Below are 115,146 nucleotides of genomic sequence, written 5' to 3'. Positions count from 1 at the left end.
CTTGTCAGTGGTGCAGAACGGAGGGCCTGACAAGGACAGCTGTCTAGTCGTTCGGATGTGACGAAAAACCGAGGTCCTGTGTATACATTGGCGTGCACGTAAAAGATCCCTTGGCAGTTGGAATTCGATATAAGAGTAGGCCATAGTGCCTCTGCCCGGGCAAAATGTCCCCCATAAATATAGCCACCTGTATGGCGTATGCCTGTCTTTATTAGCCCAGTCGGAGCAGAACAGTAGGACGCTAAACCCTATTTCATTTCATTTCATTTGTTATTAACACAGCCTCTAAAGCTTGATTAAAGTCTAAATTTCTCGGTTGTCATGTGATAATGTGGAGAGGTAGTATGTGGTGGCTGCTATCAAGTGATTTGTTTATCAGTTTATCTAAGTAAGTACCAGAAACATTCAAAGTGGGACCCTTTGAATATTTACTGACTAGCCTCTTTGGTGGCTGATATAGCAAATCACCGGCCTTCGCTTCCCCTAAACCTGTGTAAACCAGTTCATATTTCTGCAAATAGAGCTCGAAACTTTTTGAAAAATACATGCTCTCTTAAAGCGTCCAAATCTGAGGGTGGCCTTTGGAAATCTAACCGTCAGCCAACCTAGAGCTATCGACTACCGCGTACATGATCGCTGCGGCGTTAGAGCGCTCTCACAATCATTGTAGCGTTCTACGGACCCGGGCTATAGGCCCCATTACCTGCTGGTGACGAGAGTCTCAAGCAGAACGAAGACGGACCGGGGTCCCACGGCTGATAGTTTTTTTCCAAAAAGGTGGACTGACAGAATCCGATTCTAATCTAATCCACGCCACTAGGTACCCACATTCAGAAAAACCACCGGTTTTCTTCTACTTTATGATCAAGTAACGGTGGGGTTTAAATTAAATTTATACTAACAATTGTTTTTAAAAAACATTACTTAATATAACTCCGGGTCCCTCTAGGCTCTGGGCCCCTGGACAAGAATCACAGTCCCCCCTCCCCCGCGTGCCCTGGTCACTGCAACTTTTGCCCTGGGGCGCCACATAGGCTTGTGAGGTCCCTGTGGACTATGTATTTCCTGTTCAACTTTAAAATGCAACTGACACATTTTCACACATACATATATGACAGTTGCGTCATTCAAGGGAGATCCCAAATCTTAAAAGACGCCCTTTGATAAAAGTGAATTTAAGTATGCAAATTAAACGCGACACTATGACGAAATAGCCCACTTATACTTTGCCTCAGTTTTAGATAAGAACATTTAGATGTGACTCATAAAATAATTTTATTATTCAATTGTATTAGTGACTTGATAATCGCGAGTGTCATCTACATCCATAACTTCTTGTCGTCAAAATCACATATAAACATAAAATCTGTATTAGAAAATGCCGCTAAGTAATGGTTTTCCATAAAATGGTGATTTTGGCCTATCTAATAATAACGAGATGGCTATCTTGCAAGATAGCTACATGTAATTACAAGATAGTCAGAATATTTATTTTTCATTTGATTGGCCCTAATGGGCTTCCGTACTATGCGCTCTTATCAATAGTTAGGGCACGGTCGCTTAACAAAGCGTTTCTAGCTATAAAGAGTCTACTGTCAATAATTTTATTATGTTTCATCAAGAAGCGTGAGCTTCAATATGTTTAATATATTCCATCAAGACTCGTGAATGGATAAAATGCGTTTTAACTTTTAGAACGGATGAATGAATGAATGAAATAGAGGTTAACGTCCTACTTTTCTGCTCCAAACGGGATAACACTACGCCGCGTGCCTGGGCGGGAATCGATAACTGTCAAGGGTTCTTGTATGTGCACGCCAAGGTGTACATGAACCGTGTCATGCCCTCTTTCCTGCACCAATATATTTAGAGAATCAGTGATCAGTTCAGCAGTTCGACTCCGAAGGGTATAAGATTGACTGAAAGAGTAGACAGGGCGTGGTGTCACTTGATAATTATAATTTAGTAGATGACGCTATGGGGGCGTGTCTGAGCTTTGAATGTCCGAGATCTACGCCGATTCTGTGATGAAGCAAGTTTCGAAATAAAATGTTTGTTCATTTTTTATAAGCAGCTTCGGTCCTCTTGCAACGAATCTTAATGAGTATATAGATTCCACACTGACCATTTAATGTGTGCTAACACCTAGAGATGGACATATAGATTGCAAGCTCAAGGAGAGGGATGGCGTCTCTACATCGCTCTCGGGCCCATGGAGCCCGGGGGTGGGGGGCATGCATATCCGTCCGTATGGTCAGTACTCATGTCGCAGTGCACCCATTCCGTTCCCGGATACCTTTCTGTGGAGGGGAAGGGGCTCGGTGACAAATTTTCTCTTGCTCCGGCAGATAAAGATTCTATAGACATCCTGAATTCAAACCAATATATGTTTTTTTAAAAAAAGACTATGCCTTGTCAACATAAACTTACACATGTTTGATAAAGTTTTTTGAACAGGATGGCTGTTCGTGTAAAATGGCATTTAAACATATAATGATGCTAATAGAAAATCCATATCTTAAGATTATTATTTAGCCATTTCGTTAAATAGAATTGTTCTGGAATATATAACCCTTTAATTGTCGCAATTTTGACATATATTGCAGAATATAGCTAATTTGGGAATAAAATACCATTTGCAACAACATTACAGCAGATTTTCTTTAAACTGTTCTCATCTATTGATAGAGTATTTTACATTACTAATGAGGAATTGGTAGCAATAAATACTTTCATATCTGATATTTTGATCTAATTTTATTGACGATATTTATGAGATTTTACATCGCATTAAATATTGTATCCGGATGTCCTAGCGTGTGTGCGCATGAACAAATGGTTGCTATATAACATACGCCCATATTTCACATAAGATAGGGCTCATCACCTCATTGTCCCAAAGTTTCACATTTAATATGAAAAAAAAAAAATATGTTAGAAAACTGTCGCCTCTATCGCGTCCACTCATGAAGGAAAGGCCATGGAACGCTGAGTATCGATAATGCTTGTCCCCTCATAACCCCACAAAATTTGAAATAAGTCCGTAACGGAAGGTTCTGGGGCTCTGATTATCAGCAGTGGTCGTTCTTGGATGGACCCAGTGTTTCACACCAAATTTGAAAAAAATATATTGAAAACAATAGCCTTTATCGCGTTAACATAGGCGAAGGTTTTCGGCAAGGGGACTGGGCTGTAAGACAATCACTATAGCAAGTAAAAAGTGAATAATTTTAAAATGAATAAGCACACAAATTATCTAAGCGAACACAATGACATAATACTGACAAGTTTCCTAAATAAACACAAAATAAATACCATGATTAATATGGTTTTCGTGAAGTTATGGCTTATGAGCGAGTCCACATAATATAAGCTGTTGTTTATTAGTTCACTACTTCGTTAGATTTATGTAAGATTTAGATAAAGAGCTGATCATTCTTGCTATAATAGCTCAAAAATAGATAATGTCAAACAAAAATATTAAAAATTTCATTCAAATTACTTTATTCTGAGCCATGTTATCACTGTTTCTAGTTTTGACAAGCTGTGTGTTAGGTGGTAACCATTGGTATATTCGGGACTTAACCTCACTTTCCCATTTTTAAATCAAATTTTTAGATGGCGAACCGTTTTAATCTAGTTAACATCTTGAGTATCCGATGCCATCGAGAGTTGATTATGGTCTTGTTTATAAATGTCTAATTAATAGTTTACATAACATTTCAGGCCTGAAGATATGATATGAAATGGGGTTTAACGTCCTAAGAACTGGGTTAATGAAGACGGTCAAGTCTATAGAAAGACCCGCAAAAAGGCAGATTTAGCTCCTGCATGTTTAAATAGAATTGTGTTATAAAATATAAAACGATGACATTAAAAATTCCACATAATTAGATATAGCATTTCACTATTTCGTTAAATAGAATTGTCCTATATATTATAATGGTGACATTAATACATTCAGGGGCGTGTCTAGGAATATAAGCGGCGGCGGGGGGGGGGGGGGGGCAAGGTGGAGGAAAACTTCAGGTCTGGCGTTACGTCAGGAGGGGCTACACGCGCATTTGATAAAATCGGTAGCTTTGAGACAATATTCTGCTCATTTACGTGTTATTTTCTGGATCCACACGCACCACCCCCACCACCCCCACCCTCACCCCCCCCCCCCCCGTCCACGCGCCGGACATTGGGATTTATTATTTTATTTATTTGGTTGAATGAAATAGCTCTATAATATATAATGATGACATTAGAAAATCTAGGTTATGTAAATGGCCTGGCTTGTGACTATGTAAGTAGTTATATAGATCGGTGTACAAAACATTTATTTTTAGAAGTTGATTCATCACGTCATAAGTTGTTGATTTCACCACCCAAAACTTGTAATGAAAACTGGGTTTAACATTAGTCAAAACCCAATTGAAAACAAGGCAGGTAGGCGAAATAAAATTTATCTCCAGTCACAGAAAATTGAAAACATAGAATTATGAGTTTGAATTCGATGGCATCCGTATCTTATGAGAGTTTAATTACCATGCCTACAAATAAACATTAATATTATTTGTAATTTGCTTCAGATGTATTTATAAGTTTAGCAGTATTATCTAATGACAGCTATTGTGCATTATAACAAACATCTGAAATTTTCTGGGACTTATGCGATAAACTAAATTCAAATCTTGCCATTGATATATGAACACATGGTAGTTAAATACGTGTAGTTCAGTTTATTTTAAAAAAATAATAAAATAATAATTAAAAAAATAGATAAATACGAGGAGAATAAGAGTCAGGCTATCGGTCTGTAATCTCGGGAATGTTTAAAATTCTTTTTATTAGTTTAGTGCCTTTAGATTTCTTTGTCTCTTGTTTAGTTGTTGCCTTGGGTAGAGGCCAATTTATTCCAACAAGAGTAGCAAATACGAATTATCCAAAATTGCCAATATTAAGGTCACCAGTTTGTGGATTAGGCCTACTCGTGAATGATTACGAAATTAGAATGAATAAACTTATACATATTTATGCAATGTTGAATTGCGGGTTATTCGGTGAACACTGGGAACACCCCGATTTACTTTTGCGGCTTTTCGTCATCCTTGGCTTTATTACTATTAATAGTTGCCACGAAACGCATTTCTCCTTGTCTGTCAAGTTGTCACGAGGTTGGAAATCCCCACGATTGGCTCATTCTTGCTTTATCATTGGTTAATACGACCACGTGGTTCAGGGTGCTTTCCCAAAGTGAAATATGGGACTTTCCAGAAACAAAATGTCGTGGTTTTATTAATTTGTGTGTGTTTGTGATTCAATTTCCTCATGTTTTTCGTTGGATTTCCAGGAGCTGCGGCCATTAACCTCCAATATGACTGCTTACTCACAGCAGTGTAATGCAAAGGTGAAGAAAAGAGATAAACAAAACGTACACAAAACAAAAAGAAACCGGATCACCAGTGTGAAAATGGACGATAAGGAAGCAAACGATCGCCTCATGGCGGCGGAGGCGATGTCCGCCCTCTCCTCACTCGTTTTAGTCAAGAACGGCAAGGCGTCTAAATCAGATGCGGGCAATTCAAAAGACAGTAAACCTGCACGACAGAAACCAGGCCGGAAAACAACAGGCACGCAAGGCACTAGAAAAGCAAAGACCAAAGCTAAAAATAAGTCGTCAGTAAATAATCATGATTATGCAACTCCAGGCAACATGAATAATGATACAAATTGTGTCAGTAACAATAATAATAATAACAGCGACCATGCAGTGAATTCGAAAAATGTGAATACTAAAAATAAGAAATCTATTAATAAAAAAAGTGAACAAGCAACCCCAAATTCTGGCATCACAACAAGAACTAAATCTGGCAATGCGCAAACAACAACAGTTCCATCGTCATCAGCACCAAAAACTGTTACACAATGCACACAGACAACGCCTAGTGCTGATTTATTTGGGAATCCAGCTATGAATTTGGCCAGTTTGTCGTTACTTTCGGGTAATCTTTTACAAGGTGGTTTTGCGTTGACCAGTTTACCCAGCATTCCTTCTGGTATAGATGCATTAAAACTCACGTCGAACAATATAGATCTTGCTGCGTTACCAGGGTTGAATAGCGTTAATTTAGTACTAAATAAATTAGCGACTCTAAATGAATTAAATAAGGAGACAAGTAGTGAAGGGGAGAGAAGTCTGCCCTTTAAGAAACGAAGATATGCAAATACAACATCAGGTACAAATGCCGATCAAGGTAACGATGTACCGCCACCTAAGCCAAGAACATCAACTAGCGTACCGGTACTGAACCGATCTATATCAACAGGTATATCTATATTTAGAAAAATTTATTTTGAATTATGCAGACGCATCTTTGTTACAACAGACTCGTCTTGAATTGTTCATTTGCTATTAAAACGGTAAGCTGCCTCAACTATCAGAGCGATTACCATCAATTTTTGTGATATGATTTGAAAATTTCAGGTGCTTTGGTGACTGATTGGCTTAACGCATGTGCGCTAGATCATAAAGTCTTTCATTGAATCAAGTGGTGTGGTTTCGATTTATATCCTATACATAGAAATAGGCCAACTGAACAATGTTGTGGTTTGCAAGGGTTTAAAATCCATGACGTTCAGTGACTTTATGGTAATCAACCCTTCGAAAACACATGATCAGTTTACAAAGTTTAAACTACACTCCCACAGTCTCACTTTAGGATGTAAATCGCTACTCGGTGAACCGCTCACTGTTCAGTCACACTGTATAAAAGAAATGAAATAGGGTTTAACGTCCTACTGTTCTGCCCCGAACTGTGCTGGTGAAGATGGCCAAAAGCCATACAGTGTGCCATGAGGGAAATTTTGCCCGGACAGCGGCACTACGGTCTACTCTTATATCGATTTCCAACTGTCAAGGGATCTTTTACGTGCATGCCAGTGTATGGGACCTCTTTTTTTGTCCCATCCCAACGACTAGACAGCTGTCCTTAATGTCAGGCCACCCCAAAGGTCGAACTGCCCTGTCGTGCCTAACTATGGTGCACGAAAAATGTTCCTATAATACAGAATGAAGCTATTCATATCTCTGGTGGTTTGAGGTGGTCCAAGGAAAAGCAATTTTATAGTGTTTCAGTATGTTCAGGGAAATAACCTACCAGTATTTATCACTGTTCTCTAATTTCCTTCACGAAACTGGAGTACGGTACCAGTAGTTAATATTTGTATGTACCAAATGTTCAGTTAAAGGGTTAAATATGGTTATGGTAAAATAATGAATATAAATATTTTGGTAGTGAGCAATATTTTATTTTAAGTTATTTTATGTAGTTCATACATGCACCTAATGAATGAGAGATATGACATTATGAAATAAACTACTCCATCGGCTATTGGGTAAAAAGCAGGTCACCTGTTATAAGCCTTAAATACAGTATGATCATTGAATAAGATAAACCCCACAATATGGTTATGGTAAAATAATGAATATAAATATTTTGGTAGTGAGCAATATTTTATTTTAAGTTATTTTATGTAGTTCATACATGCACCTAATGAATGAGAGATATGGCATTATGAAATAAACTACACCATCGGCTATTGGGTAAAAAGCAGGTCACCTGTTATAAGCCTTAAATACAGTATGATCATTGAATAAGATAAAACCCACAGTATAACTATACACTCTCGTCAACAACATAACAGCCAATCCCTAATAACCAACAGGGTTATTGCAACACAATGTCTATTGTATGGGCCTATTTTTAGCCTTGAATTCATGAACAGGTTTACAAGTTCATATCAGACCATGTACTGTGTATTTAGACCCATTGAAGCTAAAGTTTTCCATTGAGATTTTTACCCAATATTTTGTAGGTTAAGTTTTATAACCACAAGGATGTAAATATTATACAGGAAGCAAAATATTTTACATACATGTGCCAAAACATTCACGGTTCTATTACTAAAAAATGATTTTTATTACTACTATATATAAATAAGTCCATTTATTGTAAGTTCAGTGAAAATGCTTTTATATAGGCCTGTATATATACATGTACATGTAACAGGGAATAAATTCAGCAATTTAGTGGTCCAATTTGTTAATCAAATGCTTGCTGTACAAAAATCATTACAGATGATCACTAACTCAAACAAATGGGTTGAAATACATATAAAAGGCCTACATGGACTTTGAAAATGGTACAGTACACGTATAGAGCAAAAAAACTGTGATGCAAACAAAAGAATTAAATTCGATTTTATAAAAGAGACAGTGGATCATCCTTGAAAGTGAAATCTATTTGCATGCTGCTAATACACTTAAGCTGTTTTATTTTTATCCGAAAATAGTTAATTGAAACATGCTCTGTCTTTCATTCTCGGTTTTGTTTCCGAAACATACATGTATATCATAAACCAGGATATATATCTTTATGAAACTTTGTACACACATAAAACTATTATTGTGTTTGTACGTGTTGCCATGTACAGTAATTATGAAGTTCTCGGATTTAATTATTATTATACGCCCGCATTCAATTTCAAATAATAAAAAGAATACATTATAAAAAAAAAAACATCATTTTATCCAAAGTTTCATCAGTAAAAATACTAACTTCTTTAGTGATGAAGAATTAAATAAAAAAAATAATGTGGTTGTATATTTTTGTCACTCCTGTCGGTCCGTCGTTCACAATTACTTTTTCTTTCTGTTGATTTAACAATATTTATTCATAAGATATCAAATATACATGTAACATAACAATTTTAAGGATATAATATAAAAAAAAAACCAAGCTAAACGCTTATATATTTGTTAATTATTTGATATGCTCCAGAAAGTATTTAAATTTTTAAATTCGACCTTGCTGCTTTTTTTATGCGTCCACATGTTAATGTCCTACAGGGGGATCACGGTGGCTAAGTGGGTAAGGCGCTGGCTCGCTAGCCTGGAGGTCGGGTGTATTGGCCGAGAAAGTTCATCCCGATTTTTCGGCGTGGTTCCCCCTTGTCAGTGATGCAGGAAGGAGGGCCCGACAAGGACAGCTGTCTAGTCATTCGGATGAGACGAAAAACCAAGGTACCGTGTACACATTGGCGTGCACGTAAAAGATACCTTGACAGTTGGAATTCGATATAAGAGTAGTGCCGCTGTCCGGGCAAAATTTCCCTCATAGCACACTGTATGGCGTATGCCCGTCTTCATTAGCCCAGTTCGGAGCAAAACAGTAGGACGTTAAACCCCATTTCATTTCGTTTCATTTAATGTCCTACAATATATTCATCCCTCTGTCTGATGTGAAACAATCTGATTAAAACACAGACCCTTTTGTTCGTTTTGTTTTTATAGTTCAAAATTTCATTGTTGTTATATAACCTGCGTTCTGATTGATGTGAGGGATTAGCAAATGAAACAGTTTGTTACGGCAAGTTCTTGGTGTGTGGTGCACAGAACTGTGGGTATCCCAGTAGAAACATCAATGCTGATTGGTTAATCAAGTGTCTGACATTATAGGGTCAAAGGCCCTGATGCGACCTTCCACTACAACTGGTCAGATCTTCATGTAGTGCAGGCCATCGAAAGTATAAAAAAAAACCGAACCGAAATATAGATGTGTATTTTAATGAGATTGGTTGTGAAATAAACCTGATCAGAATTCACTCACATATTAATTATCTGCAGACCAATTGTCCATTACTAGTCTTTCAAAGTCATGCATCTGTTACATGTATTTACAGACTTTTTGCTCTATTCATCTAGAACTTTGCTCTATACATGAACTTGTAGGTCAGTATTTCGAAGGGTTTTCTTCCAAAACTTTTGACTAGCATTATGGACATGTCTGAAGGCTTAACTGCATTTGTGTCTGATTTGTTGCCTGTCATAAGATGGAACTACAACCTGGATTGCCTATATTAAAATTTGGTTAGAGAGAAATTGAATTTAACGTCCATTCAACACAAACTAGATCGTTTTGGGACCTTTAGCTGTGGGAGGAAAGCAATGAAAACCCACAAGGTTTGATAGGCGACCCTACTTCTTGTCACATGCATTTTGGGGTCAGCCCTAATCTTAAATACTTGTTCATTCAGCTTCCAGCAATCCATCTAGTTGTGGTATACTTACAATGTATTATTGTATATTATTTACAGGTTCTAATGCAGAAAAGCCAGCTATTAGATTATTTGAGCCAGTATTTGAAACAAGGTTAATGTCAGAAATTTCTGTAGCTTTACAACCAGATGATGATGGTGACCTGTAAGTAAAATATCTATTCAATGTACAATAAATTCAACATCTCATACAATACACATGTACATGTACCACACACATAAATATTTTGAATATATATATAGTTATTGGATTTAAAACCTACATGTATGACCAGGGGACCATCAACCCAAATTTTCATGGTTACCATTTTCTGCTGAATCAAGGTATTTGGATCAAGTCAATAGCCAATCGAATGCTTTGTCTTATCCATCGATCATCTGCAGACAGTCAGACAGTGTGTGCACAGAATTGTGGGAAATTCTGTTTATTGATTGAAAATAAAATGAAAGTAGAAACCACTAAACCCTGTTACTATTGATTTCAGTTGTGATGGTGCATGAATTCTCCATATTATTAAAATTTTAAGTCATCAAAATTATATAAATACCAAGATACATTATGGGAGACTAGATAAAGAGCTGGCAGTTCTCCCTTTACTAGTGAAAAACTAGATAATGCAAATAGAAGATGTTGAAAATTTCCGTCAAATTGATCCACCCTGAACCAAGATTTTAGTGATTGGATTTTAGGCCTAGTCTCGATCATCATTACTAAAGTCTGTACAATCAAAAACATAGTCTCGATTATCCATTTTTTTTTATTTAATCATCAATGAGCATTGAGCAGCAGATCGGATTCCAATTCAGTAAATATTGCAGACTAGCGATAACATTGAGAGTTGGTTATGCCTGGATAAGTTAAACACACATTATGCAAGAGCTAAATCTGTCTATTGCAGGGCTTTCTTTAGGCCTGAAATGTTATCTAAATTATTAATTAGACATTAATTAACCTATCCAGACCATAATCAACTCTAGATGGCATCGCTAGCCTGAGATCTTTAGTGGATTATGAGCTGATTTACTGCATAACTTTCCTTCACGATTTAACGATTAAATGAATAACCGAGACTATGCTGTTTATCGTACTGACTTTAGTAATGATGATCAAGGCTAGCTGGAAATTTCAACCGCTTAGTTCTTGGTTCATAGTGGATCAATTTGAGTGAAATTTTTAGCAAATTGCCTTTACATTATCTAGTTTTTACTATTATAGTGAGAACTGCCAACTCGTTATCGAATCTCCCATAATGTATCTTTAACTAATGTCTAATTAATAATTTACATGTAGATAACATTTCAGGCCTAAAGAACGACCTGCAATAGGCAGATTTAGCTCTTACATAATGTATGTTTAAGTTTTAATCAGTATTATTTTAATCATACTGTGTTAGTATTTTGATTTCTCTGAAGTGGGCCATTCAAAGGAAATATTTGGTTAACTTTTTAATTGTATTTTCAGACCTTTACATATAGCTGTAGTACATGAGAATATTCGTATGATCAAGAAATTTATTCAGTTGATGAAATTAGCCAGGAAAAGTGTTGATAAATTTAATAAACAAAAACAGGTAATGTACAATATATAAAAACAGAAAATGGGGAACTAAACAAATTGATATGTACACTTTTTTTTAGAATTTCACATACATGTAAGTAGAGTTCATTTGGAGCTACATGTAGTGTTACTAGAATAAGGTTGTTTCCTTAGCTGACTTAGTGTGTACTTGGGAGAGGAAGATACATGTCTACTTGTACATGACAAGGAGTAGGGTCGCCTGTCCAACCTCATGGGTTTTCTCCAGGTTATCCGGTTTCCTCCCACTCAAGCAAATTATTCAAATAGTTTGAATCATATGTTAGTCCCAAAATGACGTAGTTTGTGTGAGTGGCCGTTAAACGCCATCTCTCTCTCTCTCTCTCTCTCTCTCTCTCTCTCTCTTAGCCAGCTGTAGGCCTAAGCTCCTAGAAGTTATATTTTGTGCTGCCCCTTATTATCTTGTGTAGGGTATTATGATGAGAGATATGGGTTTCATCCGCCTGACTTTGTGTTCTTCCATTTCGGTTTTGCTTCCTGAATATATCTCAGAAATCGTTCAAGATATATTTCTGAAACTTTGTACACAAATATTATAGTAGTTGTGCCATTTTGCTGATTAGAAATTCTCTGTTGAAAAATTTTGGGGTTTCCATGGGGAAAGGAATTTGACTTGTGTAAAATGTCTGAAATGTACTGTAATCAAAGCCAAGATACAGAACACTGTCGTATCCTTTATTTACATGGATTTTGCTCAAATAAGGTTGCACTTAATTTCTAATTAATTTAAATTTTAAATAAATTAAATCGCTTCACCACTCATTTAGAAAAATACATTTTTATACAAAAATCCTGCTCTATATTGGTAAAATTTTATATGTTTTTTTATTTTCGGGAGTCACAGTGGCTCAGTGAGCAAGGCGCTGGATCACTAACCTGGAAGTCCCTTGTTCAATCCTGGTCTTGACTGAGAAAGTACTGCAGGATTTTCAGCCTATTACACCCTTGTCATTGGTGCAGATGAGGGGAGGGGGCTTAACAAATAAAAGTTTTTGTGCACGTAAAAGAACCCTTGAATCATGGAATTAAAAAAAAGAGTAGGCTGTAGGGCTGCTGTCTGAGCAAACTTTCCCTCATAGCCCACTGCATGGCCTATCCTCATCTTTATTAACATGGTTGGTTGATGCAGAATTAAAACTGTTAAACCGGAATTTATCTTTTCAGACACCACTACATCTGGCTATAAAGTTAGATTTAAGGGAAGCTATCAAGTTGTTGTTAGATGCCCAGGCAGACGTAAACTATGTCGATCATACTGGTTGTACTTCTCTACATCTAACCGTTAAACATCAGTTACCACATATAGCAAACCTTTTATTTGAACATTCTAGAGTTGAAATTGAGGTGAACACCAGAAACTTTGCTGGTAAGGTTAAAGAATATTCTTGCTCTCAGGCCAAGTAAGAAAATACCTGTGTTTACATTTAGTTACCAAACAAGATATAGGGTCGGCCGGAAATTTTTTTTCTTTAATTCTTTGAAGATGTTTGTGGGGTAAGATTGGATAAAATTAAGTAAAGTAATAATTTAATCTTTTGATAAACTACGATACATCCATGCTTGCATTCTAAAACCTTTGTGGTGCCATTTCAAATATTGTTAAGTGTTTATTATTTATGTCCAAGAATTTCTAGCTTAGTTAATGAGTAAGGTTCTGTAAAATCATGCCGATTCGGACTATACCGAAATTTCAATGCCTTCAGAAAGACCGATTTAAAGGACCTTGGAAATGAGAAAAAAAATATTTAGGGATGGCGATTTTGGCTAAAAACAAATTAGGATCTGTCGAGCAAGGGTAAACACAGGTAATGTTTTATTTGACCGTATGTTTATAAAATAACATCAAGTTCAATAGGTAGTATATTAATTATAATGTATATTATATTTATAATATGCTTTATCCACAAGGGTAGTGCTCAATGTTTTACTTGGATTCAGGTAAAGTCTTATTACCTCCCTTTCCCATCTTAAGGCTTTTATAAAGAGCGCAACCCATTTACTGCTTGACAGACAGGAATTCTTATATAAGAATATATAGTAAGCGTAATTTAGGTCTTGTACCTGCAACCGTTTAGTCACATCTTCCCCTGAAACTGTTGTTTGAGATCTATCCCGAAATGAATTACTATGAATTATTGATTTTATTTGATGTATATGAAGACCTATGATTGTTACATTTAATATTTCAAAATTCAGTGATAGTGTCTTGTTTTTGTGGTAGTGTCATGGCAACAATTATACCTTATGAGGGGTGGCAATAACTATGCATAAAAATTTATTTGTCGAGTTATTGCTCTGGTACTCTCTCGACCATGATATATGTTTACTGTGACTTTTATTTTGAACTAGAGATTAGAATTAGAGATTGTTTGAATGATCAGGAGTTAAAACCATTTTGAAATTCAGTATGCTATTACAATATTAATACAAATACATACAGAGATAACCTTTATTGATTAATTGAATAATTGAATGACTTAGCGGCTGTTGATAGGAATAATGTTTTGTTGTTGCCTGGCAACATGTGTTTATCATGGAGGCTGGATGGGTGATGAATGAATATGGTTTAAATCTTTATAGACAGCAGGGGGGTTGGATGGCCGAATGGTTAACTGTATCACAAGGCCTGTGTGCTGTATCACAAGGTCTGTCATTGAGTCAACTGGCGTGGTTTCGAATCCCCGGGTGTACGTGACAAGGAGTAGGGTCGCCTGTCCAACCTCGTGGGTTTTCTCCGGGTCCTTCAGTTTCCTCCCACTGCTAAGCCAATTATTGAAATTAAATTAAACCATATGTTAGTCCCGAAATGACCTACTTTGTGTCGAGTGGACGTTAAACCACATTTCTCTCTCTCTTATAGACAGCAATATGTAATGCAGTTAGCTCCCCTTGTTCATTATTAGTCATTGTCATGTTTAGTTTAGTTGCCTGCACTTCAATTGATAGAAATTATATTCTAATGAATAGCAATGAACATTGGCCAAATAATTTATATTTTATAGTGTCACACCCCTGTCTATTTCTTGTTGTCGTTCTCTAGAATTATCATCCAGTTGACTCACAAGAACATCACTGACTGATTATTACTGTCAAGAGTTTTGACCATTAAAGATACATTATGCAGAGCTAAATCTGCCTATTACAGTACATGTCTTTGTTTTGTCCTCAAATGTTATATAAACTATTATTTAGACGTTTATTCACATGACAAGAACATAATCAACTTGCTAGACCATGCAATGAATGTGATTTACATGGATAAGAACGGACGCAAGATTTAAAAATTTAACAATAAAATAGATTGTCAAGTATCGTTGCTACAATTTGATAAACAATCTACGTTACTTCAAACAGCCATAACTTCACTCAGAATAAAGTGATTTAAATGAAATTTTTAATATATTCATTTTCCATTATCTATTTTTGAACTATGATAGCAAGAATGGCCAGCTCTTTATCTAAATCTTACATAATGTAGCTTTAATCATTTAGAAAAATATCTTGTGAACGCATTTCATATGCCATAATTTACAATGTTTTTATTTAATGTTATATTTTAAGGTTTAACACCATTACATACAGCTGTGGAAAAAAATGATGAAAGAATGATTAATTTACTTCTTGATAAGCGTGTGGATGTTGATGCATTGGTAAGTTTAAAACAACTGTTAAACATATATTATTCATTTTTATGTAGTCAGGTATTGTCGTCGCCCCTGTCTGTCATTCAGGCAGTTGGTCCATTATAGGCTCAAGTTATTATTCGATTGACCTTGAATTTATACACACTGTCCATGGTCATGGGGCAAAGATGTCTATTGATTTTCAGTGATTTCTGATAAATAGAATTGCTAAATTCATGATATTACATGTTTGGTCATTCTCGGTTTCATCCATGGGGTATTCACGTATTCAAATTGTCTGCCCTTGATCGTAGCTTGAGTCTGCGAAGCAATCAAAAAACATTTTACTAACCAGGGGCGGGTCCAGGAATTTTCGCAGTAGTGTGTTTGCCAGATTCCTAAACTAAGACAATGTATCCTTTGGCGCTTAGAGGGTGCGGGGAGTGTTTTTCTGCCGTCTTTAAAACTTTCTGAAAAATACATGGTCTCTATTGTCATTCTGGCGTATATCTGTGGTAACCAGACGTCTCTTTGACAAAAAACAGAAACTAGGATTTTACATAAAAACATACTAAATACATGTACCTACAAATGCTATGTTTTAGTTTTAGCAAAAAATTCAGTTCTGGACTGTTTGGACAGGTAGTTTTAAGAAAGCAAAATAGAAAAAAAAAAAAGTGACAGAGACTGTCAAACACCAAAGTATCAAGAAAATTCATCACATAAACTATTGGTTTATTTTTTTTACAATATGCTTGGGCACGGAGAACTTGACAAGAGTCTAAAATAGGGTTTTCCGCAATTATGACTCCAAATATAATGGGTAGAATAAGGGGCGTGGCTGTTTCTTGATAAACCGTTCTATAATGTCATCGATATCTAGCTCGAAAGTATAGTTACCTTTCATTAGGATTAAGCTTGTCAGATTATCCGTCATAGTAGAACCATTTGATGATAAAGGGCACACGATCGTGACACTTTTCTCATAAAATGTGTTGCTTTACAATTTTTTTAATGTAGCTGTGCAGGGAAATGGGTCGCTGTCCACATTAACTTAATTACTAAAAATAGACTATACTCTAAATTTATGTTAAAGGACAATATTGGTGCCAGTCATTATCACATATGTAATAGAACTGGTTAAACACGTTCCAAATATTATTTTATCACAGAGATCATTGCTACGATAGATAAATAATCAATGTTTCAACAATAGGAAGTGACGAACGCAAAAGGAAAACACGAGTTATCCCTCTAATATAACTGGCTGAAGTGACGGGTGATAACAGATACATGGGCGAATTTCTGCTCACTAAAAATTCATTCGTAGACCAAAAGTTGTTATATGAGACTGTAAGAGTATATCTGACAATTCAAAAAAGTAATTGAATGTCATTAGATAAGAGAACACGAGAAAAATAGAAACAGTTCATACATTCACAAGTGTTTATTCATTCTATACTTATAAAAACATGGTAATGCACAGACTTTTTCTATTTTTCTTTCATGTTCTCTTATCTAGTGACAGTCAATTTTGTTTATGAATTGTCAGATATCCTTTCACAGTCCCATACAACAACTTTTGGTCTTCGAATGAATTGCAGAGTTTTGTGGTGGAACATGGTGAATCGTTTGCGTGCCGATATCATCCTGATTCTAGCATGTTGAAGAAAAATGTACTTTATTTAAGTTGAATACATATATGTTGATCTTGAGCGAGGAAGCGAGGGTTAAACTAATATTGTCTACAATAAATTTTAATGCTGCCGTGTAAACGTGTACATGTACATTGTATAATGTACGGGGCAGTTTGAATAATAACCCAACGTTCACCGGCAATCTATATCGGTTAAATGAATTTTTGAACGTACATGTACATGTATTACCTGGGGTTATACATGTATGCGAAGAGTTGACAACTTACAATTTCTTAAACGTATCATTTGGTCTTCATCTATAACTTCTTCGTCTATAACTTCCACACCGTTGGAAGTAGATGTAATCTATTAATCATTGGCTGCTATCAAATCCAAATTTTAAATTTCTCGCAGCTTCAGTTAATCTAAATCAACCATCCATTAAACACAGTGCCATACATGTACATCATAAATCACTCCGCAATGTGCATAACGATAAGTTGGTAGTCAGAAACGCGCCAAAACATTGAGTTGTTGGGTCCAACATAGGAACTATATTCATATGCTGTATAGTTCGCAAAAAGTATTTAACTAATCTTGACTGTTACTGGTACCGGTAATGTATTATGACGTATGACGCATTAAAACAATATGGGTGGATGTGTGTGTGTAAAGGTCACAAAAATGTCAGCGCCATGTAATTGTTATTTTACAAATTATGTATACATAGATGTATACATACATGTAAGGGATATACTTGTACGCTGTGACAATATACAGACAAAGGCTTTTGAGAAATCTATAGGAACCCATTTTCCTCTAACTAATCAAGGTTATGAATCTATCGTATACAATATAAATGTTATAAGAAAGCTAATTCTCTATAAAAAAATAATCTCCCCCTTTAAGAAAACATATATATTTTTTTTTTTTTCATATTAATCAAGAGTAAATAGAGTTAAAACCAAACTTTATTATTACTAATTTAGTAAGAATAATATGTCTGGGTCACTTTGCATGAATACATCACAAAATGAAATGAAATGAAATGGGGTTTAACGTCCTACTGTTCTGCTCCTAACCTTGGCTAATGAAGACGGGCATACGCCATACAGTGTGCTATGAGGGGAATTTTGCCCGGGCAGCGGCGCTACGGTCTACTCTTATATCGAATTCCAACTGCCAAGGGATCTTTTACGTGCACGCCAATGTGTACACGGGACCTCGGTTTTTCGTCCCATCCGAACGACTAGACAGCTGTCCTTGTCAGGCCCTCCGTCCTGTATCACTGACAAGGGGAAATCACGCCGGAAAATCTGGATGAACTTTCTCAGCCAATGCAGGGATCGAACACCCGACCTCCAGGCTAGCGAGCCAGCGTCTTACCCACTTAGCCACGTGTTCCCCGAATACATCACAATGCTTTAAATTAAAATAAATGCGATGGACTTGAACATAATATTACATTACTCTTGATTGAAAGAAACAATTCGCGTCAAACATTTCCATGTATCATAAATCAAGGGGGACAAGAGTAAAGAGTAAATATAAATAAACATAAACATTTATAATTTCATAAATTTTTTTCAAATATTAGGACTTGGTCACCTTGCACGAATACATCACAATGTTTTATTATTAATATGAATAAATTAAATACGATGGGCTTTAACATGACACTAAATTACAGTTGTCATTCAAACATTCCATGCCTAATAAATCATGTCATGTGTCATATTACCCGCCAAATCTAGCCAATGAATCAACTCTGTGATTACATGTATATTCTTACGCTATTGTTCTTTGCAAATATATTTTTGATGATATAACCATTACATTGTATTTGAGTTAGTCTCTAAAATAAAATAACTCCCTTGAAGGCAATGGAAATTTTCAAGGTCACCGAGGCATGCAGATTTACTGTGTTGTGTGTGATATATATTCTACAAATTTGGCAATTTATTTGATATGTATTCATTCACCAAGTGAACAAGTTTTATACATTCTACAAGTAGAATTTTACAATCACACAATGTGGTGCATTACTTCTTGGATATTAACGGATATAGACTTAATAAATTTCAGCAAAACAGGGACATTTGTGTGTTCATGTAGATCTATTGCTTTTTGTAAAATATTTAAACAGTCCTTCAGTGGAAATGTTTTAGGTTGCTCTTTTACGTAAGAAAGTAGAATTTACAAATGCTGTAAATGACCCAATCGGAACATACAAATAAGTGAAATGCTTCGAGAAACAAATACATGTACACCACAGAAAAATTCCACGCAATGTCAGCTATTCCTGAGCGTGAATAACTTCCAGCACGAAAAATTTTGGCCAATCGATAAATGAAACATTCTGTAATACTTTGAGAAATAACAACACTACTGTTACCGTATAAAAGCCCGCGGGAAAAGCCGATGAAAGGCTCGCAAATTCCTTTCGGGGAGCATGGCAAAACACAGTGGATTCCAAGCGAATCGTAGCGAAAAATTGCTGAGGAATCAAGCAAAAATTCTCCGCGGAATAAAGAGAAAATTCCTCATGAAACCATAGCGATTTCTGAGCCATTTTTTTCGGTGCGAAGGCACGATTTCAGTTAAAAAAATTTGGGACGAACGGTATATGCTTAATAGTTTCAGTGGCGGTGCTAACCGCCGGTGGGGGAGGGACAAACCTTGGGTGTAGCCCTAGCTTGAGGGGGCTTCATCGATCAATGAAGGTGCTTACTCCATACCCAGAAAATTTTACAAAATAGACTGCTGAAGAGGCAGCTTGGCAGTATTTCAGGCACTGATCGGCGAGATAAAGAAAGCTGAAAATTATTTTTAAAAAAAACCCACTGAAGGGCAAAAATGCAATAATTCAATAATAAATTGGTCCCTCATGAGCGCCAAAGGCATGAGCTCAGGGCCTTCCATAGAAAAGTTTGAAAAAAGACTGGCGGAGTTGGGCAGTATTTCATACTCCCATACATACACACTTCACTTTATATTATTGTTTATATATAGCTCAGGTTAATTGGTTTCCCATTAATAGTGTTAATACATTGAATAAATAATAGGATTCCCCTCCTTTTAATCCCTGTAAGAGTTTCCGTTGCGTAGGTTTTGTTGTAAATGGCCCCCTAATCAAAGGTAAAGATTTAATTGTATTTGATTCTTATCTTTGTTGCATATTCTGTATATACTTGCCTACTATTCACATATTTGTATAATTTGCTTGATAAAGACGAGAGTATCCTCGTCGAAACGTCGCTTAGTATTAAACTTAGTAATTGTGTATCTATAAAATTGTACCTTGTGTTAATAAATAGAGCTTTTTTTTACTCAGAGACATGAAAATTATAAAAAACCACTACTGGCAGAAATGCAATAATTTAATAATGAAGTGCAGACTGCTCGCAGAAAACCCAATAATTATGATTTTGATGCAAACTATCGTATTATTGTGAGTAAAAATCGAAATACAACATATCTTTTCATCATTCGCTTTGTTAAGTCATTCTTGAATTCAAAAAAGAACAAATCTTGAATTTGCGTATATTTTAGTGAAGAGATCGACCACATGGTCCAGGTCCAACTTCATTGCCTTTTCCATGAGACTTATTACAGCCAAGTTGCGGGGATGCTTGTCAACCATTGTGCTATTCATAGTGAATGAATATTCTCGTCGCATTGAACCTATACCCCAAAACTTTCAGGATCGTAAAAAGCACTTCTCAACAATCTAATTAAAATATAGATCTATATTTCGTTTCGTTTTTTATACTTTCGATGGCCTACATTACATGTAGATCTAACAAGTTATAGAGGGAGTTCACGTTCTATGACGTCAGGTACCAAGCAAGCAACATTTGACCCGATTACGTCAGTCATTTGATTAACCAATTAGCAAACGCCATCTACTTTTGCTTTGCTTTGATTTCTATTGCCGCTAATGTCTACCCACAGTTCCGCGCAAAAAAGGTCAAACGCTCGATTGGACAGACCATTTGATTGGCTGACCCCTCATTTCAAGCAGAACACAAGTTAAATAACAACGCTTCCAGATCCAAGTGTAGTAAAGACAAGTAAAATCGAAATTTTGAACTATAAAAATGAAACGAAATTGTATCTGTGTTTTAATCAGATTGAACTTCTCAAGTGGTTCACATGTTATTGTTTATAGTAGGTTGACAACAGAATGGGCTTGATAAGAAATCACTCTGACTCTACAACATGACTGAGTGTGAATGTGAGATTTAATCATCGTAGAAGGTATTGATTACCAAGACATATCACAAATACATTCTCACAAAAGTATTTATAGGGTACCGGTAGTTATTCCCAATAAAAGTATGGCAGATTTGTTATTAATGGAAAGTAGAGACACCCAATCTTACTAGAAAAATACTGGATTCCCTGAAAAACACCCATTAGGCGAGCACAGGGCAGAAATGGCAGGGAATTACTAACTGGCAAACCGACAGCTAATTGTCTGCCAGCTTAGGGAGCGGTTATTATTTCTTGATCGAATTGGTAGGCTATTTTGGGAACATTAAGGGGTTTGAGCTGGCAATTAAATGGCTTAAAAAGAAGTTGGCAGAAGATAATCTAAGAATTTACTTTGGCTTAAATATACATTCTGAAAATGGGTCCTCTTTCATTCAAGTTACATGACAAACATGGCTTTAAAATAAGATTTTCTATATCTTGGGATGTTTCCTTGCGAATACAATGTTTTGAGAGGGATTGGAAGCAAAATTTTAATAGATTAATTAATTTGAATAGGGTCAACAGAATATTTTACTCAACAATATACAGTGAAACCCTCTTAACGACCTCAATTAACTGAAGAGAGGATTGATATTCCTTTTAGCAATTCAGCTTGCACAATATTGTAGTTTGCAAAGGATTCTGAATCCTTCAATTAGCGATCAGCTTTAATTGTGTTTATTCAGATTTGTTCAAATGAAGTTGCTTGTCCCCACGGGGGCTCAGCAGGGTGGCTTTAAGAAGCACATTTAGCTAATCTTAAAAATATATTACCCGTAGTCAGAATGGCTCAATAGATTTTAAATTTAATAGGAATCATCCTTTGAGGATAAAGATAAAAGGTTGTTTTAATGAAAAAGATGAACCTCATTGTGTGGAGCATGCCCGCCACTCCACAGGGGGGACGCTGGCTCACTAGCCTGGAGGTTGGGTGTTCAATCCCTGAATTGGCAGAGAATTTTCCAACGTGGTTTCCCCTTGTCAGTGGTGCAGGATGGAGGGCCTGACAAGGACAGCTGTTTAGTCGTTCTGATGGGACAAAACACTGAGGTCCCGTGTATACATTGGTATGCACGTAAAAGATCCCTTGGCACTGCCAGGGCTAAATTTCCCTCATAGCACACTGTATGGCATATGCCCGTCTTCATTAGCCCAGTCGGAGCAGAACAGTAGGTCATTAAACTCCATTTCATTTCATTAGTACCTTGATTGGTCAAATTTATATAATTTTGTTTGCTTCTTCTAAACTGCTTAGGAGGGGGTTCACGGGTTTGGTGGCCTTTTGGTCAAACTCATGTGCTTTAAATCTGTCATTGAGTCAAGTTGCATTTCCAACCTTTTATGTGACAAGGAGTAGTGTCACTTGTCTAACCTCAGAGCTTTCTCCGTGTCCTATGGTTTCCTCCCACTGTTTTTAGTTGGTGAAACTACATCTGTTGAGTTATAGGTTTTTCACCTTAAATAGTTGGTGAAATAGTTTATTATGAGGTAGAGCTTGAAAATAAAATAATTGGTTGACGAGTTGTAATAAACAAATGATCTAAAAATGGATGATTGCTTTCTTTGATTAAGATGTCATAGATTTCTTTAAGAATTAATTGACCTATTTTAAATTGGGTTCAGTTCGAGAGAAAAATACATCAGTTTTATTTATTAGTTTTGAACTCATCACAGGAAGTTAATGAAATTGAGAAATTTTAATAGTTATCTATATTTAGCAGAAAAGGTAAATGCCTAAGGACAGATATGTACTATAAATTACAAGGTAATGAAATTACAGGGAAATTGAACCAATAAGATATCATTGATGTTGAAATTTATTGACCCCAGCCTTTTGGATTTATTGGAATACAATAACTATGATTGAGTTAGAATGTTTAAAGACACATTATGTAAGAATTAGATAAAGATCTGGCCATTCTTCCTATAATTGTTCAAAAATACATAATTCAAAATGAATATATACCGATATTGAAAATTTCAGCCAAATTACTTTTTTCTGTGCGAAATTATGACTGTTTGATGTTTTGTAGTGTATATTGTTTATTATTGTACATGTAGCAGCAATACTTGATAAGCGAGACTTGTTAAATATTTCAATCTTGCTGGTGTTCAAATCTATTTAAATGTTGAAACTCTTGTCATCCGATATCCTAGAGAGTTGATTATAGGATTATGAATAGATGTCTGAATTATTGTTTATATAACATTTGAAGCAATAATAAAGACCTGCATTAGGCCGATTTAGATCTTACATAATGCATCTTTAAACTTTAAATGTTCATCAGGTGAATGTCCTGACTGATTTCATTAACAAACATATTTTACAAGGCTAAGAACTGTCTTGTTTTTCAAACCTTTTGGAACACAATAACTCGGTTTCTTATTAAGATGGAATGTTCCAACATGTAGATGTTCAATATGTGAATGGATTGCCTGTCTGTCTGATGATATGCATTTTCTGCTTGGGCTAAACACTGTCTGTCCGTCACTACTTTTAGAACTAAATAAGTCTGCTTCTGATTGAAGTATATAATATTAAAACTTGGTGTAGATGTTCAGTGAAATAACTGCATATTTTGAATTAATTGTCAGAAAATACCAAATTTTTCACTGCTTAATCTTTGCTAATATTAATTTGGAATAAAAAAAATCGAAATATCAACGACAGATAATCTACCAAGGGTGGTCCTTATTTTGCAAAATTTTGAAAAATTAAGAGGCTACACTCAATTCATGTTGGAATTGATGAGAAAGAAATGAAAAAAAAAAAAAATATAAAACATTTTTAGTGGGTGCTACTGTCTATCAAAGTTCAAACAAAATGTGACTTTTTGGCATTTTTTCAATTTTTTATATTTTTATGGAAAAAAGTTATACATGAAAAGAAATGTTGTTTCCTGGTTCATTAGAATGTGAACAAGACAAAAATAATATTTATAAAGTTACAGAAGATTTGTCCAGGAAATTGTATCTTTTTCCTAGACCTTTACTTTTAGCCCTACTGTTGTGGCTTCCGGTGTAATTCAAAGGGTCTGCCCTCGGAGCGATCTAGCTTAGCTTATACACTAAACCACTTGGTCTCATAGTAAGACATCATGAATTATTATTTCATCTATATGCGGATAATACACAATTGTACATTTCATTCAAACCTATTAAAAGTGACTTTCAAAGCTGAATATTAAAACTTGTATTGCAGACATAAAAATTTGGATGAAAAACAATTTTTTGAAACTTAATGCAGATAAGACAGAATATTTAGGTCTTCTTTTTAACAGGGAAAAGTGAAACTTTGATCAATCTATACATGTTGCATTGTCACTTCTCCGTCAGTCAGAAATATTGGTTAATTTTTAATTCAAATTTTTCTTTGGAAAATTACAAAAACAATATCTGTATAAAAGTTGTTTTAATTTAAGAAACATCGGTGAAATACGTCAATATATTCATTAGTTATTTCTCACATAGGTGAAATACGTCAATATTAATACACTAATATTAGTTATTTCTCACGTAGGTGAAATACGTCAATATTAATACACTAATATTAGTTATTTCTCACGTAGGTGAAATACGTCAATATTAATACACTAATATTATTAGTTATTTCTCACGTAGTTCTGTCCTATATGGTGTAACCCTCAAACAACTTGACAAACTGCAAAAGTTAAACATATTATACAGGGATCATATCACACCAATTCTATATAAACTACACTGGTTTCCTGTCATTTTTAGAATTGATAATTAGATTTTATTATCAGTTTTTAAATGTATAAATAACCTGGCACAGCTTTTATGTTGTTATGAATATCGTCGACAATAGGTCTTAAAGTGATAATTTGGTCCAAAAACTGTGTAATGTTTATGACAGAAAAGTACATGACCGACCGGATGAGATAAACTTCCTTATTCCATCTTCTAAACAAGAGAAATTTTAAATGACGACAGAGAAGTACATGACCTGATACTTTATATGGAAGTCTATTCCACAGTTTTGGGGCATCAACCTCAAAAGTCTTCTCGCTGAACTTGATGAGATTGGCATCTTTCTCAGTATAACGCTAATTCACTGTAAGTTGGTATCATTTAATCTTGTGCATTTAGCATTGATTTCATTCACGTTTGTTTAATATCAAATCAATTAATATCACCAAAAATCATACAATTTGTACTTATTTCCATTTTAAAGCTGACCATTCAGTTTTGATAAATAGTGTCCAATTTACCAGCGTTTAATTTCTCGATCACTGTTAAAAAATAAACAACCCAATTGATTATTGATGTATAATGATTAATTTTTGATCAGAGGTCAGGAAATTAAATATTTGTAAATTGGACACTCACAAGTAAAAATGAGATGATTTTGGATGATTATAAATGATTTTTACGAATTTTTAAACAAAGATTTGATATTAAACGAAAGTGAAAGAAATAAGTGCTGATACACAAGATTAAATGGTACCTGAGTTACAGTGTTATCACTTGGAAGACAGTAATTGTCAACAATAAATATTTACATTATTTTAGCTAAAATAACTTATTTTACAGATATTGTTTATGAGATTTTCCGAAGAAAAATTTGTATTAAAAATTACACCAATATTTCTGGCTGACTGAGAAGTGACAATGCAATTTTTTCCTGTTTTTTCCGGTTTAAAGAAGACCCAATAACCAAATATTTTGTCTTATCTGCATTAAGTTTCAAAAAATTGTTTTTCATCCAAATTTTTATGTCTGCAATACAAGTTTTAATATTCAGCTTTGAAAGTCACTTTTAATAGGTTTGAACAAAATGTACAATTATTGTGTATCATCCGTATATAGATGAAATAATAATTCATGATGTCTTACTATGAGACCAAGTGGTTTAGTGTATAAGCTAAAACATGATCAGTCTGTGGACAGAAGGGCTAGAAGTAAAGGTTTAGGAAAAAGACACAATCTCCCAGAAAAATCATGATGTCTTACTATGAGACCAAGTGGTTTAGCGTATAAGCTAAAACATCATCAGTCTGTGGACGGACCCTTTGGTTTACACCGGAAGCCACAACAGAAAGGCTAGAAGTAAAGGTTTAGGAAAAAGACACAATCTCCCAGAAAAATCTTGGTTTTGCCAATTTTCGAACCTCTGTATAAAACACTGGTATCACTTCTGTAACTTTATAAATATTATTTTTGTCTTGTTCACATTCTAATTAACCAGGAAACAACATTTCTTTTCATGTATAACTTTTTTTCATAGAAATAAAAAAAATTGAAAAAATGCCAAAAAGTCACATTTTCTTCGAACTTTGATAGGCGGTAGCACCCTCTAAAATGTTTTTTATTTATTTATTTTTTCTATTTTTTTCTCATCAATTCCAACATGAATTGAGGGTCGTAGCCCCTTAAATTTTCCAAATTTTGCAAAATAAGGACCACACTACTCTGGCATGGGTTCAGTCGGATACAAACAAGCCCATCAACCAGATTTTACAAAACATAAAGATGGTGGCAGCCTTGTTTTACATAGAGTATACAGGTCACAATTCTATGGAATACAATTACTGCTTTTTACTGAGCGACGTTTCGACTAGGCTTCTCTAGTCATTATCAAGCTATGATAAAAAATGAAAATATGACAGGACAATATATACATGTACACAACAATGCTTAGTTAATGCTGACAAACAGTAATTGTATTCCATAGAATTGTGACCTGTATACTCTAGTTCAATTACTAAATGCCATTGAAACAGTTTTACATAGAGAGCTGCATAGATTCCGGTAGATTGAATTTCAATTCCACATATCTTTGTACATACTGAACGGATTTGAACCATTTTTGGACTGATATTCCTTTTAAAGATTCAACTTTTACAATATTTAAATGATTGGTTCGTCAATCTGTCCGTCTACACATCTGTCTAAATTATAAACCAACAATTAAAATGACTGTTTCATATATTTTTACTTTGAAACCACAATTTACTTTCAATTCTATTTTCAAACAAATACCAGTCGACCCCAATGACAGCAGTGGGAGTATATGCTCATAATAGTGACAACCCATTTGACTCAGATTATATGACAACCACAATTGACTTTACTTTTTTGCAATAAGAAAAAAAATTTAAGATCATAGCAGAAATCAGGGGTTTTTTTTAAAATCTACATGTATAAATTATTTTTTTAACACTAGCAAGAGAGAGAGAGGTGTCCACTTAACCTAGGTTATTCAAATACAATCATATGAGAGACAGAGAAATGGGGTTTAATGTCCACTCAACAAAATCTAGGTCATTTTGGGACTAACACATGGTTCAATTTTAATTTCTATAATTCCCTTGCGTGTAGGAGTCTTTCTTTAGCAATGGGAGGAAACCGGAGGACCCAGAGAAAATCAACGAGGTTGGACAAGCAACCCTACTTCCTGTCATATACAAGCGGGGAATTGAAACCACGCCACTTGACAGACCTTCTCATTGCGTTAAACATTTGACCACCCAACCCCTCTACTAACATATGGTAAATTTATTTCAATAATTCACTTGTGAATAGGGTTCTTTGGCAGTAGGAGGAAACCAAATCACTGACCAAGGCCATACAATTTGAAAATTGTTTACTAGACTCAAAGTGTATCAAGACCCTCAGGGTTGGATGGCCGATTGGTTAGCACATGCGCGCTGTATCATACGGTCTGTCATTGAGTCAGCTGGCCGGGTTTCGATTCCCCCAGTTGTGCGTGATAAGGAGTAGGGTCGCCTGTCCATTTTTGTTGGTTTTCTTCGAGTCCTCCGGTTTTCTTTCACTGCTAAATACCCCTACGCACAAGCGAATTATTGAAAAACAATTGAACCATGTGTTAGTCCCAAAATGACCTAGTTTGTGTCGAGGGACGTTAAACCCCATTTCTCTCTCTCTGTATCAAGACCCTGAAGAAATGAACTAAGTTTGGTTTAGTTTTAGCAAGCTTTTCTCATTAATTGGGCGAATTTAAAACTGACATTATAACCCCATGCACTAAGATTGAACACCAGTAAATGACAGTTTGAGTTTTTTATACAATCAAATTACAATTGACCTTTATATTGTCGTATCCACTTATGTTAAGGAATGACAAATTTGAAAGGAAAATTGGGTACAAAAAACAAAATGAAATGGGATTAAACATCCTAATGAGGAGGGGAAAATGGGGTTACAAAATTAATGCCCAAATAAATCAATTTTGTTTATTTTTATCTAGGATGGAAAAAGTGGTCGAACAGCGTTGTACCATGCTGTGGAATGTGAGAAGAAAAGTATTGTCAGTCTGCTTCTCAAAAGGGGAGCTAATCCAGAAATACAGAATTATGCTGGTAATACGGCCATAATGGCTGCCCAAGCAAGAAGTTTTACTGACATATCATATCTGTTAACTAGTAATGTTAATGATTTAAATGATATGGAAGTTGATGAACAATCTAATGAGGTAGGTTATATTATGTTCCTTTTATTATATATGCCTATGTCACACTCCACATATTAATACCTGATGCTGATGTGCCCTTTGCATTTTTAGCTAAAATATCACCTCTCACGTCTTAATCCGAGCAAATATTAACATTTAATTAGGAAAACCAAAATTAAAATACTAACGTAAGATAAATGTCTGAGCTTGGATTTTATTAAATCGGATTTAAAAAAGGACTATCAATACTGTTTTCGCGTGACAACAAAATGGCAAAAGGTTATAGGGGCGGGTACAGGAACTTTGAAAAGGGGGCTGCTATAACGAGTATGGTACACTTTTTTTTTTACCATATTGCCCAGAATAAACCTACAGCAAGTGAACTTAACAATGAACAATACAAATATATACTTCTATGTTTTTATATAATAAAGGACATGTTGATTTGTGCCTTTTGAGATTTTATAACATTTTATATAATATAATGACAAAGTCAGTGGAAAGTTAATTGCATATTAATGTCCTGACAGGCCAAACCAAGTTAGTAGATTGTATTTTTATATGTATAAATGACCAGTGGAGCCAATTAATGCGAAACAATTTTCATAAATCACTATTTAAATTTTAATCTTTCAAATGACCGGTCCATACCTCAAGCCTTTTTTTAATCTTACTTAAAATCCCTTAAACCCCACTGTTCCGACAGTCCAGATTAGTTGGGTAAGCGACTAAGCATATTATTACGAAAACCCTAACTAAGGATAAATAAATGTAGAAAATGCCATTGAACCATTTTGGGACTGATATTCCTATTAAGAGAGGGGATCACGTGGCTAAGTGGGTAAGACGCTGGCTCGCTAGCCTGGAGGTCGGGTGTTCGATCCCTGCATTGGCTGAAAAAGTTCATCCAGATTTTCCGGCGTGGTTTCCCCTTGTCAGTGATGCAGGACGGGGGGCTTGACAAGGATAGCTGTCTAGTCGTTCGAATGGTACGAAAAACCGAGGTTCCGAGTACAAATTGGCGTGCACGTAAGTGATCCCTTGGCAGTTGGAATTCGATATAAGAGTAGGCCGTAGCGCCGCTGCCTGGGCAAAATTTTCCCTCATAGCACACTGTATGGCGTATGCCCGTCTTCATTAGTCCAGTCTAGGAGCAAAGCAGTAGGACGTTAAACCCCATTTCATTTCATTTCCTATAAAGAGAATTATCTTTCACAGTATTGTAGTTTGCAAGTGATTCTATAGTGCTAAAAATGATGCATCAGGGACATACAATCAATGAGAGTGCCCATCAGGGCTGCCGACAACCAGTATCGCAGCGCAATTTGCGATACATATTTTGTCCGTTGCTAATCAAAAATTAAAATCTAAAGTTTTTGATTCGCAGTAACCGCGAATCATTAATATGCTTGTCATTTTGGATATTGACACAAGGATAATCCACATTTGAAGACTAGAAAGCTTTCTCAACAATTTCAACGAGTATAAAATGTTGAATAAAATTTTATAAACAAAACTGAATTCTCCGTGTGACATTTTCTTCTCGAACTACCCAGACACAATTCATTATACGGTACTATGTAATACAGGGACATAACTCTATGAATAGGGACTATTAAACCGGAAACAGGGAATCAAGTAGTACCACTCACGTTGCGAGACATCAAGTAATTATATGATATTTTGAAAGAAATAAATCCAGTGTATCCTCTACGTATTGTAAATAAAATATAAAAAAATAAATGTTAACGTATTGTAAAATGATAAATCAAAGTAAAAATTCCCGTAAAATATCACGTGTCTAGTCAATCGAGGTGCGCCCGATTGAACAAAAAAAGCAATACACGATAAAAAGCAGACGAAATTGTTTTCTAACGAAGATTTCTAACGTATAAAAAATAACAATTAAAATGATTGGGGCTTCGGAAGTCACTGTTAAGAATTGGCTTCAGACATAAGACCTAACTAAATGTCTACATCACATTCACAAACTGTCACAAGTACTTGTGGCAGTCCTAAAAAAATCTAAGATTAGTAAGAATGGAATCTAATCATATTTTTTATGAACTAAAGTAATATCTTGTTATTTAGGTGTTTTATGTTGAAACTGAAAAACTGCTAATCAATTTTTAAATTTGCTAATCAAATTTGGCAAAATTGGACTTTTTGATTAGCAGTGCTGCTAATCAACCGTGAAAAATTACCGACAGCCCTGGTGCCCATATATCATTGGGACCTCTTCATGCCACTGTATAAACATATTAGTGACAGTAGAGAGTAGGTGCAACAATATTTAATTTCCTGTAGGAAAAAACATTGTTTGAAGCCTAAATATGATCATATCTTCAATATCTGTGACAAGAGACAAAGTGGAGCAAAACAAAATCCCTAATATAAAAGCTGCCACATTTCATACTAAAAATATAAAATACCCTAAATATTAAAAATATATTAGGGAATCTAAGAGAATTTAATTTGTACTACTGTTTTTTTTTTTTTTCAGGATGACGTTTCAAGTGATAAAATAACATCAGAAAAACCTCACTACCATCATGTGACACCAGTCATTCAATATGTTAAAAGTGATGCAAACACACCACCTGGTGTCATTCGTGTGATAGATCAATCGGCTGTGGGCCCTGCTCAAAATAAAAATGTATTAACTTCGGTGATGAAAGCTAAGATCGATGACTTTCCAGCTATGGAAAGGATATTGCAGTCTAATGAATTGCATGCTGTAGAAAATTACAGCACTGAAAATTTACCAGGTCCAGCTTTGGGACTGTTAGAAAATATGGAGAAAAGTGAGAAAACATGTTCTAAGAATAATTCAAAAAACAGGAAATCACCAGACGCTGTTGCCATGGGAACATCTACAAATAATTCCAAACTAGAAACAGAAACTGTTAAAATCTCTGTGACAACTACACAAACCAGCGAAAAACATCCGGCAATAGTTCCAGAACGACTAATATCGTCCGCACGAACTCCGGTCACCATTCCAACAGGAATTCAATCCTATATTAATCCTGACCTTAGAGCTAAAATACAACAAAATTTGATAAATAAAAAGTTGAAAGCCCAATTATCCGAGGAGAAAAAAGACTGAATATATGATAACTCCTCTCTATTTTGGGGAACACTTCACCAATTATGATTTGTTTTTGTTTTTTATTTCAAGACACTAACTGTAAATGCTTAGAATAACAAATTTGAAATGGCCATTTTAACTGCATTTAGACATATATTAATTTAAACATTATGTAATGGTGATTTATTTAAACTTGAGAATAAGAACAGAGAGATGGCTAGAATATGAGTTGATCAATCTAATCCTGATACAAACAGACACATAGTGGATGTTTAATGTTAAAGCTGATTTGTTTACAACCTTGAAATATACACAATTAAGGTAGATAATCCTTCGTTGAATACTGCAGTAATGTAAATGTAATTATATATTAGTTTGCCATGTATATAATTGTCTCATCCGAATTGAGTAAAGATACATGTTTAATTGTCTCATCAGAAGTGAGTAAAGATACATGTTTAATTGTCTCATCAGAAGTGAGTAAAGATACATGTTTAATTGTCTCATCAGAAGTGAGTAAAGAAACATACAATTAGCTCATCAGAAGTTAGTAAAGATACATGAATAATTGATTCATCAGAAGTGAACAAAGATATGTGATTTTTCTGCACATTGTGTTGTTGGACCTGAATCATACTGGTCTATTTATAGCACAAGAGTGTATTGTTAAAGGGGCAATCCCAGGTTTCACAAACCACCATTAGATAAATATGAATATCAAATTCCAAAATGGCATGATATAGCCTATTTTCTTAAAAGGGTTATATACATGTAATTCATTTAAGAAATTTCTCTCTTCAATTGTATGAATCACTTGATAATCGTGATCGCTGTGACTGCAGCAATTGTACAGATACGGTTATCCAGGCATTTACCGATTGTGGAATTTGGAGACTTATGGCAAATACCAGGTAGAAATTGAAGGAAGAAGCAATTCAGATTAGGTCATTTCACAGGACAAGGATAAAGATTTGCAAGTCTTTCACCCCGATTTAACCCTTTGAATTCACTCAAATGTATCTGGGACTGTTCCTTTAAACTAAAGACTAAAATCAATATATTAAGAATTTACACAAATTTGGTTATTTAATTAACTTGATTCAAGAAAAATATTTGATCATCCAGAAAATATGACACATAGTAGATAATTAATGTTAGTATTTTGTAAATGCTTACTGTATTTAAAATCTGTGTCCTGAATGGATATTGTTAATGTTTCATATGAATGGATTTTGTTTAGCCAAGTTTATTGTATTTTACAATATGAATGGATTTTTTTTAGTGCATTGTACAATATGAATGGTTTTGTACAATGGGAAAGGACTTTGTTTAGTGTATTGTACAATATGAATGAATTTTGTTTAGGGCATTGTACATTATGAATGGAGTTTGTAAATGGATTACACATGAATATTATTGTTATATATACAAGTATGTGAATGAGGCGGGTCTTCCCATATCGCTGAATCACCAAAATTTGGAAAGTCGACTGCGGCACTCTTTGATGAGTTAAAAACGGATTAAAAGCGTTAATGAGGCAGGGACCAGTCATTATTAATATAGTTCAATTAAATTGATTTTATCAGAATTCAACTCAGTCACTAATTAATAAAATGAATATATTTCACTTAAATTACATGAACTTGAATTTTGTCAGAATTCAACTCACATTCGAAACATAGACATGAACAAGGAAGAATAAATTTGTTAGAATTTTTGGACTATATTGGACACTTTATGCGTGCAAAAAGTTAAATTTATGTGTTATGTTATGTGTTAAAAATAAATGCTCCCAATATTATCTGCTTACTTAGTTTTATCCTTCAGCTTGGGTCTATTGTTCTTGACCACTCAACCCCTTAACAATAACCAAAATTTTTCACCTAAAACTTGGCGAGTCAGCGATATGGGAATGAACCGAATGAGGATTATATGAATTTTCTTTGTAAACTGACCCACATGCATGTATATGAAACCCATTTAAACCAAGGATGTATATAACAGTCTTACTCTTTAATTGAACTATTTGAATTTGAATTGTCCAGGATTTCTTATTAATATGTTATAATTAAAATCTGACAATCTGGTGGACGGTTTGGAATAGGTGGGGGTAGAGACCCATTGGTTTAGTGGTCTAATGTAATCAAAGTTATTATAAAGTTACACCCGCTTAAATAAAGGGAAACACCGGCAATTACAGATTCTTTATATTTCATTCATTATCTGGTATCTAAATAGTTTTCACCATTTTCAACCCAAAGTTACTTTACAAATATTTCAATGAATGAATACAAAGGCTCTGATGTAAAAAGAGTAACTGTCAGCCACTGTACATAAAAAAAGGACAGGCGCTATAATAGTCTTTGATCCAACACCTTTCCTGTTTATCAAGTAGAAGGAGAAGCTGTTATTGCATGGTTTTGTTTATACACAGTAATAGCAAAACTCAATGTAACCACCACATCTTAATTTGTTCATAACAGGTGAAGTGATCTGTACTTCAGGTTCTGCATTGTGAAACCTTTTGATAGCTAATTAAATGAATATAATAAGTAAAATGACTCGAACTCTCATTCAACATATTATAGGTATTATTGGTCATTTCCATGTACAAAAAGGTTGTTTATCAAAAATTGGTGTATATTTGTTGTTATATTATATTCATCGCACAGAAACAATTATATTTATTAATATGGCAGAAATAATTGTACAATGGTTAATTGTCCAGAATTACTTGAGCATTTCTATTAAGTGCCACCTATTTGTAATGGAATTTTGAATACAATCCCAAGTTATGGTGTGATTCTCTAAAAATAAAATAAATTGGTTTATTTTATTTTATTGCAAAGCACATCTACGTATTAAGAAGTGTTTTTTTTTTTTGTTTCTTTCTTTCTTTGTTTTTTTTTTTTAAATTCAAATCAATTTAGATTATGTTTAACATACTAAAATATCTTATATCAATATATAGCTGGAAATATATGTGAACCAATTTGTTTGAGCGGCATTTAGTAACTGGATGAGAGTAACAGATGACACAATTTATGGAATACAAGTTACTTGAAAGATTTATTTCAGACGTTTCGACAGGGTTCTCTTGTCTTTATCAAGCAAAGAATGACAACCATAGTACCATACCATACAGTTGTATATTGATATTGGTATATAGATTTTTTGGTGGATGTACTTATTATACAACTACGGTTGCATGCACATACATTTACTTTTTCATCTGCACTTTGAAACAAATTTGAAAAAATTTGTGGCTCCCATTTTATGGAAATCTTGCTGTGTCACTGCCATCAAGACAAATTCTTTAATACCGTACTTCTAATTTTCCAGAGAGATATTGGAAGAGGTTGATCCGGTGTTGAGATTTTAAAATTTTTCTTGTCAGACATTTTCACCGAAAATAAAGGTGCATAACTCTTATCATTATTTAAGCAGGCGGTTTCAGACCACAATTAAAAACCATGTGTCAACAAAATATTTAAATCCATACTAATAAAAATAATAGGTGCAACTTGTTTTTTTTTTTTCATATTTAATTCCTGTACCTTATTCAAATTTATGTCATTAATATTCATACAAAATTATGTATTGTCGTAATACGGCCGTTAAACATAGCCAGTATATCTTGTGTTTGACGCTTAAAGATCAATGTAGTCATATGCATATGATTTATAGTATTGGGGGGGGGGGGGGGGTGCCTTAAAGAATAAATTGATTTGAATGAAATTTTCAATATATATATTCATTTTTCATAGCAAGAACAGCCAGCTCTTACATAAATCATGAATAATACATCTTTAAGGGTTGAACATAGAATTTGATTTATAAGAAAGTGTCAAATACTAGAAGTCAACATTTGTATCCAAAAAAATGTGGCCTGTTGTGACGTCACTGGTCAAACATGAGTAGCTTCATATAACAAGATACTGACATTATATTATGATGGCATTGATTAGCCTTTCATTTAATTTCTTTAATCAATGTATTGTATTGTTTTCAAGGGTGTTATGTTTAATAATATCATTTCATTTTATATTTAAGAAAATACTGAATATTAAAATTATTGCGACTGATGATGGGTCACATTTAACTTATTAATCTCTTGTTCGCTTTAACTTTATACACCCATATTGTCGTCTCTTGTATGTCAGTCCATTCGCCAATGAACAATTTCTTGTGAACAAAATTTTATTCAATTTCTCTTACTCTATTGATCAGAAATTTCAGAGCTATCCCCCTATTCTGAAACCCTGTTAATGCCATACACTACACAGTTCTAGATAGAACTGGATCAAAATCTCTGGGATTGTTCAAAGATAACCCAATCATTTTTCTAAAAACAATTTAATCATAAATTCCAAAGTGTGTTTCGCTAGGAGATATTTCCCTGGTTACATTTTGACATTTAAATTTTGTGAATGCGTTCGAGGACAACTATGGTTAACATTGCTGTTGGTGGGTGTATTAAGGGGTCTGGCAAGCTCCCATCTTTGTTTCGTTTCACGTATTACAAATGTGTATTTACTTATTGTAAATGAACAATGTGTAGAAAATATACTTATTATGATTAAGAGAATAATATTTGTATTAATGTTTGTTTATTTTTATTGTATTGGTATATTATTTACATTGTATATATTGTGAAAGATTTTCAATTCACATTACATTATGATTAGAATATAATTGAAAAAGTGCTACTTGTATTATAATAATGGCAAATTAAATCATTCTAAAATCCCTTTCTAAGAGGTTGTTATTTTAATGCCAATCTGATTAAAACACAGATCCTATTTCGTTTCATTTTTATAGTTCAAAATTTCGTTTTACTTTACACTAGGATCTGGAAGAGTTGTCATCATTGATATGTTCTGAATGATGTGAGGGATTAGCCAATGAAACGATCTGTTATGGGGAACTTTAGGCGTGTTTTGCACGGAACTGTGGGTAATCCACTAGTAATATCAATGCTGATTGGTTGATCAAATGTCTGTTGTCATAGGGTCAAAAGCTGCTTGTATGACCTCTGACGCGACCTATCGCTACAACCAGTCAGATCTTCATGGAGTGTAGGCCATGGAAAGTATAAAAAAACGAAACAAATTATAGATCTGTATTTTAATCAGATTGTATTAATGCCGGAGGCCTTGGTCAATAAGGCACTGGCTTGTTCTCAGTGTTGAATGATAAAGTTTCTCTGGATTTTTGGGTGGTCTTTCCTCCTGTCAGTAGTACAGGATGGAGGGTCTGGGAAGGAACTGGGTCTAGTTATTTGGATATTACGAAAAACTGAGGTCCTGTGTACACATTGGTGTGTATGAAAAAAAAAATCCTTCACAGTGGAATTCGAAATAAGATAGCTGTGAAGCTGCTGACTGAGCAACGTTTCCCTTGCAGAATATTGCACAGCTTTAGTTTGTCTTCGTTAGTCCATTTGGTGCAGAAGAATAGAATGTTAAACCCCATTTCACTTTTATACGCTCTCATTGAAATGTGGTTTTATATTGTCATGGACCCCGCCCAGCCTCTAGAGGCTAAAGTTAATATCCAATTGGACCAAGAAGGCTACTGATTTTCAAAGATTTTCGATAATTACTGTCAGCCTTTGAAAAATCTTGTGGACACTCTAGAGGCTACAGTTAATATCCGATTGATTAAATTTATACACAGTATTTGAGATTATAAGAAGAAGAGATCTATCGATTTTCAACGCTTTCTGATAATTATTGCCAGAGTTGTGGCTCGGTGATCACTTTGAAATATCTTGTGAATGCTCCAGAGGTGAAAGTGAATATCCGATTGGCTTTAAATTTGTACACAGTGTTTTAGATCATGAGATTAATTAGCCTATTGATTTTCATCGATTTCCAATAATTTCTGCCTAAGTTATGACCCTTGATCACTTTGAAAAATATTGTGGACGTTCTTAAGGCAAAAGCTTATGGTCCTTGATAATAAATGTTTGTATACTAAACGTTAGCATAAGGGCTAAATCTGCCAACTGTAGCTCTTTTATAAGGGCTCAAATATAATATAATTTATTAATTAGACATTTATTCACACGACAAGCCCATAATCAACTCACTAGAACTTTGGACGGTCGCGATTTTCATTGGACTGAAACCTGATCTCCATTTAATAATTGAAACAGTCAGGACTTCGCTCAGAATTAAGTAATCTCTTTTCCATTATCTTTTTTAAAACTATTATTACACGAATGATCAGATCTTTATCTAAATCTTACACAGTGCATCTTTATTGGATTGTTACTCATACTCAGAGTGTGTTGTAAGTTTTTACATTACCAACAAAAGAAAAATATATGCAACAACCCTTGTTGACTGCCCGGACGATTTAGCTGCTGTGGGCATATGTTTCGTTGCCTGGCAAACTATCTTGTTTTTAATGCCTATGTTAAAATATAATGTGGTTTTCTAGCACCAATGGATGATCACGTTTCAGTCATCAAATTTGCCCATGGGTGATAAGTAGTTTTTATGTGTTTTAAAGGAAATATTCTACATTCTAACAATAGATAGACCGGCTAACAACCACAGAATCTCCAAGCAACTTTTTAAAATTTTGTTGAAGTCACACTACATGAAATATCAAAATATTTTTTGCCATCTTTGGATGAACGTGCACTATCAATTGTCAGCTGAAGAGCACAAAAACATGCCTAACAGTTAAATTAACAACACGCCTCCGGCCTCAACATCCCGAACAAAAAATTTAACGAGCAATCCATCAATGCTAGGTCTTTCATGCTATGTACTAACCACTATCGACAACATAACAAATGCAAAGCTGTGTACATACATCAACAATAACAAACTTACAACACATAATACAAATTATTTTCTTTCTTTATTTTCTGTTGAATTCCTATTACATGTATATACATGTAGCAATATCATTTATAAATAATATTTACACAAAATGTATACATCATAATTCAAAAGACATCATAATATACAATACAAATATACAATAATGTGTTAATATTGTACATTTTATAACAAGCACAAAACTTTTTTTTATTTGAAAGGGAGTCACTATAGTCTACCAAATACTGTAGATCTGGGTATCAAAAGAACCAGGAGGGTCATGGGTCAAGGTCGAATGTCAAGAGATAGTTGAACAACCACAAGAGAGAGAGAGAGAGAAATGGGGTTTAACGTCCACTCGACACATACTAGGTCATTTCGGGACTAACATACGGTTAATTTTTTTTTATTTCAATAATTCGCTTGCGCGTAGGGGTCTTTAGCAGTGGGAGGAAACCGGAAACAACCACAGGAACCCTGACCTGCAAACTAGTGAACATTTGCCCCGTTTTTTTTTTTTAAAATGAAATTCATATACTGTGTAGGGACATTTCGAATCATTGTTTTCACTAACAAATTAAATAATCCTTTTCTTTAACAGGCTAAAATTGATGAGAGAGAGAGAGATAGATAGAGAGAGAGAGAGAGAGATAGATAGATAGAGAGAGAGAGATGGGGTTTAACGTTCACCCAACACAAAATAGGTTATTTCAGGACTAACATGATTCAATTTTATTTCAATAATTCGCTTGCGCGTAGGGGTCTTTAGCAGTGGGAGGAAACACACAAAGTTGGACAGGCTACCTTATTCCTTGTCACATAGAACCATGTCAGTTGACTAAATGACAGACCTTATGTTACAACGTCGCACCCACGCTAACCATTAGTCCTACTGTTCTGCTCTGACTGGGCTAATGAAGACTAGTATTTCTTACAAGTTTGCTGGGAAAACAGTTCACACAATCATAAATTTATTTATTTGTTCAATACCATAGAAATGTATGATCATGTACTGAACAAATGTGTGATTGTCTCAGACAGGTCTTTAGTTTTAAATACAATGGAAACTTTAAACTAATTCAATTGAAAATCTGACTTAGTACACTGTTCCTTCAATATGGTTACAACAATTAACCAAACATTAAACAAATATATCGGTAGTTATGACAAAAATGGTGATTTAATGATGATGAAAAAATTGATGATGGAAAATGAAAATAAATGAGCTAGTCGAGAACAACCAAGTTTCATCAACCTATCCAGCGAGTAGTTTTACTCTTTCCCAGAACGGCATCATAAAGATTTGAAGACAGGAATAAAATCATGGTGTAATAATTATGTTTATAATACATGAAAGTCTGGGAGAACATCATCATTATATTCAACTATTAATGGCACTGCTTTTAGCTTGGAATAAACCAGTTTCTATATTATAATATTGCTTCAAGAAATATATACTTTTCCGAGCAATTTCAAACAACCGTCACAAGGTGCAAAGAAGCCTTAACAGTGTTCAATACTAGAAAATGTGAAATTCTGGAAGTGAGAGATTATGTTCATGGATCAAGCTCCTTTCTAACATTAGTAAAAATCTGGTCCACTTCACCGACTCCAGCAACCAAGGAAAAAAATCAAATTTTAATCTGATTCCATTTTAACGCTATTTAGTCTTAAAATGGCAGAAATTAATGTGGATCTTTTGCTTTATAACAGAAATTTTTTGAAAAGCTTCAGGTCTTTGAGAATTTTGATGTAAACCTCTGATATTCAATAGCTACAAGTCAATAAGTGTAGCGCTGATGCTTAATATGACATAATGATGCAGAATGCAACAATTAACACTTGTATAATTTTAAAAATTTGAATGGATTAATTTACACCCATTACTTATAAATCAGGTAATAAAATTCAAAATTATAAATTTGCTGAAATTTTGGTAAATCAATTGAAAAATATTAATTTGCTAAACATTAGGAATGCACTTACTTCATCCCAAACTTGTAAGGTATTAAATGTAACGATTTGCCGATTTTGTTCCTGTCTTAAAATCACCTGGTTGTTCAAGACATCAATATAAAGAGATTCCTACATATTGGTTTTAATCGCTCCAGCCCAAGCTGTTTCAAATTGTATTTACAGATTTACATCTTTAGTTGAGATGTAAAATGTCCTTCACCAAAAGTTGGAAGTAGCCTCTATGCATAGTGCATTGTTGGCTGGTGGTGGATTAAGACTACATTATCAATAAGTTACAGCAAAAACTCTCTAGCATATACACACTGAGCGCTTTTTTTTGTAAAGACTTTTATTCATTGCAGTCAGATGAAATAGAACTTAATAAATGAAATGAAATGGGGTTTAACGTCCTACTGTTCTGCTCCTAACCTGGGCTAATGAAGACGGGCATACGCCATACAGTGTGCTATGGGGGAAATTTTGCCCGGGCAGCGGCACTATCGCCTACTCTTATATCGAATTCCAACTGCCAAGGGATCTTTTACGTGCATTCCAATGTATACACGGGACCTCGGTTTTTTGTCTCATCCGAATGACTAGACAGCTGTCCTTGTCAGGCCCTCCGTCCTGCATCACTGACAAGGGGAAACCACGCCAGAAAATCTGGATGAACTTTCTCGGCCAATGCAGGGATCGAACACCCGCCCTCCAGGCTAGGGAGCCAGCGTCTTACCCACTTAGCCACGTGATCCCCCAGAACTTAATAACGTCAACATAATACTTTGGTTGCTTTGAGAGTAACATGGTACGTTTTTTCTATGGGTATACATTTAAGGCAAGGGGCAAAAGTTTTGCCTAGAAACACCAAATGCTACAAAAATTGCAATTTGTCATAATGTGTAAGAATCTCTTAATATTGAGGTTAAAGGTCAAGTTATAATTATGTGTGTCTGTCTTTCCTTCCTCAAATACTGTTGTATTTCAAGGTAAGATGTCCTTGGAAGAACTGACAAAACACACAAATTAACCTCATCCTCCTCCAGCTCCTCCACGTCGTGTTGGTCTGTAACTACAACTGTCTCCTCCACTACCCATTAACGGATTATAATCTGAAATGACAAAAAAACATTTTCTGTTAGCAGCTAGGGAGAAAAGATATGACATGTGGTTAAAAATATTACTTATTTCCACCAACTAAGCTAATGAAGGCAGGTATATAAACACTGTGAAGTGTTCTATTTAAAATTGTGCCTGGAGAAAGGCACTACAAACTACATGTATTGGAGGATCTTTAACAGGTTGCCAATGGTAAACACAGGGCATTAGTACTTTGTAACCATTCAACCAACTAGTAGGTTTTCCTGGCCGGTCCTATGTCAAGAGAAAGCCAGACTGGAAAATCCCAAGAAACTTCTCTGCCAACGCCGTGATCCAACCTTCAACTGTTTGGTTAGTGAGACCAAAAAAATGAAATAGATATGCAGTATCCTATATTGTTTTCTTTTTCATTATGTCCAATCGTAAATACTCATATTCTTTTGAAATTCAATGATGATAGACTTTATCATCTGCTGTGCAAACTTTAGATTGCTCGGACAATCACCTACATATAAAATATTAATCATCCTTGTAAAATGTTTTTTAAAAATAAATTAAGTGTGCTCATAACTGGTATCCCTATGATAAACATACATTATGCAAGAGCTAAATCTGCCTATTGTAAGTCTTTATTTAGGCTTCAGATGTTATAAAAATTATTAATTAGATCTTTATTTACATGACAAGCTCAAAATCAACTCTGTAGACCCTTGGATGGCTTGGATATAGCTTGGATTTAAACAGTCGTCCATTTAATAATTAAATCAATAATTGGCCGACCAAGCTAACGTTTACCGTTAGTTACTGACGTCACTACCGGTGACAAATGATGAAAGGTCTGCCAAGCAAGGGTACCATAGCCATTGAGACTGTTACTTGATAATCGAGAATATGTGGGTGGAGTTATCATCTGTCAATCAAACGATCGGCAATTCTCGTAGATGATGTGGAGAAAACCCAAGAGGTTGCACAGGAGACCCTATTCCTGGTCAAGTACAACCGTAGAATCGAAACCATGCCAGTTGACTCAATGACAGACCATATGATACAGCGAACACGTGCTGAACACGTGCTAACCATTCGGCTGTCCATGCCCCCAGTCTTTATTAGAAATTTATCACAAGTCAGTTAATGTGAAGAAAACATCCTGTTATTTCTTATTTAAAATCTATATTTTGATCCAAGACAATAAAATGTTAAGGAACAGTTCATTTACAGTCAACACCAAAACAGAATGAGAATGATCTGGGTTAGTTACAGAGCGTTATACACATCCTACGTCACCACCTGTGAAACATAATTGCATGTATCTATGCATTTCAATTTTATAATTTAAATAATGGTCGATAGAAACGACATTGTTTTGTGCACCCTTGCCAAATATACAAGTCATATAAGGGATTTTGTCCTAATAGTGAGCATATTCTCAGATATCTAAACAAAATATACAGCATGACTCAATCGGTCTTTCTACAGCTTTCTAGAAATGCAAACACAAACTTTGCCATTACTCTTAGGTTATCGAATGATCTTTACCCTAGGCTTTCCCGGGTTAGTATTCAAACAGACCTAGGGCTATAATAACTTGGTGTATATCGAGAAACCTTCCTATTAGACTTGGTTGTTGAGAATGATACATTGAGAGAGAGAGAGAGAGAGAGAGAGAGAGAGAGGTCTTTAGCAGTGGAAGGAAACCGGAGGGCACGAAGAAAACCCACGAGGTTGGACAGGCGACCCTACTTCTTGTCACGAACAACCGGGGATTCGAAACCATGCCAGTTGACTCAATGACAGGCCTTATGATACAGCACACACTGCTAACCATTTGGCCATCCAACCCCCCCAGAGTGAGCCAGAGCAAGAGAGAGAGAGAGAGAGGGGGTTTAAGTCCACTCAACACAAACTAGGTCATTTTGGAACTAACATATAGTTCAATTTTATTTCAATTATTTGCTTGCGCGTTGGGGTCTTTAGCAGTGGGAGGAAACCAAAGGACCTGGAAAAAATCCACGAGGTTGGACAGACAACCCTACTCCTTGTCAGGTACAACCGGGGAATCGAAACCATGCCAGTTGAATCAAAGACAGACCGTATGATACAGTGCGCATGTGCTAACCATTCGGCCACCCAAGCCTCCCATGATACATTGTATAAATGGGACATATTATTAATATTAGTAACAGCAATGAAACTTATGCTGTCTGTCTACAATTAGCTCCGCTTAAGGGCGTTAAGTAGTCTAAGATATGCACTAACTTTTCAACATCAATCATATTAAGACTTTGTAGACTTGTACCATGTGTAAAATAACCCATGTGTAACAATGGAGGTAAAAGCGGAAAGAAAAAAAAAATATTTATAGCAAACAAGAAAGTTTCCCTGATCTAGATCGGTTCTTTAACAAATTGTGACGTTGTACACGCCATCATCCGCTCTAAACAAACATGGCAGTGTCCAGCAGCAGTTTCACAGTGGATCACTGACATGTATCTATATATGACGTCAGAAGGAATTCCCTCTAAGATGCGATTATCCAGTCTACCATCTATCGCGACTGAAACATGGCTGAATTTCATTATTTGATGGTCGAACACTACCATTTTCAAATGTATAATATGATTTTTTACGTCCAAATTACTGTATTTTAAATCTTGTTGTGGACCTTTTCAAAGAATTCACCGAAAATCACAAAGTCTCGTTTGAAGGTAAATAATGAACAAAGATTTTAAAATACTTTGAGATGACCGTTTGCAATCCGATCTACAGGGGGGATTAGCAATATCTCTTATTTTTAGCATGTACTAATAGAATTTCCAAGAAAACTCATCCTTTTTTTGTGTTTCCATGTGCATTTTAGACTGCTCAATGCCCTTAAGAACAGACACAAAGCTAGCTGACTGACACTTTAATTCCTAATTTGACAATTTTAGTCGAAAACAATAAGTATACTACAAGATGAATATTGAGATTTATTTATTCTGTTTCCATTTAATGGAATTTAAACTGTTTATTATTCTTTGTATCAAAGATGTAAAACAGATTAGAACCGCATAATAAAATAAGTCACAAATTTAAAGCTCTTCTGAAAACAATTTAAAGATCTTCTGAAAAACGAAACTAAATTTGTGGCACCAAAAAAAGAAAGAATCTCAGCTCACCTGTTGGGCGTAAAGGTTTTTTATTTTTTGGTTTTGAAAATGAAGTTGATGGACCAGAACTAGAAGATGCTGATTCCTCAGGCTGAAAAAAAAAAAAAAAAAAAAAAAATTACTTTTCTAAGATAATACAGAAAAATTACCCACCTAAAAACAAATCAAGAACAATCTTTACATATAGCACTGACAAAACATTTACTGACTTCACAGATTTCACTTAGTACACAATCTGGTTTGGTTACTTTTGCATCATTTATTAATGTATTTGGTGGGAAATCAATGTTTCGGCTAGAGATATTCTAACTATAAAACTTTTCAACTTTCCAATGGTTTATTATTGTTTGCTTATATCATGTTGTATTTCTTATCTACTGACATTTCGAATTCAAAATAGGGCTTCCAGTAGGGCCACTGCCTGGACAAAATTTACCGCATAGCACAGTGCATGGCATATTCCTGTCTTCATTAGTCTGGATGATGCAGAAAAGTCATTTCATTTTCAATTGTTATTTGTAGACCTCCTTATATAGGTCTATAGAGTATGCTATAGTCTATTGTATACAAATACATATACTGGTTCTCTGATAATCCTTACAAACAATATGATGCCGGAAGGAGATTCGTATTTTTGAGTCTTGATTTTGTCAAAGGATCACTAGTTCACTACTTGACTAAATGACTTCTTATTTATAAACATCACATTTTATGGTACAACTGGGGAATCGAAATCACGCCAGTTGACTCAATGACAGACCTTATGATACAGTGCGCACATGTTCTAAATATTCGGCCATCCAACCCCCCATCCCTAGATAGATACATTACAATTAATATAAACATACATAGACATTTAGATGAAAATATCAAAGAATACAAAGAAGATTATAGAAATAGAAAATAGGTTTATAATATAAACTATCAATTAACATACATTATCCCATTAAGTCGCATTCTTATTGTACTACTTATTATGAGGACTATGTCCTTAAATGTCATATCAATATTAAGGTAACCAATTAGACCATAGAAAAGTAATTATGGTGTCTTGACGGACCGTGGTGACATGGCTCCCCCCTAGAAAAGATGGCGTCCACATAGTACATCATCTAGATTTAGGATACCGTCATGTATACATGTATGATTATGGTCATACAGCCAACATAACATGATCAACATGTATATAAATATATATAAGAAAATATGCATTTCACAATAAGTCAAAGTAATATTTTCGATTAAAATAAGTTAATAAATAAATCATTAAACCCTTCAACACTTGTACTGCCATGAATATGATTAAATCACATGGCCAATACATATAAGTAATAGATAAGTCAAGGTCTTAATCTTGAAATACCATCCTGTATATGACTAAGGTCATATAATGCCAAAGTTACATCGTCAATCATAACTCATAAGGAATATATATAAAATAAAACATAGTATTACAATGAAATTATTATGGTAGCCAAATAAATAGACCATAGAAAAGTAATTATCAGGTCTTGACAGACTGTGGTGACAAATGTATGATTATTCAGTATCATTTATGATTGCCAGTAAGATAAATGATCTTAGGGAACATATTTGGAGACATTGGAATTTCTATATGTTTAGTTCTTGTGAACCAGGTAAAATAATTACATGCAGTAATTAAATAATGAATTACTCTTTGCAATAAAAACAGGTCATACAATACTTTTCATGTATTGCAGGATTAACTGGAATTCTGTTTGTATCAATTTTATCGCATAACTTAAAATAAAGTACCGAGCCATTAAAAGTAGTTAAACCGCCAATATTTGATATCTTGGTTCATCGTAAACTGTCAAATAACAGGTTTGCAGAATGCGTCTCATTCATTTAGCCAGAATGTAGCAGCTGTTTTGTCTTCATTATCATCATGGGGGGTCATGATGGCTAAGTGGGTAAGACGCTGGCTCGCTAGCCTGGAGGTCGGGTGTTTGATCACTGCTTTGGCTGAAAAAGTTCATCCTGATTTTCCGGCGTGGTTTCCCCTTGTCTGTAATGCAAAACTGAGGGCCTGACAAGGACAGATGTCTAGTCGTTTGTATGGGATGAAAAACCGAGGTCCTGTATACACATTGGCGTGCACGTAAAAGATCCCTTTACAGTTGGAATTCAATAGAAATGAAATGAAATGAAATGGGGTTTAATGTCCTACTGTTCTGCTCCTATACTGGGCTAATGAAGACAGGTATATGCCATACAGTGTGCTATGAGGGAAATTTTGCCCGGGCAGTGGCACTATCACCTCCGTCCAGCATCACTGACAAGGGGAAACCACGCCGAAAATCTGGATGAACTTTCTCGGGCAATGCAGGGATCGAACACCCGACCTCCAGGCTGAATTCAATAGAAGAGTAGGTCATAGTGCCGCTGTTTGGTCAAAATTTCACTCATAGCACACTGTATGGTGTATGCCAGTCTTCATTAGCTAACCCCATTTCATTTCATTTTATTTTATTATTATCACAGATGCATCCAGCACCACTGACAATCACTAAGCCAGCAGATTCTATTTTCTGTCAAACATATCAGTTTCATAGTTCATTTTGCTGATTCTGCTTCAGGCACCCCAGCATGAAATGTAAATCGCACAATATTAAGGCAGAGCGCATCATATACACAAATGTAATTAAAAGATAGAAGACAGCGGGAATGACAGATTATTTTTATGACAAGCACATAATGAGGTGGTTAATAAGATTGCCATCGGTAAGACATTATACCTTTCATCATATTGTAGAAAGGCTGTGGAATCAGGATATGGACATGCATCAACATCTTTGATCATAAAACTACCAAATATAACCCAGTCTACCTGAAAGTTCCTTCAGGACTTTCTGAACTTAATGTAGTAAATATATTTTGGAAATCTCATTAACAACCATGGAAAGAGACTGAAGTATTTTTCAATTCATTAAATGTTCATCCCCAAAATAATATATTCAGGTTGACAAATATGTTTTGACAGATTCACCAAATACACCCCCCAGTGTTTTTATCTACCGAGCATCTACTGCGTGGGTTCATAGTTGGCGGTACATTTCGGTCATGATCTCTTATTATTTTAAAAGTTGACCGAAATATCTTGGGAACCCATCAGTCAAGTTACCTGTCATAATTTCTGTAAAACTAGCATATTTTTGCAAAACCCTATTTTCAAACATCGACTACAATCGACCTGCACCACATAACTCAATGACAGATTTTATGATACAGCGCGCGCACGCTAACCATTCAGCCATCCAACCCCCCCCATCCCCATTATAACAGAATTCCCTTTATACTATAGTGAAACACATTCTAGTTGACCACTGTATGTGAAATAAATTGTAGTTGCTATACTTGATTCCCCATTATAACAGAATCCCCTTATAGTGAAACACATTCTGGTTTACCACTGTATGGTGGAATCCTCATAATAGTGGAACATATTGTAGTTGACCACTGTATAGGGGAATCCTCATAATAGTGGAACATATTGTAATTAACCCCTTTGTGAAACCCAAGTGCTAAAATGGGACATCATGTAGCAGACTATGTGTCGTGTAGTCAACCAACCTTTCAATATATATTGTATTAGTACAAAATAATTACTATAGTAAAGGTCTCTGTGCTCATGTAATCAAATCATAAAAAAATGATTTTTTGTAATTTTTAAATAATTGTAAAATAATTCAGTGGTAAGAGTATGAACAAATGCTGGATTACCAGACATTAGTCAAAATATATTTATTTCTACAAAAACAGAAAATACACCACATGTTCTGGAAGGCGATAAATTATATAAAGGGATAATCAACAAAGCTTACTTCCTGTGTAAGAAACTCTATCTATATAATGTTTTATGACTTCCTTGATTACCTTGTACCAAAACAACAGATTGTTATAATACTAATTGATATGTTTCAATAGAATTTATATGACAACGTAGCTAGCAGGAATGCGGAACACTATCAAGATAAATCAAATGTAACAACAATAATTGACTGTATGTATACTACTATTAACCTCGTCGGACAGTGACTGTCATAACCTTAATATAAACCACACATTATTCTTTCAACTTATGTATCTGAGTTTAATATTCATCATGACGGTGGTTCAGTCACAAAAATGAATAACCTTCAAGTTTTGAATTTTGCATGTGTCTAAAGTTAATTGATTTTGTTATGTGCTAAAAATTTGTGTTCTATGAGATGTAATAGCCATTCAAACAGTTAGATGTAATAGCCCCAAGGGACAGATTTTAGGCCCTCAAAAATGGATTAAACCAAGGGACAGATTTTAGGCCCTCAAAAATGGATTAAACGTCTATAACTTTATTAATACCTTAAATCTTGGCACAATAATACCTAAGTACATATTCACAAACATAACGAGAAATATTTAATCCATATTATTATTTATATTAATCAAAACAATATTTCAAACAAATTTTTGGCAAAGACAAATTTCGACAGTACTGTAAGATATCATAGATCATTTCATTACAGTCATATCGAATATTGACGTCACTGTGTAAATATTCTAAGGGATCATTCTATACAATTTTGGATCATTTTTGGTCTAAAGTGTGCACTTTTGATCACAAGGTCTGTAATAAAAGTCAACTGCCGTGTTTTCAATTCTCAACTTGTACCTGACAAGGAGTAGGGTTGTCTGTCCAACCTCGTGGGTTTCCTCCCACAGAAAGACCCCTATCGGCAAAAAATTAAACTATATGTTAGACCCGAAATAACATCATTTGTGTCAATAAAAAAAAGCAGTCATTAATCAAACCTTTCCTCTGTATTTTAAATTTATTATTTATTTTAGCACTCACTATTAAATGATATTACATTAAAAATCTTATTTGTTAAATATATCTAAAAACCCGTTGCATCTCTCACATTTCTTTTAACCAATATCTGCAAATCAACAAAATTCACTGATAAAACAACAAATTTTATTGATCATGATAATACAAACAAATTTTATTGATCAATCATAATACAATCCAACAAAGACGTTGGTAATCAAGCCAGGCACGTTTAGTAATTCTCTCCTGTATAATCTTCTAATAAACTGATTTCAATAGCCTCAGAGAAAATTCAGAATAAAGCTGGGTGATTTGTGTCCAAGACCAAACAAAGGTTGGATTTTCTTTTTAGCTAACATTTACTAGTGGCTATTTGTTTTAAGCAGATTCAAGTCCAAAATCCTCCATGTATTTATAATCAATTTTCTTCTAATCAGTAGCCTTTCTGATTTCAGATTTTTAAGTGCAATTATTTACCATATAGGACAAAAAAATTTGCCAGTAATATCTGAAATAGATCAGGGCCCTTATTCACGAAAACTTAAACTAAGATACAATCGAAATTTTAAGAAATACTGCAATTCGATTGGATGACCAGTAAAATCAATTTGCATATATCCAATGAAGTTGCAGTATTTCTTAAAATTTCGGTTGTAACTTAGTTTAAGTTTTCGTGAATAAGGGCCCTGAACTCAAATATAAATTATTTGGTTTGCTTTAATTATTATATGTAATGTTTGAGATCTAGTTCGTTTATAACTAATGTAAACTAAATATTTCTTGTATAGAAAGTTCAGATCAAGAAATGATAATTCCCTGATGATGTTGGTCTGCCATTGTATGTAATACATATAACATAAAGTACATATTCAGAAAATAAACAAATTATTACATGTACAAAACAAACTGAACATAATTTTCTTATTTTGATCAAATTGAAGTGATATATAGAACCAACTGTTTTCAACAAGTAACCAGTCAATTGAATAAATAACACTATTAAGCAAAAGATCTCAAATTGCTGAAACGCTTGAACATTTTAATATGGTTATTTCCATATGAAAAATATTCACAATATTTATAACCTTATGACTTAAAGTGCATGTGGTAACCCATTCGACCATCCACCCACACCATCCCCACTTACAATCAAAAAACAATTTATACCCATTTGCCAAGTTCAAAAAACTTCCCTCACTGACGTTTCTCTCTATTAGCCAAATCCATTGGTTGCCCTTCCTAAATATATCTAACACTGTGCACCACAATAAAAAATCTCAGTTAAATACGCAAATTAATGTGAAAAACACAGATAAATGTAAGAAAGTATTATTTAAAGATCTTAAATCACTTCCTTTTTTTTTAAAAAAAGATCTTTTAGAGTTTTGCAATTGTTAAGTTACAGGTTTAAAATAAATTCTCACTTTGATTTATCTGAAATGAATTAAATAAAAAAACAAATGTCAAAATTTATTGTTATAAATGACACATGAAACCTTTTCGTGAGAAAAATATTGAACTGTAAATAGCAATGATATAAGTACCAATAATTCTTGTATTTATTTATGGTTGCAACATATTCCAGTTAACCAAAATAGCTCTGTGTTCAATTTTAAAATACATAGTCATGACCACAAAAATGCATAAAAATGGTACGTGAGTGGTCCTGTATTTCGATACACCAAAAACACATGTCATCTAAATCCATTTATAATTAGTTGGGATATCTTCACTCAGAGTTTAATGTCACAGAGACTAAATAACGTACACCACATTAGTCTCTAAATTTTGATGCCAGAGACTAAATACCTAAACCACTTTAGTCTCTATATCAAATCAAAATGGTGGAAACTATATATGAACAATACTCATTCTCTTATTTGGGATTATTGGATTATAAAATGCCTTTATGGTACCGTTAAAAAGCAAGGCCAGGTTTGTTGCTATACAGTTTAAAAATATACATGGGATTGACGAAAGCCAATCATTATCATCTCATATCATGCCATAAATTAAAAACTGAACTTTATTCAAAGTTCAATAATAACAGAAGATTTGTTTAGTACATGTAAAAAGACAAATTCCACCCCCAAAATTTTAGAAACCGTTAAATCCTGATTGTTCTTCAAAAGGGTAGATCTAGGTCAGGTGTTTTTTATAGATAACTTAAGAGTTTCAAAAGCTTAAAAAATTATAGCTGTATATTTATAAAGATGGAAAACATATTTTATAATGTTGTTTTTTTTTTTTTGTAAATCAAAATGTGAAAAACAATAAATAAAAAAATACTAAAAGGCATCTTTTAACATTTATTAATTATTGGCAGAAAAAATAATATATGGCATGAAATCTGGCAAGAAAAAAAATGGCGCCCAGGGTTAGCACTGGAGAGCAGTCTTATTGTTTTCTTATCAAGTTTTGGAAAAATTTTCTACTTGATAATGGAAGAAGTCCCCGCGTTAAGTGGTTGTACAAACATCCGTTAGACTGATCTTTAAATATGAAGGTGAACTATTTGTTGTTAGCACTTTTATCCTATAACCTCGATTTAACTCTTATATAATGTTTTTAGAGATTTATATATTTGATTATATTATTGTGAGGTCCCGATGTAACTGAAGACTCCAAGAGTGAATGATATGTGCTTTATATTTATGTTGACTAAAATATAACAAGCAATAAGTGAAGCTTATCCCATAATAAATAGATGACACTCATTAATTAATTGCACATTTATATTTTCATAAAGGATCAAGCGATCAAATTACTTATATCATAACCCAAGCAGAAAATGCAGATTATCGAATTTAGTCAAAGTATTGATGTATACACACAATTTCATTACTCCCCGAATTATTGTGTTATAATTAAAGCACTGACAAATCGAAGTGCTTACATCTGCTTGAACTTCGTTAAGGCATCGATGTATGTGTAAATGAAACTATCACTGAATTGGAATCAAAATTATCATGTTCCAAATCGAATTGCTTACCCCTGCTTAGCCTAGCCATAGCAAAAAATGATCATAATCGAACACAGTCAAGACATTCTGCTAATAAATATCTACACCAAGTTTGAACATTCAACCTAAAACTACAATAGAAGCAGAGTTATTGATTTCCCCAAAAATTTTGTTGGACTGACAGACAAATGGACAAACTCATTTTATTAGTCACAGTTTTCTCTGAAAGGTGGGAGAACCTAAAACAATTCAATACCTGAATCTTGTCAGCATGGCATGCACAATCATATTTTACTAATCATACGGAAGTGAAAAATATTAATAAGATTAATTTCTTGCTTAAAGTTACTGTTATATTTTAATAAAACAGTAGGACAATAATACACCCCATTTCATTTAATTTATATTTTAATAAAATAGTAAATAAAATAATAAACCCAATCAAATATATGTATATCACAAACAATTAAATAGCCGAATCTTATCTGCATGGCATGTATATACCAAAGACAAAAATATTATTAAGATTAATTTCTTGATAAAAGTTATGGTTATATTTAATAAAAAAGTAAATCGAAAAAACGTAATCTATCACCAACTCACAGCTTGCACAGTTGGCAAACCAGTGATATACAATGATTTACCAACTCTGTCTTCAATTTCTTAACCTAAGGAAATATTACTGAACTGGATTCTATGAACAGTCTTGAAAATACATTTTCTTATAAAACTCTCATGTCCCAATTCAAATGAATATGAAGCATCCATAAATTCACTTAAAAAAAAAAAGTTTGATCAATTAAGAGACAATTGTGTAGGTGTCGCCCCAAGCCAATGTGATAATGTCAATAATAATTCTCTGAATAAAGGAAAGATATTTAATCAAGCACATAAACCCCAGCAACATTAGCCAATTGTAATTACTTAATGTAAAAAGAGGGTTATTACGAGTTTCCTATTTTAACAAACTTTGTCATATCTTTGTCTCACAAATTAATTACTAGATTGATGAAGGGGGTCTTGATGATCCTCATCATGTTAGCAGGCCATAAATCATATGATTATTCCCATAAACCATAATTGACAACTACTTATTTTATGTATTTTCTCATCACATAAAGGTGTAAATTTCTTGCACGGCACTTTTTTTTAATGGAGCTTGATCACTCATCCAGTCTTGGACGTTTTTCCTCCAGTTTGTGACGTCATAGAAGTCTGTGGGTTGATAATCATATGCCCATTATAATAGTCGCCTAGGATTGGATGGTATATAAAAGAGTGGTTAATATCTAACTCCAGTCTTTTTCAATTGTGTTTTATTCTCAAAGGTAGTGCCTAACTGCTCAAGGCTTTGGTTAAAGAAAACATTTCATAGCTCCTGTTATCTTTCTTAAGGTAAGATTCTTCTTTTTTTATTATTATCAAAAAAGTTTAGCATTTTTTCAGAACTTATTTTGATCCACTATTATCGTTTTTGTAATTTATTTAATTCTTTTTTTTTTCCATTTTACCCTCTTTTGTTTAATTGTTAAATTTTTAGTCAGAACTAAATGTTCCATGGGTTATGGGCGTTTAGAGTAATCTTCAATGAATTCCATGTTTGAATTATTATATTTAAAGCCCCCAAAAGAGTTATTTGAATTACATTTTTTTTTCTTCAAAAAAGCATTGTACTTGGAATAATTTATACATAAAAAAAAATTTGGAATTTTATATTAAGAGCAAAAAAAAAGGTTTGATTGACTTGGTGTTTTTGAAAAAAAAAAAAAAAAAAAAGAATCACTGGAACACATCAATTATTCATATCCTGTTTTTTCGTTTTTCTAATAATTGTTTCTCAATATAAAAAGTAATAGTTTATTTTTGCTCACTGGAAATGACATAAAAACAAAGGAAAAAAAAACATAATTGCTGCAAACTACCTTCCTAAAAGAATGGTAGTAACATTTTACTTAACATTACAATAGATACATTTAGAATGTATGGCTAAAGTACATATATACAAAGAATATCCTGTCTTTATAATACTATTTCTCCTATAGTTAATGCATACTATTAATTATTTGTTAGGTATTAGGCGATATCTACAGTGTGTTATCTCCTTGGAGATATTACCAGTACTACTCTACTTCAAGTTTTTCTTTGTTGAGAATTTGTTCAATAAATAATATAGATAAATTACTGTACTACAAAACACTGACAGACTAAATTTTACTAGAACAAAGCACAATAATATGCATATTCCTAACTGAACTTTTGCACATGAGATTTGCATTAATATATCACTGCAGAAATATTAAATATATACTGTTAAGAAGTTTTTACGTTTACATATAAAACATCTCACCCACTGGTATGAAGCAGCGTTTCTTTTGTCAATAGCGGTGAAAGTACTGCATAAAGTGACAGACGAGAAAAAATATGCCATAGATATGCACAGTCTACATATTTAAATGATTTCATAAAAAAATGACAAAATTAAAGATAATTGAAATTCATCGGGAGGGCTTGGTAAGGGTAACAGAACCTGTGACAGTTGGAATTCGAAATAACTGCCACTGTCCGGGCTAAATTTCCCTCATTAGCCCAGTAGGAGCAGAGTAGTAGGCCTTAAACCCCTTTTCATTTCATTTCTAATTAGAAAAAAGCACACCTATGAATACTGTCATTGGATTGATCAGTATACTGAGTTATATATACCAGAAGATATATTTTGAACTGTTTCTGAGATAAATTCAGTAAATATGCTTATAATGGTTCCTACTTCTCCTAAAGCTTGATTCCAGGAGGTTGGAGTTCAGGAATTGGAAGTGGTTAGGAAAAGAAAATTGATAATCACTTATCACTCTGTAGCATGATTTTAACACAAAATTGTTTTCCATAAGGTAAACATCCCTTAATCGACTTAAAACTTATCAATTTGATTTTTATTGGTCAACATATTCCATGTTCTAATCTGAGCCAAGGGATTGGAAAGAAAATTTAACATGCCACTGTTCTGTACCAACCAGTCTAAAATATGGTTAGTGTAAAATGTATTTCTGTCCATATACTTTCCATATTATTTAAATACTGGATGATCAAACCCTCAACCCTGGAACTTCAGTGATCCACTGCATGGCTGAAAAACCCTAAATATTTAAAATCCTAATGAACTTAATAAAGCCATTTTGATCCAGTAACTTATTTATTGATCATTGAGATGGATTTTGTTTTTACTTATACTTATTTATAGTCCCGAACGACTATATAAAGGTTACATCTGCACAATCTCTCTTATGCCTGATGAGTTCGAACGGAACGAAACTAGTTGCTTCATGAGAGCAATCTGGGACGGCTACTTGCCACTCATAGATTTCTAATTTTAGTACACTTACAGCTAAGAATTTTTTAACTGCGGTCACCTTAAAACGAGAAACCGAACTGACAGTCAAACTTTACTTAGGGTGAAGTTGACCCCTTACCGAAACGACTCTGATCAATTTTACGTCCGGAACTTTACCGGAGTATAATCTGCCAATCAGAAAGCATTTGTTCTGCCATCAGCCATTATATCGGAGTACAAAACACTTCATAAATTTAACAACAAATTTATACTGTTATACCGGAGTCAAAATTCTCCGGAATTTGAATAGCAAATTTAGACGATTTTGATTCAAAGTAGATCACCATCATCGTATAAAAGGTAAAACTATTCTGGTAGCTTTATACGCCTTATAAAAATATATACGCTCAAATCCGAGCGAAAACTATTTTTAGCTTACCAAAACGAAATTCGATCGTTTATATAATGGTTTATGACCCCACCATTGTTCAATTTAGCAAGCCCTCCAAAGAGAAATGGCATCTATTATCCTATTCGAAAATAGTCCATGCCGTATATACTCTCCGTAAAAAAGCCAATCACATCATTTAAATGGCTGATACACAAGTAGAAATATTACAGTACAGATAATTGGGCCTTTCACGACTGATTCCAACTGAGATATAAACGATGTGTCACGTTGGATAATATTTGAACCATTTTAAATCGAAATGGGTTCACACTTCGGAACTTTCACAAAGAATGGCTATACAAATTCATAAGATTTAGTCCCGAAGGGTCCCCACATTCTTTATATTTATATTTACTTATCATCATCATCCTTGAAGTTGCAAATTCTGTTGATGTATTTAATTTTTATTGAATGATATCCGTAGAATGTGTCATTGATTGTGGTGTTAATATGTTATTAAAAATGTAAAAGTGTTGAGGGGCAGCACATGTGCTCCATAAACATATTGATTACACAGGCCACACAAATTTGATGTGATGTTCTTCAGATTCGGGGCCCTAATAAATAAATAGCAAATTGGTTTATAAAATTTCAAAAATTAAACATTTGATTGATACTAAAAGCTTATGAACAGCACAACAAAGTACTTTTTAATTAAGTCTTTTTCTTAACGAAATAAGAAGGAAAGTTTTTACAGGTATTCCTGAAGAACAGATAATAAAATTGGTGTTGCCTATCAATAGAAAGCCATAACTTTAAATTCTCTGTACAGTATCTGTAGTATTTTCTGTAATTAATGAACCCTGATATTATTTCCAAATCAATAAATGTTTAGTCATGCAATCAATAGATGGCCATCCATTTTCTGCACAGACTTTTGAAGTATTTGTAGAATTTTTTCAGAAATGTACAGATAGCATACTGAAAATGCAGTTAAGAAATCAAACAAATCTGGAACTTCATAATTCAAAAATCAATTGATATTATAAAAAGCTGTAGTGTTAACAAATAAATTATTTGTTCTTGATTCTAATACATTCTTAAACTCAGAGTAATAGCCTTAAAAAAAGAACATTGATTTCAATAATGATGTTTGATTCTATGAGATCCCACATTACCATTAACACTATCTATTGTACCGGAAAAACTGACATTTGAAGAGATCAATCAGTACGAGGAAAGAAGGAGATCTTGTTAAAATCTTAGGTTTTCTTTGTGACTCAGATTTGTTTTCTGTGATTGTTTTTAACTTGATTTGATTTTTACACTTAATGGTATTTAGATAACTAAGTTCAAATTTCAAAACACTTTAGCCGTACAGAACAGTGCTTAGCTGTGACGGATATATCTGACTTATAACACATCTAAACAAAGTGAAATCAATCTTAGAACATTAAAGGTTTGATCCCGGTGTAGACAGAGAGGTTTCCTGTGAATTTCCTGCATGGTTTCCAAACTGCATTTAGTTGTTCTGATGGGGCGAAAACTGATGTCCCATGTACCGGTACACATTTCTGTGCACCTGCAACAACTAAAACAATTTGACCATTGAAATTCAATTGCTGTCCGTTCAAAATTTCCTTCATAGCACAATGTATGGCATAAGCCAGTCTAAGCCAGGTTGGTGCCGAAAAGTGGAACTCAAACCCCATTTCAATTCCTTAAATCATTCATTGAAAACATTAATGTTTAAAATTTATAAAGTATTTGATCTAAGGTAATAACTAATCAGCTAATAAAAATTGTACCTTGATCAATTTGATTAATCTGAAACTGATCCCTGAAATTGATACCCAACAGTCAAAATGTAAAGTGTTTTTACCTGTAAAACAACAGATTGAAGATAGTCAGGTAATTATATGAAATACCCAATAAATCTATTACTTTATTTCCCTACTAAAACCTGTGATATTACACTTTCACTTAATTAATTCATTACGGTACAACAGAAACAGTGAGACAGTATGTTATAGGCTGATTGGCTGACAAAGTAGTTAAAGCGCTTTTAATGAGGAATGCCAGATTTTCGACTATGTTACAAAAATATATATCTAATCAATTATAAACTCCTATTTATTTCTTTAAATTTCTAAAATATAGTATTTGTCCTAAAATAAAATAAGTTATTAAGGAATGTTTCATGATCCCGAGACAAGTATCCCAATTAAAAAAAAAACAGACAAATTAAATGTCAACAAATCAAGCTGAATACATTTCAAAGAATGTAAAAGTGCTCTGTCCTGTATAACCTTTAAAAGTCAGATTCTGAACTTAAAGTAAACTCAATGAAATGGAGAGAGAGAAAAATGGTGTTTAAATCCACTCAACACAAACTAGTTTATTTCCGGACTAACATATGGTTCGATTTTAATTCAATAATTCACTTGTGCGTAGGGGGGAGGAGAAGGGGGGCGGGGGACAGACGACCCTACTCCTTGTCATTTACAAGCGGAGATTTGAAACCACGCCACTTGACTCACTTACACGTTCACGCGTTAAACATCCAGACCACCAACTACCCAACCGACTCTCAATGAAATGAAAAAGGGTTTAGCATCCAACTTTTTTGCTCCAGCAATAGGGTTCCACCTTGTCCCCGAGTGAACAATCCAACCAAGTTTTACAAAATGTTCTGGATTGTTTTCAGTATTTAGAATATGAACTATGACCAATCTATATAAGTTCTACAATATTCTATCAAGAACAGCAAAATGACTGTAATTTACGATCAAAATTTGCTCAAACTTTCAATATAGACCCCATAACAAGCCCAAAAAGTTATAAACATTTCAATCAAGGACTTTGAATTTTATCATGTTAACAAGCTTTAAAGTCAAAATGCATTTGAAATTTGAATATTTTGAAATTCAAAACAGTTTACTTATGGAACTCACTGAGTTTTGTCCAGTATTGCATTCACAAGAATTCGTAATATTTGCAATCACAAAATTCTGAATTTGAACAAATCGGTCAAGAACTCTGACAAGAAATTATGAATGGACCTATGAATGACAGACCAAAATATATGTCAGTGTCTGAACTTACAAGTGTCCTGCGAAATTACCATGACTAACAGTACCTTTGAGTTAATTAGGTCCAAGATCCTATAACCACTAGAAAAACAAACACTGTGACTGAGTTAGTGTGATTAGTTGATTTAGTGTTTGTAAATATTAATATGTTGATCATTTGACTTTACTTCATAACCCTGATCGTTAATCAATATCAAGTTATATTTTGTTAAATTAAGAAATGAAATGGGGTTCATGTCCTACTGTTCTCGTCCAACTGGGCTAATGAAGACCGGCATACGACATCTTTTTGTGTGCATGTCACTTCTTTTATATTAATCGAGCGAACAAGCCATCGAATTGTTGCGAATGTAAACAATGAGGCTAAGACTGGTTTGTAAACTGTTTTTTGATTGATTCGTAGAACCAAGCGACAATCGAGGGCAGATAATTTGAATATGGGAATACCCCATGAATGAACCCAGGGTTTTGGTGGAGTGGAACATAATGAGACCACTGGGGATACCGGGAATAGTTCTCCAGCAGGTCAATCGATTACCTCTCCAATTTCATTTATTTCCAGTTATACTTAAAAAGATGCATAATGTGAGAGCTAAAGCTGCCATCACAGGTCTTTATTTTGGCTTCAAATGTTATATAACTTATTATTTAGACATTTATTGACATAACAAGCCTATAATCAACTCGCTAGACAATCAAATGGTTGATATTTAAAAATCTAATGATATAATGGATAATCAAGAGTTAGCCTTGATTTTCAAGTACCGTTGCTACGATGATAACCCATCTATTCTACATTTTCAAAGAGTCATAACTTTGCTCAGAATAAAATAATTAGAATGAAATTTTCATTATCTATTTTTGAATTATTATGGCAAGAATGGTTAGCTCTTTATCTAAATTTTACATAATGCGTCTTTGTAACCAACGATGTTTCTTGCATCTAGATTTAAAGTAGTATGGTTTGAAGGATTTTCTTTACGTGGCACCTGTGAATAACCGATAGATTTCTGCTTGATAGTCAATTAGCTAAACTTTCAACAAACAAAAGTTATCCAGGATAAAGCAAAATCAATGAACTCTTCCCAATAATTCATTAGAATGATGGCAAGGAGCCATTATTTAAAAGTTGGTCATGATAGATACCCGGCATTTTAAAAGAAGGCACATTAACTTCATAGCTGTACTATAAACTAATGATGTGTAACCAGATTTCTGCCTTTTGGATTATGGTATGCAAACAACAAGAAATTCAGAACCTTGATTTACCACTGGATGTCTGACATGGGAATGGACCAACTGACAATATTAACCTGTTAATCAATTTGTATACTTTAACATGGCTATTTTACAGAATTTAACCATCAGACAATATACTCAGTTAAATATGTTCTTTCTTTAAATAAAACACACACAAATTGATTTTGGATATTGGGAAACCAGCTACAGATTTATATATCGTTAATAAAAAAAAACAATCCTGGCTATATTGTCTTATAACTTCTTGTGGTAGCGAAAACTATTTAAAATATAGCCACACAAATCCCCACAATAATACAGCTCATGCTCGTTGTTATTGCACAGAAAACCAACCCCCAGTTATCTATATGATTTCTATCAAAACTTAGAGATGCATTATGTAACATTTCGATAAAGACCTGACTGTTCTAGCTATAATAATTTTAAAATAGATGATGAAAAATGAATATATTGAAATTTTTAAACTACTTTATTCTAAGCAAAGTTATGACTGACCAAATGTCGTTCAGGGCGTCGGTGTCCAAACGTAGAGTGAAGACAATCTGCTTATAAATTGAAAGAAAGGAATATAGGATGTACTTTACTGGTATATGTCTCCATTCAAACTGACAGATGTGGATGATTTTAGAAAGTTATAATGCTGTATAACCTTGTTAAAGGAACATAAAAATCTAATCAGGATTTCATGTACATCTTGTGAATACTGTCTCGAAAATCAGTAGATTATTATGTATTTCGGCATCAAATTATCTTAACAATCAGAACTCATATTCCGACTTAAATCTATAGTTAAATTCTGTTGGTACCATATATGATTGACATGGAAAATCTAGATCAGAAAAATAAAGAGGGCCAAGGGATTGATGGTATCGAAAATAAGGCAGCACAATAGGTCAAAAAAGAAAATATAACATTTAATACCAATTAGGTATACAAGTATCATTCATATCGCAGACTGATATTCCTGTTGGTAAGCATGTGCGTGCTGTATCATAAAGCCTGTCATTGAGTCAACTGGCATGGTTTCGAATCCCTGGTTGTATGTGACAAGGAGTAGGGTCGCCTGTCCAACCTCGTGGGTTTTTTCTGGGTCTTCCGGTTTCCTCCCACTGCTAAAGACCCTTAAGCGCAAGTGAATTATTGAAATAAAATTAACCCATATGTTAGTCCCGAAATGACCTAGTTTGTGTCGAGTGGACGTTAAACCTCATTTCTCTCTCTCTCTTTACGGAAAACTGCTAGTCCAGCTTTGTTTAATGTTAGATTGACTAACATTTCAGTATATAGAAACTAAAAGAGAAAAAAGCAAGACTCCATCATCAACAGATTTCATAAATCTGTATATAATAGGTTGTTGTGCTTACAAAGTTTCATGAAGATATATTTATAATGAATGGTTTATGAGATATGCTCCAGGCCCATTTCAACATCCTGATGCCCTGCTCCGAAATCCCAAGATAAATAGATGACTGATTAATTGCATGTAATCAAACTGATTATATATACTTAGTCTAAGCATAAAATGTTCACAGTCAAACTCAGTCAAGGTTTTGAAGTTCCTGGTAGTGAAACTATACACTAAGTTTCATCAATCTACATCAGTTAGAATCAAAGTAATCTTGTCCCAAAGCATCAACCAATGAAATTGCTTAGCTCTTCTTAGCTTTAGTGGGAAATGTTAATCATTGAACTCAGTCAAGACATTCAGCAAATGAACATCTGTTTCAAGTTTAAACATTCTACCCCAATTAAAAGCAGAGCTGTAATGTTAGCCTAAGCAGAAAATGCTCATTATCAAACTTTGTCAAGGTAATGATGTAATGAAACTATACAAAGTTTCATCGCTCTCACTTAATTAGAACTGAAGTTATCGTGTCCCAAAGCATAAACCAATCAAATTGCTTATCTCTGCTTATAATACTCATCTTCGAACTCCATCAAGGCATTCACATAATGAACGCCTACATCAAGTTTCAACATACTACCTCATTTGGAAAAAGAGTTGTTGTATTCCAAAGTCTCAACCAATCCAATTACTTATAGCTTGGCTTACTCTGAGCAGAAAATTCTCATTATCAAACTTAGTCAAGGTATTGATGTAATGAAACTATACACCAAGTTTCATCACTCTCGCTTAATTAGAACTAAAGTTACTGTGTCCCAAATCATCAGCCAATCAAATTGCTTATCTAGGCTTACCCTAAGCAGAAAATGCTCATCTTCGAACTCCATCGAGGCATTCACCTAAACACCTACACCAAGTTTGAATTTTCTAGCTCAATTAGAAGCAGAGTTAATATGTCCCAAAAAGTGTGATGGACCAACAGACAGACACATTTTAATAGCCCACTGCTTTCTTCGAAATGCAGAGGACAACTATATAAAAGTAGACTATATGGTTATTATACATGTAGATATCTATCTTCAACCAGATTTCTAGATTGCAAATAAATCTCAATTTCCAAAACAAAATAACTATAACCAGACATAACCTTTTAAATCTCTCAAAATTTATATATATCATTAAAACTGATGATAAAAAAAATAGCAAAGCCCATAACCAAAGACGAATTGGCTATATATATCATAACAAATTTCAAAAACAAAGACAATAATAAAGCTACAGGTAACCTTTAAGTTTCTCAAAATTGACATATATCATGCAAACTGTGACAGAGAAAAATTCATCAATTAAGTTGCAAAAGATGCCAATTGTTCTTTTACCATGGTTAAAGATGGCTATATAAGTATAAATCTTTAAATCATTTGACAGAAAATGCATCTTTAACGGCTGCAATACCCCAGAAGATATATGTATCATTAGTACAAAGATCTATAATGACTGCATTTTTTTTTGTGTGATAAATGGGAAACAAGCAGGTAAAAAGCCATCTGTTTGTAAGCGCGTGTAAACAATGTGATTGCAAAATAACAGTAATCTGATATATGGAGGAGAAGACAAAAAGGGTGAAAATCTGTGAGAGGATTTAAAGCAGAAGTCAAACATTTCACAAGATTTCCGTTGATAAAATTAGAAAATAAGCAAAAATAAGCAAAAAAAAAAAAAAACCAATTTCCTTGACCGAAAGTGACAGAATTTGTAAAAAGACTGAGAGTCTGTGAGAGGATTAAGGTGTTGTCCGTGATTTCCCTGATTATCTGTTGATAATTAAAATGCAAAGTAAACCAAAAAATAAGCAAAAAAGACGAATTTTCTTTGAACCATTCAAAAATGACCACTATATTTCGTAAATAGAATGACATAACTCAATTTTTTCATTTAAAGATACATTTAAGGGGCATTATGGAAGATTAGATAAAGAGCGGGCAGTTCTCACTATAATAGTTAAAAACTAGATAATGTAAAGGGAATATGCTGAAAATTTCAGTCAAATTGCTCTACTCTGAACCAAGATATTAGTGTTTGTACGATAAAAAACATAGTCTCGATTATCCATTTTTGAATTAAATCCTCAATGAGCATTGAGCAGCAGACAGGATTTAAATCCAGTGAAAATCATACTCTCCTCATCAAAATAACCTTATAGTTATAGACTTGATTACCAAAATGTAAGCATGCAATGTTTTGACCCTGTTTGTTAACATCCTTAAAACTAATAAAAATTCTTTACATGATTCATAAAGTGAAAATTAAAATGTGTAAATCTCAGACTTGGCCAAACAGATTTAATTCAAATTTAGCATATTATCAGATTTAAACACGCACAAAATCAAAACAATTCAAATCAAAAATTATATCTTATTAATCGGTCAAGACCTCGAAAGAGCTAAAGCCTCCTTAATCAAACAATTTTTATCGATGATTAAACATTATGACATTTTTGACGCAACTTTAATATCTGGACTGTTAACGGCTGGTGCATTGTACTTCTGTGATTCTAATCATTGATTACAAAGATAACATTCAGCTTAGAACTCTTTAACTAAACTCTACTTATCCCTCCTCCAATCACAGAGAACAACCCCATTTACACACGACAACAGGATATCAAAGCAGAATAATCCTGTCTCCCTATAGCAATATACACAAAGGCTTTTCTCAATCCTGATAAAAATTAATGCACGGATGGAAATTCCTAGCAGCTAAAGTGACGATAACAATATGACGACTGCGAGTGTTTGATATTATTATCAATGCTCTTCATAATTAAAGAGTCTTTTTAAACAAATGAGTAGAGTTCCAAATGCCTGGAGCAATATTAATCTGAAAAAGCTTTAGATCGGTCCGAATGTTGACCAGATAGATATCGATGATTTTCCATTCTATCACGTACGATAAGTTCCTTTTTAAAGAAAGAATCAAACAGTTTGGGGTTTTAATTGTACAAGTGATTTTTTATCTTTTATTTCTGACGGCAATTCTGGATGCATGCACGTAACATTTAATCCATATCAATTCTTAGAATTCTAGGTTAATAAACATGGAAATTATTTAAAGAAATGAAATGGGGTTTAAAGTCCTACTTTTCTACACCACATTATTGAAAGAATGTACTTGTAGAAAAGCATGGGTAAAATGTTAATATGAAGACAAATTATTACTTTTACCAATAAAATAAATGTAATAATATCAATTAAAACCATATTTAATATAACCATTAACACACATTTAAATAATGCAACATATTCTGCATGCATTTGTTGGAAGTGTTTGAAAATCACTACAAAATTGGCTGATCATGATAAAACTAATAAGATGCTACTTGAGTACAGTAGAATCTGTATGAGCAGCCACTCCTATTCAGCGACATCTCCTTGTAAGTGTTCACGATAAATTCCCCCCGTAGAAATTCTGTTGTTTCATCTCTTTAGTCAACGGTCACTCCTCTAATGCGGCCAGCGGTCACTATTTTACTAATAAATTCAACAAAACATCGCCCATTCAACGGCCATTGTTGAATGATACCATCTTGTCGTTCTTTGTAACACCCCCGCTAATCCCGTGAGTAGTAGTTAATTAACTGGCCCCCCACTGATCAGGTAAAAAGAAATGTAAAAATAACAATCAACCCGGGATTATCTGTTTATTAATCTTTTGTTTTATTAAACGACTAACCTGGTCAATGTAACGACACATTATTTGATACTGATTGAATAAAATAAAAGTACCGAGTTTTGTCACGATCATCTAGTTATCTCTTTTCCATTGTCACTTTATTGTTAAACAGACGTTTTAGCGCCCCGTATAATATTACATACAGAGTTACATCCCCTGTAAATAGGTGATAAACACAGCGATGTTTTTTTTGTTCATGTGCTTTTTTGATAAAATAAAATTAATTAATCGATTTTCTTCACAAAAATGGATAAATATTATCGAATGCATCACAATGGTAGACAGTAGTATCGAAGGTTGGTCCAAAATGACAAGTTTACAGAAGTTATGTCCGAGATTTGAGTAAAAAAATTTCGTTCGGCGCAAGATTCAGCGACGGTCAAATTTACCGCTTCCAATGCATTCAAGCATAATATTTAATTTATGTCAGCACAAAAAGCACCAAGATTTTATTAAGAGGTCTATCCCGTTAAGCGGTCAGTTGTGAAAATTCCCTTGGGTGGCTGCTTAATGCAGATTCTATTGTATGTCGTTTAATTTTCAGTGAATAAACACAAAAGACTATTTTCTGTTTCTTTATGATAAAACTAAGATGCTACTTGACCATGTCATTCAATTTGGAAGGAGAAAAAACAAAAGACTCTTTTCCGTTTCTTCATCTTTTTTTTAGCCCCTTTTAAGAGCTACACAAGTTTTCCCGGAAAAACATGTCAAAGACATGCAGAGATCTGAAATATGACTACACAAGCGTCATTATTTGATAAAATAAATTCATAATTTAAACAAGCCAACAACTGGCTAGAGGTTCCACGCTGGGTTTCTTGTTTCATTCCTCATCGTTATAAAATTAGATGAGAAAATCAATAGAAATGAATTTTCCGTTTTCCTGATATCACAAGCAACTACTACAATTCTAATGACAGTAATTATAGATGTCAAGTCGCAACATATGTACTGGTCACAATGTATAATTTCTTTGACAACAAACATTTTTTGTCCATTTTCTTCTAAATTACCCTGGAATGTTCGGAAATAGCACATAAATTCCTGTTAAATAATTCAAAAAAGATCTAATACAATAATGGGCTATATCAGGCAACACCAATTATTCGTAGTAACTGTTGTCCAGACAGACCTTAAAATGTCATTATTTTAGAAAGTTAATACAGACGAACATTGCTAAGGACTATATTTTGATTTAATGCACAATTAGGTATAGTACTCTCCCAGATGAATTTACAGGATTATTTGTAATATTTGACAATATGAGAAATTTTTTGGACAGTGCGATATTTGATGAAAAAAAAAAGAAATAACGTTATGACCATATGCATCCATTATATTTTCAGAGTGGGTTTTAAGGTTGATAATACTACCTAAAAGTTTGAAATATCAGAATCCTTCAGCAATTCTCAATCTTGAATGCTATCATTGAGAATTCCAAAATGTTTATTTGAGATTTAAACTTAATTTTTTATTAAAATATCAGGGAATTTATTAAATATAGATTATGCAAGAGCTAAATCTGCCTATTGCAAGTCCTTCTTTACGCCTGAAATGTTATATAAACTATCAGTTAGACATTTATTAACATGAAAAGACCATTTCCGCTTTTCATTGGATTTGAATCCGATCTGTTAAACAACGCTCATTGATGATTAAAACGCAAAACTGGATAATCAAGACTTTGTTAATTATTGTGACAGCGGTAACAATGAAAATCGAGACTACAGTAATTTAAAAAAATGTTTTCTCGGCTTAGAGTGAAGCAATTTGACCGAAATTTTCAGCATATTGCCTTTACATCAAATTTTTAACTATTATAGCGAGAACTGCCAGCTCTTTATCTAATCTTCCATAATGTATCTTTAATTGAACATACATGTACATGCAAGGAAAGTTAAGGTTTAACCAAAGATCACTGATATCAAATAAATTTTTGAAATTTTGTTAGAACTTTTACTTGCAATTCTGATTTCCAGCTTCTTACAGATCCGAATTATATTGCTCGCCTTGTCATCTGTATTGTATTAATGTTCATCAATTTAAAACCATTGACACGTACATAATTCAATCATTACCACACAAGACCTAATTATGGAGTTTACGCCAATTACAGCGCACAATATAGCCTGGATGGTGTAGGTTCTAAATGCTATCTCATTAATCCATACAGCTATAAAAAGTATTTTCTACTAACTTTGGAATGATACATGTAAAGTTATTCAAAAAATTATCAAAAGAATATACTGTTAAATACTGTAAAACAGGCAAAACTCTCATTACAAAATGAAATGGGGTGTAACATCCTACTGTTTTACTCCTAATAGACTAATGAAGACGGGCTATGAGGGAAATTTTACCCGGACAGTGGCACTATGTCCTACTCTTATATTGAATTTCAACTGCCTAAGGGATATTTTACGTGCAAGCAAGTGTGTACACAGGACCTGTTTTTTTGTCCCATCTGAACGACTATACAACTTGAATGCCTCATTTGCTTTTTTTTAAAGTATAATCTAATTGTAATTAAGTTAATGGAGTCAAAGTTGTTTTATTTAGTGGCGAGTAGCCATCCCAGATTTAGTCCTGTACTGATGGATCCCCACTTTCTTTATTTACATGTCTCTTTTATTCAGATCTCAATAAAGAATGAAATTGGGTTAAACATGCATTATGTAAGAAGTAAATCTGCCTATTGCAGGTCGTTCTTTAGGTCTGAAATGTTATATTAACTATTAATTAGACATTAATTAACTTATTCAGATCATAATCAACTCTTGATACCATCTTATGTGTCCAATTTTCATTGGATTTAAATACAATCTGCTGAATACAATGTCCGTTGATGATTAAACACAAAAATGGGTTATCTAGACTTTATTAATTATCGTGACAGCGGTAACAATGACAAACAAGGCAACAGTGATTTAAAAATAGAGTGAAGCAATTTGACTGACATTTTCAGCATATTCCCATTACACCATCTAGTTTTTAACTATTACAGTGACAACTGTCAGATCTTTATCTAATGTTCCATAAATGTATCTTTAATTGGATGCCTTATTTCAGTTTGTGATGGAACAAGTTCTAATTTTTAACTTTGATAGATTAAACAGAATTATAGTGTCATTTTCGGCTTTTTTTAATTTGTCGACACGAAACCACAAATGTTTATATCTCAACCCTGTTTTTACATACAGATGACAGCCCATAAAGCAAATCTTCATATAAACTCCAATGAAACTGTCAATTTCATTTTTTACCCAGATAAAAGCATTGTTGCCATTTTAAATATTTGAATTTCCATCAGACACTTGAATGGTGATTGTCTAGTCCAAGGGGAAGTAACTCTAATTATTGTATGGAGGCAGACCACCATTAATTTCCCCATTGACTTCAATGTTAATTCTGGCCTCTTTGCCCACCTCCAACTTTTCCCCCAATTTTCGTTGGGCTGAATGCTTTTCACTACAGACAGAGGAACAAATGGTCATGTCTTTGTACTAAAATTTGTATGAGGTTGACCACCAAAATTTTGAGATACACAAACTTGAAGAAGCATACTAAAAACATGTAACTAGTTGCCGTACATATCGCCGTAGCTAACCTGATAACCCTCTTATCCTTCCGCCTCAAAATCATGAATATTTACCAAAACCTGGCAGAAAATGTTAATTCAAACCCTCTTCGTCCATTCTAGACCAAAAAATCAACACAAATGGGCATGCAAAAGGGGAGAAAAGAGAGAGAGAGAGAATTGCTATAAATAGACGAACTACAATTCGTGGGTACCGAGATGATGAAATTTAATGGTGGTCTGCCTCCTATATTATTGTATGCCTCAACCGATCCATAGCAACACTATTTAAACTAACCACTTTGATCTTATCTATTTTCAGGATGAGTTCCTCTACAGCATATCAGAATATTCTCCTTACTCTTTTCATATGCATTCTTGGTTTTGCATTTTCTGCTCCAGACCCAACAGACAATGCGGAAGTGGGTGCTCATGAAAATGGAGGACAATTGGCTTACATTCTTGCAAAGCGCTCAAGTCAAATGCCTATAATTCCTCCACCAAATATTTACCAGAAAAGATTTTCAACATTTTTCAATCGACAAGCTGAAAATAAACGGGCCGGAGACGGTTATTGGATCTGGATGCCAGCTCATGGATATATGGCCGTTCCCCGAGATGAAGCTATGGAAGATGCTGGAGGTCGTGATGGCATGAATAATCTTTTAAGATACGGCAAAAAATAAACTGTCTCCAGTTTTATAAATATGAGTGTTTGTTTAATGAAAGCAATACATGATAAAAAAAAGAAAATAAATGTTGACTTTAATTTCTTAAAAAAAATAATTGTTATCATGAGATTATCTGAACATTTTAAAGACATTGTTTTAAACTTTCATTGGAACATAAATTTTTATAAAGAGTCTTCAACTGCCTTGGATACATTAATATTGTCATAAATATATCTTCTGTTATATATAAGCCTGTCTGTAGTCTTTCTTCTACTCGGAGACAACTGATAAAAAAATACATTTTTTGATTGTCTTATTATTTTGGCGTTTTATAACTACGAGGAGATAGAGAGAGAAACCGAGGGGAAATAGGGTTAAGCATCTACCCAACATAAAATAAGTCATTTTGGGACTATGATACATCATTTTTTTACGTAAGTAATTTGCTTGTACTCAGGGATCTTTAGCAGTGGGAGTAAACTGAAAAACCCATAAAAAAAACCCACAAGATTAGAAAGGCGACAAAATGAAATGAAATGGGGTTTAACATCCTACTGATCTGCTCCTAAACTGGGCTAATGAAGACGGGCATACGGCATACGCCATACAGTGTGCTATGAGGGAAATTTTGCCCAGGCAGCGGCACTACGGCCTACTCTTATATCGAATTCCAACTGTCAAGGGATCTTTTACATGCACGCCACAGGACCTCGCTTTTTTGTCCCATCCAAACGACTAGACAGCTGTCCTTGTCAGGCCCTCTGTCCTGCAGATAGAGAGAGAAACCGAGGGGAAATAGGGTTAAGCATCCACCCAACATAAAATAAGTCATTTTGGGACTGTGATTCGTCATTTCTTCACATAATTAATTTGCTTTGTACTCAGGGATCTTTAGCAGTGGGAGTAAACTGAAAAACCCCCCAAAAACCTACAAGATTAGAAAGGCGACAAACCCTTGTTATGATGTACAAGCAAGTAATCTAACACCTGGCCCTTGACAGATAATTAGATCTTTTTTGATCAACAGCCACCTAGTAAACTGCTGTTTGTCACTATATATACATGTATATAGACATGCCCCAATCCTGCAGTCGATAAAATAATCGATCTTTTGATCAACAGCCACCACCCCCGAAGACAAATTAGACAATGCGGGATAACTGTCAATAAAAACACAACTGAACAAACAATACAGGAAAGTACAATTATAAGATTAAAGATATACTGCCTTACAGAATTAGAAAAGTAATTACACTATTATTTGTTAAATGTAAACTACTATTTTCTAGTTTGATTATCCCTCGTCAGTAGTACATTATGGAAGGCCTGACAAGGAAACGTACATCATTTCATAGAAACTACTAAGAAAATAATTTTGATTGTCATAAATTCAATAACTGGCCAGTAACAGGTATTTGAATATCAGATATCTTGTTTTGACTCATCCACCATTTGTTGTTTTTAAATACAGATGTACACTACATCATACATTAGTTTATGTTGCCCGCGATTCTTTATCAAATATAGGCACATGCTTACACTGTAACTCCTGTATCATGTAATCTTGTGTATTTAGCACTTATTTCTTTCATATTAGTTTAATATCAAAACTTTGTTTAAAAATTCGTAAAAATCATTTAAAATCACCCAAAATCATCTAATTTGTACTTGTGTCCAGTTTAAGACTCACTGATTAATTTTGAGAATGAGTGTCCAATTTACAAGTATTTAATTTCCTGACCAATGATCAAAAATTAATCATTTATTTTACATCAATAATCAATTGGGTTGTTTATTTTCTAACAGTGAAAATTAAAAAAAATTATGATATACAAGGTAGACATAATAAAAATAATGTTACTGGTTTATAATTATACAGAACATATCTGTAAATGTAGAATTTGGCATTTGGAAGATGAACAAATTCACAATATTCACCTGAGAAAAGTTCCATGGAAAACTTACCTTGAATTTTGACCTGTAACCTTTGCCTTCTTGATGTCTATCCCAATCTTCTATTTTTGCCTGTCTTTTGGCCTCCTCTTTCTATTAAAAATAAATATAGAAATAAAAACTGAGGTCCTGTGTACACATTGGCGTGCATGTAAAAGATTCCTTGGCAGTTGGAATTTGCTATAAAAATAGACTGTAGGGCCTCTCTCTGGGCACAATATCTCTAATTCATTAGCCCAGCCGGAGAAGAACAGTGAGACGTTAAACCCCATTTCATTTTATGATGTATGTAACAGTCAAGCGACAATAATATATCCTGGAGCATTCTGATAGGTTGAAGATTCATGTGTGCTTATCTGCTAAAATCACAATATAAGCACACCATTATTTGTATGTTATCCATCGGCTCTGTTTGGTCTCGGTACAGCGTTATTAAGTCTCCTCTGAATTTCATAACAAAGATGTTCAATCGGGTTTATGTCAGGACTGAGGGCTGGTCAGTGCATAACGTCGACACCGTTCTGCTGTAGAAAGTCCCGAGTAACTCTGGCGGTGTGGGCACAGGCATTGTCATGCTGGAAAACATTGTTTCGATGACGTGCGAAATGTGGTATGACGTGGGGGTCTGAGAGCTTTTTCGATGTAGTGCACTCTTCTCCCTGGACCAAGATTTTGGAACACCACAGGACCCACTCTCTGGTTCAGGCTGATTCCACCCCAAACCATTATGCTTGGACCTCCCCATGAGTCTCGTTCCATGACATATTCTGGTCCTGCCATCTGCAGTTGATACGCAATACCAACTCATCTGTGAACAGAACAGTTCTCTATTGCCTGTGTCGCCAATTCTGGTGTTGATGGACAAACTGTAGAGGTTCACGTCGATGGCGAGGATTGGTCCACGGTAAGGTCTATGGCAATGGAAGTTCTCTCTGGTGAGACCTTGGTGCACTGTATTGGTACTGATGGGTCTCCTGTTTGTTCCCACTGTCTGACGTGCTGTCTCAGATGCCTGTGTGAAGGGATTCTGCATGTGCTGTCGCACAACATGGCGGTTTTTTCGCCTTGTGGTAACCCTTGGTCTACCAGATCAGGGGCAATAATTCATGGTGTTGGTGGCCTGAAAGCATTGCTGAAGCCTGTAGATTGTCCGAACATTGACCTGGAAGTGATTGGCAACGGCTTGGGCAGTGTGGCCAGCGTCGAGTTTTCCAAGCGCCTGGTTCCTCTGAGCTGTCGTGAGTCGTGGCATGCTGCTGACGTTGTAGTGTGAATGATTCAACCAGGTATGGGGGTGCATTTCATAGAGCTGGTCCCGGTGAAGAGCACGTGCAGCATGAGTTATATAAAAATCATGGAGAACACATTACCATCTCAGAAGTCCGGTTGCATTTTTGAGAACATTTCCTGGGTTCAATTCTGTGTTTGGGAAGGAGCCTTATTGCTCAGGTAAAGTTGGAGATGTGGTCACAAATATACAATAAAAACATTTGGCAAGTTTTATGCAATGCGTCTATTCAGAGTAACATACCAACCGGACGTTTCTTTTGCTGCTTAGTATATTCAAAATTTAATATCCAAAAATCTCACCATGTTTAAAAATTATATCAAGAACTTGGCCCTGTATCAAGTACACAAGATTTCAGGAGTTCAAATGGGGGAGACAACTCTGGAATTTGTGATCAAAGAATTACTCTCTAAGGGAGTGTTGCCGTACCCTTTTCCTGTTTCCAATTTTGAAATTTGATTGAGTTTTACATTATGAGGAAAACAAAGCACCCTTGCAAATTTGTTAAAAGGAAATGTAGGGTTTGCATAGGAAATCTGTTGACAGACAACCAACAGAGTTGACAGCTAATTAATATGTCAACATTTATAAATGTGTCTGTTTATAAACACAATCATTTATGAGTACACCAAAACAAGTTTTTTCCCAGAAATAAAAATATTGTAGATGTTAGAAGGATAGAAATATTAGGAGATTCCAACGTTAATCAGAATTTATCAAAGACTGCAGGTAGATCACCTAGTTTTTAAAAATCTTACTTACAGCTTTTTGTTCTTCTGCAAATTTAGATGCTTGTTCATCAAACTGACTTTGTAACTTTTGCCTCGCTTTCTCCATTGCTTCTAATCTTTTCTGAGCTGTGTCACTATCTATGAGATGAAATAATAATACAATAATAATTATGTATTGTAGAATTCTGTGCTGTTTTTACATCTTAAAGTATTTCAACAGAGCCAAAATCGTCCTGAGATTAAGACCTAACACAATTAAAGCCTCAGTGCAGTAGATTTTAATAAAAATATGGACATAACTGTGTTTTTTAGTTATATATATAGTAATCCAAATATGGCCATTAGAAACTATTGATATACTGCAATAGAGGTCTTCCATGATACATTTATAAGCCATTTGATGGTAGCTAAATTGCAAGTGAGGTTTGTTTCATTTGCCAAGTAAATGCAGCTATGTACAAAAAATAAATAAATGGCTTGATCTGGCAGTGTAGAGTGGTATAAATCAACCATATGACTATGTCAAGTTGCCTCCTTAAGAATTCATAAGAACTAGTTTTGTCTGATTTGATCTAAAAATCAAGTACTGTTACCATGTTTTGGATTATTTGCATGTTAATTTTATGCAACATAATATACCATAAAAACGTAATTATGTATTGCTTGATTGAAAGACAAGGGGGGAAACTATTTTTACATACCATACTTCTTATATTCACTTCTATCCTCTCTCTGTTTAGCCATCCGTTCTAAAGTAGGATTCAATTTCTGTTTAAGATATATTGCTACTACACCACCAATCAGTAAAAACCAGCCATAACCCTGTATTATCTCTAATACTGATGATGATACATGTAAAAGAAAACTCATTATAAAAATAGATTTCTTATCTCTTCTATAGTCACTAATTTATGACACAACATACCAAACACATTGACAAATGTTTCAACATCAATTGCATGTTAGGCTGATTTTTCGACCCCATAGGTTAAATAGGTGCTACTGGTCATACATGTATGTGCTAACCGAATATGGTTAGAGATAAAAAAAAAAAAGTAACTCTGTGGCTGAAATGTCATATTTTCAACTAACTGCACTTGAAAACCTCTGATGATTAGAACTGAGATATGGCAATGTTTTCTGAATCCACCAAAAAGCAATTACATGTACGTAAATTCATATTCTGTATTTACATGTACATGTATAAATAATTACTAATTTATAACTCATAAATTTTACCGTATCTGTTTTTTAGAAGCTTAGACTACCTATTTATTTAACCTAGATCAAAAGCATTTATGTACTTAATTCAAGATGAGCTAAATTCCATTCACAGGTCCCAGATTTCAATAAATTTATAGTTTAAACCTATTAGTCTTACTTTGGGACTTATGACAGAAGTTGACCAGGAGAGAGTAAAAGACTTTAGGTCGACTGACTCATTTGTGATTTGTGTTCAAACACCCCCCCCCCCCCTCTGTAATTATAGAGAAATATGATTTCAGAACATTAGTCTATGGTTGTGACTCAACACAGTAAAACTTCAGTGGTAGAATCTTTTTAAAATGAACTGACAAATACCAAAACTTGAATATTATTGAAAAGGATGGGATCTTTAGCAAACTGAATTATTGTTCCAGGATGACGATGTCAGCAAAACATAAATGTATTTTTAATTTCATGAAATATCCCCTTATCATAAAATAGGGTCTAAAGTCTGAATCTGGTCCTAATCAGCCAAGAATGTGAAGCACATTTTCCATGATTTAGCTCATTGTTATTTAAATAATTAATTAGTAATTTCACTATTTTTATTGTCATTCTTGTCATATTATTAAATATATGCAAACATACTGGTATTTTAAATACTGGCGTCATTCAAATAATGGTCCGAATCGGCCTTGTCATGGTACGAATCAGCCTTGTCGGAATGAAAGAATCAGCCATGGTGCGAAACAGACGATTACCAAAAGCTTCTACCCATGGGCAGGCTGACCTTAGTCACAAAACTCTAACAGAACCGAAAAAGATCTGCTTTCCCGGACTAGCAAAATCCTAATTGAATCCATTTGGAAATGGAATGGGCTAACGTGTGCTCTTTGTCATTGAACAGAGTTGTGTGGATTCGATTCGCAGCATGTAGGGCCGCCTGTCCCTAATAATCTAGTTTGTGTCGGGTGGTCGTTAAACTCAATTTTTCTCTCTCTCATTGAGTCACTAACAAAACTCTTACGGAATCAAAAAAGGTCAGCTTTCTTGGATAGCAAAATCCTTATCGCATATATTTGCGGATTGAATGGGCTAATTAACATGTGCTCTGAGTCTTTGTGACATGTCATGATATAGTCATGATCATTGAGTGGAAGAGTTGTGTGGTTTTGATTCCCAGCATGTACGTGACAATAAGTGACAAGAAGTAGGAGCCTGTCCCCTAATGACCTAGTATGTGTCGGGTGTACGTTAAACCACAGGAATCTGACCTTCTATCCGTATATATACACCATGTCCAACCAGACAATATATAATAAAAAAAGAACAGGAATGCAATGCCTGTTGAAGACTCGATTTTACCTGCTCTCGCTTCGGCTCGTTTTTTTTCAACAATTCGTAATGTCAGGCAATCAAACCTCTGTCGCTGACGTCACACAAAATCAATCCGCAGTGACTAGACCATTCAAACAAGTGCCAAAGATATTTTTAGTTTTTCTCTCCCTTTCCATTTTCCCCCTTCTGCATGGCGATTTTTGTTGACAATTGGGTGTAGAATCGAAGAAGAGGGTTTGCATATACATTTTCTGCCAGGTTTTGGTGAATATTCATCATTTTGAGGCAGAAGTATACAAGACTTCAGAGGTTGGTTAGGTTTTTGGGTGACGTCTGGGCATGGCGGCAGTGACAAAATGGAAATGGACGAAAGTAATGTAAATATTGGAAACAAGTGGCTATGATATCGTTTTGTGGGAGTACTTATGCAAATCAAAACAACTAGATTGAAGAAAAAACATATCTGAGTGAATCGACAGAGGTTTGATTGCCTAACATTACGAACTGTTGAAAAAAAAACCCGAGCCGAAGCGAGAGCAGGTAAAATCGAGTCATCAACAACACGGTGGTACTTTTTACCGCCGACCGTCGTGTAATTACCGCCGACCAAATATTTTTTACCGCCGACCGCATTGTAATGACTTTCGACCGTAATATAATTACCGCCGACCAAATACTTGTTACCGCCAACCAAATGCTTAATGATTCCTTGTTACCGCCGACTATTTTACGGTTGTTTGTTTTTTTTATAAAAATGTTATTTTTTTATTTGAGGTGTAATCACGTACAACTGTCGAAAAACATTCATATTTATATTAAAGAATATGGAAGGACAAAACTACAATTTAGATATTGAAGGGCAAATATATCAAGATTGTTTCAGCTACTGGTTATAAATGTATAACATTTTAGGCCTATCTTCTATTAGTGCGAACACTTCTACACCTTTTGGTTTGATGGGGTTTTTGGGTTGGTAATTTTGCTTTCTTTACTACACAAAATTTTTTGTTTGTTGAACAAATAATTTCTTCTTTGTCGCGCTTCCTTTTCGAGTCTTTAAGAAAATTTGCAAAACATTTTTCTTTTTGCTCTTCGCTGAAACAGCGCCACTTTTGTTCAGAAACAGAATATGCTTTATAGCGACCACAAAGTTCATAATCTCCAGAAAAATACAGGGTAGATCTTAAATTTATTAATTGAAAATTCACACACATATACAGCTTCTCGATTAATTCTGGAGCCTTTTGGGGTTTCCAGTCAATGGCACATTTAAAAATATGGTTTGCAGATTCCGCGTTGTTATTTGTCCATAATTTGACTTCGTCACCTTTTCTCTTAGGTATATAAATGAACTTTGTTATTCTATCTTTCACGGTTTTAAGGTACTTTTGTAGGTCTGGGTATTTTTCGTACACGGTTGAGATGTCATGCTTTCTTCTTTCAAAGTCTATCGTGTCGTTTGCACACGCAAGTCCTTCAGTTCCAAAGAACTTATCTACAATTTGGGATGGATCACTAGCATAAGTCCCACTTTATGTTGAAAGTGAAATATTATATATTGTCTTTAATATGCTTGGTCGGCAGTAAAAAGTATTTGGTCGGCGGTAATTTTACGACAGTCGGCGGTAAAAGTATTGGTCGGCGGTGGTCGGCGGTAAAAAGTACCACCCTCAACAACAGTAGGGTGACCCATGTACACACAGAAATACAGTCCACCGCTGATAGTTCGAGACTACCACTGAAGCGTGCACATTCGCCGTGCCGAGACCAACTTTCTGACAGTATGATACTATAAATAGCCATGGCACGTGCAATTCTCTACAAATCTATCAACTATTACAGCCGTAAAAAAATTATTGTTGACGATTTTGAATAGCAGTAAAATTAAGCTTCTTGGTTATTACAGCAGATTTAGAAATTACGTTCGTTTCATTTTTTAAATCGCTTTATCATTAACTGTACCGTTAAGAGCGGCATCTTTTGGTTTAGTACAAATAGTATCTCTGAATCACTCGGGTTAGGCAGGAACATGATACTAGCAGTAGTTTCATTTTACTTTTACAAGCGTCTTAAAACGATTGTTGAGCTACCTAACGTGCTTATTTCTAAATTCAATTTCTTGTTCTAGCTTTCTGTTATGTTTCGTAAAAAAGTAGTCTTGATTATCCCGATCTGTCAATCAGACGTAGAATGGTCGATAGACTGGTTAAGCGAGACTAATTTCAAAACAAGGGCACGTAACCTATCTTCTACTCAAAAGTGTCTGGATGTTATAGACGACTCTTGGAACCAGTTTTCAGTCTATTATTTATACATGATTAATGGTCATAGCTTATTAAGTACAACATGATCGTTTATTTAGTGACTATAATTGTGTGAAACTGATTTGAGGCTTGGCATATATATAAATATTGTGGCGTAATTCTCGAGATATATGGAGATATTTATTTATGGTGGGTCACCCTAACAACAGGCATTGCATTTCTGTTCTTTTTTATTATATATATTGTCTGGCTGGACATGGTGTATATAGAAGGTCAGACTCCTCTGGTTAAACCCATTTTTTCTCTATCTTATTATTAGCAAAACGCCTAACCACTGACCGTAATTTGTAAACAAACATACAAACTACAAACACTTTTACTTTTATTTTTTATCAGTTTTAACTTACACGATGAAAAAATGTTGACAACCACCTCAGGCGTTTCATTTTCAGGTGGTGCCGCATTCTGTGTTGGATCCATGATTTTATTTTAAAGTTTTCCTTCAATTTTCACTCAAAAATAATTCATAAAACTTATCAACACGTCAGCATTACAAACAAATTTCAATAACAAAACAAAATCAAGCACGTAGACGGAAATACTGATTAATGTTGTTTCTTGGTAGTAAAGATCAAAGAAGGGAGATAATTTTAAAAAAAAGCGCACTGTCTGGTTGCAGACCACCAAATGTTCCCAGTTGGCCTTTTTTAATGTTAATTCTTGTTACTGTATACAGTTTCCACCAGAGCTAGTCCCTCTTTATGTTTGTATATGGCTCTGACATCAACTTTTCCGAAATTTTCGTTCGACTGAATGTTCTCCAGCACAGGAGGAGCAACATGTTGCAATGTCTCGCTGAGGTGAAAATTTCGGGATGTAATCAAAGGGGGTCCATAAACTAAAGCGGACAAAATTCACTTTACTGTATTTTCTAAATAGGAAGGTAATTGGTGGTCTACATCACGTCATCATACAAACAAAGGAATTAAATGCTATCATAAAATAACTTGAGACTCCGCGTATATTTTTTTTAAAAGTCAAGCACTGTACTAATTCAAGATTTTAACGGGGAGGACCAACGATTTTTAACAAGGTTTCCATAAATCTTAAATATATACTCAGAAATAATCCCAACTATAATACACGCCAAATAGTTTTTGCAAGCGCGAAATTACATCACTTCCGGTTTTAACATTATATGTATTTTAAAGATGGCTTCCCAGAAAAGTATTTATCGGGTGGTTATTTCCAATAAAAGTATGGCAATTTTGGTATATATGGAAAGTAGAGATATCCCATCTTATTATAAAAATACTGGATTCCCCGAAAAACACTCATGGAGCGTATACAGGACAAAAATGCAAGGGTTTCCCTAATCAACAGCCCGACGATTAGGAATTTCTGCACGCGTGATGTCAAAGGCCACACGCGAACATTGAGCGCTTGATGTACAAGTTGATAAACTTTATGAAGAGTTAGACGTACAACACCTTCTGAGATAAAAATGACAGAAAAAGATGCGGGTAGTGGATAATCCGGGAATTTAATTAGGATTCGATATTTGTAATAAATAGTAAGCGATTAAAGACAACATCGTCTTATGTATGCAATGAATTCTCCTCTGACATCCAAGAGAGGTAATTCACGTGACGTAAACATGACCTGGTTTGATCGAATTTTTATAGCAGGACATTCCTTCGCAATTACAATGTTTGAGAAGGATTTGAAGCAAAGTTATGACAAATTAATTAGTTTGAATATGTTTTTAGTCCATATATAGCATTAAATCACCCAGTTTTTAAGCGGGAACCCATCTTTAAGTTCCATGGTTTTAATAAAAGTTAATTTCTCGTTATCAAAAAACTTTTTTGCTTGTAATACAGAGGGGAATATTTCTGAATGTATATGTAAGATTTGTGGAAACCTTGTTGAAAATCGTTGGTCTATGAAAAATTTCAATTTCACCCCTTTCATTTGATGTAAATACCAAAGAAATATTTGACTACTATACTTAGGTTAGGAATCGCATAATCCAAAAACATCAGTATATAGTACAAACACACTTATAAATTCCCCGTGACGTCACACCTAGATAATTGTAAGTTTCGTTTTGCTGATCTACCACAATGTTGATTAATATATTCTACATAACATACAGAATTTAGCTCCCAAAACAAACACATTTTTCTTTAGTCTCTATCATGCAGACAAATATTCTAAGAACGCTGAAGACCCCCAGATTCTGGGTGACCGAGACTAATTCGTTCTATCTTAATTAATACGTACTAGTTACACGTAAGTTTTCTTATCAGTTATATTTTACGTATAAGTGTATAAATGGTATGGTACCATGTTATTTAACTAAATAAGGCAATAAGTCTGTTAGTTCACACGCCTAACAATTATGGAATACTATAGTCTTTTAAACTTACATTTTTAAGAAAAAAAATTAAAATCCAAATATTTGTACATAGGCTTCCATTCCAAGTAATATTTATTTACATCTTACTATGTTGCATTGTATGTTCCTTGTACATCTTTTGGAAATTATTCATTTTAATTTGACTAATTTGATTATTCAAATATTTGGTTTATGTTTGCTTGCATATATTTAAAGAGCATTTGACAAAGACAGCGCTATATACATTAATAATAAAATGATAATAAAAAAATTGCTAGATTTCATTCTTTATTTCGATGTAATATGATCGTATACAATTTGTAATGATAATAAGAAGTAAATCAACAAAATAATTTTTTCATGCAAAGATGCCGCTCCTAAACCGACTGACATGTAAGAATTGTACTTAATTTTAAGTATAACATTAGCTAACTTACCGCACACACACGTATACATGTACACACACACACGTGGTGGAAAATTCAAATAAAACGGGAATAAACGACATTGGTACACATAAATCAGGAAAACCAAGTAATAAATCATTAAAATATGATGACAGGCAACGCTTGGCAGTTGTACATTTTGTTTTGTCCATCTCGACCACAGTGTACAAAAAAGAAATATGTCCCGGGAACTCGGATTCCAATTTTGAAAAGTTATTATGTCTGGCCACCCGTGTATACATGGTTGGACATCGGGTTTTAGACTGTTCCATCCTAAGTGCTGGACTCGTAGAATCCCAAAAGTTATTGAAGGTTGGACAGATTGGGCGTCGAAATATTCTTGTCGTGACTCATGAGTTAAACACGCTGAAATATACCAAAACTCCAGACACCATATTGGAACATGAATTGAAAGGTTACTGGAAACCAGGATACTGACAACTATGATAGGCCAATAACTTCCAAATTATACCTTTATTTTGAGTTTTTGTGTTTGGGTATAGAGTCTGCGAAAGGGCCTGACCATACAACAGTTTTACCAAATATTCATTGCGTGTTTTTTTAGAAGTATTCTGTACATGTATATTTTTAACAAACATATTTTAAGCATGATCAAGAGTACATTCTAAACAGTATATAATCATGGCATCGTAATCAGCCGTGTTTCGGGTTGCACATTCTGGCGGTATTTAAATTCTGGGAGGACGTCCTACAGGTCTGCACCGGCTGGGCTCATGATGACGGGCATACGCCTGCAGTGAGCTATGAGGAAAAGTTTCCACGGAAAGAGGTGCTACGGCCTTATTTCTTAATTTCAACTGTCAAGGTTCTGTTACGTGCATGTCAATTTGTAAACGGAACCTTGGCTTTTGGTCCAATCCGAACGACTATACGCTGTCGGGCTAATGAAGACGGGCATACGCCTGCAGTGTGCTATGAGGAAAATTTTTCACGGAAAGAGGTGCTACGGCCTTATTTCTAATTCCAATTGTCAAGGTTCTGTTACGATACCCGCATGCCAATTTGTAAACGGAACCTTGGCTTTTGGTCCAATCCGAACGACTATACGCTGACAATGAGTGACAAGGGAGTACCACGCCGGAATATGCCGATGAAAAATTTCGGCCTACACTGGGAAGGAACACGGGGCCTCCAGGTTAGCGAGCTACCGTGGCTCTCATGTTAAAAGGGAAATAGATATATTCAAAACTATGTTTCTACCATTTTATTAGGAATTTGTTTTTAAATTAATGATCCATTAATGTGCTGAAAGAAAATTATATTTCAAAATTACACACTTTTGTAATATACGTCGTGGGCAGGAGTCATCGCCTGTAAAGCTTCCAACGTAACGTGATTTAGTTCATGAATGCCAGTTCTCCGGTTTGTATAGCACAACATTTCCATCAATACTCCCCGAAGCCAAAAGTGGTTTGGCCGGATGAAACGCAACAGTCGACACCACATCTGAATGCCCGCCAAGTCTATCGCAATAAGTACCCGTCCTAACATCAAATACATACGTTAGTTTGTCTTCTGATCCCGAAGCTAAATATTGTCCACAGGGACTTATTGCTAATCCACATGGTATAGCTTTGTTCACGTGACCTTCAAACCTTTGAACGCATTTGTTTGTTCTTAAATCCCACAATTTGATGCAATCGGCAACGGCAGCCGTTGCAAAAACATTATATGCGGCGTCTGGCTGTGAAACATATGTCGATCCTTCATTTAAAGCAATGGCGTGGATCGGGCGAATATGAGCGTCAGTAATCAGCGACACAGATCGTCCTTCATTCATGTCAAATATTTCGTAGCTACGATTAGATCCTGCACAAATAGCAACATGGGAGTAAAAAGAATTCACAGCAGCCATAGCTGTCAAGCATTGACTGTCCAAGAACCAAGATTTCACAAGTTTGTACTTGGATTTAGTTAGATAACGTCTTATTTCATGCTTCGACGTATCCAAATAATATTTGTACATGTAAAAACCATTACCACTGATGAGAAGAATGAATTTATCCATGTAATAAAACTGTGATTGTTTGACCTCCTTGGGAAACAATGGATTCGTTTTTTTTGTTGCAGAATCACTATCACTAAAATTGTCCAATGTCGTTGAAATTTTCATGATCGGATCTCGGGGATTACAAGTCCAAACGATGGCAGTTTTATCATCGGAGGCCGTGACAAGCATACTGTTGTCTCGACTCCAATATACGGAATTCACAGCGGCGTCGTGTCCCTGATAAGTACTCCCCATTTTCTTCGTGGACAGAGGAAACGAAATTGCTAATTTGTTCGCGAGCCCACTTGCAACATTTTGTCCATTTCCGGAAAAACGTAAAGATGTTATTGGAGCAGAAGTCTCACATACCGACCGTGTCGAAATCTGTTCATTTGGTTGCCCACAGTTCATGGGGTAGTCTTCTAGCTGAAGAGAAGCTTCATGGGATTGAGATCGTTTAAGAGTCATTTGCTTAGTTTTGCATGTTTGCGGTTGAAACAGTTTTCCCTTGGGAGCCTGTGTTGAGTATCCCGAGGATTTTACTTTGTTTTTGAAAGTAATTGGCTGGTTCATAGAATCAGATTTTTTAGCTGCTGGGATAGAGTTTCTTCTGGTAACCGAAGAACTCCTTTGTTTTTCCTTGGAGATAGGCGTCAGTTTCGACGATAAAGGTGAGTTCTCACAAAGGGGGTTGGTTGCTACCATAGAAAGTTCACAAGATCTGGAGACTCTTTCCCTGTTTGGATTCAAATCGGGGTGAAGAGATAAAAGATCCATGGCTGATTCAATATTTAGCGTCTCTTCCTCCGATGGAGAATTCGCACACGTCACTAGAGGCCAATCGAGTACATGGAGTCTGTTCTCCAACAAAGTTCCCACAACTGCCCAGACACTATGACCAGAGTTAAAGGACGAAAAATCCAATGCATCCAGTGTGATACCTCTTGATGCGAAGTCTCCCTTACTGGGAATTTCCATTTGGAGATCTACAAAATCTAATGTCTCTAGAGATTTGGGATCAATCTGGAGAAGGGTTGACGTTGTTGCCACCAATAAAACTGCAGCTGTTTTATTTAACATTTCAGTCACAGCACTTCTCAAGAAGCTTGGAACCTCCGCGTCTTTGCGGTGTCCTTGTGGATATGCATAGCACAGCCCAACAATTGATTCTTCACATCTATCTATAAAACCAGGGTTATCGTTGGTTGGAATAATTCCATCCGATTTTTTCCAAGTCTGCCGACTGCTAATAGTTTTTGAACCATTCCTTACGCCGGCAATTTGATTTTTAAAGGATGCTCCCCTTATCTTCCTTTTAATACTGTTAATATCGAGTTGAAATAAAGTTCGGAAATCGTTACCGTCCGTCAAATCATACGTTCTAACAATGCCATCTGCTGAACCAACGCTAAATGTGGGTTCGTCCCAGTTCATACAAATATTTACCAGTGCAGATGAGGTAATAACGCAACTTTGATAAACTAGAGAATGGCTGTGTAAATCCCATATTTTAAAAGTTCGATCATCAGAAATTGTGACGATGGTTGAAGAATAATGTGGGCAGAATTCTGCGCCTGTGACACGATTAAGATGTCCGTCTAATACGGCAAGGACAGTTTGTGTGTTTGATTTTAAGATATACACGTTAACATCGACACACACAGCCACAAGAGTGTCGTCTGCATTAAAGACGCAATAGTTAATTTCCCCAATCGAAGTCCCGATTATCTCCCCTTTTATTTGCTTTCGCTCATCGAAATTCCGCTGTGACACTTCTATGTCCCACACTATAACATAATCGCCTGCACAGGAACACAGAACATTTGCTGCTGAACGGTTGCCAAACGCAAGTGCAGTTATAGATTTACGGTGCCCATGCAATTCAAGGGGTTTATGGCGTAGTTCAAGCTTGTCAAATGACCACACACCTATCGATGTGCGAGTCATTGGTACAGCAAAGTACTCATTACTTACGGCCGGCAAAACCCGGCCAGGATTAAAACCAGGCGCAACACAGTACTTCTGCACAATTGACATATTCCAAAATAGAAATTTCCAAATCTTTCACAGTGTTATCATCTTGAATACTGGAGTGTCGGTATACGGAATTTCGATTTCTTTCATTGTTTACATGATCGACTGGTTGCGAGACAAGCTTTCAGTGCTGCCCTCTATGAAATTATTTGGAGTAGCCTCCCCTGCACCCAGGTAAGGAAACGTGCGGTAAATCCGATGTTCCGACGGTCGGATAACAAGAAATGAATTGAAAAGGAAGAAAAGTAAACAGGAATAATTCAGAACATGTATCTTGATATTAGATAAAGAAATGAATTTACCCCCCCCCCCCCAGAAAGAAAAGTAAACAGGAATAATTCAGAACATGTATCTTGATATTAGATAAAGAAATGAAATTACCCCCCCCCCCCCTCCAGCATTTTCACCATTTAAATTTGTGTTCATTTTGAGTTATGCTTAGTAGCTAGAGACCTAGCTACATGGATTGCACAAGATCCATATTAATTGTCATTCTACAATATCGCTTGTGTGATAACTTTCATATTCTACTGAGAGATATCTACTTATTTTTGCGTGTTAAAAAGGGCTGCATGGGTGATTAATAAAATTATCTACTCGTCTTTTTTGATATCAAAAAACATCAACACTCGTCGAAAGAGTAAAAAAAAAAACAACAAAAAAACCCTCCTAAAAACAAAGTCGACAAAGCCTCGTTCTTTTTTACATTATTGACTTGTGTTAATATTTTTTGATATAAAAAAGACGAGTAGGAGATTCTCTATTTATGATACAGCATTCTTTTTTAATTTAAAAGGGTGATCTCTGTATATCTGCAAGTTCAAGCGGCGAACAGTGATTGGGCCGATGAACGGTGTTCTATATTTATAGTCCAGTTTACAAACAAAAAAAGCCACCTTTAAAGTTATGTTATAGATTGAAGCATATGCTAGCACAATGAAGAAATACAACTGTACAGTTGATTTTTTTTCTTTCAATATATTTTTCAAATCATTCTTATTATTTTTATTATTATCATTATGTATTGGTTACTCATATTTACTAATATGCATATAAATAGGTGAGCTCGTTGCCGATACGCACAGAAACAACACACTCAATTAAATTCCGTGTAGATGGAAAAACTGAGAAAGTGGGCATTAAACGCACATTGATTGATCACCGGCGTATAAAATTGGTTAATTAATGGCTTGTTATGTCGTTTCCTCTCTCTAGAAACACAATACAATTTCTTATTAACCTCTTTATATCAAATAAAACTAGTTCTATGATGTGAGTTATCCATGTAAGAAATATGTTGATGAATTGCATCGTAGGATTAAAGGAGCTGAATCGCTAATATTTGGAACCTAGAAATTGACACAAATGGGTCGCAACACATATAATAATGTAATATGAATGTATATAACCTGATTTACATTCAATCGTTTCCGTTTTTTACTCTAATTTCAAATCAGTTATGTTCGGCGAATTACGCCAGAAGTGTCAATCGAATGGCTATCTCTAGCGCCTGGTTATTCCAGTCTACACCGATAGTATTTTTTGCGCGTGGTCGCCAGAAAAGAATATGGCTTCACCGATTGACATGACTTGTGGAATATGTCTTTTCTCATTCTTCGAGTCCCCTATTACAATGGCACTGAAACCCATTTTGGTACACGATTCGTGTACCAATGGTAAAATGTTTATGTTATCTTAATATTGGATATCAGAAGCCCACCTTTTCAAGATACGATAACAACACCAATGTTGATTTAAATTGACAAATAATTCGTGTTTTCGTTGTCGAAAACTTTGGATGATACTGAGTTAGAGACTTAGCTACTTTAAATCCATTGCTTATTATGTTGCACAGTATATTATATTGTTTAACTCGGCAAGACCCAACTAGAAGAAATGAAATGAAATGGGGTTTAACGTCCTACTGTTTTGCTCCGAACTGGGCTAATGAAGACGGGCATATGCCATACAGTGTGCTATGAGGGAAATTTTGCCCGGACAGCGGCACTACGGCCTACTCTTATATCGAATTCCAACTGTCAAGGGATCTTTTACGTGCACGCCCATCCGAACGACTACACAGCTTTCCTTGTCAGCCCCTCCGTCCTGCATCACTGACAAGGGAGAACCACGCCGGAAAATCTGGATGAACTTTCTCGGCCAATGCAGGGATCGAACACCGACCTCCAGGCTAGCGAGCCAGCGTCTTAGCTACTTAGCCACCGTGATTCCCCGATCAACTAGAAATGAAATGAAATGAAATGGAGTTTAACGTCCAATTGTTTTGCCCCAACATGGCTACGGGCATACGTCATGCAGAGTGCTATGAGGGTATATTTTGCCCGGACAGCGGCATTACGGCCCACTCTTATATCGAATTGAAACTATTAAGGGTTCTTTTCGTATTATCCGAATGATTAGATACCGGTACTGCACCACTAACAACACCGGGAGTGAACCCCAGGCCTAAATGCACAGGCTATCGCGAGCCAGCGTCTTCATCATTGAGCCGCCGCTTCTCCCTGATCAATTGACACTGTTGAAAGCAATATCCTTGAAATGTATAAATATCTGACACTAGACGTGTAACCTGTATGCAGAAGCGCGTTCTCTTATAATAAACGAGAACATCAAATCTGTGTCATATTTAGGCCATTAATTTAACTCAATTTATTTGGTGCAGTAGGACCTTAAAACCATTCATTTTATTTTAGACACGTGAAAGCTAAGCAAATAGCTTGATTATTTTGACATTATTTGGATCAGTATCATGATATTATTGTTGGAATTTTGGCAATACATGTACTTTGTGTGATTTCGGCAGAATAGGACTAACAGATAAAGTGACACCATTCATTATGTAAGATTTAGATAAAGAGCTATCCATTCTTGCTATAACAGTTTCAAAAAAGATAATGTAAAAAGAATAATTTGAAAATTCAAATTACTCTATTGCCATCGAAGATAATATTAGCTTTGAAGGTTTGACAAGACGTGGGCAGTAATTTCAACCACCGCACTGGTTGTTCGAAGCTAAGTCTCGCTCCTCCATTTTTAGCTTAAATCGAAATATTGCAGAACTATTCTAATCTATTTAATATCGGAGAAATCAGATGCCATCGAGAGCTGATTATCGCCTGGATAAGTTAATTAATGTCTAATTAATAATTTAGAAAACATTTCAGGCCTAAAGAAAGACCTGCAATAGGCAAATTTAGCTCTTGCATAAATTGGTTGGCAGTAAACTGGCAGTTATTCCCCTTTACATGGCTTTTTGTGGAGGTCGGGGGGGGGGGGGCATTTCTGCCTAGAATTACAATTCTGCCAGGTTTTGGTGCTTAGTCTGGATTAAGCCTGCCTACAAATACATCAGCAGTGAAACGACAATTTGTTTGTCAGCATGGTAGGCCTATATAGATAGATTTATTTGGTACATACATATTATACAATTATAATAAATGACATATTGGGGGGAGGGGGCTTTAAATATTGGGGCCCTTGTCTGCAGCCTAGTGAGCCCCACCTCCTTTAATCCGACCCATGGTCATGATTTTGGGGTGGAAGGACCAGAAAATACACAGACAGAAATTAGGGAAATTGCGTACAAAAACGACGCTGTAACGGGGTTTAGCAATATATCGTGGTAGTCACTCCCTTCAATATTTTTATCTGATGATTGCCACGTGTTTGGATCTTCGTCTTGTACAGATTAAGAACATAGGAATGCTAAAAAAAAAAGTCACATAGGCCAAACTATGGCATGCGCCTTACAATGAAACCAGTGGGTAGAAGAATACTCGCCTGAATGTAGAACTTCCAAGGCGTTTCAAAGAGTTATCCCCCTTTATCTCGTCTGTGTCTTCCTCACATAATCGATTGGTACACATCAAGATATATAATACCCTGGCTGTTTAAAAGTCATGAATTACAAAAATGTAACACCGTGTATATCGGTATCATCAACTAGAAATGGAATACACAGGTCACAATTCTATGGAATACAATTACTGCTTTTTACTGAGCGACGTTTCGACTCCGTAATAAGCAGTAATTGTATTCCATAGAATTGTGACCTGTATACTCCAGTTCAATTACTAAATGTCATTGAAACAGTTTAAAGATGGAATGTCTAGCTGTTCTGAGAACAGTGGACGACTTATGCGTGCAACAGACTGCTTTTATGGTAAATGGGCAGCGATTAACGACAAATACACGTTGAAAATGGAATCTTCCTCAAACAAGTCGTATGGCAAACAAGCCTGGCTAAAATAGATTTCAACAGCTTGTGATAGTTCCTTGCTATTAAAATATTTTGAGAGGGACCTGAATCAAACTTTTGATATAATTATAAATTACATTTTGAATATGTTTTAGTCCAAATATTTCAACCAATTTGTACATGGTAAGGCATCTTTAAAATGGAAGATTCCGCGTTTGTTTATATAATATATATTTATGACCATGCTAGGATTCTGATAAAAGACAAATTTAATAGCCTATGTTATTTAACATATTTGGGAGCAGCGGTGGCTCAGCGAGTAAGACATCGGCTCGTTAACCAGGACGCCCAGTGTACGATCCCGGTGTTGGCTGAGAAAGTTTAGATGGAACGAAAAACCGAGGTTCCGTGTACACATTGGCATATACGTTAAAGATCCCTTGACAGATGAAATTCGAAATAAGAACAGGCCGTAGTGCCGCTGTCATAGCGCACTGTCTTTATTAGCCCAGTTGGAGCAGAACAGTGGGATGTTAAACCCCATAACACGTTTAGTAAAATCCACACATTTTAGAGCGAAACAATGAGACAAAAATGTAAATATATCATATTTACAACAACCATTTATTTCAATAATTAATTATGTACAATTAAATTTCTCGCTTTTATTACATACTGTCATTGTATTCGCCATCTTTAATAGACCCCACCCCCCTAGACCAGCATTATAATATATCTATATAAATAAGTAATACAATATCCATATAAAAATATCAGTACCATTCTAAAACACACTTTCTTTATAATTGTTCCTTTTAAGTGGCAGTCTATGGTCGTATGTAAATCCAAGTAGATAATCCGAGTATGCAGTTTTGGAACTTCAGATGACCAAGGTTCACATTTTTAAAAAAAAACAACCTATGTAATGTATTTCTTTTTTTAATTTACGAGACTGTTATTTTAAAGCACTATTGCTAAAATTATTCACCTTGTGAACGTCCATTGTAAACTAACAATACTGCAAAGAAATAAATTAAAGAAAAGGGCGAAATCAAAGAGAAAGAACATCTTTCTGTTTAGGGTCCCCAATTCATAGTATAAAGGCAAAAATGGACAGTTTGTTCTAACTTTGATGGCCAACTGAACGATCCATTCCCAAGTCATCAAATCTGTATGATTTCTAATATCTTTCAAATTAAAAGCTGGTTACAGAGTGTAAATTCGGTTCAGCCCTTACGTAATTCAAAGAACGACAAATCCCCCTTCCCTCTTTTTAGAAAATATTTCACTTTTCTCCATAAAAATATATAAAAATGTCTCTAAAAATACTCAAGAATCTTGTTATACGTCAACAGGAAACATAACCATTCTCACTGTGTCCATAACATTTTGACAGTAATATACAGCTCATGACTATTATGTCTTAAGCAGCCTGTCATGTGGACAGCTTGTCATAATAACATATCTCTTTGGACATAATGATTAATGAAACATCTCGAAATCTTGACGCCGTCTCTGGATTAATAGTATTGCCCGCTTAACCTATAAAAACAAATAGCCACAATAAATGGTCATTTCAGTACAAAGAACATCGGTGATGCGTGTTTAATAAATGAATACAAAAGTTTGTACCAAAGACATAACATATTAGCGTTTTAATTTCCCATAAATTCATTAGGGGATGTAGCTGTGGGATTTTGTTTTTCAAAGCTTTGTGATTTAATATAGTAGATGGCCACAAAATGTTAGCTACGATCACACCCATTCGGACTGCATCAGGTTTGATTCTCCGAAAAGATAATTATTCTAAGGGATGGGCGGATCTTAATCGAGCAATAAAAAAACCCAATTCATTTTCGGGCTACACAGCTTTCCTTACTATAATATACGTCTTTCTAATATACGTCTTTCCAATATACGTCTTTCCAAGACGTAATTAATTCAAATTTAAATTCAAATAAGTTTTGTTGATAACAATCAAACATAATATTTGCAGTTTATCCCTCACACATTTTGTTTATATTTAATTGCAAAGTGACTGTGGCATGGTACAATGAAAATTACAATGAAGCATTTCTTTGTAAAACAAATGGGGTAGGGGTGGAAATCTGTCTTCAAGCATACGATATTTAATGATTGTTTCGATAAACAGCATCTACTGGATGTTGATTTGTGCCGATAATTGCAAGTATTTGTTACTATATAGATTGGGTTTAATATCCTGTCAGCAATGCGAGGGGAAACATTTGCCCTGATAGCGACGTTTAGGCGAAATCTTCTTCGACTTCCAACCCAAGGGATCATTTACGTGCACTTTTAAACTGGAAATCGCGTGTCCTCCCACTCTAAAGAATATAGCTAGTTTTCTTGTCACCAGAATAAATACGTAATGTTTAATAGCAAAAAAATATTAAGTACCCGATGTTCTGGATTGGGCTTTCTGTTGCGCTTTGTACTGTTGATAAATTTGATAAAGTTTTTTAAATATCGCCTCCCATTGCTCCCGTTGTGCTACTGGTAATTTTGCAGATTGCGTTTTGGATTTAGCTTGCTGAATCTGGAAAAGAAGCTTTTGAAGCTGCAGCCGTTCTGAATCAAGTGGATTTTGTTGCGTTTGGGGCCCTGCAGCGTAATTGTTTTGTCCAGTCTGCTGGCTAGTAGGCGTATGGTTTGGTTGTGGGTATTGCGATTGCTGCGAAGGCTGTTGTTGCGGCATTGGGTAATTACTAGGTTGTTGCATGGGATAGTTATACTGCTGGTGCTGTTGTTGCTGATGCTGCTGGTGATACTGAGTGGCACCTGCTTGTTGTTGTGGATAAGCATTCGGTTGTTGATAGGCCGGTTGCTGAGGTTGATAAGCAGGCTGTTGTTGTTGATAAGAAGCCTGCTGTTGTTGTGGGTAGGCGGTTGGGTACACAGAGGCCTCCTGTTGAACACCATATGCAGGGGGTTGCTGAGGAGCATACGTTTGTGGTTGACCGTACGCAGTGGGCTGGGACGCGTAAGGAGTGGGTTGTTGTTGGGAGGCATAACCCTGTTGTTGAGCATACATCGCGGGTTGTTGTTGATAATTGGCGGGTTGTTGTTGGTAAGCACCTGGCTGTTGAGGATAAGCACCTGGTTGCTGCTGGGCAGGAAGCCAATTGTTAGCTGGTTTCTGTTGCTGATATTGAGGCCCGTAATGACCATAAGCATACTGTTGGGGATATCCTACAAAATATGAATGAAAACTTTTGAAAGTACAAAGTCAATCAGAACATTAACTAGGAAATTAAAATTTAATAACGTGTGAATAAACTATATCTTATTATGGTTGATTCTATGAGAATTTGAACTGTCTAATACAATAATGATTTACATTATGTTTATAAATACATATATTTATTTTTTTGTTCATATATTTATTTTTACATATATTGGGGTTATTAATACAATTACATGTATATATTATTTATTTGTAATCAATAGTTAGTAAGTCAACGAGTTAATATACACATGCAAATCAGTAAACACGCCGAGAAAACGATTAAAGCTAAAGCAGGTATATCATACACGAAAACATAAAAACTAACATAAAAAGATCTGTAAAATACAACACTCATTGCATATAATATACCTGAAGATTTTCAGCGAAATAAACTCAAATGGTATATAAGAATATGATAAAGTAAACATTCGAATTAACAATAATACGAATTAACAATAATACCAAGACATTATACTCATAAATATATGATAACCAAGCATTTCTATGCGGCACCAACTACAATATTTTTCAAAAAACCAAAGGGTACACTTTAAAACAAAGTAATACTTTATAATCGGAAACATAGATTGTTTGGTTTAATATCAGAATCTCAAACGTACATGCAAATACGAAATTTCCAATTTTTGACATCTGTACAATTTAAGACAGCAAAAAACAAGATTGGCAAAATCAATTTGATTTTCTGCTATTCGACGTTAATAAATAAACAACCACTTGAATAACACGAACGATTTTTAGTTTAAACTTACAAAAATTTGGGAAAAGAATATTTTGAACTAGTGCAACCAAGTGCTTTTGGTTTTTAAATCAGTTTCTTTCCCGAAGAGATAAGAAGAACAGAAAACCCAATTGATGTGGCCTACCGACATTCGCCTACAAATGATTTAAACCATGTAATCCAAAGGTAGGTTACGGCAATGCAAATTTCGCACTGCTTGCTATTTATTTCATGCCGCGATCTGTATTTCTAATCAGTAATCGTCTGCCGACATCTGAACGATCTAACTTATCCATCTATTAACGTCGGAGGCCAAGGTGGTTTCTAACCTATGTGTTTATTTTTGTCGTTTAAATTACTATTAAAAAAAACTGTTCCTTTCAATTTCCCTTATTTTTGTTAAATTTAAATATGAAATAATGTATACGTCTTCAGTGGCATTGCGTCTTTAAACATGTACATAACCTAATCTAGAATAAAAACCACCATTAAATAAACATTAAATGAAAAAATGTCAATCTGTTAACAACCCCATGTCTCTAACGCACATACAATGTTTTCGAGAAGAGGTGTAACTGAAGACGGGAAACATCGATAGGATTCATAGTTCATACTCTCATGACTCCAATGCTAAATTTAAATCAGAAATCGGCTCTATCGAGTTCACAAGGTTTGCGGTAAAGGGAACCAACCTGCTTCACACGGAATCTGAACAAAATCTATTAACATCAATTGCGTTCACAAGGCTAATGAAAAAGGATGCGTGAGGAGGGGAGATGGGGGCGCTCCGGAAGGTTGCGGATCAATATGGCAGGTGCTCAGAGCTTCACACCGAATTTGGAGAGAGAGAGAGAGAGAGAGCGAGAGAGAGAGAAATGGCGTTTAACGTCCACTCGACACAACTAGGTCATTCCGGGACTAACATATGGTTTAATTTTATTTCAATAATTCGCTTGCGCATAGGGGTCTTTAGCAGTGGGAGGAAACCGGAGGACCCGGAGAAAACCCACGAGGTTGGACAGGCGACCCTACTCCTTGTCACGTACAACCGGGGATTCGAAACCACACCAGTAGACTCAATGACAGACTTTATGATACAGCGCGCGCACGCTAACCATTCAGCCATCCAACCCCCCTCCACCGAATTTGGAAAACAATCCGTAAAATACTGCTGAGTCTATTGCGTTAACCAGCCAGATGCTGGTGCATGAAATAGCTTAATACATTAATACATGTATATGAATAAGAAAAACATAACAGCAAATCTTTAAAATTTCTGAAATAAATTAAAGTTTTTTGGGGGTTTTTCTATACCCTGAAAAAAATGTAAAATATGCGACGCATTCGTTGAAATATATTTTTCAAGTAATGGTAAAATCAGACCCTTAACCGTATATTTCTGTAAAATAACATACATATACCACACTAACCAAGAGACCAAAGTAATTGTATAGTCTTGATATCGCGTAGCACATTATGCTGTCACCTTAACGCTCATTATGATACCAATGATTGGTTTACTCTCCAAGGATAAAGAATATAACGGTCATCTTTATTATAATAATACGTATAATAAATTAAAAGATAGCCCTTTGCGTATTCATGTATATGTAGGTATCCAATAGCTCATACAACCGATCATACGTTTATAATGAGACATGCATATATCATGCTCTATAGGAAAAGCAGGCATTATAACATACTTATATAAAAGGTTAATGGAGCAGCATGCGAACATGATTAGAGCTTACGCGGGACTTGCTGTCTTTGCATTTCCAATTCCCTTTGCCGCTGCAATTCCATTTGGCGCTTTTTCGCACTCGCAGCAGCTTGTTCTTGCATGTATCTGGCATAATTTTCTTGTGTGAGATACATCCGTCTGGGCGGAGCAGGTTTTTGGAAAGACTGACCACCATAAGCATAATTTGCCGGTAAGTCATATATGAGAGGCGCAACAGTTGTCGGAGGTGGGGTTGTACCCCCCTCTGCTTCATATTCAATCTCTCCTGCGGGTGTAGTAGTAGGCGGAGGAGTTGTGGGTCCTAAATACAGAAGGAAATAAGATCTTAAGTACTAAAGTGTTAAAGTATCAGTATTATCATAAAACGCAATGTGTAACTTCATATGAAAGGCTAAATTTGTGGCTAGATAAACAAAAAGCCCCCACCCACCCCTCTTCTGTAGTTATATTCGTTGGCATACTGAAATACTAAAACGACTATTACAGATGCAATTAAACTACTTGGTAAACAACACATAACTAAACATGCAAATTAAGAAATGTAATGTTTCAGATTAGTCTGAATAATAGCTTAAAAGGAGCTAGGTAAAAATAAAGTGTTGAATTAAAAGGCATGCTGAAATACTAAGACTATTGTAATAAATATAATGAACCTAATGATTTAGGCACAAATTACACCTTAATATACACGCATACTAAGAAGAAAATGTAGCATTCACTCAGATGAGTCTGAAGAATAGCTTAAAGACGTTAAATAGATTCCTTTGATTTAGGTCCCCCCCCCCCCAAAAAAAAAAGAAGCGTGAATTGAGTGGAACAGGATCAGTAATTGAGTCAACAGTGAACATACACTTTTGAACGTGGCCAGGTTGTCACCTCACAAAAAAAATCAAAGAGTGCAGAGAATCACGAATATTTGTTAATAGTTAAACACGCTTTGCAAACATGTACATATCTTATTAAGTCTGAACTATTTAAATATTGGAATTAGAGCTTCGATTTTAATATGTGGGAAAGATTTGACGCTTTAGCCTATCCCGATGACGGTTATTGTATTTGTTGGTTTCCCCTTTTAACGAAGGATCAATTTAGTCATAGCCGATAAGATAAACGGTCATCCCGGTCAATATACTCTCTTCTTAGATGAACAAAAAAGAATGCTAAATTTTTTTTATATTCACCAAAATACCCCCGATATTGTAACATTCCCAAATTCTCGCATCTATAAATAGAGCAAAGTAACATCCCGGGATTAGCATAAATTAGGACTGAATTAGACATGACAAAGACACAAACAGAAAAATACGACACAACAATAACTAGAACTAAAAGGAAGAAAGTGCATTAGTGCGGTCCATAACCCCAGGTCAGCTAGCTACCATGCATTGGTGTACGTGGTGTGTACTCTTACCAGAACCGGGCTGTGCTAATGGATAACGTGCACCACCATGATGAAGAGTCGAATGTTGTCCCTGTGTATGGATGTACGTATTACTCATGTTATACACTGGTGCCGAAGTGGTGGTAGTTGTTACTGGAGGCGGAGTTGTAATGGGTCCTTCAATCTCAACCTCTCCTGCAGGGGTTGGTGCTGGAGTTGTTGTGGGCGCAGGAGTTGTTACATTCAGGAACTGCGGCGGATACATAGGGAAGCCCATTGGATCATAGGCTTGGTTGTGGTATAGAGGATCATACATTTGTCCAGGTGGTGGTGGTGGTGGAGGGTAATCGTACATAGGTGGCGCTCCTGGCGGTAGTGGTCCATAATCATAAGCCGGAGGTGGTTGGTTCCACATAGCTATATACGTTAAATCACATCGTGATAATGAACGAACATGTAATTAATGCATCAACAACGATGAGACTTATCAAATAGCATTTAAATAGTAAATAATTTTATTTTATGATCAGTAGTGTAATTCCACGTTTTATCAGTGAAATAAAAGTGTTATTCCACTGGCTAGCAGTAGTCCATGTTGTTTTTACCTAAAATGATTGTAAAATCATAAAATAAATAGAACATTTGTCTTTTTGTCGTGAATAACATATTTTATTTCATCTCGAAGCAAGAAAACGTTTATATTTTCACTCATGCTACGCATTCGTGAAAATATAAGTTTTCTTGCTTCTCGATGAAATAAAATATGTTATTCACTCTAAAACGACAAATATCCTCTATATATCTAGCCATTAGGTATATTTATATTCAGACTACCATTATTCTTTATCGGGTCCGACTAAAACAGTCTAGGTCCAGAAAAAGCAATATACGACACAACAGTAGCTACCATGCTAGATCGAATAAATGCTATTTGATAAATTGGAAAAAATTGGCAATTTTCAACAATGATATTGGGCGTTATCCATGCTCTGTAATCTCCCCTTAACACCATGTCATTCAACATTGTTGCCAGCATCCTTTACAAAAGAAGCGCGTAACATTGCTCCACAGTACCCACAAACAGTGTGCTTATTCGAATGACGATTGCGTCCCAAGGCGCTTATTCGATGAAACAAGGAAAATATAAATATCTAAAAATATAACGATTAGAATAATAAAAATAATGAATGAATATTCATGTACCTGTGTGGGAGCTAAATTAATGTTAAAGCATGTTCATATTGTGATCCTCAAAAAATATCTTTGATGAAATGATGACGCCATTTTCTACGGTGAGTTTACAGACACACATTTAAGACACACTGTCTCTCACAATCACTACCCCCTCCCCAATTACTGAAAAACATTTCTGGCATCCACATCATGATGTATGACGGTCAAGCTATTTTAGCGGGATACGAAATAATTTTCCAATTTGAAACGAATGACAAAGAAGTTAATATCATAAGCACATAGAAGACGAACAACTTTGGGAACAGTGAAGAAGCCATTGTTGAAATAATTATTTGTTACTACATCACAACACCACATCATTACACAGGTCACAATTCTATGGAATACAATTACTGCTTATTACTAGACGAGAGAAGCTTAGCCGAAACGTCACTCAATAATAAGCAGTAATCTATTCTATATAATTGTGACCAGTTCAATTACTAAATTAATGGGATACCTGTGCAGGAATTAGCCTATGTTATGAAAGGGATAATTCCTTTTTTTATTAGGTATGACAAATGGCCACTTCCCACTTCCAATTGTATCTTTAGCTTGTTAAATTCCTTTACTTGGTTTGGGTAGGAGTGGGGTAAGACAGAGGTAGCCCATATGTTAGCAATCTCTATAATATACCAAGTAAATAATACTCTATAGGTGATGTTGGGTGGGGATTGGGTAGGTCATATTCTATGTTAGAAATATATATAATAAGTAAATAACACCTTATAAGGGAGTTTATTGAGACTATGAAATGTTAAGTATTTGCATATATATATACACACGGGTGATTAATAGCACTACATTCAGTTTACATCACGATTCCATTAACCATTAATGATGCATTATATAAGAGTTAAATCGGCCTATTGCCGGTCTTTATTTTGGCTTTAAATGCTGTATAAACCATTATTTAGATAAGCCTACAATCAACTCTCTAGAGCATCGAATAGGGAAGATTTAAACGGATTTATACACGATAGCCATTTAATGATTTAATTTAAAAATGGCGAACCGTTGCTACGTTAATAAACAATCTTTGCCACAAGTTTTCAAAACATCTAACAGTGATAACTTCGCCAAGAATAAATTAATTTGATTTAAATTTTCAACATATTCATTTTACATTATCTAGTATATTTTACATTTACAATGAACTTTTATAGCAAAACAGCCAGCTCTTCATCTAAATCTTACATAATGCACCTTTAATTGCTGAGCCTACTACTAGCTTCTAATATAATTACCTAATAAAACTAGTAAATATAATTATACAATCGTCGTCTAAGTCCAAGCATACTGAGATGATTAATTTTAGTGACGCGTAAACACAAATTCAAATATATGCATGCGCTATTTTGGACAGAACAGTTTGATTTGCAGATAAATAAGATTCAAATTTAACGATGGGTCTTTAGAAACCAGATTACCGCTACAAAAAGTATTATTCTAATGATTTTATCACCTAAAAGAGATTGGACCATTTTTTTATGGAATCGCAATGTAACCTGAACAGCAACATATGTACTATATTTATATAACATAAATTATAAGAAAAAGCATTAATATACTATTTCAACAATAACATTCAAAACAAATCAGAACACAACAGGAACGCATCATTGATACCGACTCACAGGTCAGCCATTTTGTAATGGCGCAAGACTCTACATTTGTTTGTAATAAAACATAAATAAAGTAACTATCTAAACCGATTACCGAGTCAAGTCGCCACACCGGGCTATTCTTGTAATTTAGTTTAGTCGTGCCTAATGTTAAAACGCAAAATACATTCATTCATTCAAAGCTACCCAAAAACTACAAAGCAGATTCATATACATCAATTAATTTTCTTAAAGTTTCCTGTCATACCATTATTCCAAAATTAAAAAATGAAAATGAACTGGGATTTAACGTCCTACTGAAAATTTAGAAAGCCATCGCTTTAAATTATGACATTTAATGAAAAGACTGAATAGTTTAATATACATTATATCCTCGCAAATGTAAAAGCTATGATAAAAGCAATAGGTCCAAATAGAACATGAATGATGAAAATGAAAGACAAATATGCTTTGTTGTTTTTCCAAGGTGCAGTGATGTGGCTACAATCGATAATGATGTCATACGCAAAACATGTTAGATCTCTCACGACCAAACGAATGATATAACAATTAAGAAACAAACATTTACATATGAAAATGGCGTCATCAGTTTCATGCTCCCTTTTTGTATATGATCAATTTTAAAACTATTTTAAAGTTTTGGCGCCTCTTTCTAAATACGTAATTGATATCATGGTGTATCTATGTGGACCTACTACCTTATAATATTTTAATAGTTCGGCAGATGGACATATAGACATGTGTTTTTCAAATAAAATCTAAGATAGATAAATCATATCCAAACCGACCCCCAGTTAACATATTTAGATACTTGCCTGGTGAAGGAGTAGTCATCTGGTAGTGATTCTGTTTGTGTTGTGACTGATAACCGGTTGGCATTCTTGGTATTGGTCCATTTGCTTCTGGCGAAATGTAAGGCTGTTGATTCAACGGTGGGTATTGACCCGGGTATGCCTGAGTTGGGGAGGGGTAATTTGGAGGAGGAGCAGCCGCATTAGGATCTAAGGTGTGTTGGGCGTGTGGTTGGTGGTGGTGTGGTGGCTGTTGGTAATAGTCTTGATAATGTGTTTGACTAGCTGGTGCCTGATACTGAGGTTGACGCATTGGCTGTTGATATGGTGGTTGAGCTACAGGCGGTTGTTGATAAGGTGGTTGACCTGCCGGTGGCTGATACTGTGGTTGACCTACCGGTGGCTGATACTGTGGTTGACCTGCGGGTGGTTGATACTGTGGTTGACCTGCAGGTGGCTGATACTGTGGTTGACCTGCAGGTTGCTGAAACTGTGGTTGGCTTGCAGGTGGCTGATAATGTGGTTGACCTACTGGTGGTTGACCGGCTGGCGGCTGATAAGGTGGCTGATCTGCAGGTGGATGATGATGACCTGTTGCAGGTTGGCCCACCGGTGGTTGATAAGGGGGCTGTTGCTGAAATGCAGCTGGAGCTTGCTGCGCCTGATATGGCTGTTGATAAGACTTAACCACGGGTGGTTGTTCACTGGGATATGCTCCATATCCAACATCTGGAGCGGCGTAAGGATCGGCTAGTTTGGAATTAGGATCATTGTAATTCGGACTTTGAACGTGACCTGCTGGCGAATTTAACGTCATAGGCGCATATCTGTTGGAACTGTGTAAAGGTTGGTCATATAGATATGGTTGTTGGTGAGCAGATGTTGTAAAATGGGGGTGGTGATGAGGCTGGTTATGAGTGTGGGTCTGCTGGGGATAATGTTGTTGAGGATGGTAATCTGGGACATTCACTGGTCGCACCTGTTGCACATGAACTTGGGATTGTCCAGGTTGTTGTCTCAAATGGTCGAGTTGTCCCGGCTGGAGTGATGAAAATATCGAACTGCCACTCATTGGTTGTTGATTTTGATTCTGATTCTGATATGTTATCGATGCTTGGCCACCTGGTTGTCGACTTTGCATTGCTGGCATAGTTTTTGATATTGCTTGTGCTAGTGCAGGACCACTGAGTTGTGACATTCCATTCTGGTTTACTGGACCGGCTTGAGTTGGTGGTCTGTGCCCCTGTGTTCGAAGGGGACTGTAAGCCGAATTAGGGGACTCGTGTACGGTTCCTGCATGTGTGTGTTGAATACTATAAGGAGCAGTGTTAGTTCCTTGAAATGTATCCGTGGCGGCTTGCTGATGCTGGGCTGGGAACATCGGTTCTGATGGGAAGGTAGCCTTTGGTTTGATTTCTTCCGCCGCTGAGGGTAGCCGTTGTAGAAAGGGGTTTGGTCGACGCTTAGGAGTGGGGATATGTGAGTTTCCATTTCCGCTTGAGCCCGCATTTTGTAACGAAACAGCCGTTGACTGTGATCTTGATGCAGCTGAAACGATATGTTTAAAATAAGAAATAGAGTGGTGACAGAGAGAAAAATATCTTTCCTTTGATAACGCTAGTTTGTCGTTTGTCGGAAAGAACAAAAAGCTCGCTGAACTGCATAATTGTATATAACCGCTTTCCCTACAAAAAATGTTATATTGCTTTAAGATGTGTGACATAAATAATTATGTTGCAGTATCAACAACCACGTACATTTTGTACATTTTTCTAGGCCATCTATGGTTTTTATACTAAAAGTTACAGCCGTGTTTTTATGAACTAAGTTTTAGGAATGGAAAAGAAGACCTAACTATCCACAAGGGAGTATATCTTTAACCTGTTTAGGGACTATCATTCTATGTAGAGGTAAACAAGGAATTTGGTCTGATGATGTGAACTCAATCGGTCATGGGACAGGAATACCAAACCTTTCGACCTACGTTTGGTTGATCTTTGCCAACCTGTTTATCGAAATTGTTAATTTGACTCGTTTTCAGGATATACCCGCAATCAAGTTAGAAATATTTAATATTAAAATATCTTGGTGAAGAGGTAATAAATCCGCACTTCGTTCGTTAGCAATAATGGCGAACCGGAAGAACATCAACCCAAATTTGGTAGGTTAATCTGTTACCGATTCGTTGTCACTATCTTGTATCATCATTTGAATCATTAGTTTTATCCACAAAGCTACTTTTTCACCCATACCCAACAACATTTGTCATTAATCATTAAAAGTGCACATTTACTTAAAGATGCATTTTGGAAGATTAGAGAAAGAGCTGGCCGTTAAATATATTGCAAAGTTCATTCAAATGACTCTATTCTGAGTGAAGTTATGGGTGTTGGAAGATGCAGCTTAGGTTGTTTATTGTCGTAGCAACAGCACTGTACAACTACGACTTGGTCTCAACTATTCATTTTATCGTTATTTTTTTAATCTAGCGGGCATTCTAATTCATTTAAATCTCTGTCATCGAATGGTCTAAAGAGTTGACCAAAATAAAGATAGATCTAGCTCTTACATAATGCATTTTAAGGGTGGAAACCGATTTAATATATGTTGAAGACTCTTAGAAATCTTCATCTAGATCTAGTACGGCTCAAATGACCGACCGAAGGTCTATGACACCAAACTGATCGTGCATTGAATTTATTTCGACGATTACAATCAATCATGACATTGGGAAACAATATGAGCTTTCTTAAGCTCTTTAAAGAAAGCTATCTAAGTATTAAAAACCAAATGAACTTGGTAACAAAGAACGCCCCCCCCCCCCTCCCTCCGCCCCGCAAACAACAATCCAGCAGGTTTGAGGATAAGTATTCACGATTAAATACGATAAGATGTCTACACCAGCAGACCGAGAACAACTTTCTAGTTGTCACAATCATAGACTTCAAGATAGACATGACTTATGAATTGGGACCAGACAAATTTGTTTTAACTCGTTGTTGAAGCAATTCATAAGTCAGTTTCCGTGCGTGTGCTAGATGGCCGAGCACCAGAAAACAGAAAAAGGATCCATATTTGAGTGAGCTTGGCCAGGCTGCAATGGTAAATAGAATATTACAGCATCTCTTGTGAATAAGATATTGTATCAGTGTCACAAAATGAAAAAAAATAATGAATATATACAATATATCGATAGTGCTGTGTTGTATCTCGTTAACAAGCATTAAACGATATTTCGACTATGTAAAATGTAAACGAGAACCGGATCTTGTATCGCATTCGATAATTGAATGTCTCCAATAAACAATTCCACTAATATCATCTATAACACAGGCTTATATCAGGTTCTCGAGATATAAATTGTATTACAACCAATGATCGAGATCACGCATGCGACAATTCAGCATGACAATGCCGGCCTCATGTCGGCCATCTTGGATTTCTTGAGTTACCCCAGGATGTAAAGTTGAGATCATCCGGTTTCGTGATCAGCACAACCAAAAGATATGTAAACCACGACAAGACATTAGCAACACTGTATTTCAACGTTTTTCGATCAGCTTTGTCATACCGCAAAAGGCGTTAAACGAATTTGTATATCCCTTTGATGCGTGCTATAGTAACGGTAACAGGCAGACATAACCATACGGTTCATATAAATAATATCACACTTTACAGATCAAACCATAATGTTCGAATCGTGTACTATTATACCTTAGAGACATTATAAGCATATGGTTCTCACTATAACATTGCAAAAACATACGCATAAACATACTGTAACGTAAAGATCACCATTCCAAGGCAAAAAATGTATACCATAATATTATCAGTCTAATCGAACCACAAATTATCCACCAACCCAGAAAGGAAACGCATATGTGTCCGCATAAATGTTGTCTCTACTGAACAGCTACCAAAGGTTATAGTTTTTATTAAAAAGGGGAACGAACTTTTCACTAAACCACTTCTTGGCAAAAACATATTCTAAAATACAGGATGAAGCTTTGACTCCCTATGTCTTGTCTATGTATATATCGAATATACCATATACTTAATTCGGATAAACCTAACATTAACGTCTTAAAATCGATAATACAGCTCCTAAACCTGAAACTAACCGTTCAAAATCCATAATAAATATAATATACCACATACTTCAACTAGTTAAACCTGATATTAACCGTTTGAAAAGAAATAAATCGACTATACCATACACGTAAAGCGGTTCAATCTGATATTAACCTCTCGATATCCATAAATATAACATATCGTATTCGTAAAGCGGTTCAACCTAAATATTAACATCTCAAATCAATCGACTGCACCATATACTTAAAGCGGATAAACCTGATATTAACCCTTCAATATCCATAATAAATTGACTATACCATATACTTACAGTGGATAAACCTAATAAAATGAAATGAAATGGGGTTTAACGTCCTACTGTTCTGCTCCGAACTTTACTAATGAAGACGGTCATACGCCATACAGTGTGCTATGAGGGAAATTTTGCCCGGACAGCGGCGCTACGGCCTACTCTTATATCAAATTCCAACTGTCAAGGTACACCAATGTGTACACGGACCTCGGTTGTTCGTCCAATCCAAATTACTAGATAGCTGTCCTTGTCAGGCCCTCCATCCTGCGTCACTGACAAGGGGGAACCACGCCGGAAAATCTGGATTAACTTTCTCGGCCAATGCAGGGATCGAACACCCGACCTCCAGGCTAACGAGCCAGCGTCTTACCCATTTAGCCACCGTCACCCCCCAATAAACCTTATACCAACCGTCCATATACTATACCAATATACTTAAAGCGGTTAAACCTGATATTAAACATTCGAAATCCATAATAAATATACTAGATCTGAGTAAACCATAATACATAAACCCGAAAATATCATTTGCCATACAAAAATACTACAGAATTGTTTTGAAACACTGCAAGGTATGTTTTTCAATTAAGTGAACTGAAGATGGTAGTAATAAAAACTAACCTCTATCGTTAATATGTAATCATTCATTTAATAGTAACAAGTACCATATACTGAGTGTGGCGTCACCCCAGCTATTTTGAATTTGTGACGTCATATTAAAAACGAATCCTGGCAATTAATGCGCAATTGTTCAAAGAACAAGCTTGCCCCGTTTCATGTCGCCCCTAGAACAACAAGATGAGTAGCAGTTGGGATCCAGTTCCTGGTCCAAAAAGGATAGACGCCCTCACTCTATCAAGCAGGCACACCCAACCCGGGTACGCCCAGTACCACTTCAGACAAATTGGAATTTACCAAATGGACCATAACATATCAGAATTATCCATTAATATATAAATAATATCAGATTTATTTTCGTCTTTGATTACCATTTTATTATTTAACTAACCTCCGCTGTCGAGTCATTGCGTGTTTAGTATCCGGACATTAGTTGTTTTATGACCGTAGTGTCATAACACACGCCAAATTTATTACATATATCATAATAGTATGATGTAAAAATCTGACGAGGGTCAGGGAATAATCTGTGGTTAAACGTGAATAATTTAATGTATCCATTAACCGTGAATGATTTAATGTTATATATCCACTGTCATAAAATATTATTTTAGAAAAATAACACCCACAGAAAACTAGTCAAGGCCATAATAAATAAAAATATGTTATGCTAGTGCCAAAATGACCAGTTAAAATCCATTGGCACACGGTATGAGGGATATCGCCATGCTTTCGATTCGACTCCATTGCATCCATTTCGTAAAAAAATGATTAAATATTATTATTGATTAATTCATTAATTTATCGAAATCTGAACCAGCTTACCAAAAGTCAGTGGTCGCTGACCTACTTGCCAGGTTGCTGCTTCCGCCGTCAACAGCGTGAATATTAATACCCACCACACACTCACTCTCAACATTGTCCTGTACAAAAATTCAATCACAACTTAATAAGGTCCAAAGTAATCAAACAGGTTAAAGAAATAATCCACGTGAGTTTCCGTGCAGGGGAAACATTTCCAAATTATGTTCACGAAAGTTACAAGTCGACTGACCTCTCGTTCGCATGTCCTCCATTTAAAGTCTCAGTCATAATGATTAATTGCCGCCAAAAAAATAATTACATTGTTTTACTAGCCACAACTCATTTATCCCTAAACCAAATCTGGTGACAGGTAACCTTTGTTGGTCCAGTGTGGGGTCATACGATATTAAGAACTGACCAACAACTGGACATTAAAGGACGACGGCTAATGACAATTTGTTGGTATACATAATTCTGAAGTGTTTACATATGTTAAGAAAATCCTTCATAATTTTCTTTCTCTGTCTTTGCCTCATTAAATGCCATTAATACTCTTGGGATTTGTCATTTTTTAACCATAAAGCCCCGCTTCCAAACTTAAATATGAGTTATAAAAACATGTTATGTATATGCAAATGCATAGTTAATGTAACATTGTTTTTAGAATAATATTTAACATGTCAGAAGGCCAACAAACATTTTCATAAATAAATACTAAAACGTATTATTCATTGTGTCATTCAACAATGTGAAAATAAACTCTTAGCTTAAATTGTCTCTTGAAATAGATGTAAACCAACACAGATTCTAAATATATTCAGAATAATCTCTCATAGTCATAAAATTAATTAGCTCAACTTCGAGTGAATTTTATAAGAATTTTTAGACAGAGTTATGTTTTAGAACATCTTCTTTTTGAGGTTTATTTGGTTTTGAAGTCACAATCTATCGTGTCGTACCGTTAAAGGTGACTCAATGATTTTAGATAAATATCTATATCCGTCGTAATTTCCGATAATTTTTTACGAAATCATCTAAATGTTGAATATGATACCTAGAATACGCATATCTATAACATATCTGTCCCTTAAGTCGGTTACCTTTTGCAATATTTTGGGCGCTTTTGACAAAAGAACACTCTTGTCGGTTCGTGTAGGTGATTAAGTAGGGCCCGTTTATTTCATTTTTCATTTCCGTAAAATGATATCGATTTTTTATATCGAATATCACTAAAGATGTTTTTTTGTACTGTTTTGGCTAGTAATTTGTAATTATAGAAGAAACCGCACAGTAGAAGGTTATGATGGCTCAGTGTTTAGAGTTAGGGAAAGCAGGGTGGACGCACCTCCATCAGTAATTAGCAATGAAATAATGCTTAATAAAACACTTGTGACAAAAAAAAATCTTACAATGACGAATCCAAGCTTCTCCAGGTTTCACGAAAAATATTCCAAAAACAACATAAATCCACATTATGTTCTGCTTCTGGGTTGATTTTATGGCGCCGTCAAAATGATCTTTAGCTTCTTTTTGGATAATTAATGTCTATAATTATTTTGTTACACCTTGGAACATAGAAACTGCAATTAAAACTCTTATTGCATTACAATAACTGTCAGAGTAGATCACATATAATTCGGATACAATCTCAGATGATCGTACATTAAGTCCATCAACGTTTGGCTCTGATGTCCAGGTTTTATAATGAGGCATTTATGTGGTTTACAACCTTTAGCGACTTCATGCATATTCAAGATTTTCTATTACGTGTATGGTTGGGAGATCGGGGATGAAAAATTTACTGTAGTATTCTACTTCTAGGCCCGCCTTGTCGTTTGGACCTAACCTGACATTCAACATAAAATTAAGAAACATAAAAGTATACTTAAGCATGTCAGTCATTATTAATTATATTCGTGCAGTATATTTACTAAATAAGGATGGGCATAAATTTCTGTTATACAATAAGTAGGGTTTTTTTGTTCGTTTTATATGTAAGCCAAACTGATAAAAATCAAATGTCCTTCATTTTTTTATTGATCTTGCCCTAAAAATAAACGCAATTTCTATCTTATGTTAATTATATTGAACAGAAGGCAATAGTCACAAATATTTTTACATAATTCAAATTACGTATATAAATGGACACCCCACTGGTATTGTTATCTCCAGATAGCAGTTGCATAGCAGATTATTAATTTTTTAGTGAGACTAAATTGGATTCGGATAGGTTAGTGGCTTCACTTTGAAATTTCGATTTAGTGGTGTACCATTGTTCACGGTTTTTCTTTCTCATTTTCATTGTCTCATTGTTCAGTCCGTGTTTTGTGGTCCATCTTTGCCTTTTCAAAATGTTCAAATATTTTTTTTATTAGATAGACCTAATTGGATTTGCATTCAGTTAAGTCTTTGGGTTCGCTTTAAAATTTGCTATTGGCTCATTGTAGGCTACACGATTTTGTTTTTAATCTGTCGATTCAATCCACGTTTATTGTCCAGATATATGTCTTCTCAGAATTAACAATGCTTCATATAATATGCATTGCATCTCTAAACATCATTTAGGGTAGACGTCCAGGGCCTATTCATAAAAATCATGTTTTAACATATGTCTTACAAACAGAGAAACCATGACATATCCGAACCTCACATTGTAAACGCACAAATAACATTCAAACAACACATTTTAAACGCACAAATGACATTCGAACTCCACGTTTTAAAACAAAACGAAATTAGTCATCGCGTTATCTGGGTATGCAAAGATTAAAAGACAAGGCATATTTTTGTATAATTATTAGACTCAAGGGATACCATGACGTTTAAAACGTTGAATAATATCGTCTTAAAGAGAGTGATAGGACAATATAAAAATTAGACAGTTATTTGGCGACATCTGTTAATGACATAAAGGCTACAATTTATTTTCTCTTTGTATTATAGCGCCAAATAAACCTGTTATATCATATGATTTAACTACGACATTTCATCGTAAACAACTTGCTTTGCAAACAGTGTCCATTACCTCCATCAACAATACATATAAAATGCCCAGGAGAGGACCCCTTTCCTCAATCGGGCTCCAGTGTCAATCTTAGTCAATTAAGGCAACAGAGACGAATCCGTACGATACGCCCTCACCCCCTCCTTTCCTTCCCCAACAATTTGCAATTGTGGATAGTTTTTTTTCATTACTGGGGCGAGGGTGGGGGTGGCGGTAGGAGAGGTGCTTATTTATTTCCCGTCCGGCTCCTATCCGGGTGTTGGTTTAAATGTTCTCCGGGATTTTCCAACCATGTCACCCCATATCCGTGGTGCAGGACGGGGGTCTGGCAAGAAAGAACGTCTAGTTGTCCGGGTAGGATGGAGACCCAATGCTCGTGTACACGGTGTCGTTCACGTAGGAGAGCCGTTGACAGCTGGAATCCAATTGCTGTCAATGCACATTCTGCACATAGCACACTGTATGCCCGTCTTCATTAACCCGAATTGTGCAGAAACGTAGGACATTAAATCCCATGCATTACATTCATTCATTCATTCATTCTTTTATTAAAATCATGCACCTCGACGTATATACTATCAGTAGAGATACATGAATGGATAACTACCTGGTGAGGATACTTTTTTTACATTTGTTTCTTCTGGCATGTACAACTTTATTCTGTCCCAACTCTTCAATGTCTCAGTTTGTATTGGTGATTTGGTGCTATTCCGTGAGCTATCAACATTGGATAACACAATGTACGTCGCTGATACCCGTGTTACTGAAAAAATAAATCCATAAACATTCAGATCAAATCTTTGCACTGTATTTTAGTATAAACTAATTCCGATCTGATCTCTGCACTGTATAATACTCTAAATCAATTCAGATCAGCTGAGAGCTTTGCGCTGTATTATACTCGAAACTAATTCAGATCAGATCTCTGTAGTGTACTGTATTATACTCTAAATCAATTAAGATCAGCTCTGATCTTTGCATTGTATTATACTCTAAACCAATTCAGAACAGATCTCCGCACTGTATTTATAATTCAGATCAGTTCCATTATGCATGTGACGCAATGTGGCATTTCGTATTTTCAATTTCAGTGAATTACCATGAAAAGGTTCATAATTTATACGAATTGTACAAATTGTTTTGTCAGTTTTAATTTTCATTTAAAGACATTTCATCTATCTCAAAATTATGTATTTACGACGTTATCTTAAGTTTATAAAAAACAAACAAACAACCCTACACATACCAGCTGTAACCATGATACTTTGAAAAGTTTGACGGACTATACAGATATCATCTAATAGCTTCCCTAAATTGCACTTAAGAAGTTTTAGAGATACAGGCAAACTATGGAAACTTGATTCGTAACTAAAACAATTAGTGCAGTATTTGTACTTTTTGTCTTGGCACTATTTATTCGATAGATAGGCTATAACACAGAAGATAATAATATGATCTGAGAACCAACCGTATATATAAATCCGTCTACCGTAAGAAATTATGTATTAAAATATAAATCGATAGTTTGAAATCATAGAGATACAACATTCAATTATGGGATCTGAAAACAATTAAGCCGTAGCTTATATAAATTCATCTCTCATAAGAAATTATTCGTAGAAATATAAAGAAATAGTTTTAATTCATAATCGTGAATTACATGAAGGTTTAAATTTCTAACAAAATATGCATTTCCTCAATGCTGTAATTAAAGTCTCGATGCGTTATTTTAAAGTTATAGCAATATCAATTGGTATTTTGATTTTGCTTTCTTATAGTTAAATGGTGCATATTAGTACATATTGGCATAGATTAAGACGTGAGAAATTGATATCTTAGCGAAAAATGCAAATGACACATAGTAACAATAATCAAAGAGTTATTTATGTCAAATATATCAAGACTAAAATTAGTAATTGCAAGACTAGTTATTGTGTGTATATTTATAGCAACCTCCCCACCCCCATTTACATTTTCTGCCAAGTTTTGTTGAATATTCATGATTTTAAGGCTAGAAGTAAAGAGACACGACTTTTGGAAATCACAAAAATGACGCCACAGCCTATAGATTCGCCTTTGAGAAGGCCTAGAATTTAATAACAAAATTGACACTGTCAATCCCCTTTAGTGTTAATATACAGAAGTTAATATGGTTAGCGACAGGGATATATGATGATGCTAATATTGTGAAAGGGTGTGCGAACCTAAAGTTGTAAATAAATTAGAAAGAAAGTCTAAAGTGTATGGAATGAAAAAGAGATACAAGAAAATGTCTATATTTTTTTTACATACTGTATGTAAATCACGCAAGACAACTACGTTAAGCAAAAGTAAGGTTTATTTCTTGTGGATACAAAAAACCGCCAACATCTTTATGTGACGTTGGTTTAGTATAGTCGCGTAAATCTGCATTGCAGTAGTGCGCCAGTACTTTATGCGTTATAAAAATAACAAAATATATGAGAGTCACAGCTTGAGGTCAACATATACCTTAAAAACACGCGTTTACGTCATAGCTTAGGATGGGATTCATTGGATACAAATAAGATTCATATGCGATCATCTTTTTATTTTTATTTATTTATTTTTTCCAAGAGGCATATCATACATGACAATAGAGATGATCATATAAAGTTACATGATAATAAGATGAGAAAGTTTTGATGAGAGAAAAAGTAATGATGTCATGGATGACCAGCCTCTTGAGGATAACCCATAAAAACCTGCTTAAAATAAAACTAGATTTATTTCCAATGGTGTCCTTGGTATTTCATCATCGCGGTCTGTTAATATAGCTCAAGCAATTGGCAGTGCGTGATATTGTTGATGATTTTTCAAATAGCGAAAATAGCAAATGAAGATTCTCCGCTCGAAACTTTGCTATTAAACTTTACCAAATTCTATATCGAATACAAGAAAAGAGCAACTGGAAAGGCACCCGGGACACTTCGGTTCAAATCATTTGGCAAGATATATTTTTGATGCGACAGAAGATATTTACAATGTTGGCGTCGGTTCGGACTCTAGAAATGCGTACTTTGCGAGAGTTCTTAGCAATTGTGAGACGAACTTTGAACCATTTAATATGGGGTTATCTGAACTAAAGGTTATTTAAAAGTAGGTATCTGGAATATATAGAGGATATTTGTCGTTTTAGAGTGAATAACATATTTTATTTCATCGAGAAGCAAGAAAACTTATATACGCATTCGTGAAAATATAAACGTTTTCTTGCTTAGAGATGAAATAAAATATGTTATTCACGACAAAACGACAAATGTTCTATTTATTTTATGATTTTACAATCATTTTAGGTAAAAACAACTAGCCAGTGGAATAACACTTTTATTTCACTGATAAAACGCGGTATTCCACTACTGATCATAAAATAAATGGTAATATGATATATTATAAATAAAAATATTATCAGTATTTATTTGGTTATATTTTGGAATAAAGATTGTTTTGAAAATGTTTGTTGTTTCTTTTCAGTGCGCCCATACCCATAAAGTTCCCTTTTAACCGGAAAACTTTTGAAATTTGAGGAGACGTCACTTTCGGGATTAACGCTTAGAGCGAATCCTTTGTCGCTAAAATTTCAAATTTCTCATGGCTTAATCCACGCTAATATTGACGAATGGATTATTTAACATTTAATTAAGAAAACAAAATTAAAATAACAACGCTAGATATTGTCCCGGCTTGGATTCAGAAGAATTTAAAACAGGCCTATCATTAAATTTCCGTGTGTAACAAAATGGCGGCAGACTTATTACACAGCCAGCACCATAGATCGATGAAATTGAAATTCCATATATCTTTATAAATACTGAAAGGAATTGATTCATTTTTGGAAGGATACTCGGAATAGAGATTCGCCTTTCACAATATTTTAGTTTGTAAGTGATTCCTATTGATTAAAATGGCGCATCGAGACTTCAACAAATTTAACACTGAGGTAGAAAATTAATTTTCTTTCAATTAGCTACAAATATAGAGACGTGAGTGACATGATGTCTATCAATCGCCTGTCATCAAATTCTACTATAACAGGTTATATGTCAACTGTATTAGATCACGGGTCATCTGTCACGTGTCACTTTTGGTACTATAGACAATGTTTGTGTCCTTTAAGACAGACGGGTCCTTAGAGTCATTATTGTCTCCCTCTTCCCGCGAATGCAGGGGACTACTAGTGTTCGTCTGTTTGTCTCTCTGTTACAATATTGCGAAACAATAGTGCTTCTAATTGAGCTAGACTGTTCAAACTTAATATAGATGTTTATTAAAAATCCTAAACCTCTAACGTAATAATATCCATAATATTGGAAATTAAAAACACGATTTCGGAAATAATTGACTAGAAATTGCATTAAATATACACTCATATTACAGCAATAATATGCTTTTATATTCGTGTTCGTTTCATTTCAGTTTCCAGAGAATAGAGATATACGCCATTTAAGTGAATGACCCGAAATCATTAATGGACATTTGTGACAAATTTGACTGGGTGAGACCTTGAAGAACGATAACTAGCAGTATAGTCTAATTAGATCCATATCTTGACTAAGTTCGATCATGGTCACGTTCTGCTTAGGCTAAATAGATTGATTATCAGATTAATAAGTAATTTGATTGGGTGAGACTTTTGAATACGGTAACTTTGCTTCTAATTTATTGAGAGGTTTTAGTGGTGAAAAGCCGATAAGCAGTTTGATTAGCAAACACCTTGTAACACAATAAAAACTCTGCTGATAATGGAAGTAAAATGTTCAAGAGTACATGGTGATTAGCCATAGAAGCAATTGGATTTTTTGATGTTTGGGACACTATAACTTTGGTTATAATTGAGGGAAAGTGATGAAACTTGATGTATAGTTTCACTACACCAAAACCATGACTAAGTGAGATCATGAAATACAAAACGGTGTCTAGAACGGATGTAGACTATATGTATTTGTTTCAATTTTGACCAGGGGGTATTATTTCGACATACCAAATAGTCGAAATATAAACTAGAAATGATTGATCAAAAATTCTACAAGGCCAGAGTGTTAATGTAAGTTAATGAATGTTTGGTACAGTGGATAGTATACTATCTCAAATCTCACGATAACGTCACCCCCACCCAAAGTCAACTTGGACATCCAAATGCCATAAATAGTTGGTGACATATTTGAATAATGGCTTACTATTTACATCTATGTAACAACAATCATGTCGTTATAAACACACAATGTGTGTCATTGGGAGATGTGTGGCGAACTTAATTCAACCGGACTTAACCCTCCTAATTGTTGTCACCTATAAAGTGAAAGTTGAATAATTGTTAAGAACAGGTTATAAAAAGTGATAAATTTTGATAATCTTTCAGTTAGTATTATCTAAATGCCAAGTCTTTTGATATCTAAGTACATGGCATAGATTCTTTAATTTGTTAGACTTTCGCCCAGAAAAAAATAATTAAAGACCTTTTAATTGACCTTATAACCTTTTACCTACATACAAACAAAGGGGTGCCACTCTACCGGATGTGTCTGTTAGTGTTCTAATTACTAAATTTATTATTTAGTGTTTAGCTACATCTGAATGAGGGGGTAGATCATAGCGTCCGTCATTGGGTCAAGTGGCCTGGTTTCTATTAGCCGCTTTATGCTACAAGACGTAGGGTCGCCTGTTCAATCTCGTGGGTTGTCTCCGGTTCGTCCGA

General features: G+C 34.9%; 5 protein-coding genes and 1 long non-coding RNA gene across 7 annotated transcripts; 2 read left to right on the top strand and 4 right to left on the bottom strand.

Annotated features, from left to right (window-relative positions):
- Nucleotides 1–5,232: 5,232 nt before the first annotated feature.
- Nucleotides 5,233–33,519, top strand: LOC126829807 (ankycorbin). The gene is made up of 7 exons (XM_050559938.2): nucleotides 5,233–6,314; nucleotides 10,144–10,249; nucleotides 11,567–11,675; nucleotides 12,866–13,067; nucleotides 15,263–15,351; nucleotides 28,450–28,674; nucleotides 31,157–33,519. The coding sequence occupies exons 1-7, from the start codon at nucleotides 5,363–5,365 to the stop codon at nucleotides 31,760–31,762; spliced, it is 2,289 nt and encodes a 762-aa protein (XP_050415895.1). The 5' UTR covers nucleotides 5,233–5,362; the 3' UTR covers nucleotides 31,763–33,519.
- A 5,082-nt stretch (nucleotides 33,520–38,601) lies between these two features.
- On the bottom strand, nucleotides 38,602–79,370 carry LOC126829829 (selenoprotein S). Its single transcript, XM_050559976.2, has 6 exons — nucleotides 79,163–79,370; nucleotides 74,649–74,786; nucleotides 73,979–74,085; nucleotides 71,941–72,021; nucleotides 44,793–44,874; nucleotides 38,602–41,645 (listed from the first exon to the last, which is right to left on the bottom strand). Exons 1-6 carry the CDS (start codon nucleotides 79,233–79,235, stop codon nucleotides 41,566–41,568), a joined length of 561 nt encoding a protein of 186 aa, XP_050415933.1. The 5' UTR covers nucleotides 79,236–79,370; the 3' UTR covers nucleotides 38,602–41,565.
- Nucleotides 53,750–70,169, top strand: LOC126829833 (uncharacterized). Its single transcript, XR_007683537.2, has 2 exons — nucleotides 53,750–53,974; nucleotides 69,627–70,169. It is a non-coding gene; the product is annotated as an uncharacterized LOC126829833 (long non-coding RNA).
- A 3,442-nt stretch (nucleotides 79,371–82,812) lies between the features above and the next one.
- On the bottom strand, nucleotides 82,813–85,769 carry LOC126829805 (WD repeat-containing protein 27). The gene has a single exon (XM_050559937.1). The coding sequence runs from the start codon at nucleotides 85,648–85,650 to the stop codon at nucleotides 82,966–82,968; it is 2,685 nt and encodes an 894-aa protein (XP_050415894.1). The 5' UTR covers nucleotides 85,651–85,769; the 3' UTR covers nucleotides 82,813–82,965.
- Nucleotides 85,770–90,530: 4,761 nt separating this feature from the next.
- LOC126829821 (antigen LPMC-61) lies at nucleotides 90,531–97,368 on the bottom strand. 2 transcript variants are annotated; one of them, XM_050559966.2, is made up of 3 exons: nucleotides 97,005–97,368; nucleotides 92,285–93,076; nucleotides 90,531–91,408 (listed from the first exon to the last, which is right to left on the bottom strand). In XM_050559966.2, the coding sequence occupies exons 1-3, from the start codon at nucleotides 97,327–97,329 to the stop codon at nucleotides 91,404–91,406; spliced, it is 1,122 nt and encodes a 373-aa protein (XP_050415923.1). In that variant the 5' UTR covers nucleotides 97,330–97,368; the 3' UTR covers nucleotides 90,531–91,403. The 2 variants fall into 2 exon arrangements, with proteins under 2 accessions (XP_050415923.1, XP_050415925.1); XM_050559968.2 differs by lacking the exon at nucleotides 97,005–97,368 and adding an exon at nucleotides 95,604–95,884.
- Nucleotides 97,369–100,579: 3,211 nt separating this feature from the next.
- LOC126830399 (uncharacterized) lies at nucleotides 100,580–106,587 on the bottom strand. Its single transcript, XM_056102892.1, has 2 exons — nucleotides 106,451–106,587; nucleotides 100,580–102,171 (listed from the first exon to the last, which is right to left on the bottom strand). The coding sequence occupies exons 1-2, from the start codon at nucleotides 106,542–106,544 to the stop codon at nucleotides 100,580–100,582; spliced, it is 1,686 nt and encodes a 561-aa protein (XP_055958867.1). The 5' UTR covers nucleotides 106,545–106,587.
- Nucleotides 106,588–115,146: the final 8,559 nt, after the last annotated feature.

The sequence above is a fragment of the Patella vulgata genome, chromosome 8, assembly GCF_932274485.2.
Source record: "Patella vulgata chromosome 8, xgPatVulg1.2, whole genome shotgun sequence".
Taxonomy (NCBI): Eukaryota; Metazoa; Mollusca; class Gastropoda; family Patellidae; genus Patella; species Patella vulgata.
The sequence above is the reverse complement of the archived record's forward strand: the minus strand, read 5'-3'. Positions and strand labels throughout refer to the sequence as shown.

Excerpts from the sequence above, each read along its gene's own strand:
- LOC126829807 (XM_050559938.2), top strand. The coding sequence starts at position 5,363 with ATGACTGCTTACTCACAGCAGTGTAATGCAAAGGTGAAGAAAAGAGAT. Across the intron at positions 11,676-12,865 it reads AATTTAATAAACAAAAACAG|ACACCACTACATCTGGCTAT; the intron begins GTAATGTACAAT and ends TTATCTTTTCAG. Across the intron at positions 15,352-28,449 it reads GTGTGGATGTTGATGCATTG|GATGGAAAAAGTGGTCGAAC; the intron begins GTAAGTTTAAAA and ends ATTTTTATCTAG.
- LOC126829829 (XM_050559976.2), bottom strand. The coding sequence starts at position 79,235 with ATGGATCCAACACAGAATGCGGCACCACCTGAAAATGAAACGCCTGAG. Across the intron at positions 74,086-74,648 it reads AAGTGAATATAAGAAGTATG|ATAGTGACACAGCTCAGAAA; the intron begins GTATGTAAAAAT and ends TTCATCTCATAG. Across the intron at positions 44,875-71,940 it reads GTTACAGGTCAAAATTCAAG|CCTGAGGAATCAGCATCTTC; the intron begins GTAAGTTTTCCA and ends TTTTTTTTTCAG.
- LOC126829805 (XM_050559937.1), bottom strand. The coding sequence starts at position 85,650 with ATGTCAATTGTGCAGAAGTACTGTGTTGCGCCTGGTTTTAATCCTGGC.
- LOC126829821 (XM_050559966.2), bottom strand. The coding sequence starts at position 97,329 with ATGTACGATTACCCTCCACCACCACCACCACCTGGACAAATGTATGAT. Across the intron at positions 93,077-97,004 it reads ATTAGCACAGCCCGGTTCTG|GATATCCCCAACAGTATGCT; the intron begins GTAAGAGTACAC and ends CATATTTTGTAG.
- LOC126830399 (XM_056102892.1), bottom strand. The coding sequence starts at position 106,544 with ATGTTGAGAGTGAGTGTGTGGTGGGTATTAATATTCACGCTGTTGACG. Across the intron at positions 102,172-106,450 it reads TCAGCGACCACTGACTTTTG|CTGCATCAAGATCACAGTCA; the intron begins GTAAGCTGGTTC and ends ATATCGTTTCAG.